The sequence below is a fragment of the Acomys minous genome, assembly GCF_964271855.1.
Source record: "Acomys minous genome assembly, chromosome: 3".
In the NCBI taxonomy this organism is placed as follows: domain Eukaryota; kingdom Metazoa; phylum Chordata; class Mammalia; order Rodentia; family Muridae; genus Acomys; species Acomys minous.
In genome coordinates, this window is record NC_140485.1 from 27,378,043 (window position 1) to 27,492,509 (window position 114,467).

At 49.3% G+C, this 114,467-nt stretch overlaps 5 protein-coding genes across 30 annotated transcripts in view; 3 read left to right on the forward strand and 2 right to left on the reverse strand.

Moving 5' to 3' along the window:
- The window catches only part of CATSPER2 (cation channel sperm associated 2), a 25,443-nt gene extending 23,546 nt beyond the window's left edge, over window positions 1-1,897 (forward strand). For all 4 annotated transcript variants that reach the window (XM_084774319.1, XM_084774320.1, XM_084774317.1 and 1 more), the window contains 3 exons: window positions 82-362; window positions 501-668; window positions 1,748-1,897. In XM_084774319.1, coding sequence (XP_084630445.1) covers window positions 82-362; window positions 501-668; window positions 1,748-1,779 — 481 coding nt within the window. In that variant the 3' untranslated portion in view covers window positions 1,780-1,897. The remainder of the gene's footprint in view (window positions 1-81; window positions 363-500; window positions 669-1,747) is intronic.
- Window positions 1,898-17,030: 15,133 nt separating this feature from the next.
- STRC (stereocilin) lies at window positions 17,031-34,309 on the forward strand (the record flags this gene model as incomplete). The annotated part of the gene is made up of 29 exons (XM_084774532.1): window positions 17,031-17,088; window positions 18,005-18,790; window positions 18,878-18,902; window positions 19,852-21,250; window positions 22,164-22,226; window positions 22,323-22,433; window positions 22,600-22,766; window positions 22,886-23,072; window positions 23,207-23,322; window positions 23,557-23,689; window positions 24,019-24,201; window positions 24,482-24,520; window positions 24,691-24,858; window positions 25,039-25,107; window positions 25,549-25,674; window positions 25,956-26,014; window positions 26,948-27,071; window positions 27,182-27,294; window positions 28,959-29,094; window positions 29,488-29,684; window positions 29,830-29,920; window positions 30,245-30,401; window positions 31,200-31,369; window positions 31,913-32,068; window positions 32,803-32,945; window positions 33,131-33,279; window positions 33,382-33,479; window positions 33,575-33,722; window positions 34,116-34,309. 29 exons carry the CDS (start codon window positions 17,031-17,033, stop codon window positions 34,202-34,204), a joined length of 5,460 nt encoding a protein of 1,819 aa, XP_084630658.1. The 3' UTR covers window positions 34,205-34,309.
- A 132-nt stretch (window positions 34,310-34,441) lies between these two features.
- On the reverse strand, window positions 34,442-40,665 carry CKMT1B (creatine kinase, mitochondrial 1B). Of its 2 annotated transcripts, XM_084774324.1 has the most exons (10): window positions 40,441-40,665; window positions 39,279-39,483; window positions 38,472-38,670; window positions 38,182-38,277; window positions 37,531-37,752; window positions 37,309-37,394; window positions 37,048-37,171; window positions 35,283-35,417; window positions 34,982-35,107; window positions 34,442-34,681 (listed from the first exon to the last, which is right to left on the reverse strand). In XM_084774324.1, exons 2-10 carry the CDS (start codon window positions 39,428-39,430, stop codon window positions 34,565-34,567), a joined length of 1,257 nt encoding a protein of 418 aa, XP_084630450.1. In that variant the 5' UTR covers window positions 39,431-39,483; window positions 40,441-40,665; the 3' UTR covers window positions 34,442-34,564. The 2 variants fall into 2 exon arrangements, with proteins under 2 accessions (XP_084630450.1, XP_084630449.1); XM_084774323.1 differs by lacking the exon at window positions 40,441-40,665 and having other exon boundaries at window positions 39,279-39,655.
- Window positions 40,666-43,756: 3,091 nt separating this feature from the next.
- On the forward strand, window positions 43,757-89,814 carry PPIP5K1 (diphosphoinositol pentakisphosphate kinase 1). 20 transcript variants are annotated; one of them, XM_084774287.1, is made up of 34 exons: window positions 44,294-45,055; window positions 47,491-47,589; window positions 48,107-48,203; window positions 48,470-48,647; window positions 49,024-49,219; window positions 49,616-49,706; window positions 49,902-49,987; window positions 50,311-50,465; window positions 50,558-50,659; window positions 51,483-51,644; window positions 51,739-51,860; window positions 54,493-54,594; window positions 54,849-54,935; window positions 55,039-55,114; window positions 55,235-55,344; window positions 55,440-55,522; window positions 56,088-56,219; window positions 56,387-56,508; window positions 56,735-56,917; window positions 60,492-60,633; window positions 60,785-61,008; window positions 61,179-61,306; window positions 61,506-61,620; window positions 61,789-61,896; window positions 62,931-63,044; window positions 63,193-63,357; window positions 65,081-65,230; window positions 65,859-65,949; window positions 69,316-69,441; window positions 70,152-70,214; window positions 73,781-73,963; window positions 75,368-75,505; window positions 82,325-82,438; window positions 87,439-89,814. In XM_084774287.1, the coding sequence occupies exons 4-34, from the start codon at window positions 48,498-48,500 to the stop codon at window positions 88,335-88,337; spliced, it is 4,719 nt and encodes a 1,572-aa protein (XP_084630413.1). In that variant the 5' UTR covers window positions 44,294-45,055; window positions 47,491-47,589; window positions 48,107-48,203; window positions 48,470-48,497; the 3' UTR covers window positions 88,338-89,814. The 20 variants fall into 20 exon arrangements, with proteins under 20 accessions (XP_084630414.1, XP_084630420.1, XP_084630402.1 ...); XM_084774290.1 differs by having other exon boundaries at window positions 44,294-44,798; XM_084774294.1 differs by lacking the exons at window positions 44,294-45,055; window positions 47,491-47,589 and adding an exon at window positions 43,759-43,904 and having other exon boundaries at window positions 61,179-61,282.
- Window positions 89,815-90,280: 466 nt separating this feature from the next.
- On the reverse strand, window positions 90,281-111,481 carry MAP1A (microtubule associated protein 1A). 3 transcript variants are annotated; one of them, XM_084774268.1, is made up of 7 exons: window positions 111,229-111,481; window positions 110,249-110,350; window positions 101,172-101,254; window positions 100,823-100,963; window positions 92,504-100,607; window positions 92,149-92,366; window positions 90,281-92,053 (listed from the first exon to the last, which is right to left on the reverse strand). In XM_084774268.1, exons 1-7 carry the CDS (start codon window positions 111,464-111,466, stop codon window positions 91,898-91,900), a joined length of 9,042 nt encoding a protein of 3,013 aa, XP_084630394.1. In that variant the 5' UTR covers window positions 111,467-111,481; the 3' UTR covers window positions 90,281-91,897. The 3 variants fall into 3 exon arrangements, with proteins under 3 accessions (XP_084630394.1, XP_084630393.1, XP_084630395.1); XM_084774267.1 differs by having other exon boundaries at window positions 92,149-92,369; XM_084774269.1 differs by lacking the exons at window positions 110,249-110,350; window positions 111,229-111,481 and adding an exon at window positions 104,442-104,489 and having other exon boundaries at window positions 92,149-92,369.
- Window positions 111,482-114,467: the final 2,986 nt, after the last annotated feature.

A 114,467-nucleotide genomic window follows, 5' to 3' on the forward strand; every position in this document is an offset into this window, starting at 1 on the left:
CTCAGAAAATGAGCATAATAAGTAGGCTATCACACTTTGCAGGTGTATTTGAAGCAATAGACTTTCTTTCTTTATCTATAGAGAAACCAGTCAAGAAGGGCCCTCCAAAGACTTATCACAGGCTTCCAAAGGGTCTGATGTTAGTGAGGCTGAGAAAAGTGATGCTGAGAAAAGTGATGCTGATGAAAGTGATGCTGAGAAAAGTGATGCTGAGAAAAGTGATGCTGAGAAAAATGATGCTGACGAAAGTGATGCTGAGCAGGATGAAGCTGAAAATGTACAAAAACAATCTTCAAAAGAAAAAGTCCTCTCTTCCACCTCTTCATCCTCCCTTTCCTCTGCAGTTGATCAGGCGCATGTTGGTGAGCAGAATGCTCCTTCCATTTGAATTCAGATTCCTCTTGCTTATGAGAGCCACAGGCATTGTTCTGTGGCCTCAGGATGACTTGAGGTGTGTGCCAACACTTAGCCGTGGTTTTAAGAGGCATTCTTCCTTACAGAGAAGAAGGACTGGGAGACACTTGTGCATGAGAACCTTCCGGGGCTAATGGATATGGATCAGGATGACCGTGTTGTTTGGCCCAGAGATTCACTTTTCCGATACTTTGAACTACTGGAAAAGCTGCAGTATAACATAGAGGAGCGCAAACGGTTGCAAGAGTTCTCAGGTGAGGATTTAAGGGAGTCAGCGGGTCCAGGAGTTTTAAGTATATGAAAGCCGCGCCTCCCCTCAAACAGCTGATCTAAAACAGTGACTTAGAGAAGAGCTGGAAAGCTGGCTTCTCCACAAGAGGGCGCCCAAGTCTTACAAGGTATGATTGAGAATCAGGCCAATGTGGGTTCCTGTCGAGCTGTGCCACAGATTCCCTTCTCTTACTCTTTATTTATTAATTGGTTTTTCTTTCTTTCTTTCTTTCTTTCTTTCTTTCTTTCTTTCTTTCTTTCTTTCTTTCTTTCTTTCTTTCTTTCTTTCTTTCTTTCTTTCTTTCTTTCTTTCTTTCTTTCTTTCTTTCTTTCTTTCTCTCTCCTCTCCCTTTTTTTTTTAAATTCCTAGACAGGGTTTCTCTATGTAGCCTTGGCTGTCCTGGAACTCATATGTAGACCAGGCTGGCCTTGAACTCACAGCAATCCACGTGCGTCTGCCTCCCGAGTGCTGGGATTAAAGGCGAGCGCCACCACGCTTAATTGGTTTCTCTGTGTGATAGCCCTGGCTGTCCTGGACAGTCAGGCTGAGCAACAAGCATCTTTATCTGCTGAGCTACCCTGCTGTCTCTGTTAGTTTGTCCCCCAGACAGTTTTATTTCAATTTTCTTTTTCTTTTTTTTCTTTTTTTTTTGTTTTTCAAGACAGGGTTTCTCTGTGTTAGCGTTGGCCGTCCTGGACTCACTTTGTAGACCAGGCTGGCCTCGAACTCACAGCGATCCGCCAGCCTCTGTCTCCCGAGTGCTGGGATTAAAGGCGTGTGCCTTTAATTTTCTTTCATGCCATGTATACATTCACGATTTTATGTACCTATATGTAATGCAGGTACTGAAAATGGAGAAAATACATAGTATTTGCTTTTCCAAGACTGCAGAGCTCAGGCCTTGCAAAACTTGTAAAAAAAAAAAAAAAAAGAAGGTAGAGCTTACAGTAAATATTAGTCAAAGTTTGCATGGGACTCTAGAATCCAGAAAGCAAGGCCTTTACCAAACAGTTGCTTTCAAACATTCTTAGCTTTTTGGCCTCACAGTTTGTTTCTTTACAGTTCAGGCACTGATGAGTTTTGAAGACAAGTAAAGGTACAATGGATGATGGCTATGTCTTTGGATCCAAGACAAGCTAATGGAGGAAATAGTGAATTCCAAATATAAATATCTAATAAATACTGATAATGAATATTTCTGGTAAGTTCATTAAGTATTTTTATGAGATGCAGATGACACTAAAAGGCAAAAAGGCCATTGGAGCCTGTGCGTCTTCTTGGCTTGCCAGCCTGTCTCCAGTTCCTGATCTGGCTCTCGATGAGCGGATCATTCTGCTTCCTGTTCTTCTTGTACCTCTGCTTTCCAGGAAGAATCTGAATTTCACCTATAGTCTGTAGGCTTCTATGTGGAGTAATTAAGTCTACAGAGACGTCAGTGTAACTTCTTAAGAAGTAATGTCTCCATTGGCTGCTCGGCTAACTTGCCCCTCTCGTGCATCATCCACTTTCCTTTTCAGTACCAGGAAGAGGAAGAGGGATGAAGCCCAGAGCTTCGTGTGTGTTAGGCCTGTGCTTTACCAATCACTTACATCTCTAGCTCCCTTTGTACTGATATTAAATCGACTTTGTTTCCATTCTAGAATCAGCCAATAGTCCAGATCAAAGATGGTTCAGAATGTTCCCATGCACTATTGACTTCAACCACACATCAATATTATCCATTTCTGGAACAAAAAAAAAAAAGTAGCTTTCTTTACCTCACTTGTCATTGATTATTGACGTTTTCATGTCAGTTTATGTTCTGCAGTTTGTAGGACCTCAGAATTAGTCTATTTTTCCATCAGAGCATAGACACCTTGTGTGTGTGTGTGTGTGTGTGTGTGTGTGTGTGTGTGTGTGTGTATGTGTGTGTGTGTGTGGTGCTGGAGATCAACCCCGTATCATCATGCACTGTCCCACTGCTCTATAATCCCCTCTCAGGAAGCCCCTTTGCAATATCACTGAGTGACTATTGAGCTGATGGTTGGCAATGCATCCCATTCCATTGTTGAAGGACTCAGGCCTTTTGGTGTGTTTTTTGAGACAGGGTTTCTCTGGGTAGCCTTAGCTATCCTGGACTTGCTCAGGATACAATTCAGCCAGATGTGGTTTAAAATCTTTAAAATCTTTTATGTTATATAAACTATATGTCCAAATGATGTATACAAAGGTTTTCATTTCTTTTTGTTTGCTTGTTTGTTTTTTGAGACAGGGTTTCTCTGTATGTCCCTGGCTGTCCTGGACTTGCTTTGTAGACCAGGCCTTGAACTCCCAGAGATCCACCTGCCTCTGCCTGCCCCAAGTACTGGAATTATAGGCATGTGCCACTGTGCCCATCTTCATTTCTTTTTTTATTACATTTATTTATTTGTTAATTTATTTTGTATGTATCTCTATATGTGAATACCATAAAGCATGAGTGGAGGTAAGAAGGCTATTTTGGGAATTGAATGCAAGTCCTTAGACTTCATAGCTGAACCATCTCACCAGGAGGATTTCCTGAAATCAAGAACCAACATAGTTGGACATGGAGGCACATCCTTGAGAGGATCCTCAGTGCTTGGGAGGAAGAGTGGCAGGGGATCAAGAGTTAAAAGCTGAGCCAGGGACTGGCTCGGCCACTTTATACCTTTTAGATATTTCTGGTGCTTTATTGCTTTTGTGAGATTTTCACCTGAAAGCTAGAGAGAGGTCATCAAATTTGTAGTCTCCTGCTGGGTGACTTGTATGGACTAAGGGCATCTTGTTTGTTTTTGTTATTACTCTGCCTCCAAGTACTTGAATTACAGGTATGTGTCACAGTAATCAACTTGAATAATCACTTTTAAACTTTCACTTAATTAATTTATTTATTACATTATCTATTTGCTTGTTACTGTGTGTGAACTCATGTGTTCTCTCTAAGTAGCCGTGGCTGGCCTAGAACTTGCTATGTGGACCAGGTTGGCCTTGACCTCAGAGATACCCTATCTGCCTCCTGAGAGCTGGGCCTACCAAGCATGACTTATTCTTACTACTAGGAATACTAACAGCTAATAACAGGAGTTCTTTTTTAAAAAAAGATTGGTGTATCTGTGTGTATGTGTGTGCCTGCATGAGTTTATGTGTATCATGTGCATGCATGTGTCTGCAGAGGCAAGAAGATGTTGGATCCCTTGGAACTGGAGTTACAGGTGACTGTAAGTTTCCCAGTGTGTGAACTGGGAACTCAACATGGGCCTCTGCAGGAGCCGTAAGAACACTTGTTTTTGTTTTTGTTGTTGTTGTTCTGTTCTGTTTTGGTTGTTGCTTTGGTTTGGTTTTTTAAGACAGGTTTTCTCTGTATAATAGCCCTGACCGACCTGGACTCACTTTGTAGACCAGGCTGGCCTCAAACTTACAGTGATCCGCCTGCCTCAGCCTCCCGAGTACTGGGAATAAAGGCGTGTGCCACCATGCCTGACTCCAAAAGAACTTTTAACTGCTGAGCCTTTTGTTGTTGTTGTTGATGTTGTTGTTTGTTTTTTTCAAGATTAGGTTTCTTTGTGTAGCCTTGACTGTCCTGGACCCGCTTTGTAGACCAGGCTGGCCTCGAACTCACAGAGATCCACCTGCCTCTGCCTCCCGAGTGCTGCAATTAAAGGCGTGCGCCACCACATCCAGCTTACTGAGCCATATTTAAAAAATGCATTTTCTAGCCTGACAGTGGTGGTGCATGCCTTTAATCCCAGTACTCAGGAGACAGAGGTAGGTGGATCTCTGAGTTTGAGGCCAGCCTGATCCATAGAGTGAGTTCCAGGACAGCCAAGGCTAACACAAAGAAACCTTGTCTTGAAAAACCAAAACCAAAACTTCTTTTAGTCAGTGGTGGTGGCATATACCTTTAATTCCATCACTTGGGAGGCAGAGGCAGATGGATCTCTATAAATTTGAGGCCAGCCTGGTCTACAGAGTAGAGTTCCAGGACAGCCAGGGCTGTGTAGAGAAACCCTGTCTCAATAATGATAATAATAATAATAATAATAATAATAATAATAATAATAACAACAACAACAACAACAACAACAATAATAATAATAATAACTTTTTAAAAGTCTTTTCTTAGGTTGGGGATATAGCTGAGTTGGTAACTGCGACCTAGGTGGTCTGGATGTGACCCTCATCACTGTATGAAACTGGTATTGTAGAACGTGCCTGTAATTCTAGCGCTCAAAACAACCAGCAAGTCAGTGCTAGCATCAGCTACGTGTCAGGTTCAAACACGGCCTGAAATACACGAAGACCTGTCTAAAGGAAAGAAAAACAAATGCCCTTATCTATTTTTTTCCCCAAAGACAGAGTATTGCCATTTAGTCCTGGCTGGTCTGGAACTTGTAGAAATCTGCCTGCCTCTGCCTCTGCCTCCAGAATGCTGGGATTAAAGGCATGTACCACCATACATACCTGAGGGGGGAAAATATATATATTTTTTCAAGACAGGGTCTCTTTGTGTAGCCTTGGCTGTCCTGAGAGGAAAAGATTTTTAAGACTTCTTCCAGACAGAAATAGCAAACTCAAAACCATAATAGAATTTAAAATTTTTACTTATATGTACATGCCTAGTGTCCTTTGGGGTTAGAAGAGGGCATCAGATCCTCTGGAACTGGAGTTATAGACAGGTGTAGGTACTAAGGCGTGGACCCAGGTCTTCTGGAAGAACAGCCAGTATTGTAACTGCTAAGCCATTGCTTCAATCTCATGTTAGGATTCTTTTGTTTGTTTGTATGTTTTGTTTTGTTTTGTTTTGAGACAGGGTCTCTCTACGTACTTTTGGCTGTCCAGGGTATTGCTATGTAGACCACACTGGAACCAAACTCACGGAGATCCTCCTGTATACCTCCTGAGTACAAGGTTAAAGGCATGTGACACCACACCCAGATTCCGTGATAGAAATATTAAGACCCTATAATGTGAGCTAGACATAAGTGGAATAGGTGTTGGGGTATGGTGGCTCCATGTTTTTCTTCCTCTCTTAAAAGAGGACCAACTGAAGCCATCTTCTCCCACCTTATGTCCATCTCTACTTTGGTGTTTGTTTGTTTGTTTGTTTGTTTGTTTGTTGAGGCAGGGTCTGGTTATTGTAGCCCAGCCTGGGCTTGAACTCCAGATGCTCCTGCCTCAGCCTCCCAAGTGCTGAGAATGCAGGCATGCACCAGCAACAGTCTTTACTCCTCACTCCTCCCTTCCAAATCTCATACATATTTCTCTGTTATCCAAGTAGAACAAAAGAAAGAAAACAATCCTTGTCCAGACCCGCTGGACAGTCCACTGAGACCCACGGACCCCTAGGGAGAGAATGGGGGGACAAGAGACGCAAGGAACGGACAGCCAGTCAAAGAGTCTGATCAAGCTGACAAAATTTTATTTTTCTCAGGCTGCTTATAAGCACAAGGCAGGATGTGGGGTGGGGGCAGAGGGGGAACTAGGATGAGAGCGAGGTCAGCCCCCTACTGCTGCATACTGCAATGTTCCCTTCATGGTCAGGTAGCCCTGCGCAAACAGACTGGAGTTAACCTAGGTGAAGCAGATCTGTATCTGGTTATTGAGGAAGCTGAAGACAGGACAGTAGGAACGGAGCTAACCTAGGTGAAACAGATCTCTATCTGGTTATTGAGGAAGCTGAAGACAGGAGGTCTCCTGGAGAGTTCTCCGAAAGGTCACCGAAAGGGAGGGAGCAGGAGAGGTTTTTGTCAAGCAGAACACAAGGGGTCCAAATGGCCATATTTGCTGAAAGCGCCCCCATCAAATCCTTGGAATGGATTCCAAATCATCCAGGTAAACAACTTCAAAACCATCACAGTTGTTTTAACCACTTATCTTCATTAAGATTTTCTCCTTCTTTTGCTGCATGACCTCTTTAAAGTTTTTCTTTGGATGCTTTCACTCTACTTAAAAAAAAAATCCCTTCTACTTTTTTCTTTTTACTTTTTTTTTTTGCGTGTGTGTGTGTGTGTGTGTGTGTGTGTGTGTGTGTGTGTGTGAGACAAAGTTTCTCTGTGTAGCCTTGGCTATCCTCTATTCACTTTGTGGACCAGGCTGGCCACGAACTCAGTGATTTGCCTACCTATGCCTCCCGAGTGCTGCAATTAAAAACATGCACCATGACGCCCAGCTGTGCAACCATCTTCTTAACAAGTGTTAAATTTATGATCCTCAGCCATTTTGCTTCTTAAAAAATTAAAAAAATTATTTATTTGTCTGCATGTGTGTCTACACGCCAGAAGAAGGCACCAGATCTCATTATAGATGGTTGTAAGCCACCATGTGGTTGCTGGTAATTGAACTCAGGACCTTTGGTAAAAACAGACAGTGCTCTTAACCTCTGAGCCAGACATAGTGCATACTTTCTTTTGGGAGGGGTTGTTTATTTTTGTTTTTCTTTTTTTTTTTTTTCCGTTTTTTGAGACAGGGTCTCTCTGTGTTAGCCTTGGCTGTTCTGGACTCACTTCGTAGAACGGGCTGGCCTCGAACTCACAGTGATCCACTTGCCTCTGCCTTTCGAGTGCTGGGATTCTTTTTGTTTTTTAAGACAGGGTTTCTGTGTGTATCCTTGGCTGTCCAAGACTTGCTTTGTAGACCAGGCTGGCCTTAAACTGACTGAGATCTGCCTGCCTCTGCCTCCCAAGTGCTGGGATTACAGGCATGTGCCGTCGTGCCCAGCTGGTGGTGCATCCTTTTTTCCCCCTTGAGACAGGGTTTCTCTGTGTAGTCCTGGCTGTTCTGGACCTTATTCGGTAGACCAGGCTGGCCTTGAACTCAGAGATCTGCTTGCCTCTGCCACCTGAGTGCTGGAATTAATCCTGGTACTCAGGAGGCATATCTCTTGCTCTTAATTTGAGGCTAGCCTGGTCTACATAGTGAGTTCTAGGACACCCAAGGCTATATAGGGAGTCTTTATCTTAAAAAACAAAGAGATCTCCCCAGGCAGTGGTCATGTAGGCCTTTAATCCCAGGAAGATTTCTGTGAGTTCTAGGCCAGCCTGGTCTACAAAGATAATTCCAGGATAGACAGAGGAACCCTGTCTGTCTCGAGAAAGTTCCTGGAAAGCTGCTGGTCCACAGTCAATGATGGAAGCTTGAAGTTCCTGGTTCTGGTATCAATAAAGGAAAGGGTGGCAGCCGCAACAGGGTAAATCGTCTCATCAGCAGGAGTGAAGGCCAGGTGAGCAGGAGGTGAGTCATTTTCCTACCATGCTCAATTTGGTCTGGTGCCCTCCACATCTGGGTTTCCTACATCATTTAAGGTGATCAGGTCAACTTCTAAGGTACAGTTCTCTTCTCAGGTCATCCTAATGTGTGGCAACTTGATATTAAAGCTGACTGTCACACTACATAAAGGTAGAGGAAGAGAATTGTAGAGGAATTTTAATTCAGAACATGGCTCCTGGCAAAAGATCACATCCAAAGACCTTCTAAGTCTGTGTGATCCAGCTGGAATACAGAGACAGAGAGAGAGAGAGAGAGAGAGAGAGAGAGAGAGAGAGAGAGAGAGAGAGAGAGAGAGAGAGAGAGAGAGGAGAGGGAGAGAAAGAGAGGGAGAGAGGGAGAGAGGGAGGGAGGGGCAAGGAGATCTCTGAGTTCAAGACCAGCCTGGTATAAAGCAAGTTTCAGTTAAAGAAAAGCTTAAGTCCAGGCATGGTGGCACATGCCTTTAATCCCAGCACTCAGGAGACAGAGGCATGCAGATCTCTGAGTTTTAGTTAGTTTGGCTGAGTCAGCAAATTGAGGGGCAGTGCAGTGGAGTTGAGTTTGTGGCAGTTCAATTCATGGAATTCAGAGGCAGGGAGTTTTGGGGTTTTTGTTTTTTTGAGACAGGGTTTCTCTGTATAGCCCTGGCTGTTCTGTGTAGACTGGGCTACTCTCGAATTTACAGAGATCCAACTGCCTCTGCCTCCCGAGTGCTAGGATTAAAAGCATGTACCACCATGCTTCGTTTGGCAGAGGCAGTTTTACTGGGAAAGTTTTATAGAGACAGGTTGAAGAGACAACAGCTAGACACAGGTAAAGACAGAGCAAGCCAACCAGGCAGTGGTGGCATACACTTTTAATCCCAGCACTCGGGAGGCAGAGGCAGGTGGATTGCTGTGAGTTCAAGGCCAGCCTGGTCTACAAAGTGGGTCCAGGACAGGCAAGGCTACACAGAGAAACCTTGTCTTGAAAAACTAACCAACCAACCAACCAACCAACCAAAGACAGAGTAAGCCAGAGAATGAGAAGGAGCCATAAGATTAGAACAGATTGCTAGAGTTAGTTTAAGGCCAAGTAGAGCAATTCAGTCAGATGCTGAGATAAACCAGTTTGAGTCAGAGCAGCTGAGTTGAACCCGCCAGCTAGTGTTCAGAAAGAGCTAGAAAGGGTGAGCTTATTCAGCAGTAAGTCTCAGAGGCTGGAAACATTCTAGACCTAGGTTAGATTGTACAGAGGCTAGAATCTTTCAGGACCAGGCCGAGGTTAGCAGGAGAGGCAGTACGCCTCAAGATGACAGTTACCTCAGGCGAACCCCAGGCCAGTCCTTCAGTATACACTCAAGCTTGGGACATATAACCAAAGCGTGCTCGCCTTTTTCTAGGCACTTGGCGACAAGTGAAGGCAAGAGCAGTGCTATTCTTCAGTTCCAGTGCCAGGCACACAGCTGTCTCCACATGTACATTCACACATGTATGCATAAAAACTAGAACACACATTCCTTGTGCTAACACCAGTGAACCTTGGGGGATGAATCCCAAACAGTCTAAAGCAGGCCAGTGTTCCCTTGCCCCATTTGGATTTTTTGTTTTGTTTTGTTTTTGGTTTTTTCAATACAAGGTTTCTCTGTGTAGCCCTGGCTGTCCTGGACTCACTTTGTAGACCAGGCTGGCCTTGAATGCACAGAGACCCACCTGCCTCTGCCTCCTGAGTGCTGGAATTAAAGGCGGGCACCACCATACCTGACTCCCTATCTTGGATTTGCAAAAGGAGGTAATAACATTTTTTGAATCCCGGCCTTTTGCTACCTTTGTTATATCTAGGGCAGGATGTATTAGGTTTAAGATATATTTTCAGATACTGGTTCTTACATGTAGACAGCAAAAGGCAATCCTAAAAGACAAGCTTCTGGTATTTTTCTGCACAAATGTCATGGGCAGAAACCCTTTCTATAAGTATGTGCCGTGTGAAATAACGCCTTCCTGGGTGACAACGATGGGCAGCAGCACCTTAATCCCAGCACTCAGGAGGCAGGCAGATCTCTGTGAGTTCCAGGCCAGCCTGGTCCACAAAGCTGAGAGACAATCTATCTATAAGAGTGATGACAGTGTTGACTTGAGGGCTTGTATTACCTTTCTGATTGCTATGGTCCGAAAGAAGTAACTTAGGGGAGGATGGGTTTATTTCAGTTTGCAGCTTGAGGAGATACATTCGGTCATAGTGAGGAAGGCATGGTGGGTGGTAGGGAGCAGCCAGTCACACAGCACTCACATCCAGGAATCAAAGGGTAACGAACACGTAGGCTCAGCTTATGGTTTCCTTTTTGGGTGTCCAGGAACCTTGCCATGGAATAGTGACACCCACATTGAGGGTGAGTCTTCCCAACTCAGTTAACCTAATCCAAGCCACCTGCCCCGCCCCCAACATAACATGCCCAGAAACTTGTATCTTCAGTGACTCTACATCCTGTCAAGTTAACAACCAAATTAACCATCACAGCAGCGTTCAAACAGACTTAGTGCAGCCAGCTAGATGGCTCAGTGGGTAAACATACCAGTTGCAAAATCTAACAAAGCCTGAGTCTGATCCCAGGGACGCACAGGGTGAAAGGAGAAGCTGACTCCCAGAAGTTGTTCTCTGGGCTCCACATATGCACCATGCCTCAAGGGCCCCACTACCACAGAAATGAATGAAAGTGTAAATTTTATTTTATTTTTTAGTTAACAAGGAAAAAAAAAGTAGAGGACTAGGTCACTTGCATTTAATGAGGATCAACCATCAAGGCTATGAGGTAATTTTGAGTCTCAGTTGCTTTGGTCTCCTGACACTGCTGTCCCAACATGCAATTTGTTTGCTGGTATAGGAGACGGGTTGTTAAGGGAATGGCTAGCTCTTAAGTTCATGGGTCAGGCGCAACCCACTGGACAGAATGAATCAGCTGAGCTCATCTGACTGCAAAGGATCTGGAAAATGTGAGGAATTACTTGGTTAACCAGTAAGCGATAAATAGGGAAGCAACAGGGAGAGAAGTAATTGCAGCTTACGGAGGTTGACATTTGGCCTTGTCAGGCAGAGGTCACCTGGTGGGAAGTTTTGTCCGGTGATGTTTTAGAGTTCTCAACTCCTTTGGTCGCCTACCCACCCCAGCCCCCCAATCCCAGTATTCAGTCCTCCCCCAGGCGCAATCATCTCATTTAGCATTTGAACCCCTATAATTTTAGTGTGCTTGTTCTATTTTTTAATTTTGATTACTTGGAGGTTGAGGTTTATCTTATTGTTGGTGGATCTTGCTAAACAATAAGTGATAATCATCACACCCAGCCTGATACACTTACTTCAACCCTTAGCTCAGTCTGCATCCCTAACCGAACAATTGTCTACCAACTACCTACTGCAATATCATATGGACTGCCAAGCAGTGTCCCATCCTGAGTTAAGTGATGATCTTTAACAGTTTCCTCCAAGGTTTGCAATATTGCATCCTGCAGGAAGCTCTGTAAACAGGAAGGTAAACAACTCAGCATAGCTTCAGGAAGTCCCCGAGACTGACTAGACTTGCTAGGTCCCTCTTTCCCAGTGTAAGCAATAAATGATGAGAGTACCTTTCAGATTCAGAAGCTGAGCTGTAAAGAAGACCCTCAGACCAGACCAGCTGCCTGGAAGATGTTTAGACCAACTGAGGCACCTGGAAAGGACATTCTCCAACCTTTTGATCTGTCTGCGGGCTGTGTAGTATGCTCTAGATTCCCGCTTTGTGAGATGTCACCCATGTTGGGGGCGGTTGGTCATTTAAGTAACCCCTCATACATATTCCTGAAAGTAATCCCAATAAAAATGTATTGGTTCACCAAGTTGAACTTTGGTGTTGTCTATACTCTGGTCTGTTGTAGGTCACTTGTCTGGGATGCATAGATGTGTGTGTGTCCCAGGAAAGGTTTTGTCACACAGCAGGTGAGGCCTCATTCCAATCTCTGACTGTGAAACATTTTCTATACAGCAAGCTCATTGTATCCATGAGTTTCATATCTGTATATTCAATCAACTCTGAGTTGGAAAAAAAAGCTTTACAATTATTTATGTGTGGGTATATTAATGTGTGTCTATACATTTGTATCTGGATGCGTTCAGAGGCCAGAAGAAGGCTGCATCAGATTCTCCTGAGCTGGAGTAACAGGTAGTTGTAAGATGCCAGGCATAGGTGCTGGGAAGCCAACTTGGGGCCTCCTGAAGGGCAGTGTGTGATCTTGACTACTGATCTAACTTTCCAGCCCCAACCAAAAATTTTAATTATATCTGTACTGAACATATACACACACGTTTCTGGTAATTATTCCACAACAAGTAATGTAAGAACTATTTGCACAGCATTGACTTTGTTTGAGTATTATAATATAGATATGATTTAAAGCATACAGTATGATGTGTATAAAATATAAATACTACTGCATTTTATATTAGTATCTTTAACATAGGTATTGAAATTTTGGAATACCATGAGGTGAATATTTGCTCTAATGGTTTTTGTTTTGTTTTGTTTTGGTCTTTGGTTTTTCAAGACAGGGTTTCTCTGTGTAGCCTTGCCTGTTCTGGACTCACTTTGTAGACCAGGCTGGCCTTAAACTCACAGCGATCCACCTACCTCTGCCTCCCAAGTGCTGGGATTAAAGGTGTGCACTACCACTGCCCAGCTAATGGTCTTTTTTTTTTTAAAAATTAATTTATTATATATATAGTATTCTGCCTGCATGTATGCCTGCATGACAGGAGAGGGCACCAGATTGCATTATAGATGGTTGTGAGCCACCACGTGATTGCTGGGAGTTGAACTCAGGACCTCTGGAAGCACAGCTGGTGCTCTTCACCTCTGAGCCATCTCTCCAGCCCCCGGTCTTTATTTTTTTATTTTTAACTTTTATTTAATGTACATTGGTAATCTGCCTGCATGTATGTCTGTATGAGGATGACAGGTCCCATGGAAATGGGATGACAGCCAGTTGTGAGCTGCCATGTAAGTGCCGGGAATTGAACCTAGGTCCCTTGGAAGAACAGCCATGCTCTTAACCACTGAGCCATCTCTCCAGCCCCAACTTTAGTGGTCTTTCAGTCATGATGCTGCCTCAGGCCCTGGATTACAGACATTCCCAGCTATGCCTGCCAGGGTGCTCATCCATGAGTGGTTGTAGACACAGGTTAGAAGCTTCCCAGGACACATAGCCAGTAAATATGCAACCAGGCTTTGAACTGAAACCATGTTATGTTTTGCTATCCTGTACACAGAAAAGAGGAGAATTTATTATGATTGGTTGTAGAATCAGAGGGAGAAACTCATGAGCATTACAGATTGGGCTGAAACCAGTAGCTACCTTGGGCAACCTACACTGTCTTCAGACTGGATGCAGGGACCTTGGTGGGCAGAGGGAAAAATACTGGCAAATGATACTTTAGATGGTTTAACTTCCCAACTTTTAACTGGCTTTGGAAACTCCCAATGCTATATACTCAGCTCCTTGATGGCATGACTTAGCTCATTTCACTTCCTTGGGCCTCAGTTTCCCTGTCTATAAAATGTTTTATACAAATTGTTTTTAAATAGCATCTTAATTATATGTGATAATGGGTTTCATTATGACATTTTCATACATGTACATAATGTATCTCAGTAATACTCTCTTTTACTCTCACTGATAGACACACACAAAAAAACTTGTTTTATTTTGCTCTGTGTGTGTGTGTATGTGTGTGTGTGTTCGTGTGGAGGTAGAGGACAATTTGTAGGAGTTAGTTCCCTCCTACCATCGTGTACTGGGGATGGAACTCAGGCTATTAGTCTTGGCAGCAGATACTTTACCATCTTCCATCCCATGGGCTTGGGGAAGGAATGGAAAGGATTGTAAGGAAAGAACCAGGGAAAGGTTTGGGGAAAGCCTCACTATAAATTGCTACTTAGGACTAGAGTCAAGTAAAGACCCATGGGGACATATAAAAGAAAATGGAGCTACTTCTCTGGTAAAACACCAAAGGGCAGATTACACTGGGCAGCAGAAGGGCCTAATGGCCCCAGAGATTCACTCATGGGACACCACAGTGGCATCTGCTGAGATTCAGGCAGTCGCCTGGAAACAGTGCTGAGGTGAGGGCTGGCTGGCTCTTAAGCTCTCGAGCTCACAGAGGCAAGGCAGAAGACAGGGAGTAATTCTCTTACTAAGGTGAACTGGTCAGTTATGTGAAAACTGACTCTTCAGGTTCACATAGAAGAGTGGAGAAGGTTTGTTAACCGCCCTCCTCCCCCCCCCCCCCACTGAGGAGTTTGAAATGATTGACTTTTCCCTGCAGGAATTTCTCAAAGGGGAGGCTTTAAAGACCATGCTGGTGCAGAGCTAACTCACACTGGCCAGCAGACCTGGGTCAAGACGGCCGTGGCCCTTGGGCTCTACGGCAGTTATGTAAGCCTGGGGTGGGGGCATTTATGTTTCAGAGAAATAGTCTCTGCATCCAAAGGCCTTCTCCTTGACCAAGCTCTCCATTTCCTCTGAAAAGGCCACCAAGGGAGCAAGATCAGCAAGCCGCAGCCTGTCTTATCAAGGCGATAAGATGCTACTGTTCTGTGTTGGTGTCCTAATTTGGTTTTCTATTGCTGATAAAACACCAAACTCAGCTTGAGGAGAAAAAGGTTTATTTCATCTTGCAGCTTGCAGTCCTTACTGAGGGGGAGTCAGGGCAGAAACCCCAGTGCAGAAAACTGGAGGAAGGGACTGAAACAACCAAGGAGGAAACGCCGCTTGCTAACTGGTTCTCCGTGGCTTGCTGAGATGGCTTATAAGAAACTACCCAGAACCACCTGCCCAGGAATAGCACTACCCACACTGGGCTGGGGCTGGGCCCTCCCACATCAATCAGGAGTCAGGAAGATGGCCCACAGGCATTATGCCCACTGGACAATGTGGCCAAAGCAGTTCCTAAATTGAGATTCCTCCTTTCCAGGTATGTCTGGGTTTGTGTCAAGTTGACAAAAACCAAGCACAGCTCACCCTTGCTGAGGCTTAGGCAGCTACCCAGAAGTGTAGCTAGGACAACCTCATCCATGCCCCCAGAGACAATGCTATCTCAGTTCTCCTGCCAAGAAGCTGCCGCTGCCAAGTACTAGCTACTGTGATGCTTTGACCAGGATCTGCTCTACCACCCTAGGATACTTCAAGTCCACTCCGATGCTACTTCCAGGATCTAGAGCCACTTGATCCTCAACTTCTGGGGAAAAAAATGGTGTTTACAAAGTTTCCATATCAGAAACTTAGCAGTCATCTTATAAACACCTACACCAAAGCTTCTGGGCCAAGAACTCAGGCTCCCACTGTGTTTATACTATAGGGCGTGCTTATATTTTTAAATATGGTTTCACTATGTAACCTTCACTGGCCTGGAACTTGTTATGTAGACCAGGCTGGACTCAGACTCACAGAGATCATCCTGTCTCTGCCTCCTGAATGCTAGGATTAAAGGCCTGTGCTACCATACTCAGCTCAACACACTTGTTTGTGTGTGTTTTGTTTGTTTGCTTGCTTGTTTGATAACAGGGTTTCTCTGAGTAGCCCTGGCTATTCTTGCACTCACTCTATAGGCCCAGCTGGCCTGGAACTCAGAGAGATCCACCTGCCTCTACACCCTGAGTGCTGGAATTAAAGGCTTGTGCCACCACTACCTGGTTTGATTTTTGTTTCGTTTTTTTTTAAAGGGTAGGGCTACATGTAATGGTGTGCCTCTTTAATCAATCCTAGCACTCAGGAGGCAAAGGCAGGCATATCTGTGTGAGTTCTAGGCCAGCCTGATCTACATAGAGAGTTTCAGGGCAGCCAAAGGCTACATGAGGAGACTGTGTCTAAAAAATAATAACACTGATGATGATGATGGTGATGATGATGATGATGATGATGATGATGATTTGATTGCATGTATATCTGCGCACCATGTGCATGCTTGGTGCCCTCAGAGGCCAGAAGAGGAGGTCAGATACCCTGAACTGCAATCAGAGTTGATTGTGAGCAGCCACATGAGTACTGGGAATCAAACTCAGGTCCTCTGGAAGAGTAGTCAGTGCATTTAACTGCTGAGCCATCCCTCAAGCCCTGCAACATCGGGTTTTTATGCAAGACAAAGTGACTAGATCCTGGCCAGACCAGCTTAGATTGAGTGAAATCTTTCTAATCCATGAACAGGACTCCACGAGCAGGGAGTTTAAATCTGGGAGTGAAGTAGAAACTGCCATGTTTGAATGGCCTAATCAGCAAGCCAGAGCTCTCTGGGTCTCTTTCCTGACCTAGGAAGTGAAAGGTTTACCTGTGTGGTTTGTGGAGTCCTGCCTGTTTCCTCATGTTGCGGGATTCTGAGGATTTATTTTCTTGTATTTGTGTGTTGTCTCTGTGCAGGTATGGGCACAGGAGCGCAGAGGCCACAGAGGCCAGAGACATTAGATTGATTCCCCTGGAGCTGGAGTGACAGGCACTTGCGACCCACCCGACATAAGTGCTGGGAATCAAACTCAGGTCTTCTGTGAAAGCAGCACAGACTCTTAGTTGATGAGCTATCAGTTCAGCACCAATACTGTGGGTTTCTAGATAATGCCTTTAAGGTAATAACCCTTCTCCCTAAACGTTCCACCCTTGAAACGGATCTTAGTATCTTTTCTCTGCTCACAGCTGTATGCCCAGTTCCTTTCTCAAATTCCGCAAATCTTCTTTGCCTCTCAAGCTCCTTTTATACCCTCCTTGCTCCCAAATGTAACCTCCAGATTACATTTCTAGGCTGCCTACTTCTCTCTGGCTCCCAACTCATGCTATCTCCTTGGGTAATACGCCGAGGGCCCCCGTGATCCCCTGTCATTGGTCCCTCTCTCAGGGGTACACCCTTCTCCCAAAGCCAAAGGATCAGGTATTCAGTGGCTCCGGTGACAAGCCTGCTGTCAGGTTACAGATACTGTTTCCTGAGAGACCACACTACAGTGTCAGACGAGCCCCAGACTGTCTTCAATGCCCTGTCTTCACCTGGCTGCTAGTCCTTCAAGGTGACAATAACCAGAATCCACCTCTAGGACTAGTGAGCGCCTGGGAACATGGCTCCGAGCCTCCGGCCCCTGCTGCTGCTGTTCTTATTGCTGCTGTCACACAAAGGTGAGAACTGTGAGCTTGGGGTGAAGGAGAATAACCTTCTTTTAAAAACTCAGTGTGTGTGTGTGTGTGTGTGTGTGTGTGTGTGTGAGAGAGAGAGAGAGAGAGAGAGAGAGAGAGAGAGAGAGAGAGACAGAGAGAGACAGAGAGAGACAGAGACAGAGACAGAGAGCGCTTTCCCCTCTTTTTAAAACTGTGTGTGAACACACACTTAAGAGGTGCCATGGCACACAGGCAGACTTAAGGACAACTGCAGGATTCTCTCAAACCCACCAGGTGGGTTCTGGGCTTTGAACGCAGGTTACCAGGCTTGCCATCAGAAGCCTTTACCCGCTGAGCCATCTCACTTGCCCCTCCTTCCCCTTTAACAGGACAAGAGTCCAGGTTAGCTGAGGATGGTGGCTTGGGCCTGGTAGCCCAGCACTCCGAGGCAGAGGGTTGAGAGTTGAGTCCAGCCGAGATTACACAGAGAAACCTTGCCTCACAAAGCTTACAAAATAATAGTGTGAGGGTTAGCCAGTTAGATAAACACTAAAGGGACACAGAAGAGGGCCCAAACTGGTGCTACTAAGGATTCAGAGAGCAGGATGATGAGAGAGATGGCCTCACTCCATCTTCAGATCCTAGCAAGGAATTGTGGTCAAGGGAGAAGCTAGTTTGGACTTTAGGCCTTTCTCCTTTAGCCATCTATCATCTCTTCTTCTCCTCCTCCTCCTCCTCCTCTTCCTCCTCCTCTTCCTCCCCTCCTCCTCCTCCCCCTTTCTTTTTGGTTTTTCGAGACAGAGTTTCTCTGTGTAGCCTTGGCTGTCCTGGACTAGCTTTTTGGACCTGGCTGACCTCGAACTCACAGCGACCGGCCTGCCTCTGCCTCCCGAGTGCTGGGCATGCGCCACCCCCGGCTTTATCATCTCTCTTATAGTGACTTTGGCGCCTACTGAGCCTCAGCCTCTGGATCCTGGTCTCTCCCTTTTGAAGTCATTCATCTCCTCTCTGGACCAAGCACCTCAGCGTTCCCTCAGCCAGTCACGGTTCTCTGCATTCCTGGCCAACATTTCTTCTTCCTTTGAGCTTGGGAGGATGGGGGAGGGACCAGTGGGAGAGCCCCCACCTCTTCAGCCCCCTGCACTTCGTCTCCATGATTTCCTCGTGACACTGAGAGGTAGCCCAGACTGGGAGCCGATGCTAGGGCTTCTGGGAGATGTGCTGGCACTCCTGGGGCAGGAGTTGACCCCCCGGGACTTTTTGGTGCACCAGGCAGGTGTACTGGGTGGACTTGTAGAAGCGCTGTTGGGAGCTTTAGTTCCTGGAGGTTCCCCTGCTCCCACGAGGCCCCCATGCAGCCGCGATGGGCCCTCTGACTGTGTCCTGGCTGCTGATTGGTTGCCGTCTCTGATGTTGTTATTAGAGGGTACACGCTGGCAGGCCCTGGTGCAGTTGCAGCCCAGTGTGGACCCAACCAATGCCACAGGTCTTGATGGGAGAGAGCCAGCTCCTCACTTTTTACAGGGTCTGTTGGGCTTGCTTACCCCAACAGGAGAGCTGGGCTCTGAGGAAGCTCTTTGGGGTGGTCTGCTGCGCACAGTGGGGGCCCCCCTCTATGCTGCCTTCCAGGAGGGGCTACTCCGCGTCACTCACTCTCTGCAAGATGAGGTCTTTTCTATTATGGGTCAGCCAGAGCCTGACGCCAGTGGGCAGTGCCAGGGAGGTGAGTGCTGCCAAGGTGAGGGCTGGGATGCAGCAGGGAAAGAAGGCGAGGTTTGGGTTGTTTCCTTCATCTCTCTTTCCCTCCTAGGTAACCTTCAACAGCTGCTCTTATGGTAAGTAAGAGAAAACCTCCAGTCCTGCGGCGTTGGGTCTGAGCAATCTGTAGCTAGAGTGCTGAAGGTGTTAGCCCCCAGAACTCAGGAGCAGATCAATAGAAGGGGTGTGGATAAATGGCTTTGGAGTGGGGGTGTCTGGGTTGGTGTTCAACTCCCCGTCTCCATTGTCATGTGACCCTGGACACATCACACACGCAGTATGCGCCTCGCTTTACCCATTTATAAAACAAAAATTACACTACTGCAGAGTTGTGAGGAGTAAAATGAGTTAATAAAAGCTGGGTACGGTGGCACATGCATTTTATCCCAGCACTTTCGAGGCAGAGGCAGGAGGATCTCTATGAGTTCAAGGCCAGCCTGGTCTATGGATCAAGTTGCAGGACAGTCAAGCCTACACAGAGTAACCCTGTCTTGGAAGGGGGAAAAAAAAAGAGTTGCTAAAGAGTAAACCATTTAGAACAATGTCTGTATATAATACCTAATACATGCTAGCTGGTAAAGACAGGGTTTGGGGGCAGGGCGAACAACAGGACTCCTCTACTTCAGCACAACAATGCTAGAGCACAGTTGAACATTCACAGTTGGACATGCGCAGTTACCCTTTCCTGATGTGAGGCCCAAAACAAGGGTTCTGTTGAAGCTACCTAAAACCAGACAATGAAAGGAAAAAAGGATGGGACCAGGTGGATAGGAGTGCGCTGCCCCAGGCAATTTTGTGCCTTGGCAGCATAGATTTCTGTCTTTTCCTTTATCCTAGTATTCAAGCCAGTGATTTCTATATTCTCAGGAAGCTTACTGTAGGAAAACCCTGTGTTTGCCTAAAAGCCCCCCTCTCCCTAGGCCCCCCCACCCCCCACACGCACCGAGCTCTGAGCTAGGGTCAAAGTCTTCCGTTAGAGGAACTGCAGACTGATCCCAGCCTGCCGGCTCCTCCCTCTGCGCCCAGGGGCATGCGGAACAACCTTTCCTGGGATGCTGAAGCTCTGGGCTTTCTGTCTGCATCACCACCTCCACCCCCTGCGCTCCTGCACTGCCTGAGCACAGGTGTGCCTCTGCCCAGGGCTTCCCAGCCCGCAGCGCCCATCGGCCCTCGGCAACAGCGAGCCATCTCTGTGGAGGCCCTCTGTGAGGACCACTCGGGCCCAGAGCCACCCTACAGCATTTCCAACTTCTCTATCTACTTGCTCTGCCAGCACATCAAGCCTGCCACCCCTCAACCCGTCCCTACAACCCCACAACCCATCCCTACCACCCCACAGCCCGTTCCTACCACCCCACAACCCGTCCCTACCACCCCACAGCCCGTCCCTACCACCCCACAGCCCGTCCCTACCACCCCAAGCCCCCCTCCTACCACCCCAGAGCCCCCTCCTAGCACTACTGTCATCTGCCAGACAGCTATATGGTATGCAGTTTCATGGGCACCAGGTGCCCGAGGTTGGCTCCAGGCCTGCCATGATCAATTTCCTGATCAGTTTCTGGACATGATCTGCAGCAACCTCTCATTCTCAGCCCTGTCTGTCCCCAATCGTCGCTTGGTAAAGCAGCTCTGTGCTGGCTTGCTCCCACCACCTACCAGCTGCCCAGATGGCCTGGTCCCTGTGCCCCTCACCCCAGAAATATTCTGGGGTTGCTTTCTGGAGAATGAGACACTGTGGGCTGAGCGGTTGTGTGTGGAGGAAAGTCTGCAAGCTGTGCCCCCCCGAAACCAGGCTTGGGTTCAGCATGTATGTCAGGGCCCCACCTTGGATGCCACTGACTTCCCACCCTGCCGTGTTGGGCCCTGTGGGGAACGCTGCCCAGATGGGGGCAGCTTCCTGCTCATGGTCTGTGCCAATGACACCATGTATGACGCCTTGGTTCCCGTCTGGGCTTGGCTAGCAGGCCAGTGCAGGCTAAGTCGTGGAGGAAATGACACTTGCTTTCTAGAAGGCATGCTGGGCCCCTTGTTGCCTTCTCTGCCACCTCTAGGGCCGTCCCCACTCTGCCTGGCTCCTGGTCCCTTTCTGCTGGGCATGCTATCCCAGCTGCCGCGCTGTCAGTCCTCTGTGCCAGCCCTCGCCCACCCAACACGCCTGCATTATCTCCTGCGCCTACTGACCTTCCTTTTGGGTCCAGGGGCTGGGGGTGCTGAGACTCAGGGAATGCTGGGTCAAGCCCTGCTGCTCTCTAGTCTCCCAGACAACTGTTCGTTCTGGGATGCCTTCCGCCCAGAGGGCCGGAGAAGTGTACTGAGGACGGTCGGGGAGTACCTGGCGAGAGAAGAGCCAACCCCTCCAGGCTTAGAGTCCGCTGTTGCCCTCAGCTCTGGCATGAGCAAGATGAAGCTTCTATCCTGCTTCAGCGTGAGTGACCTGCCACCACCGTAGAAGCCCCTGGAGCAAAGGAAGGGACTCCAGGAAATCTATTTACAATAGAAAAGAGAAGTAATGCAGCACTCAGAGGGATTTAAGTATAGAGCTCTAATGCAGGGCAGTGGTGGCGCACACCTTTAATCTCAGCACTCGAGAGTTCAAGGCTAGCCTGGTCTACAAAGTGATTCCAGGACAGCCAAGGCTACGCAGAGAAACCCTGTCTCAAAAAAAAAAAAAAATTACTGACTCTTAGGATAGCTGCCAAGTCCATGGAATGTTAGGTGCTGTGGGTTTAGCCTAGTGCATGATACATAAACATACAGAAAACGTCGTTTGTCATTCTGTCCCACTCTCTGACTCTTGCCTCTTCTGCCACAGGAAGCTTTAATTTTCTCCCTAACAAGTGATGATTGTAGGTTGGAAAGTAAGAATAAAAGGGAAAGCTTTAAGGGGAGTATAAATCAGAAGTCTGGTTAGGTTCAACTATTACGTAAAGTACTGTCATCTTCAGCAAGGGATGTTTTCCTGCATTGTAGATTCTTTTCTGTATGCCAACAGAGCTTAAAATATGTTAAATTTCATAATTAATTCATCGAATATCTGTTATGTAAAAGGCACTGTGTGGAATTTGTAAAATGGAGTTAGACAGAACACAGTCACTCTATCTAATTTGGCTCAGGCCTACAAGTATTTGAGGAGCGGGCTATAGGCATCACACTGGAGAGAGCACAAGAGCAGTTAGGATATGGTCCCAGATTTAACAAGGACTGCCATCTGAGGAGACTCACGTACTGGCTTCAGATGAAGGACACGCAAGCATCCCTACAAAGTTGAGTTGAAGTGCCTGGGGAGCTTTGGGAGGATCAAAGGGAAAGACAAGTCTCCTGTGTTTTATCCTCACCAGCCTCTACTATGGGATCTACTCCGGAGAGAGAAGAGTGTTCGGGTCCTAAAGATCCTGGTGAAGGTAGTAAGTGGAGGGGCACGTGGCTGGCTGAGTGACAGCCATGGCTTGTGGTGTCTGGCTGTTGAGGCCATATCCACCGTAGCCTCCTGCCCCCAGGCCTACCTGCACATGCCTCCGGAAGACCTTCAGCAGCTGGTGCTCTCGGCAGAGACGGAGGCTGCGCAGGGCTTCCTGACGCTCATGCACCGCTCCTGGGCTCAGCTGAAGGTGAGCAACAGCGGGAAAGGGGGACAAGAACGGGAGGAATAAAGAGACCAGCGGCACTCAGATCCTAGCATTCTGGGGGCCCTGCTTAAGTGAAAAGAGGGAACCTCAAAGACGGGGGATGGCAAAAGATACTGAATAACCTCAGAGGTGGCATCCGTTGCTACAGGTTCCGCCATCTGAGGAGCAGGCCGTGGGGCGCCTGACGGCTTTGCTGCTCCAGCGATACCCACGCCTCACCTCCCAGCTCTTCATCGACTTGTCACCACTCATCCCCTTCCTGGCTGTCCCCGACCTGATGCGTTTCCCACCATCCCTTCTGGCCAATGACAGCGTGTAAGCACCACTCCTGCTTACCAAGCCCAGCCTCCTACAGCCAGCCCCTTTCCGGGGAGAGTATCCGTCCTGACAAGACCTTAGCAGAGAGAAAAATGTTAAGACCCGCTTCTCCTTAGCCTGGCTGCCATCCGGGATCACAGCTCAGGAATGAGGCCTGAACAGAAGGAGGCCCTGGCAAAGCGCCTGCTGGCCCCTGAGCTGTTTGGAGAAGTGCCAGACTGGCCCCAGGAGCTGCTGTGGGCAGTGCTGCCTCTGCTTCCCCATCTCCCCCTGGAGAACTTTCTACAACTCAGCCCTCACCAGGTATGAAAATCATCATTATTCAACTACACCACCACCCTCCTCAAGGTGGGTCGGGAGTCAGTGGCAGGTCTCCTAGTGAGGGTCCCTGTCTCACCATTCCCTCCCCCTCCCCCACCTCTCTTTCTCTATCTCAGATCCAGGCCCTGGAGGATATTTGGCCAGTGGCAGGTCTTGGGCCAGGGCATGCCCGGCATGTGCTTCGTAGCCTGGTAAACCAGAGCATGGAGGATGGTGAGGAGCAGGTGCTCAGGTGAGTGGCTGTGAGCCCAAAGACCGAGACCCGCGTGGAGCTGGTAGAGAAGCAGGCTAGGATGCTAGGAAGGATGCGGCAAGAGAGAAGGAAGTGGCCCTGGCGAGCTAGGGGTTCTGAGAGAGAAACCAACACATGGTTGTTTTAGTTTATATAGCTACTCTATGTAGCAAATAGTTTGTGCCTGGATACTTAGCAGTGACCACAGCGAGGCCACCTTCATGTCCCCTTCAGGCTTGGGTCCCTTGCGTGTTTCCTGAGTCCCGAGGAGCTACAGAGTCTGGTGCCCCTGAATGATCCAATGGGGCCGGTAGAACAGGGCCTGCTGGAATGTGCCGCCAATGGGACCCTCAGCCCAGAAGGACGGGTGAGGCGTTGGTACAAATCTGAAAGACTCCAGACTCCCCCAGGGACTGTGAGTGACTTGCCCAATTGTACCAGCTGAGCTGAAGCACAGTGGGGTGGTCGCCTTGTCTCACTCCCTGGCCCCACTATTCCTTGGGGCCTTAGCCGTTCTTACCTCCTCCCTCCTCTTCCTGTCCCTACCCTATTACACATTTTGTAACCTCGAACCAGTTTGATCTGGTCCATGCCTGGTTCAAAGCCCTGGTAAGTCCAGATGTGGGTTTTGGAAAGGCAGTCCTGGATACAGCTGTGCTTTCTCCCCAGCTCCAGCCAAGGCGTCCTTTGTTACAGGTGGCATATGAACTTCTGGGTGTGTTACGTTCAGCCGGAGGAGCTGTCTTAAGCCCCCGAGAGCTGCGGGTCTGGGCTCCTCTCTTTCCCCAGCTGGGCCTCCGCTTCCTGCAGGAGCTGTCAGAGCCCCAACTCAGAGCCATGCTTCCTGCCCTCCAGGGAGCCAGTGTCACACCTGCCCAGGTGGGTTTGTTTTACTCCCTGACGTGCCCCCCCCAGTCACGAGCATCTCCTGTAGGGCTATCATCAGCTCTCCCTCCCCGCTGGGTAAGGGCTGAAGGTGAACTGTGTGTCAGCAAGGCATGCCTCCTTCCCCTTTCTCAGCTCAAGAAGCACCTGCGGACAGGTTGGTCCCTGAGGTGACTAAGAGGGAACGGGAAACTTTAGAGGGCAGGTCTGGGGACCTGGTGGTTGGGCCTGCTGGGGCCTGAGAGCTGTTGATTCCTGTTCCATCCCGTTACAGGCTGTCCTGTTGTTTGGAAGGCTCCTTCCTAGGCACGAAGTGAGTAGCAGTAAGTTCTCAGTCTACCCCGCGGGCTCTGGGCCCTGCCCCATGGCTGTAGCATCCGCCCTCTCACCCTCTCAGCTGTCCTTGCCCTCTACCTTACTGTCTTCTCTAAAATCCTGCCCCTTTCCTTCAGAACTCTCGTCTCTCTCTCTCTCGTCCCTTAGCTATCCCTGGAGGAACTCTGCTCCTTGCACCCTCTTCTGCCAGGTCTCAGCCCCCAGACACTCCAGGCCATCCCTAAACGAGTTCTGCTTGGCGCTTGTTCCTGCCTGGGCCCTGAGCTGTCAAGGCTTTCGGCTTGTCAGACTGCAGCGCTGCTGCAGACCTTTCGGGTATGAAACAGGGAGAAAGAGATGAGCAGAAGGTGGGGTAGTATATAGAGTGTGGGCATCTTCCTTGTGGCCAGGGACCACACATGCACACACCCACGCATGCATGCACGCACACACACACACACACACACACACACACACACACACACACACACACAAATACTGCTAATTCTTGTGCAGGTAAAAGATGGTGTTAAAAATATGGGTGCAACAGGTGGCGGCAGCTCAACTGTGTGCATTCCTGGTCAGGTAGGTGTGGGATCTCCAGACTGAACACCTCTCCGTGTTCTGGGCAGCTTCTTCTAGCTGGTGTTGCCTCGCACACTCCCCCTGTGCTGGCTCTGAAAGCTCAAGTTCTGCACCTGCCTAGATATTAAGAGCATCCCGGTTCCTGGTGCAATACAGCACTACTCCCGCTGTCCTACAGTGTCAAAGCCGGAAGGCCTGGGGTCATCCAGGCCAACCTCCTGCTTCCGCATGAAAAGAGTCAGGCCGAGAGAGGCTCGGGGACTTCTTTTCATCAGGTGTCTCACTAGCAAATACAACCTCAACAGCCTGCACTGTGAGGGGCGCCTAAGCCCTCGGTGCTGCAGTAGCAAATGCTGTTTTACTCCATCTGAGCTTTGACCCCCTTTCTGCCCTTCTCTGAGGGCTAGTGCAGACCCTCTTACCTATCATCACTGCCAGCAGCCCATCCCCACCACTTGGCCAGACTGTCTGCTTCCCCTGCTCCCGTTAAAGCTGCTGCAGTTGGACACCGCGGCTCTTCTGGCAAACCGGAGACGCTATCGGCAGCTGCCTTGGTCTGAGCAACAGGTAACACTTTCTTCTGCCCTTAGAACTCCATCTCTGTCTTCTCCACTTCCTTTAACCTCTCTCTCTCTCTCTCTCTCTCTCTCTCTCTCTCTTGTGTGTATGTGTGTGTTGTGTGTGTGTGTGTGTGTGTGTGTGTGTGTGTGTGTGTGTGTGTAGTAGGACTTTGGGAAAGCAGGGCTAGTAGGAATCACAAAGTAGAGAAACAGGGCCTCGTGCTCCCCTCTGAGGCCCTCAGGACAGTTCCTCTCCTGGGAAGCTCTTCTTTCCTTGTCTATTTATAGGCACAGTTTCTCTGGAAGAAGATGCAAGTGCCTACCAACTTGACCCTGAGGAGTCTGCGGTGCGTAGCTGTGTTGCATGCACAGTTGGTTCAATTCAGTTGACACTATTAAGTGCTCACTATCTGCCAGGTGCTGTGTGATGGGGATACAAGGAGGGACTCTCAGTCCAACCTTGCCAGCATTCTGACTTTCCTCTGTCCCCTTGTTTTTCTCCTTTCCCTCCATGGTGCCACAACTATCTTAATTATTGCTGTGGGACTTAGAAAACTGGGGCTCATGTCACATCCCTGTTACCAAGAGCCAAGTCTCTTAGTTACTCTAAGCTTCAGATTTTTTCTTTCATATAATGAGAATTAAAAGAGTTATAGCGAGCCAGGCGCGGTGGCGCACGCCTTTAATCCCAGCACTTGGGAGGCAGAGGCAGGCGGATCTCAGTGAGTTCGAGGCCAGCCTGGTCTACAGAGTGAGTCTAGGACAGCCAGAGCTCTGTTACACAGAGAAACCCTGTCTTGAAAAACCAAAATAAAATAAAATAAACTAAACAAATAAAAGAGAGCAATAGTGAAGATTGAGTGAGATTAAGGCATTAACACAGTAACCTGGCCCAGTAGAAACTCCCAGTAGACATTTGTTGTTCTTAATTTGATTCAAGGTGACTCTCAAGCTGCTAGAGAAAGAAGTAGGTATCACTTTACTTACACCTACAGTAAAAGCACCAGGGGCTTTGGAATCTGAAGACATAGCTCTAGTCTCAACTTACTTTCTCACAGACTGATGTTAAGAATATCCCTTGGCCTCGGTAGATCTTTATTTTCTCACTACTGAACAGCGATGATGTTATGGGAAACCAATGATGTTATCTGTACGCAAACACTTCACAAGCTGTAAGTGGCCACCAGTAACATCTGTCTTTGTGTTGAGAGTGCTGATATTAAGGATCAGGCAGGCTATTACATGTGTTCCAGAGCATCCTCCCACTCATGTGCCCACAGGGCTCTGGGCAACCTGGCAGGGGGCATGTCCTGTGAGTTTCTGCAGCAGATCAGCTCAATGGGAGACTTCCTTGAGGTGGTGCACATGCTCTACCAACTGCCCACTGGTGTTCGAGGGAGCCTGGTGAGAGGGTGTCTTAGGTATTAGTGGGAGGCTTGGACCCTGGGTTCAGAACCCCAGCCCCCACGCCCAACTCTGTCTTGACCCTGCCCTCTCTACCCTGTACCTCTTAGCGGGCCTGTATCTGGGCAGAGGTACAGCGAAGGATGACAATGCCCGAGCCAGAGCTGACCGTCCTGGGGCCAGAACTGAGTGAGCTTGACACAAAGCTGCTCCTGGACTTACCGTAAGTGCATGCCTGGAGCTGCGGGGGCCCTCCCTCGGGGTGCTCAACTGCAAGAGGTAACCTTCTGCCTAGTGCTCCTCTGACATCATTTACAACCCCAAACAAGACTCTTTCATAGCTGTTTTGTGCATCTTTCCACTCCCAAGAATGGCCCTGGCACAGGAAAGCTAATACTGTGTTGTGGCCATCAGGTGAATTTAGGAAAAAAAATCTTAGGCTACATTAATGGATGTGTAGTAACTGAAACGAAGGAGGAAATGGTCTATTTATGTCCCAGAGGGTTGTAATCTGATTAGAGCACTATGTTTTCAGTGTGTTCAGAGGAGTGGATGGGTGTAACGGTGGGGTGGTGCAGAAATGAAGTGTGTTTAAAAGCCTTCAAATCCCTGAGAAGCTATCAAATAGAAAGTGTACAGGCTTATTTGTGAGTGGTTCCATGGAGGTGAGACTAGGATTAATAAGGTAAAAAAAACAGATTGTTTTGCACAATGTAATGCAATTGAAGTAGTGAGTTTCTGCTTAGTTGTGCTATCCAAAGCTAAGCTGGATGGTCTTGTGGAAGGAATGTTAGAGAGCCAGTTCCAGTATGAATTGGGAGAGAGAAGACTAGGTGGGCCTAAGGTTCCACCATCTCAGAGATTCTAGCTTATGAGTACACACAAAATAAATAAATAAATACATAAAACAAAATATAAAGGGTCTCACTGTGTAACCCTGGCTGGCCTAGAACTCACTGTGTAGACCAAGCTGGCCTCCAACTCCTAGAAATCCACTTGCCTCCGACTCCAAAGTGCTGGTATCAAAAGTGTGTGCCACAACATTCAGCTTTTTTTTTGTATCTTTAATAACATATTATTTTATTTTATGAGTATTTTGTCACATGTATTTCTGTATACCAAGAACATCCCTGGTTCCCACAGAGGGTGTTGGATCCCCTGGAACTGGAGTTACAGATGGTTGTGAGTTGCCATGGGGGGTGCTGGGAATTGAACCCCGGGTCTTCTGGAAGAGTCGCCAGAGCCATCTTAACCACTGAGCCATCTCTCCAGCCCCTACTTTATGAATACCTTACCCATGTGCTTCTTTTCTCATTTTCCCAGCCCCTTTCCATCTGAGCTGTGGGGAAAGGGTGGAGTTAAAGTCTTCCTGGAGATGGGCAGGTAGTGGAGGCAGCTAATACCCTTATGCACAAGACTTCCTGTAGATTTTAGTACACGTACGCTTGACCCTATAGAGTACAGGTGCCACTTATGATTTCTGTTTGCTTTTTAAGGCCATTTAAATCTCTGTAACTATATTGGTTCTCTAAGATAATGTGGAACTCCAAGAGCCCAGCTGAGGTGAAAGACTTTGGACCATGAGTCAGAAACCTAGAGTTCCTCACTTGTGAAAGGATGTAACAGTGCTTATTTGGTTTGAACAGTGCTTAATAGCTGGGGCTTTTGATTTCATCATATCAGGGAGGACTGTTTCAAAGGACAGATAGAGATAGCTGCTGTCTCTGTTTTCTCCCTTCAAGCACATAGTGGAAACTGGCTTAGTACTGTTGGATATCAGTTCTGTGTGCAGTCACAGGTTTAGGTCTGGTATTAGGAATATGGGACTTCTTGATGAGCCCTTCTCAGATCCACTTGAATGTCACCACTGTCCAATTTCAAATATAGGATCCAACTGATGGACAGATTATCCAATGACTCCATTATGTTGGTGGTGGAGTTGGTCCATGGCGCTCCAGAGCAGCTGCTGGCACTGACCCCACTCCACCAGGCAGCCTTGGCAGAACGGGCACTAAAAAGCCTGGTAAGAGTCCACCCTATCAGACTCAGATCTGCTGTCCTTAGTGAACTTAGCTCCTCCAATAGTCCTTTTTCATTTCTAGGCCCAAGCCCTAGACTGCTAACCTACCAACCAACCTCGGCTTCTAGACCTGCCTCTTGATTCTTTGATAAACCTGCTTCATGTTTGATGTTTGTGTCCCTTAGAGTCTAAGAAATCCTCTGGATTCTGCCTCTCTGTCTTTCTATCTGCTTCTGTCTGAGCTCATTCACCAGTTAAGGCAGTGAGCAAGAGCTTTGGTCTTCATAGTGGCTAAGTTGGAAGTAGGAGGGTCTGGGGTCAAGGGCCTTAGTATTTTGATCAAAGAGTCTGGTGTTGAGTCAGGAGCATTGTCCAAGGCTCGGTGCCCCTCTCCAGGCTCCAAAGGAGACCCCAATCTCTGAAGAAGTGCTGGAGACGTTGGGCCCCTTGGTTGGATTCCTGGGAATAGAGAGCATACGACGGATCCCTTTACCAATTCTACTGTCCCATCTCAGTCAGCTGCAGGGCTTCTGCCTAGGCGAGACATTTGCCACAGAGCTGGGATGGATGCTGTTGCAGGAGCCTGTTCTCGGGTATGCCCCTTTCAGTACCCTCCTCTACTCAGGCCCTTGAGTGGTATCCCATTCCATATGCTTAAAGGGTCCCTGGCATCCCCAGTCACAGCACGTCATATTTTCATCCCAGCTCGGTCCCTCAACTGTCCCTTCTGTCCCCTAGGAAACCAGAGCTGTGGAGCCAGGATGAAGTAGAGCAAGCTGGACGCCTAGTGTTCACTCTGTCTACTGAGGCTATTTCCCTGATCCCCAGGGTGAGGTGAAGGAACAAGGAGACTGAGGGGTGGCTGTGGGAAGCTAGGTCATGGAGGGCAAAGGGAGCTCAGCTTGGAGGTGGGGAGACTGATCAACAAAGGCAGGACTTGTTTGTGGCTTTTTGTTTGTTTGAGACAGCCAGGCTGGCCTGACCTCATTCTGTAGCCCAGGCTGGTTTTTAAAAATCCCGACATTCCTGCCTCAGCATCCAGAGTGCTGGGATACCTGGCATGAGCCTCCACACTGGATGATAGGATCTTGAAATGATAACACCTGGCCCTGGCCACCATGGTGCCTTTCTTTGCCTTTACTCTCTCCTGCAGGAGGCGCTGGGCCCAGAGACCCTGGAGCGGCTTCTAGGAAAACAGCAGAGCTGGGAGCAGAGCAGACTGGGACATCTGTGTGGGGGTCCACAGCTTGCCCACAAGAAAGCAGCTCTAGTAGCTGGGATTGTGCATCCAGCTGCTGGGAGTCTCCAAGGTGAAGCCCCCCCCCCCGCCCCCGCCCCCGCCAAGTACTCATATGTCCAGCAGGGGTGTAGGAGACGGCAACAAGGCAAACAGCGCAATTGAGAGCCTGGGTGGGTGACTGTTGGCGGCTGAGCTTCACCTGCCCTTTGCAAGGCCCGCCATCGCTAGCACCACAGCGGGGTGGGTGGGAGGCAGGGCTTGAGCCGATTTCCTGATCTTTGGTCATCAGGAAAGCACAGAGTTACGAGATGATATTCAAGGTCTCCTCTAGTTGTAAGGATCTATAGTGCTGGGAGTTTATAACCCCTTAAATGTTTAAAGTCAGGTGTGGTGGTACACACACCGGTCATCCAAACACTTGGGAGCGGAGGCAGGAAGATCAGGAATCCTTAGCAGATTTAAGGGCAACCTGGGCTATATAAGTCCTGTCTCAAAAACAAAACAAAACAAAAAGTTATCCTGGAGTTCTATTTTCTTGTTCTCTTTGGCCTGACAGAGGGTGGTGCTCTCTGCTGGGAAAATCCCTAGACAGAAGGAGAAATCATTAAGGCTAGAGACCTGGGTTCCAATTCAGCTTTTTCCATTCAATCCCCGAGCCATCTCCTCTGTGGTCTATTTAACACAGGATGGCCTTGTCGGATCCAGTCACGTTTGTCCAGATACCCCGTGAGCCCTATACTCCTCATTGTGACCATTCCTTAACCCATGCTACCCAAGCTGCTCTGTCCTCCAAAGGCTGAATGAGCTCTGTCACTGCAGGCGTAATTTAGGATTACACTGACCCTTTGTCTCTGTCTTCTTCCTTCAGAGCCTGTACCGAGCTGTGCAGACATACGGGGGACCTTTCCAGCAGCCTGGTCTGCGACACAGATCGCAGAGATGGAGCTCTCAGACTTTGAAGACTGCCTGTCACTATTTGCTGGAGACCCAGGACTCGGTCCTGAGGAACTGCAGGCAGCCATGGGCAAAGCCAAGCAGGTTAGGGATGGAGGGATGGATGGGGCCGTGGGGGTAAAAACACAAGCAAGTCGAGTATGTGTGACATGGGACACAAGGGAATGGAGAGTTAGGTAAGAGATGGGGAAACAGAAGATGAAAGCGAGAGGTGTGGATTATAAGTAGGAGGCAGAGGGGCTCAGTATTGAAGAAAGGGCTAGAGGCACTATCTGAATGCGTATAAAGTGGTCCAGGGAGCAGGGTCTTAAAAGGCACTTGCTGGCTCCCGTGTCAGACTGACCAAGAGTCTCTGGACTTTGCGTGTGGGGTCTGCACTTTAGCAGGTGCCTCAGGGGGTCTGGTGCATATAAAGTTTAGAATTCATGGGCTGGAGTCTGCTCTTCTTTCCTACTGAGACCCCAGCCTTTCAGTAACCCCTGACTCAGAGACTCTCATCTTACTGTCGAGGAAACGAGAAACAAGGCAAGCGATCTGACCGGTGTCCCAGAGCTAAAGCCCAAGAGCCAGCCTTCCACTCCCAGACCAGTGCTTTTCCCACTCACATCATTCCCATCTTCCTCCTAGTTGTGGGGTGCCCCCCGGGGATTCCGTCCTGAGCAGATCCTGCAGCTGGGCCGGCTCCTGATAGGTCTAGGAGAGCGAGAGCTGCAAGAGCTGACCCTGGTGGACTGGGGTGTGCTGAGCAGCCTGGGGCAAATAGACGGCTGGAGCTCTGTCCAGGTACCATCATCGGCTCTCTTCCTCGCCTTGCCTTAGACAGCTGCCCTGTAGACCTAGTCCTCTCAATTACTCAAGCCCAAGGGACTTTCTCTTGGAATCCTTTCTGGCCACTCTTTCCATCTTCTCTAGTTTTTGGGTTTGTTTTGTTTTTAAAAAGGTCTTAGGGAGCCCACCTTGGTTTTGACCCTGTTACACAGCTGAGAATAGTCTAGAACGCCTGATCCTGCTGCCCCTGTCTTCTAAATTCTGGGATTACAAGTTGTCACCACACTTAGCTTGTCTTTTCTTTTCTTTTCTTTTTTTTTTTTTTCTTTTTTTTTTTTTTTTTGAGACAGGGTCTCTCTGTGTAGCCTTGGCTGTCCTAGACTCACTCTGTAGACCAGGCTGGCCTCGAACTCACAGCGATCCACCTGCCTCTGCCTCTGCCTCTGCCTCCCAAGTGCTGGGATTAAAGGCGTGCGCCACCATTGCCCAGCTCTTGTCTTTTCTTAATACGCTACACTAGTGACCTTAGGAGCTCTCTAAAGGCCTGGATAATGGTGCTCTCTAGCCTCGTTCCCCCCTTTCGCCTCCTATTTTTTGTGAGGGGAAGGGTGTGTCCTGGATTTTCTCCATGGCTATTGGATCTTCAGATGTTAATAACAAGGCAATATAGTCCAGTAGCACCTTCCCTCCCTAGTCATTTCCCCACCCACTAATTCTCTATGGTTTATCCCTCTCCTGTGCACCCCCAGCTCCGAGCTGTGGTCTCCAGCTTCCTACGGCAGAGTGGTCGGCATATGAGCCACCTGGACTTCATTCACCTGACAGCACTAGGTTACACGCTCTGCGGGCTGCGGCCGGAGGAGTTGCAGCATATCAGCAGCTGGGAGTTTAGGTCACGGATGGAAGGTTTTTCGGGGGGGGGGGCGGTTTGCTGTAGTGGAGGCGGGTTCACGAAGGGCCTACTTATCCCATGAAGGAAGGGAGTCCGTTTGAAGCCAGCTTTTTTTCTCCATCTTATGACCACAGCCCCTGTCACTGAAGCTGAATTCTTCTCCCTCTCTTCCTACTGCTCTACAGCCAAGCAGCTCTCTTCCTGGGCAGCCTGCATCTCCCGTGCTCTGAGGAACAGCTGGAAGTTCTGGCCTATCTCCTTGTACTGCCTGGCGGCTTTGGCCCAGTCAGCAACTGGGGGCCTGAGATCTTCACTGAAATTGGCACAATAGCAGGTGGGGAAGCCGGGCCGCTTTTTGTCACATTGGGTGTCAGGCTTTGGTTCCCACATCATGGGCGGGCTGTGATAATTACCTGTGTTTCACTCCCTTCACTAGCGGGCATCCCAGACCTGGCTCTTTCAGCGTTGCTGCGGGAACAGATCCAGGGCCTGACTCCTCTGGCCATTTCTGTCATCCCTGCTCCCAAGTTTGCGGTATGGTTTGGTGGACTGGGGCCTAGGTTTACCGCAGGGAGAGCACGGGCCCGATGGGGTTAGAGGGATGTGCTGACTCCTGTCCTTTCCTCTAGGTGGTATTCAACCCCATCCAGTTATCCAGTCTCACCAGTGGTCAGGCTGTAGCTGTTACTCCTGAGCAAATGGCCTATCTGAGTCCTGAGCAGCGACGAGCGGTTGCATGGGCCCAGCATGAAGGGAAGGAGATCCCGGAACAGCGGGGTAAGTTAGCAACGGCAGTTTAAGAAGCTGTCATCTGACCCAGAGTCCAAGTCCTAACTTGGTGCTGTCTGGCCCTCAGAACCCACACAGGAGCTCTGGAGTAGAGGGGCCTATATTTTATTTATTATTATTATTTTTGTTTGTTTTTTGTTTTTTGTTTTTCGAGACAGGGTTTCTCTGTGTAGCCTTGGTTGTCCTGGACTCACTCTGTAGACCAGGCTGACCTCGAACTCACAGCGATCCACCTGCCTCTGCCTCCCGAGTGCTGGGATTAAAAGCGTGCTCCACCATGCCCGGCTAGAGGGGCCTATATTCACAGAACTAGTTCCAAAGCATCAAAGGCCCCTAGGGAACGGAACTGTGACATCCCTCCCATTCCTTGTCTCACTATAGGTCGAAGCTCAGCCTGGGGTCTCCATGACTGGTTCCAAGCCTCCTGGGTCCTGGCACTGACCATCAGCTTTCTTGGCCCCCTATTGTGACCCTGTCCCTTCCGTTGAGGGGGAACGCTTGCATCATACTGAACAAACTGTAAATGGAAGTGCATTTTAGTTCTTCTTTGTAAGTGGGTGATGAGCACGGGTAAAATCCTAATGCATTCCACCCACCTGAGAGTCAGTGTTCCCGACGCATCTGTCTCCTGCCGTCATGGATAACCCCGTTTCTTTCCATTTCCTACGTCCTCTTCTCCACACCAGTAGAAATAACACAGACAGCCGGAACATAACGTGGCATCTTTACTCGGACAGGGAGTGAGGGGCAAGTCCCGGGCAAGCAGAACGGGCCACTGTTAAATATGCAGACGTCCTGGGGATCTTGACTCATCTGCTGCGGATGGAGAGTTAATGCTTGCCATGGACGAGGGGTGGAGGGATTCGGATATCCTGTCCTCTCTCCAGACGCCGTTCACAGTCAATCAAATAGTTCACGCCGTCGATGACCAGCTGCACCAGCTCCACCTGAGGAACACTAATCCTTGATCTCTGGGCCCCACAATCTACCCGAGCTGAGACAGGATCTCACTATGTAGCCCTGGCTCGCCTGGGACTCACAGCGGTCCACCTGCCTCTGCTGTTATCAAAAGCACTTGCAACCTTGCCTGGGCTGAGTTCCTTTAGCACTGATCTCCCACCTCTGAAAACCTGTTTTCTCTCCCCTCCCCCACTGAGCCTGAACTTTGCTTCAGATTCTATTGCCTTCCTGAGGCTCGCTGGCCACTGTCTTATCTCAACTTCTCAACCTAATACCTAAGATCTCACCTCGGACTTGCCAAGCCGATCCAGATTAGAGATGTCAAAGACACTGCCTGTGGCAGCAGTGTCCACTCCTCCAGTCCCACGCTTTTGGAGTCTTAAGTTCTCCAGGATCTTTGGGAAACGGCTATCCTAGAGGCAAGATAGAGATCAGGGGCAGGTCAGTAGAGGCATAGACTGTCCCCGCCTTGCCTTTGGTTCTCTAGCCATGATCCAATATGACTGGCTCCTTTCAGAGTATCTCCTCCATCCCCATCCGAGCCCTCTTGTCCCTTACAACCCCTCTGTAGCCCCACATGTCCTTTACTTTGCTTAGCAGGGGCAGTTTGATATGCACTCCAGCGCGAAGCCCAGTGCCCAGGTTAGATGGACAGGTCAGGATGTATCCCAAACGCTCATTCCACATGAACTCCCAGCCTCGCTCCTGGATCAGCTTCTCCACCTGTGTCAACAGAGAGATTCTGTTGTGAAAAAAACAAACAAACCAGGGATGGATGTATCCCTCTTGGTTAGCCCCACAGACGCTCTAGAACTATGCCTACAGTATTCGAGGATGGATGAGTGACATGCTCTTTGTTGCTGCTAAACATTATTGTCTGTGGTGGTGCACGCCTTTAATCCCAGCACTCGGGAGGCAGAGGCAGGTAGATCACTGTGAGTTTGGGGCCAACCTGGTCTACAAAGCAAGTCCAGGATAGCCAAGGCTACACAGAGAAACCCTGTCTCAGGAAAAAAAATTATTGTCACTGTACATGCAAGGTGACTTTGGTGTAACATTATATGCATACGGATAAGATCGTGGACACACAGAGTGCTTGTGGAAGAACCTCAAGAGAATGATACATTAAGGGTGACCTACAAAATGGGCAGAGTGGTGAACAGGACAGAGACATGATAGGTTGTTCCAAGAGTTCTTCGTGCACCAATTATCTCTTTGACAAAGAGCAGAGGGTCCTTTTGGGCAGAAAACGAGACGCGAAGGTTTGTAACAGGAAGAGGCGAGAGAACCTACTCTCAGCTGTAGAAGGGACACGTGGTACAGCAGAGAGACATGAGGAAGTAGAGCAGCGAGGCCAGATGTAAGGGCACAGTGGAGAAGAGGGCGAACTCAGAGGGTATGCTTGTTCCCTTAGCCAGCCCGAGCACCGCTATGACTGCTAGAATTGAAGAGGCAGGCGTCTGCCAGAGCAATAGACGCAAAGACCGCTACCCAGTATAAACAAAGACGACGCTCTCTATAGCTCAGAGGGGATCACAAGCGTGGAGATTCTTACATGCTGAAGCCAACACGTATTGTAGAGCAATTACTTCGCCTGCGTTACTTCATTAATCCTCACAGTCTAAATTACAAGCAATCTTATTATCTCAACTTTATAGGCGAGGAAACTGAGTCATGTAATTAAAGAATATTTCACTACGTGCAGAGAACGTTACCATCCATTCCTTGCCAAAAATAGTATAAGCTCCCCAAGCTAGAGTCTAAGAGGGAAGCACTCTCTCTCTTTACAAGTCCAAAAATAAAACTGCAGGTACCAGAGGACACAATAAGGGTTAGATCTATGGCCGTTTCTAACAGAACTAAATCTAAAGGCTGCAGGTTCATCTCCCAAGGAAGTCCGCCATGTCAGCCGCCACCTTCCCCAGTCTCTCTAGCATTTTCTGCTTAAAGCCTCGACACAATGCTAGATAGAATCCAGAGCTAAGGCCCGCCATGGCTCAGAACTGGGTGATGTATTGGTCCAGGCTCAAACGTTCCCCTTAGCTGTACACCCCGCCTCACCCCAGCACTGGCTTGCCATGCCATTGGCTGTCTGCGTTACTTGGCAAAGACTATGCTTTATTTCCCTCCTTAGGTTACTCACATTCTTCCTGTTTTTGGAGTAGCTACATGCCTTGGGTTTCCAAGCATGACCCCGGTGTGTCACTATTGTTTCGGTCTGACTATAATGACCCCTTTCTACTATCACAAACAGCCTGGGAGGACTGACGAATGAGGTGGCCAATCCACCTATGCTGCTCTCTGGTTTCTCTCGCTTCCTCCCGCCTAGCTCACGTTGGACACCCTCTCCAACCTCTTTGAGGCCCCGGCAGAATCTTTCGAACACTCTCTTCATGTTGCCGCCTTTCTCCATTGAGATGACTCGCGTGTGGTCCTCCTCATTCACCCAGATCAAGAAACTCTTCTCATTGTTGTGCCTGAGGGCGGGAGGTGAAAGGATGAAGAGGCAAGACAAGAACTGGGGTGGATGGTGGGGGTGGGGGAGTGTGTGTGGGGGGAGGGGGGGAAGTGTGTGCATACAAGGGAAAGAAAGAAAGATCAGTCAGTCTCCTACCAGATTCCTCTAGCATCTGGCCAGTCTCGAGCCATTCCTGCTGCAGTCAGCAGTGGAGACACGGGCTTATCAAACAGAAAATGGTCCTGAGGAGAATAAAGGGATCGGACTGAAGAATCCTCCCAGTATCCTCTGGGATGTCTATCCTATCAGGGCCCAGCTTTTCCCTCTGCCTCTTTTCCATCTGCCCCACAACCTTGTTCCCCTGTCAAGGCCCCTCACATCAATAAGCTGCTGCTGTTCAGCCTCTGTCATCTCACTGAGCCTGTAGTATCGTCCAGCCAGGTCACCCTTCAGGCCACTCAGTGCATCCACCACAACGCGTTCTACCTCTCGCCGCTCTGCCCGAGTGCAGGCTGGAGGGAGGCTGAGCCCCCTGATGCTCCGCCCAGTTCTGACTCTTGAGGACAATACATACCTCTCATCAAAGTAGCCAGAACGGATCTGAGGAATAGGAGAAAAGCTTGTAAGCCACAGAAACACAGTGGCGGGGTGGGGGAGGGGGGCTCTTAGGGATTACGACACCTGCCCTGGAAGGAAGGACACACTGGACAGGCATGCTAACTGAAGAAGACATTATGGTCATGGTGGGGGGTGGTGTCTCCTGGGCCTTCTGAGGCCTGAGATTACAGGTGTGAGTCACTTTAAAAAAAGAAAATTCTTTCACAATTTTGTACTTTGATCATATTCTCCTTAATCCCATTATCGCTCTTATCCACTATGCCTTCCTATCTACTATTCTTCAAGCTATGTAATCCTCTCCCTTATCAGTATGGAAAGCTCTGGAAAGCTCAGCAGTATAGCCCCGAGTCAGGAAATAAGGTGTAATGATTGGAGGTCCACAAGGCTGCGCAAATGTCACATTTGGCTCACTTTACTGGCATCAAGGTCAGTGGTGTGCTTCATTGTTTGAGGGTCATATCCATTGTGTCGCTCTTGGATCACAGGGTTAAACAGTTCAGCAAATGTCTGAAAGGGAGTTCAGAGGAAGAGACGGTTATAAAGACGGCGCTCCTTCCTACACTTCAGTTGTGGGTTGATATCACTGGATAGACAAGTCAGTCTTGAGGGAACAGGCATGAGGGATCGTTATGGGGAAGGAACTGGGATTTTTGGGGAAGTGACTTGGGTCACCAGGGAGACTCTGAGGGGCCCCCCCCTACCTCATAGGTTTCCTCATCTCCAGCCACCATGCCCACAGTCTTGATGAAGGGGTGGCCGGGGTTGTCCACGCCAGTCTGGATGCACTGATCTAGTGTCCAACCAGTGGGTGTGGTCTTGTCGCAGAGCCGTGCATAGACTGCTGGGGTCAGGTGACTGGCCATGCAGTTGTTGTGCTTTCGGAGGTCTGGGTACTCAGCGCTGGGAAGGGGGTATCCAGTAACCATGGAGGGAGGGCACAGGAGACTAGACCTACTGATGTCAGCTGGGAGCTGTCCAGTGAGCCAGTCTGGCTTTGCTCCTTGGAAGGAGGGGAATTAGAGGTAGGCTAAACCTTGATAATCTCTTTAGGGATTTCCAGGGTCTTTTCTTTCCAAAGAGTTGTAGCTGCCTGTGGCTGCCTCAATTCCCTCATATGTACAGTTAATTTTTTTTTTTTTAGTGAGCACAACATTGGAGATGGGGGAGGGGAAGGCTCAGGAGAATTCAGGAGAACAAGGAGAATAGGTCAAGATAGAAAAAAAAAAAAGGTAGTTTCTAGTCGTCCAATAAGGGATTTGGGCAGTGGGTGAGCCTAGAATTCGCAAAGCCAAGCTGGCTTGGAGGCAGTGACATCGGGTGACAGGTCCTCAGACATGTTCTTCCCTTATGAATTTGGCCCTTCTCCTACACTGCTGAGATCTCCAGATTGTACAGAAATTCATCTTCGGGGCCCTGTCTGTTGCTCAGGTCATCCTCTATACCGCTCGGTTCCCATCACCACCTCTACCACCCCCAGCCCCCACCTCGTGTGTCTCAGGCTCTGATACCTCGGGGGATACAATCTCCTCCGTTCTCTGGCGGCTCGTACAGATTCCGGGCGGAGCAGAATCCCAGCGGCGGCGAGAGATCCAGCTCCAGCTAAAGCCAGGAGCCTGAGTCCCGGGCGGGCAGACAGCAGACGGGAGAAGGGACCAGCCATGGTTTGGGGATGCGGCTACTGGATTCAGAGCAGGATCTGGCGCAAGTCAGGATCTAGGAGGGAGGATGCAACCGGGTAGAAAGAGGGCCAGAGCTGGGTCCGAGGCTGAAGCCAAAATAGTGGGGGTCACGATGAAGGCTGAAGCTGAAGTGGCAGCCGGTGCCAACCAGGCTGCAGAAGAGGCGCAGCGAGCAAGCGGCTACCCAGAGCTGAGGGAGGCCCCAGCCGCAGTCTCCAGGGGTGGGGCTCACTCAGGCTCCGCCTTTCCGCCTGCCACCGCTCTAGGTGTGCGGGGGTGGGGTTGAGTAACACCAGCCAGGTAATTAGGAAGACCCGAAATTCACTTGCTGAGACTGGGGACAGAGGCCCACCAAGAATGGGGGTGGTCAGATTTCAGCACCAAGCAGAGGACAGCACCACGGGATTCCCAAACCTGAAACCCCCCTTCTCCCACGGCCCCTCCGTTTAATCTGAAACGCAATCCGTCTACTTTGTGGGTACCGGGGTGGGGGTGACATTGCCCAGCCTCTTCTCTGAATTCGATCTGCGTGCAATCTCTCCATTTTTCCCAGGAGAGGCAGCCGCAGGAAAACCACAGAATAAACAGACACAGGAGGAAAAGCTGAGAGAGCACAGGGGAGAAGACGCCAGCTGCCTCAAGGTCACCTTTTCCTAAGAACCAGGAAGAGGACTAGGGAACTCCCTGCTACACTATACTTTCCTAACAGGGTTGAGAAAAAGATTCCTAAAGAACCAGGCAACTGCTCTTGAACTAGCTCTTGTACCATCTGTGCTGCCCCCCCCATCACTGCCCCCCCCCCCAAGTCTTCAGCTTGGCTATTTCTTGCCTCCACTTCTCATGGGGCCCCTTAAAAAAATTTTTTTGGGTCTGTCCTCCTCTACCTTATCCCCTACTTAACCTTTGATCTTTTCTTTTTCTTCCTCTATCCCAGGCTTAAACCTGTTGGCTGGTCACAGGGCTCCTGAGTAGTGTCTGAAAGCTTGCCTACCTGTTGTTGGTCACTCTGGGAGCAGGGCTGGGGTTGGGCAGAGAATGGTGTTCCTTCTTCCTTCTTTCCCCTCTCCGCAGCTGGCAGTTCCTGGAGTGGAAGGGAATATAAAGACAGGAGAAGGGTGTGGTGAGATGACGGGGTGTGGAGTGGAACAGGCAGGCACAGGTCCTCCTGAGCCGCATGTGTTTCCTCGCCTGGCTCTCCAACGCAGTTTAATCTGGAGTTGTAAAGGCTGGTGGTGTCCAAGGGCTTAAGGTCATCAGGGAGTCGCTGCCTTCTTCTGATCCTCCCTCCCTCTCTCTCTCTCTCTCTCTCTCTCTCTCTCTCTCTCTCTCTCTCTCGTGAAGTGCACCTTCAGACTCAAGAGGCTTTGTTTCCACAGCTACCAGCAGGACTAGGTGCGACATGACTTTTAGTAGCGCGCATGGAGAGGGATGAAAGCCGGAGTTGAGCTAGGGACCTGAGGCTTAGGTGTGGAGGGCCAGCCAAGGCAGGGCAGGCATGTTAGCATTAATACGTCTTCCTTCAGCTTCCTGGCAGTCCAGAAGACAGGAAGATATTTGGAAGTCTTAAGAGAGTATTTGGAAAAGGAAATTACCCTTCATGGTCCCTGCTGGCCCCACTAACACATATTCCCTTCTTACTTGCAAGCCCCCATATCTCTCCTTTCTGACCTTCCTTATTTGTGGGTATCCTTAGAAGCTAGCCATTTCTTTTCTGGGGTCCATTACTTAAGCCCCTTCTCTTGATAAAAACAGTAGTTCTCAGAGACTAGATTGGAATCTGCTGTTGGAGCTTGCTCACTTTTGGAGAGACAAAAAAAAAAAAGTTACCTGTGCTGTGGGTGTTCATTATCCAGGTGAAGGAGGAGGTATGAGTAAGTAAGTAAATATAATTACTTGGGATGGCGTATACTTACCCAGATAAAAGGAGGAGGTAGCCGTCCAGAGCAGCGGGGCTGTTATTTGGCCGAGAAGCTGTTCAGCAGATAGGAGGTAGGGAGGGAGATGAGCAGAGAGAGAAATAAAGACAGCCAGAGTAGAGAAGTTATTCAAGTCTGGAAAACGCCTTTTGACGCGAAACAATAGCTCTGCTGAAAAGATTTATATACTGTGCATGTTTCTTATTCTTTGTAAGCCCCTGATAGGCATACAATATGTTTTTAGTCATTTTTTAAAAATTACCTTATGGCCGGGCGTGGTGGCGCACGCCTTTAATCCCAGCACTCGGGAGGCAGAGGCAGGCAGATCTCTGTGAGTTTGAGGCCAGCCTGATCTACAAAGCAAGTCCAGGACAGACAGGGCTACACAGAGAAACCCTGCCTTGAAAAAGCAAAAATAAAATAAAATAAAATAATAATAATAATATAATAAAATAAAAATTACCTTATGGGACTGAAGAGATGGCCCAGTGGCTGCTCTTTCAGAGGACTTGGATTCAGTTCCCAGCAAACACTTGATTGCCGACAACATGTCTCTAACTCAGTTCCAGGAGATCCAATGCCCTCTTCTCTCTCTCTCTCTCTCTCTCTCTCTCTCTCTCTCTCTCTCTCTCTCTTTTTGGAGCACCAGGGACACACAGAACCCAAGCATATAAGTAAAATACCCATACACATACAAAAAAGCATTCTATTGCATATGAGAAAGTATCAATATGTATAGTATTTTATTTCTGGTTAATAATTATTATTGTTAATATTTAGTGCCTTAAAGCACTTCACAATCACATGTGTATTATTTCACTGAGAATTAGATCACTCCAACAGGTGACCAGGAGCAGAGCACTTTCGGTGGGATCAATGGAGAAGTGTTACACTCAGGAGCTGCATGGTTGGAGTGGCAGAGAAGGTATAAAGCTGAGCATTAACTACCAGTGATAATTTGTAGATCTTGTCCTTAGAACCATCTTTAGCCATTCAGAGGGCCGGGGAGTGGGAAGTCAGTATGATAAGGCATCTAACTAGGAAAATTGCAAGGCCCCTAAAGTTACAAAGAACAAATAGGGAACTTCAAAATCCTGACCAGGGAAGCCTAAATAACAACTCAAGGACAACAGTAACACACACACACACACACACACACACACACACACACACACACGACAATGCTCTCATATGGTCAACATCTGTTTTGTTTGGATAAGAAATGTCCTTTACAGGATCATGAACTGGAGCTCGGTTAGTTACCAGCTGCTGGACCTTTGTGATGTGGTTGGATTCTGAGGGCTCTAATCAATGGGTTTATCCCAAAACGAGTTCATAACATGGCAACATTATTGGGACACGGGGAAAGGAAGGATGTAGGGCCTAGTTGGAGAAAGTAGGTCCCTATGGGCATGCCTCTGACAGTGCATCCTGACCTTTGCCCCTTCCTCCCTGTCTGCGTTCTATTAGCCAACATGCAAGTGACTGGGTAAAACCGCCACTGTTATTTTCTGTCTCTACTCATGGCCAAAGCAAAGGAGCTAAGGACCAAAACTTTTGAAACCCTGAGCCAAAATGAACCTCTTTCCCCATAAACTGCTTTTCTCCAGTACTTTGCCACAAGTAGCAGCAGTGTGTAAAATGAGTGTCTAGTCCCACGCTTACAAATAAGCACAGTGGGGGGCTGGGAGATGGCTCAGTGGTTAAGAGCACTGGGTGTTCTTCCAGAGGACCCAGGTTCAATTCCCAGCACTCACATGGCATTACTGTCTGTAACTCCAGTTCAGGGGATCCAACACCATCACACAGACATGCATACAGACAAGACACAGATGCACACAACATAAATAAATCTTAAAAAAAAAAATAAGTGCAGTGGAACCTCTGGGAAGTAAGGTGATTTCCCAAAGCTGCATGTTTTAAAGGGAAGAACAGGCTCCAAACCCAGCATTTCAGATTCAAAAGCTGGTGAGCAGAGAAGAAGCAAGGTGGTTGGAGAAAGAAATCAGATGTTCAGTTTGCCTTTTCCACCGTTTTCCTGTATCTCTCACGGCTTAGTCTTTTTTTCTTCCCCTTAGCTTTTCCTGTCTGCTTGTCTGCTTGCCGGTGTGTTTGTCTTCAGCATCCCTTTTCAGCTTGTTTACCTATATCACACTTAGTTTTGTTTTACAAAAACAAAAAACAAAAAACAAAACTCATTTTTTTCCCCTCAGGAAGGTCCAATGTCACAAACTTTGCCTCTTCGTCATGTATCTCCATTTGGTTGGTCTCACAGGTTAGCTAGCCTCCGTCTAGAGACCAAGGAGGTGGACAGGCAACGCAGTGGGAAATCAAGAGGCACAAGAGCATCAGGTTGCGTTTCCCCGTGCAGCCACAAGGAGCCACCCTCCCCTGCGCTGAGGCTCCGGCCAACGCAGCCTGACTGCTGCCGGTGCGCGCCCTCTGCGGATTGGCCGGACCGCAAAGAAGTCGCGCTTTGATTGGGCCGCTGTCAGGTGTCGCTGCCGGCAGGTTCGGCTGCGCGAGCGGAGGGAGGCGGGTGAGTGCGGGCCGGGGGCGGTGGGGGAGTGGCTGGGGCTGGGGGCGGTATCGGGGAGGGTGGGCTCGGCGAGGGGCTCGGGCCTGCGCTCGGGGCCGTGGGTAGTCCCGGGTGGGGACAGCTTCGGAGGGAGGCGCAGCCGGGAGGCCTCAATGTCAGCGTAGGGAGAGCGAGGCGGGGACGGCGGGGGCGGGCAGAGGCGAGTGCAGTCAGGATGGGAGGGCGGGATTCGTGACCGGGCGCCGAGAGAGAGGACGGCGGAGGGGGTCAGTGAGAGAAGAGACGACGGGTGTGGAGGGGTCTGCGGGAGAAATAAGGGGACCCCTGGGGGAGATGGAAGGCTTGCTAGGGGTAGGGCTGCGGACTCTGGGAGGAGGAGCGGGGATTGATTGCAGGGGAAGGGGCCGAGGTAGAGGGTCGTGCGCGAGAATCCGAGTAGCCGAGGGAAGGGGGATGACCGCGGGCGCCGGATGCTAGCAGCGTGAGGGAAGGGACTGGCTGGCCAGGGAGAGGGTCTGCTGAGGCATGGGTTACTGTGAAAAGGAGGCGAATCTCCAGGAGGGCTAGTGTGAGGGGAGAACAGCCCCCGGGCGTTATAGGGGATCATTAAGTGTTCATCATTAACGGAAAGATGCCACCAAGTGTACCCTGGAGGCTGTGGCAGGAGCATCCCGAGTTTAAGGCTATGCTGAGCCACATAGATTCTGTCTTAAAAAAAAAAAAGTATTAGCAAGTGTGATGACTCATGTGCAGGTTTGAAGTGTTGTTTACTTCTGGGAGTCACTGAGTGGGAGAATTGGCTGGATTCGTTGCATTAATTGATGCAGCGGTGCAGCAGTGTGAGGAGTAAGGTTAGTCAACGAAGAGCCGTTATCACAAAATGGGGAAGAGAAGGTAGGATGATTGAGCTGACAGAACAGGCAGCAGATGGTTGACTGGTGTCAGAATAAGGAATGTGTCGGAAACATTAAAGCTTGCCTTAGGAAAGAAGTGGGAAGCCGGCAGAGCGGCTCACGCCTGTAATCCCAACAACACTCAGGAGACCGAGGGAGGAGGATTGCCGTGAGTGTGCGGCCATCCAGAGCTCCAGAGTGAGAGCTTGCCCCAAAACAAAAAGAGAGATGCGAAGGGGTGAGGGTTTGCTTTTGAAGGTAGGAAACCCCAATATCGGTGGTGGTGACGCGAGGAGTTTCTGTGTTAGTTTTATTTACTATTGTTGGGCCTGCTCTCAAATGCAAGGTGATTCCAAGAAGTCAGAGACTATGCAAACCGCCCTCAACTCTTAAGAGCTAATGAAGTGACAGCTTGCCCTTGCCTTGTACCCTTCCCCAGACCTGAGTTAGTACAGGTACTCTCTAGAGAGCCTCTCTGTTCCTCTACCCTTTCCCTCTCTTCCTTCCGTGGTAAGACTGCCCTTTAGCCCAGTGTAGAATCTGCAGTTTTCTTATGCAACTAAATTTGGGGACAAGATGAAGGGGAAAGAGCACAGACACCAGGAAAGTGGTTTTGGGAACACCACATTAAAACCCCAGCTTCTCCCAGAAGCGCATCCACACGAAGCCTGGCTATTCCTGTCAGGCTTCTATTTTTGCTTTGTTAACTCTGAATTTGGACCTTCATCTGCCTTTACTCCATGTTTGTGAACGGACTGCCCCATCCTATGACTTCCCATTACAGGACTGTAATAGAATTCCCAGAACATGGCTGGATATTGTTTGAAACCAAAAAAACAGGGAAGACTTAAAGGGCAGCGGGGTGAAGGTACCTTAGACACTGGGAGGACTCCTGTTTCAGAAAAGGCACAAAGAGTGTCACAAAATTCAAATCGGGGAAGTTGTAAGATATCATTGGGAATGCCATGGTTTAGATCACTCAAAGGGAACTCAGAGACAAGGTCTGTCAGTCAGGAGGAGCGCATGTGTGCGAACTCCGCGCATAGCTGGAGTGCAGAACTGTAGAAGAATGTTCTGTCGTGTGGCGATTGAGCAATAGGCGTCAGATGATGAGGACGGGGAAGACTGAGGTCTATATAAAGGTCGTCTATAATTTTCTAGTCAAAGCTGCAGCCCTAGTTGTAAAATGGAGGCATTTTAAATTAAAATGAAGAGAGGAATTACTGAAGACTTTAAAGCTCTGTAAGAGTAGATTAATTTACTCAAGGGATTCTTGGCTTTGTTAGGGTTTCTGTGAACTTCCGGGAAACATGGAAAATGTCTGTTGAATGACCCCATTTTTTTAAAACAGTAATTAAATAGCCTTTATTGAGTTCTTTCTTTTGTATTTAAATAGAAAGCAACAGTCAAGTTTGTTTAGAGTGCGGGCATGTTTTCACAGAAGATTACCAATTGTTTATGGCAATCTTTTCATTACTTTATTATACAGAACAACTTATTTGATTGTGACAGGGGACAATCAAAAGAAAGGAATTGATTAGGATCTACTTTTTTCAGTCACTAGACTACATTATTTTTAGAAAATAATAAATGTTGCTCAAACCCTTACAACTCACTATTAGCGAGTATTAGCCCTTTGTGTATTTGCTTCATATCTTTTTGATCTTTGAAAATAGACATTTATATATAGGTAAGGCTTTATAGATATCACTAGAAACACCTAGAATCATTCTCTTTTTTTCTTCTAAGGTAACGCCACTGTTATAAATTTGGTGTCTTTTTGGACAATTTAAAAAATTATGTGTTTATCTTGTTTTGTTTTTGAGACAGGTCTCACTGTGTAATCTTGGCTGACCTGGAGCTCACAAAGTAGACCAGGACAGCCCTGAACTCACAGAGATCTCCCTGCTTCTGCCTCCCAAGTTGAGTGACTAGAGGCATGTGCCCGCATTCAGCCTACTTTTAAACTGCTTCTAACTGGGAGCTGGAAAGATGGCTTAGTAATTAAGAGCACTTGTTGTTCTTTCAAAGGCCCTGGCTTCTGTTCCAAGAATTCAGTGTTTTCTTCTGCCTCCATGGGCTCTGCACAAATGTGTCCAGGTAGAACACCCATACACATAAAACAGATACTTGAAAACCAACAGCAAAAAACAACAACAAACTTGTCCTAATTACAATTGGCAGTCATAAATAGCACATAATGTTTACTTATGCAAATGATCATGCTGTACACATACCTTGGCAGTTTTGTAGTTGGAAACTGTTGCATATGTATGTGGTCCCAGAGGTCAGAGGGCGACCTGTGGGAGTCAGTCTTCTCTTTCCACCATGTAGGGCCTAGGGTTCCAACTTAGATCATTAGGCGTGGCAGCAGGTACCTTCATCCGCTGATCCATCTCGCTGTCCCCCGTTGATTTTTAAAGTCCAGTATTAGTTTGGATTTCATATACTGCATCATATGTTTCCATTCTTCTCCTTATGGCATCTGGGTTGTTTTTAGTCTGAGATGGGAGAGGGAAGAATGTCTCTGTGAGTGTCCACTAGTGTAGGCCGAGTCTTCCCATGGCAGTCTGTCTGTCCACCTTGGTGCTGCCAACAGTTTGGGCTGGGAGATCTTGAGATAGCATATACATAGGATTTCTTGCAACATCGCTGCCATCTGCTCACTCGATACCGGTATAACACCTTTCCAGTTCTAATAGCCAGAAATGCCTCCCCTCACTGGAGGTTCCACTAACACTCTAGTGTATGCATGCAGAAGTGGAACTGCCAGCTCGTGCTGATCCAGATTGGTAAGATACTCTTAGCCGTGCGGCCTTAGGTAGGACTTTACTCAATGTAGCCGCTGCTCTAAAGGGCCTTGTCCTAGGCCAGCATTGGCTTTGTAGTCCTAGAGGAGAGTGGGTGGACTACTGAGATTCTAGTTCGTGAATGGATTGAAAAACTACTGGGTGGATGCTTATATCTCAATGTCCCCAGCCAGCACCAGACTTGTGTCCTTGAACTGATCCTCAAGATTTGGATATCTGTCCTTTAAGGTGGTGGGGGGAGGGGGAGAGGATGTGCGGATGTTAACATTCCGAGACAACGCTCAGGATGGAAGGCGTCCTCAATAGATGCTTGTTGAGTTAATCCAGGTAGTAGTGAAGATAGAGCTCAAAGGCAAAAGCTTCCGAGTTGTTGCAGCCCTCTGCTCTTGACTTGATCCCTTGGCTCCAGGAGTGTTGTGGGGGAGGTGGAGAGAGCTGGGAGTATTGTGGGATGGATCCAGAGTTTGAAATAAATGTCCCTCTGACCTTCTCTTGGTAGGAATCAACAGCAGCCTTCACTGAAGAAGTGCCTCTTCTGCTTGCTGCCCGGAGTTAACATTGTTTCCTGCTGGCAGAATCAGGGACATGCCAGCACTGTAAGGCTTAATCTCCTGGTCTTCTCACCAGTTCTCGGCGAGGGTGGGATAAACAAGGAAGAAAAAGCATCCTTGCTTTGTTCTTACTCCTCTTTAGTCATGTCAAGTCATGTACAGATTCCTTTCTTGTTGGTCCTTGCCATGGCTTTATTTCTGTTCCCTCTGTACCCTTTGTAGCTCTCTCTCGCTGTCTAGTTCCCTGTACCCTATCCCTACCCACTGTAAGGATGCTTGGTTCTAAGCTGATAGGGTACCCCCTTCTGCAGAGCGGGATGAGTGGGTGTTCCGGCGGGGATGTGGTCATTGACGGCCAATGAGGACGAGAGCTCTGCTACGGCCCACTTCTTCCTTGGAGCTGGAGATGAGGGCTTGGGCACCTGTGGAATAGGCATGAGGACGGAAGAGAGTGACACTGAGCTCCTTGAGGATGAGGAGGATGAAGTGGTAAGTCTAGGGTAAGGGACATAGCTTGGTGTTGGGGCCCCCACCCCACAGCACTGAGGTCCTATGGGACGGAGACAGCTCTGTTCTTGGCAAGCACAGACTCCCTGTTGTAAACAGGCTGCATGCTGGCCAGGGCAGGGGTAGTAGAGAGATCGGCCAGTTGCCTCTCTGAGGCCCCTGCTCAACTGTTCCTCCTGTTGTCACCGCTGCTTCTTCTTTTGAAGAAGCACTTTCCCCACAGTGTTTCTTCTGTGGTAGGTGTCCTTTATCTCTCAGCGCCAAAGTCCTGACAAGAAACTGCCCTAGAAAGATGTGACGGTGTTGGAGGTGACATAGGTGGGGATCTGGAGTTCCTGATAGCACTTCTTTTCTGTAGCCTCCAGAACCTCAAATTATTGTTGGCATCTGTGCCATGACCAAGAAATCCAAGTCCAAGCCAATGACCCAGATCCTAGAGCGACTCTGCAGATTTGACTACCTGACTGTTGTCATCCTGGGCGAAGACGTGATCCTCAATGAGCCTGTGGAGAACTGGCCGTCCTGCCACTGTCTTATTTCCTTCCACTCCAAAGGTTGGGGTCTGAGAAGGACAAATAGGGATGGGGATGGGGTTCTTATTGTCACATCGGTGAGAAGCTGCCAGCCTCTCAGCACCCAGGAGAGCAGTGGAGGGGAGTTTGCCTCTGTGTCAGGGTTTGCTGGGTGTGGTTTAAAGCCACTACTCTAGCTGCACAGGACGACTGTAAGACACTTAGGTCTCAGATAGGATTGGATTTCTGGGAGGAGCCTACTTGTAAGTGGACTCATTGCCCCTGATGGATATCCCAGGCTGGAGGAGGTGGGGCCTGCGTTAAGTGTGTGGAGGAGCTCAGTGGCAGCTGTGGCTCTAACATGTCACAGTCTCTCCTGTTCCTCACCTTGCCTCTTTCAATGTCTTTGGTCTCTCCATTTCCCCGCCTCCGTCACAGGCTTTCCTCTGGACAAAGCTGTTGCTTACTCCAAGCTTCGAAACCCCTTCCTTATCAATGACTTGGCCATGCAGTATTACATACAAGACAGGTATAGCTTCCTCTGGACCAGAGGGGAGGGGGACTCTGAAATGCCCATTTTAGGGAGTCTCATCTGGGAAGCACAGGTTTCATTTTTTTTTGTACCATATCCTGTTGAGCTCTGGTTCCTGTAAATAAGATTCCTAGCCTCTCCCTTTAGTCACCCCCACCTTTCCTACATGGCTAATTTATTTGCGGGTGACAGGAGGGAGGTGTACCGGATCCTGCAGGAGGAGGGTATTGATCTGCCGAGATACGCTGTGCTCAACCGTGACCCCGCCTGTCCTGAGGGTGAGTCCTTGGCTGTGTCTGTTCATTCCCTGCCTTGATTTTCATGGCTTAGCCCAGTATTTGTCCTTTAAACATCTCCTGTGTACATAACTGTGTGGGCCTTTGACTATTGGACTACAGGTGGAGTCGTGGGTCTTCACACAGAGCCTTTGAACTGCTATAGAGATATCATATCTAAACACCATATATAAGCATTGGCGTGTCTGTGCTAGGACACGGTCACAGCATTTTAAAGGTTATATAGGTTAAAACCCCAGGGAAATAGGAGCTGGAAATACTCTACAACCTTAGGCCCTACGGGTGATCACACACCCATCTTTCAGAGTGCAACCTGATAGAAGGTGAAGACCAGGTGGAAGTGAATGGAGCTGTGTTCCCCAAGCCCTTTGTGGAGAAGCCAGTGAGTGCGGAGGACCACAACGTCTACATCTACTACCCCAGCTCAGCCGGAGGAGGGAGCCAGCGCCTCTTCCGCAAGGTGGGGCATCAGAGAGCCGAAGGGCAAAGTGGAATTGCTGGCAAAGCCCGGAGATGGAGGCAGTATTGTTCCCCCTTTCTTTCCTCTTAAAGATTGGTAGCCGGAGCAGCGTTTACTCTCCTGAGAGCAGTGTCCGGAAGACAGGATCATATATCTACGAGGAGTTCATGCCAACAGACGGCACAGATGTTAAGGTTATGGTGGATACAGAGATTTACGATGTCATAATCACCTGGGTGGGAATGAGGTTCTTGGGAAGTATGTGTGGATGGGATCTTAGAAAACAAAATGGGGTTTCAACCGGCTTTCATGGTCACATGAAGATAATGAGATGTAGACAGTCTAATTTTCACTGTCAGAGCAAGAGCAGGGTACCCTGCTTTCTACATTACATATTAGTTAATTTTACATTAACCAATGATTTACATCGGTAAATCATTAGTTAATAAGGACTAGACCTTATTACCAGAGTCCTAAGGAGAAACCTTTGTAATATCACTGGAATAATATTTAGTACCAGAAGTATCAGTCTCTGTATTGTTTTTAAATTGTCTTATTACATTTTGTGTGTGTGTGTGTGTGTGTGTGTATGTGTGTGTGTGTGTGTGTACTATAGCATGCATGTGGAGTCAGAGGACAACTTGGAGGAAATCACTTCTCTCCTTCATCCATATGAATCTTGGAGATCAAACTCAAGCCATCAGGCTCATCAGCACCCGTCTTTACCTGCTGAGCTATCTCACTGAGCCCAGTCTTTATATTCTTAATGTCCGGACGGGTTTTTGTTTGTCTTATCTTTGTTTTAAGACTATGTTGCTCTGGCTGACCTAGACCTTACTGTGTAGACCAGGTTGGCATTGAACTCACGAAGTGCTGGGATTACAGGCAGATGCTGCCACTGTGGGCTGTGCAGAGTTTTGTGTTTTATGCTGGAGTAGTCTACAGACCTAGTGCTCATACTGTCTTCTCACACACAGGGTGAGCTGTGGCATACTCAGTGATGCTATGTACCCGCAGGTGTACACAGTGGGGCCAGACTATGCCCATGCTGAAGCTAGAAAATCTCCAGCTTTGGATGGGAAGGTCGAGCGAGACAGTGAGGGCAAAGAGGTTCGCTATCCCGTTATGTTGACCGCCATGGAGAAGCTGGTAGCCAGGAAGGTCTGCGTGGCTTTCAAGGTATGGTTGGGCGCATGGGGCTGTGGGATGAAGGAAAGAAATGGGAGCAGGCTCTGGGAGCTGTCGCTGAGTCTCGCCTATTTTGCTTTTGCAGCAAACAGTTTGTGGATTTGACCTTCTTCGTGCCAACGGTCACTCCTTTGTGTGCGATGTCAATGGCTTTAGCTTTGTCAAGAACTCGATGAAATACTATGATGATTGTGCTAAGATTCTGGGGTAAGAGACACAGTGGTCTGGACATGGGGAAGAGGGTTCTGGAGCTTTCTCTTCATAAACTGGGTGTGGTGGTCTGTGCAGTGGAAGCAGGAGAATTAGAAGTGCAGGGTCCTCGTCAGCTGCAGAGCAAGTCTGAAACTATCCTGGGATACAGGAGACTGTCTATAAATAAATACATAAAGCTTATGCTTTACTTTAAATATCTTAAAAACGATTCAAAAGTCAAAAAAGAAAAAGGAGACAGGATGTCTCAACCCCTTGCTGCCTCAACACCGCATTCCTCAGAGATGATCGCTGCTAACGGTTTTAGCTGTAGCAGATTGTCTTTCTCTCCCATGTGTAAATAACTATATTTAGTTTACTGACTGATAATACTATGACTTTGCTTTTAAAATAGTATTTAATACCTAAACCATTCAGAAAACACAAGGAATGATAAATATAGTGAGCATCCATGCATAAGGTAGTTCTTTTTTTTTTTTTTAAGATTTTATTTATTATGTATACAGTGTTCTGCCTGCATGTACCAGATCTCATTAGAGATGGTTATGAGCCACCATGTGGTTGCTGGGAATTGAACTTAGGACCTTTGGATGAGCAGTCAGTACTCTTAACCTCTGAGCTATCTCTCCAGCCTCATAAGGTAGTTCTAATCAAGCACTGTCTAACTTAAGAAATATACCATTAAGCCAGATGTGGTGGTGCACACCTTTAATCCCAGCACCTAGGATCCAGAGGCAGGCAAATCTCCGAATTCCAGACCAGCCTGGTCTACACCATGAACTTCAGGACAGTCAAAGCTACATTGTGAGATCTATATCAAGGAAGGAAGAAAAGACAATTAAGGTGTGGAAGATGGCTCAAAGGATAAAGTGCATGCTACAAAATCTTGCAATGTGAATTTGATCCCTGGAACCTATGTAAGGGTGGGAGGAAAGAACAGACTCCACAAATTTGTCTTCTGACCTCTACACATGTGCCATAACACATGTACCCACATACATATCTTACACACTTATGCACACAATAATTAAGGGGGAGAAAAACCTACACTATTAAGAGTTGGGCTAAGGCCAGAGAGATGCCTCCAGAGGTCCTGAGTTCAATACCCAGCAACCACATGGTGGCTTACAACCATTTGTAATGTGATCAGATGCCCTCTTCTGGTGTGCAGGTGTACATGCAGATAGAGCCCTGCATACATAATAATAAAATAAATCTAGAAAGAAAGAGAAAGAAAGAGAGTTGGGCTAGGTGTGTCATGCCTGTGATCCCAGAACTCAGGAGGCAGAGGCAGGCAGATTTCTGTGAGTTCTAGGACAGCTTGGTCTACACAGTGAGTTCCAGGACAGCCAGGCTATGTAGAGAGACCCTATCTTAAAAGTAAACAAAAACAAAAAAAGCAAAACAATAGCAACAACAACAAAAGAGAGTTTTTTTAAAAAGGGTTAGGTATCATGGTGTACTAGAGAGGCTAAGGTAGGATGGTTGCCACAAGTTTGAGGCTAGCTTAGGCTTCAGAATAAGACTATCTTAGAACAAAGCAAAAGAAAGTAATGCTATGGCAGTGCACACATATAATTCTAGCATTCAGGAGACTGAGACAGGAGAGTTTCAAGTCTGAGGCAAGCCTGTGCTACATAGCAAGACCCTGTCTAAAAAAAGCTGAAGCCATATCTCAGTAGAATGCTTGCTTGAAGTCCTGGGTTCAATCCCAGCACCTCACAAAAGCAAGGACAGTACATACTTGAATGCCAGCATTTAGGAGGTGAAGGCAGTGTGGGGCCAGAGAAGAAATCAGAAGTTTAAATTCAAGGTTGAGAACACGGCTCAGCAATGTGCTTGCAGATCCCTAGCACTCATGTAAAAAGTCGGGGTAGCTGATAAGCCCAGCATAAGGAGACAAAGACAAGACAGTTTGAGGCCAGCCTGAGCTACATGTGAAGTTAGGCCGGGTGTGGTGGCGCACACCTTTAATCCCAGCACTCGGGAGGCAGAGGCAGGCAGATCGCTGTGAGTTCAAGGACAGCCTGGTCTACAAAGGGAGTCCAGGATAGCCAAGGCTACACAGAGAAACCCTGTCTCGAAAAACCAAAAAAAAAAAAAAAAAAAAGTGAAGTCAGCCAGCAGTGGTGGCGCACACCTTTAATCCCAGCACTCAGGAAGCAGAAGCAGATGGATCTCTGTGAGTTCGAGGCCAGACTGGTCTACAAAGTGAGTCCAGGACAGCCAAGGCTACATAGAGGAACCCTGTCTCGAAAAACCAAAAACCAAAACAAACAAAGAATATATGATGTCAGGCCAGGCATGGTGGCACACACCTTTAACCCCAGCACTTGGGAGGCAGACATAAGTGAATCTCTGTGAGTTCAAGGCCCGCCTGGTCGACAAAGCTAGTCCAGGACAGCCAAGGCTACACAGAGAAACCTTGTCTCAAACAAAAACAAAAACAAAAACAAAAACAAAACAAAACAAAAAACCAACCAAACAAAAAACCCAAATACCATGGCCATACATTTATTTCTGTCTTAAATTTCCAAATGTTTATTTGGACAAATGTTTGTGCATGTGAGCTTCTGACGTATAATTGTTCATTCATTTTCATTCAGCTTGGTTATGTTTCTCCTTCTAGGAACACCATTATGCGGGAGCTTGCCCCACAGTTCCAGATACCGTGGTCCATCCCCACAGAAGCTGAGGACATTCCCATTGTCCCTACAACATCTGGCACTATGTAAGCAAAGGTTAAAATTCTGTTGTGACCTGCATAAAATTTGGGATTCCTTTAAGCCAGATCAGTTCCTTCCTGACCCTGTGCTGTCTGACTAGTAGAGCCTGGACCAGTTAAAGTCCCTTTAGCTCCACCTCTGTGTCCAACCTCAGATCTCTGTTCCTTTGTTCTTTGATGTCTCAAGTAGACCATGGATGATAGGAGGTAAGTTGAGGTTTGGGGTGGGAGAATGGCTCTGAGGACACTCCCAATCTTAGGATGGAACTCCGTTGTGTCATTGCAATTATCCGTCATGGAGATCGAACTCCAAAGCAGAAGATGAAGATGGAAGTGACACACCCAAGGTAGGAAGAATGTCCTAATTTAGATGGAGCGTTCTTTCTGAGGGAGAGTGGATGGAGCACAGTTCCCAGAAGGTCTGATTTATCTTACTTTTTACTTCTTCAGGTTTTTTGCTCTGTTTGAAAAACATGGTGGATATAAGACAGGAAAATTAAAACTTAAGCGACCGGAGCAGCTCCAGGTAAGGTGATGGATCTGGCCAGGAGCCCTAGTCTAAGAAGAAAAAGAAGGTGTGGGATTGACAGGGATGAGCAGAACAGTGGCGACCCTCCTGTTCCCCCATCCCCTTGGTCCCCTCTAGGAGGTGCTGGACATTACGAGGCTGCTGCTGGCTGAGCTGGAGAAGGAGCCAGGAGCTGAGATTGAGGAGAAGACTGGGAAGCTACAGCAGCTGAAGTCTGTGCTGGAGATGTGAGAGAGGGGCCAGCAGCGTGGGGGTGGGGTGCAGAGGGCAGTGGGGAGCGACTACCGTGACCTGAGGTGCTGCCGCCTGCTGCTCCCTGCAGGTATGGTCACTTCTCAGGTATTAACCGGAAGGTGCAGTTGACTTACTACCCCCATGGAGTGAAAGCTTCCAGTGAGGGACAAGGTGAACAGCCCTTTGCTTTTTCATTACCGTTAATTACCACTTTCTTCTCCCTCCTCCTGCCCTCCTCTCCTCCCTCCTCCTCCTTTTACTCTCCTTTTCTCCCCACTTCCTCCTCCTCCTCCTCTTCTACTTTAAGTTTTTAAAGTTACCTTCATTTATTTAGCAGGGTGTAGTGGGGGCAGGCGCACGGGCCACTGGGCAGTTGTGGGTTAGAGGACGACCGTGAGGGCCATTTCTTTCTTTCTGCCATGTTGCTCCTAGGGTGGCTAAGCACATGCCTTTACCAGCTGAGCCATCTCACCACCTCCCCCCCCCAATATAGAGTCTTGCTATGTAAGCCAGGCTTACCTCAAATTCCCAGCAGTCCTCCCCCCCCCCCCCCCCCCCAGTCTCCCAAGAGCCAGGATTACAGGCAGGTGTCACTTACCTGGTTTTCAGATCTCTTATTCTTGACCTTGCAGATGGTCTGTCCCTGTAGTTACCTATGTTGTCAGAAGCTCTAATGTTTAGATGCTGCCACCATTATCCGTAGATACAGCTTACCTACTGTGCCTCCTTCCCTCAGATCTGCAGAGAGAGGCCCTGGCACCGTCTCTCTTGCTGGTGCTGAAGTGGGGTGGAGAGCTGACACCTGATGGCCGTGTTCAGGCCGAGGAGCTGGGGCGCGCTTTCCGCTGTATGTACCCAGGAGGCCAGGGTAAGTGTTGGCGAGTGAGTACCCAGCCAGGTTAGGATGAAATAGTTAGAGTGAGGGAGCAGGCGTTGGAGGAGCAGATGCTATGAGGATACTAAAGGGAAATTTAATATTTGTTCCCTCAAATGGCTTTTGTAACGGTCTATGCTTGGAATGTCACTTTCCTCAAGGTGACTATGCTGGCTTCCCTGGCTGCGGGCTGCTTCGTCTCCATAGCACTTTCCGTCATGACCTCAAGATCTACGCATCTGACGAGGGCCGTGTCCAGATGACGGCTGCTGCCTTTGCGAAGGTAAACCCTACTGTGCTTCCTCTGCCCCAGCACCCTGTAGGTGGAGGACTGGGTGGGAAAGGTAAGCTGCTGCATACCAGTTCAGAGAAGTCTGCGCGCAGTCCCGTTCTGAACTACTGAGAGAAGTCGGCCTCTGCCGGCTAGCTCTCCATTCCGTGTCTGTGGCTCTCTAGGCTGGGATACCAGCCAGAAAGAGAAGCTTCTAGAGCTTGTGCTTTCCTTTCAGGGCCTCTTAGCTCTTGAAGGGGAGCTTACCCCGATTCTGGTACAAATGGTGAAGAGCGCCAACATGAATGGCCTGCTGGACAGCGACAGTGACTCCCTGAGCAGCTGCCAGCACCGCGTGAAGGCTCGGCTGCACCACATCCTGCAGCAGGACGCTCCCTTTGGCCCTGAGGACTATGACCAGGTCACGCTCCTCTCCTCCCCGTGCCGCAGCTACCCTACAGCCCAGTTCCTGACATTCTAAATAATCACACCTATTACATGCCAGGCATTATTTTAGGATATTTATCTGCAGTATTTTGTTTATTCCTTACAGCAACCCTGTGGGGTAAGTTCATGTCCACAGTTTTCATTATCTACAAGCTCAAAAATGAAAAGTATATTTTTATAAGTTTGGCATCAGGGTTCATTTGGCAGCCAGACTTATCACAAGACTATTTAGAATCTTTATTTATCTCACTCTGTAACTATCACACATTTTGCTACATAAACATTAATGTGTTTGATTGTCCCCTAAGCCCATGAGAGGTATCATATGCCTTTTGGCTTATGCGTGCTATTCATTCTTGTAATCTTAAAAAAAAAAAGTTTAGTTTCAAAACAGCTTGACCTTTGGATCTTGGGGTTGGAGGTCTGTTTTGGTGATCTATGCAAAAACTGCTTCTGGGACTATAACTTAGAACAGCCAGCTCACTGCCTCACAGTCTTGGGCTCAACTGGCCTTTGCTGGTTTTTCCTAAAGTTGTGGTCCAGTTTTAGCTGGGGCTGGAACAATCTGGAGGTTTGACTAGAATTCTGGGAGGGCTGGTTCTCTCCTTCACACTCTCTCTGTAATTGCAGGACCTGTCCTCTTAAAATCTTTGGTCATGTGATATGCCTGTTTCAGTTTCCCAAGGTGAAGCCTAGGATTCACCCAAAGCAGCTCTCCCAGTTTTCTTTTCTTTCTTTCTTTCTTTTTTTTTTTTTAATTTAAAAAATTTTTTTGAGGCAGGTTATTGCTATAGAGCCCAGTTTGGTCTTGAGCTTGCAGTGACACTGCTGCCTCTGTCTCCTGACTTTGAAGCTTCCTAGCTTTCTGAAAGCAGGGGCCCAGAATTAGCACTACACATGGTTGTTATTTTATATCGGTGAAGCAGTCACAAGGCCAGCCTTGATTCACAGAAAGGGAGAGAGACAAAGAATCAATGGGCCCCTTTAATCTTGCCCTACCCCTCTCCCATGTTATAGATGAGGAAGCACAGGCTCTAAAGAGCTTAAGCAGCCTTTTCAAGATGATGCGGGTGGTCAGGACCTCAGGAGTCTGACTCTGGAGGCCAGGCTGTTTGGTGCTAGAATCCTGTTTAATCCGAGCTGCCTGTTAGTGTTGATCACAACAGTTGCCGTTGCCCAGTGCAATCTTCTTTTATCCTGTGTGTCTGGGTTTTTGTTGTTATTGTTGGTTTGGTTTTTTTTTTTTTTAACTCTCCCACACTCATTTTAATAGATTCTTTTTTTAAAAAATAATAACACATTTTTATTGAAAATTAAAAATAATTCCTATTACATCTCATTTTCTATCCCATCCCATGCATCCTCCCATTCCTCCCTCCCTCCCACTTTCACCCCAATCCCCCTTCCCTATGACGGTGGCTGTGGGGGACCTCCTCCCCCTGAATATGGTGCTAGGGTATCAAGTCTTTTCTTGGTAGTCCGCTATCCTTCCTCCGAGTGCCATTGGGCCTCCCCAACAAAGGGACATGGCCAAATATAGGGCACCAGAGATCCTGTGAAAGTCAGTCCCCAGTCTCCACTTAGCTGTGGAGAATGTTCTGTCCCTTGGCTAGATCTGGGTAGGGGTTTGATGATGACTGCCCGTTTTGTCCATGGTTGGTGCCTTAGATCAAGCAGAACCCCTGGGCTCAGATCTAGCCATCATAAGATTCTTTTTTTTTTTAAAGTGTGAAAAAAAAATTTTTTTATATGAATGAGTGTTTTGCCTGCGTGTATATATGTGCACCCCATATATGTGCCCATAGAGGTCAGAAGAGGGTGTTAGAGCCCCCAAAACTGGAGTTACAGACAATTGTGAGCTGCCACATGGGTGCTCTGGAAGAGCAGAAGTACTTTTAACAGTGGAGCCATTTCTCTGGTCCCTCTGCCAAGTTCTTGAATGACTTACTAAGGGGCAAACTTGTTCCTGTATTTCCCATCCAGTGTTCACTGTCAAACACAGAAAACCCAGGGCAGCATCAGATCCCAGGACCATGTGGTTGCTGGGAACTGAACTCAGAACCTCTGGGAAGAGCAGACAGTGCTCTTAACTGCTGAGCCATCTCTCCAGCTCCCCCCCCCCTTTTTTTTTTCCTTTTTCTGAGACAGGGTCTCTCTGTGTAGCCCTGGCTGCCCTGGACTCACTTTTTAGACCAGGCTGGCCTCGAATCCAGCCCTTTTAATATCTTATTTTTATTATCAAGTATATATGTGCACTGGAGTCTAGTGCCTGTGGAGCCCAGAAGATGGTGTTAGAGTCCCTGGAACTAAAATTATAAGTAGCTATGAGCCGCCCAATATGGGTGCTGGGGACCAGACTCTGGTCCTCTGCAAAAGCAGTAAGTGCTCTTACCTACTGAGCCGTCTTCCTTCCCCAGCCCTTCTCATTTCTTATTGATGACGACTGTCTTAAAAGCTTGACTTGGAAGTGGCACACACCTTTAATCCCAGTACTCAGGAGGCAGAGACAAGGTGGGCCTCTGTGAATTTGATGACAGCCTGCTATATTGTCATTTTCAGGTCAGCCAAGGCTACATACATAATAAGACCTTGTCTAAAAACCAAAAGAAACAAACAAACAAAACCCAAAACCTTATCGCTGGGTACAGTGGCCACACCTGAAATCCTAGCACTCTGGGAGGCAGATGCAGGCAATTGGCTGTGATTTGAGGCCAGCCTGGTCTACAAAGCGAGTCTAGGACAACAGCCAAGGCTACACAGAGAAACCCTGTCTCTAAAAACTAAAACCAAAACCAAAAAAAAAAAAAAAAAAATCAAAACCTTGCATTGGGGCCAGACGGTGGTGGCGCATGCCTTTAATCCCAGCACTTGGGAGGCAGAGGCAGACAGATTGCTGTGAGTTCGAGGGCAGCTTGGTCTATAGAGTGAGTCCAGGACAGCCAGGGCTACACAGAAAAACCCTGTCTTTTGGGGGGGGGGGGGAACCCTTGAGCTGGAATTGCTTTAGCAGCAACAATTGTATTGTCAGTCAGAGCAAAGCAGCCCTCTGTGTTTTTCATCAGAACATTCCACAGAAATTGTGAGGTATCTGGAGTTACGATTCTCCAGCATTTTCCATGCATGAGTTACAGCCCCAAGCAAAGTACAAGTACCCTTTAATTTCTCTGGACTTGGAAGCTGGGTTCGTCTTGGGCGGTTGTTAGAGCAGTCTTCTCGTCTGAAGGCTGGGAGCTGCCAGGGTGCCCAGGAACTTAGACATGCTCTGAAGTGAGCCAGCGGCAGATCTGCATGCAGACAGTTTCCCTGAAGTAAGCCAAGGTTTGGGAAATCGGCACTGAGGCTATTCTGCTTTTTTTGTTTGTTTGTTTGTTTTTTGAGACAGGGTTTCTCTGTGTAGCCTTGGCTGTCCTGTACTCACTTTGTAGACCAGGCTGGCCTTGAACTCACGAAGATCCGCCTGCTTCTGCCTCCCAAGTGCTGGGATTAAAGGCAGTGTGCCACCATGCTCAGCTTTTTATTCTGCTTTTCTTAACCTCTACTCCTCACAGCTAGCTCCCACTGGAAGCACGTCTCTGCTCAACTCCATGTCCGTAATCCAGAATCCTGTGAAAGTCTGCGATCAGGTATTTGCCCTGATTGAAAACCTTACCCACCAGATTCAGGAGCGGATGCAGGACCCCGGCTCTGTAGGTAGGTGTGAATACTACTGTCTGGCTCTCAAGTCTCAGGTGTGGAAGTACTTCTCAGGCACCCCCAATCCCTCCGGCCCTGCTCCAGTGCTGTCGGAGTCTTTTGTTGGAAGTCAGCTCTGGCTCTTTTTGACACTCTGCCTTCTTCTCAGACCTGCAGCTCTATCACAGTGAGACCCTAGAGCTCATGCTACAGCGCTGGAGCAAACTAGAGCGCGACTTCCGTCAAAAGAGCGGGCGCTATGACATCAGCAAGATCCCGGATATCTACGACTGTGTCAAGTATGACATCCAGCACAATGGGAGTCTGGGACTTCAAGGCACAGCTGAGCTGCTCCGTCTCTCAAAAGCTCTGGCCGATGTGGTCATTCCCCAGGTGTGTCTCATAGAGGGGATCCAGGAGGGTGGGAGCGCTGGGCGGGACGGAGAGAAAGGGGGCTGAGTGAGTCCTATAGTCCCTAGGACGAGGCTGGCTCTGGGGGAGCAGATGGGAAAGACGCTCTAGACCCAAGACAAAACTTCTCACTCCTGCCCTGTGCCCCTTAGGAGTATGGGATCAGTCGAGAGGAGAAGATGGAAATTGCTGTGGGCTTCTGTCTTCCACTCCTGCGGAAAATCCTACTTGACCTGCAGAGAACCCACGAGGACGAGTCTGTCAACAAGCTGCATCCTCTGTGAGGGAGGGCTGGGAGGGGGCTGCAGGGAGGGAGGGCGTGCTGGGAGCCCTGGGGGAATCAAGGCTGAGACAGGTGGGGAGGCACGAACAGAAAGGATGTGGGATGTAACAGGGAGAAGTGTTTGGGTGAGAGGGAGGAGTTTTCAGAAGGCTGGGGAAGAGTTACCTGACCCTGTCTGGTTTAACTTTTATGTCAGGTACTCACGTGGGGTGCTTTCCCCAGGCCGCCATGTGCGAACACGGCTGTATTTCACCAGTGAGAGTCACGTTCACTCCCTGCTTAGTGTCTTCCGCTATGGGGGACTCCTCGATGTAAGCATCCTCCTTCTTTCTTGGAACTATGAGCATTTTTTCGGCAGCAGCCATCAGCTGTCTTTTCTGTACTCCCTTTTCCTGTGAACTTGTGCATTCCCCTTGGTTCTCTGCGCGCTCCTCTGGCCTGCCCTGGGGCGCTGGGTCACCTTTGTCTGTGTTTGGCAGGAGGCTCAGGACGCACAGTGGCAGCGAGCCTTGGCTTATCTTAGTGCCATCTCCGAGCTTAACTACATGACCCAGATTGTCATCATGCTCTATGAGGACAACACACGGGTGAGGAGTGAGCAGGGTGGGTGGGAAAGGGCCCTGCTTCCTACTTCCACGAACAAGCAATGTGTGTGCGCGCGCATGTGTGTACTTGCATGCAGGTGTGTGCAGGCATGCACGTGCCACTATACATATATAGAGAAACTTGCAGGAGTTGGTTCTCTTCTTCACTGTGTGTTTCCTTGGGATCAAACTCAAATCATTAGGGTTAGTGGCCAACACCTTTACCTGCTGAGCCATCCCACAAATGGTTTTGGCACATAAAGGCTTTCTTAGTCTTAGATATTTATAGACTGTGGGCCGTAGTTTTTCTTCTACTGCCATACTTGTTGCTCTCTTTGCACTGTACTCAGTAAGTTTTGTTTTTCACATAAAAAAAAAAAAAGAATTTATTTTGGGTGGTGGTGGCACATGCTTTTAATCCCAGTGCCTAGGAGGCAGAGGCAGGTAGATCTCTTGAGTTCGAGGCTAGCCTGGTGTACAGAGTGAGTCTAGGACAGCCAGTGATACACAGAGAAATCCTGTCTTGAAAAAAAAAAAAACAACATAAAAAGAATGTATAAAACCCAGCTAGATGCAGTGTGTAGATACAGCACGCACAGGGCATCTAGAAGGGTCTTGCTGGAACAGAACCTGTGGTCTGGGATGACGCTGAACAAGAAAGGTTACCTGGAACACAACTGTGGGATTTGGAAGAGTGAGGAAATGTTTTATGAGTCTTGTTTCTGCTAGCATCTCTAACATACACGTGTGTGTACGCACACATGTCGTCTGCATCAGTCTTAGCAAAGACATCTTTAAAGTCCCACTGTGTGTACCATAGCCAATCTGTCATGGGGGCAGATGGAAGGGAAGGATTGTAGACCTGGAGGTGAGACATGAGCCGATCAGTCCAAGACTGAGGGCAAGACCCTGAAACCTCAGCCCCGGGTTTCCTAGGAGGTTGTATCTTCTTGCCTTCCTCTCTGTTGCTCCCACCTCCTGCTCTGTCACCGCATCCAAATTCTCCCAGTTACCCTTCATCTGGTGATGCCCTGTAGGACCCGTTGTCAGAGGAGCGGTTCCACGTGGAGCTACATTTCAGCCCTGGAGTGAAAGGTGTTGAAGAAGGCAGTGCCCCCGCTGGCTGTGGGTTCCGTCCAGCCTCTTCTGAGGTGGGTCAGAGGGCTGGACTTTGGGATCGTAGGCTTTAGGGACCAGGTGGTGGGAAACTGGAAAGCAATCCTGGGTGGGTTAAAAAGGTTGAGGAGTTTGCTATTAGGAAGATCATTACTATCTCTTTGTCTGTCTATTATTAAACAGAATGAGGAGATGAAAACAGATCAAGGCAGCATAGAGAACCTATGCCCAGGGAAGGCATCAGATGAGCCAGACCGAGCATTGCAGACCTCACCCCAACCTGTCGAGGGCACTGGCCTCCCAAGAAGATCACCCCTCATTCGTAATCGAAAAGCTGGCTCCATGGAGGTAATGGGACGGACAGGATGGTGATGGGACACAAGTACTCATAGGAAAATATCTGTTTCCTCTGAATCTTCCCGAGACCTAGAGCAGAATCTCCTGGCAGTGCTTCTGTGTTTACCTAATATTCCTTCCACAGCTGGTCCCCAGTAGAACTTCTTGTGATGTTACAGAATTGCCAGTGAGTGTTACCTAGGAGAAAAGGATCTTAAGATAAAGTAGAGACAGCATGAACTCTGGGCTGACATCACTGTTTGATTCCCAGAAGCTGCGTGACCTTATCCAGGTAGCTTCTCAAGCCTCACGTGTCTTTCCATCTGTACAACATGAGTAATATTTACCTTATAGCTACACTAAAGTAACTGTAGTAGTAACACTGCAGTTGATATCAGAGGCCAGGCTCTCTGCTTCGGTTTGCAGACAAGAGCAGACTCTGGTACTTTTAATGCCACTAGGGTTACTGATGCTGTCACGTCATTTGTCCCAAATCCTACTTGTGGTTCTCTAACCCAAAGGACAACGCTTGTGTTGATGTGCCGTTGCGGCTCCTTATGCCTCCAGGTTCTGTTTCGTCTTCCTTGGTAACACCGTCTCCTTCTTTGGCTCAGTGTTACTTTCTTTAATTTCTTCAGTGACGTATCTTTGACTTCCACCATGACTTATCCCTGTCTCAGAGACTCTGCCTGATTTGGGCACTGCTGTGCACCCGTGGATCTATTCGCCTGGCTCTGTACAGGTCTCTGTCTTATGGGAATTGGTTTTCTGTTTTAGGGAAGCTTTCATATGCTAATGCAGAGATTTATATTTCAGATTTTGGAGAAGGCCAAGAAGTTAAACCACTATCTCTTATCTGACTTGCCTTTTACTTCCTAGTTATTTTATGGTGGAAGTGATACTGCGAGCATGCCGTTTCTTTAGGACAGGCTGCCTTGGTTTCTCTTTGCGGTGCAGCTATAACAGTATCCAGTATCTATACAGACTGTCACTCATGGGCAATATATCCGATGGACAAGATGATATGGAATTGTCTGTCCCTGGACTGTCCCTTTGTCATCTGATGTCAGCACAGGACATGGTAACAAAGGAGAACTCTGGCATCCTCTCTCAGGCTTGCTGGGATTGTCTTCTTTCTGGAAGCATTTTTGAGGATGATCACTTTTTCCTTTGTGGTATTGGGGATTGAACCCAAATGTCAGGCAAGTGTTCTACCACTCAGCGATGGATTGGCCTTTTTTTTTTTTTGAGAGTGAGTCTTGCTAAATTAGCAAGGCTGGCTTTGAACTCATTCTGTAGCACACACAGGTTTGAACTGGTGATCCTCTTGCTTTATTCTCCTGAGTAGCTGGGATCGCAGGCCTGAGCCCCAGACCTATGTACAATTCTTACTGTAGTCACATCCCTTCCTCTGAGTTATTGCTGCGGTTCAGGTCCTGCTCCTTCAGGACTACCCAAGACGTGTTCCTCAGCCAGCTCCTTGGTCACACGGCCCTCTAATGGTAATACTTTCTCTCCATGCTCCTCGTCAGTGGCATCTCACCCTCCTTCTTCTCTTGTCATCTCATATTTTTTTTTAGCTGTTTCAGATGAGAAACCTATAACCTTGATAGCAGTTGCACCCCAGCTGCCCATCCTCTCCAGCTCCCTACCTGGCTCTGCCCCATGGGCACAGGGCTTTGAGAGCTTGGGGCTAAAGGAACCTTGACCGGCTTTCCACCCGGTCTGATTGCAGGTCATGAACATGCAGTGCACGGGGAACCTGGACCTGATCCCCTTGAGGGGACGGCGCCGCAGGAGGTCAGGAGACCTCCCCCGGCTTTCCCCAGCCATCGGCCTACAGCCCCGGGCTGTGTCCACCACTCACCTGGCTTCCTGCACACAGGTGTCTCTTCCTGCCTTGCCTGTCTTTCCTGCCTTTTTGTCTTTGCTTTTTGGGATCTAGGGAAACTGATTCATTGTCTAGGTGGGATGTACATAGGTTGGGGGTTGTGTGATTGGCTCTCATGGGTATTTGGGGGGGGGGGGGAATCAGTTTCATATGTCCAGGAGTAAAATAGTTAGAGGGGAGGGCCTCATGGCTTAAGTAAGAAACCGAGTTTGGCCGCATTGACCCCAGCTATCCCTGGAATAAAGAAAAGGCAGGCCTTACTTTACTTGTGGCTGTGTCACTGTGGTTGGCTTTCTGAGTCCTAGGAAGGAAAGGTAAGCCTGGAGGCCCACTCTGCTGAGGACGACAATAGCTGCATCATGGTTTCTCGGGTTTGGGGTTGGGATGGGAAGGCTTCGAGGACCCGTCTTTTGGTAGTAGAAGTGCCTTCTAACATGCGGACTCCCTGGACGGTCCACCTCTGCAACGTGCACTCTTCCCTTCTTATTCCTCTTCCAGCATAAAAACCCTTTGGCTCATCTAATCTTCTTGACACTGCTTGGCTTTGTAGGGGCAAGAATTCAGAGCCTGGGTTTTATACTTTGAGATGCCAAGGGGATGAAAAGGAGTTCTTTTTCTCCAGGTGCTGTCTGAAACTTCATCCTCAAGACCTGGGGGCTACCGGCTATTTTCCTCTTCTCGGCCACCAGCAGAGATGAAGCAGAGCGGCCTTGGTATGTTTTCCAGCATCCCTCACCTGTTGTTGGAAAGGGTTGTCCTGTCTGTTATCCAGAGGTTCATTGTGGGAAATCTCCTCAGAGGAGCTGAGACCACCCAGGCGGTTGGCACTGTCAGGTGTGGGAAGGGAGAAGAAAGTGGAGGGAGCCGTAGTGAGACGTGAGCATGGATCTCAGATGATTGTTCTCATCCCGGAAGTGTTTGCCTTTTGATTTTCTTCACCAGCCCCCATTTCCCTAGTGAAGGGTGTTTTTCTGGCTTTCCTTTTCATTCCTTATCTGTCCCTCCAGTCTAGCCCAGACTTTAAGGGACCATGGAGGCTCTGACCCTTCAGAGTTACCAATGACAGAGGTATAACTAGAGGTACTTGTGACCCACAGTTGTCATATTTTCATATGAGACCTTGTGCCATGTCTTCCTCTGAAATCTGGTTTTCATGCCCTGCTTTTCTAACCCTTAACTTTTTCCTTTCCTTCCGGAAGCTTGAGGGACACAAATCTGAGACGGACGGGTGTAGAGGCAGAGGCGTCCCTCGGGACTGTGAGGGAATGGCTCTTGACTTTTTTTTTTAACCCTGGAAATTTCGGGGTGGAGCACATCATCCAATCTTTTCTGAGGACACAGACTGAGGGCGCACCAAGCCTCAGAGGGTACAGTATTCTTTGGGAAGGGTAGTCCTTGAGACGGGCTACCTCTGAGCACAATGCCATGTGAACCAGGTGACCAACTGGTGGCCAGAGGTGACTGTGTGGGGCCTGAACTGGTTCTCCCGGCTCATTTAAAAATCTTGTCCTATTCTCTCAACTTAAATCCTCTCATTTTTCTATTACTTTCATCCTTGCTGCTTGATTTCTTGGTCCCAAAATGGTTAACATTTGAGCTAGAGGAGAAATATTTTGGTAACCTTTCAAGGTAATTTTATGGAAGTAGATTGCCTTCTGGAATCCTGAAATAAGTGAGTTGGTTTAGGGCTTGAGGATGAAATGACAGCTGTGTGGGTCTGTGATGTGGACTTCTCGCCTCAGAAGCTCCAGTACACATGATTTTGTCCAGAAGGCCAAGAAGCAGCAAGACCCAGTAAAGAAGAGATTCCACATAGGTTAGGAAGCAGATAGGTGTGCAAGTAGGAGTTGCATCAAGAATAAGGCATAGGAGCCAGGCGTGGTGGTGCACACTTTTAATCCCAGCACTCAGGAGATTGGAGGCAGAGGCAAGTAGATCTCTGTGATTTTCAGGCCAGCCTGGTCTACATAATGAGTTCCAGACCAGCCAAGACTACATAGTGAGACTCTGTCTGAAACAAAACCAAAACCAAACAAAACAAGCAAGAAGAAAGAGAAGGAGGAGGAAGAGGAGGAGAAGAACAAGCATAAAGCATAGGAAGCTGGGTATACGTGGCATGTGCCTGCAGACCAAGGCTAGCTAGCAAGGATAGCGGGACTCCTATCGCAAAAACAAGCAGAATAAGGCAGAGCTAGGGAGACACAGACCTTGCGACAGGTGGTGGTGGTAAGACAGAGACTTCCCCCTCTCAGATATCTGAGGGTTGACATGACTGTACCAGAAAATTATTCAGTAAAGGAAGCAAATGCAGGACAGAGCTTGGTGGGGTTGAGCCAGCTACATGAAGCTTTCCCCGAAAAAAGCAGACATCTTTTGCAATGTGTCACTCTGTCTGGTACGTCATTCTGAAGCCTGACATAGCATGAAAGTCCAAAGAAGTTGCTGCAGAGGGGTCCCAAATTCCAGGGCAGAAGTGACTTTCCACCAAGCTTTCTGATTTTTCTGGTAGCTCTGATGAAATACTGGGACCCTGGTCTTCTTTGTAGGCTTAAGGAAAACTATCCTTTCCTCAAGTGTGAATATGAATATGACCTCCCCAGCCACGCCCAGGCTCTTGGCTGTGTTGGATTTGGAAGCAGAAGGTCAAATCCCAAAATCTGGGTGTCAGTCTTCTTGTTTTGCTTTTGCTTTTGCTTTTGTTTTTTGAGACAGGGTCTCTCCACATAGCCCTGCCTGTCCTGGACTCACTATGTGGACCAGAGACATCCTCCTGCCTCTGCCTCCCGAGCCCTGGGGTTAAAGGCTCACAGTGTCAGGCCTGACTTCCTGCTTGTTCTGCTCTCAAGGCTGTGGAAGGAGGTCTGGGGAGTCCAGCCCCACTCTGGATCTCACCAGGGATGCTAACTGTCCTGATTCACTCTTTTCAGAGGTCCCTCAAGGTTCATTTGCTCCTCAGACTGGCACTTCCTTTTGCTCTCTTTGAACTTATATGTGAGCAGCTGATTCTGATCACAGGGCTTGCAAGACAACTTTTCAGAGCAAGGAAACCAACCAGCCAAACAGCAGTTGTTGTTTCCTGCTTTCTGCCTTAGTAGGGTGTTAGCAAGTAACAGGCATGTCCTACTTTATAAGCAACTGACTTTTCATGTCTTCTGATTTGTGTCCATCTTGATTTCAGAATCTATGTTGTTTCTCTGTGGAAAACAAAACTTCTTTTCTAACCAAATATAGTTAGCCCTTGGAGTAAGGTGCTCCTTAGCTCCTGTGCTGTGACCGAGAGCAAAGGAGACGGACCCCTTTTGGATCTGTCTCTTCACCTATTATATAAAATGAGGAAGTTAAACTAGATGGTCTCTGAGTCCTTTTTGGCTTTAAAAGAACCAGGCCTATACTCATAGGTGAAAAAAGCCCTGAAGGACGGGATGCCATCTGCAGAACTTGAAATTGTGTGCCAGGTACCCAAACCTCAGTCTCTAGTTTCAGTGAAAGTTTTTCCCTTCTAAACCCACAGGGGGCTAGATTTCTAGGTTCTCAGATTCTCTAGCCACAGTAAAGGGCACTTGCTGAGGGCGGGGCAGGCATGGGCGGGCACGGGCCAGCGAGGTCGTTCAGCTGTAAAGGCACTCAGCGCTGCCAAGCTTAGTGACTAGAGTCTGATCCCTGGGACCTTGATGGTGGAGGGAGAGGACTGAGTATGGCAAGTTGACCTCTGACCTCCACGTGCATGCCATGGCACGCATCCTCCCCATGCTCCCACACAAAGTTTTTAAAAGTTTAGGGAGACCTATACTTTCAGTAGAGAGCCACCGGGAAAGCACAGTCTACCTCAGTAGCTTTGAACACCTAATAAGACTAACCGTTTTTGTAGTGGCCTTTTGTCTCTGCTGTGTAGATCTCCCTGAGAGTTGCTACTTTGCTTGCCTGGTGTGGCTCCGGACAGTAGCGAGCACTCTGTGGTTACCTGCGGTAGCTGCACTGTGGTGGTGCTGAGTGGCTGCGTGTGTCTTCATGTTGTACTATGGAGGTGGGTGTTCGGAATGCAGCTTTGCCTGGCTACTAATATGCTCCTGGCCTTGCAGGCTCCCAGTGCACAGGGCTGTTCAGCACCACGGTGCTGGGTGGCTCCTCCAGCGCCCCGAATCTTCAGGACTACGCCCGCAGCCATGGCAAAAAGCTCCCACCTGCCAGTCTAAAGCACCGAGATGGTATGTGGGTGGGTTTTGGGGGGCAACTCTCTCTCTCTCTCTCTTTCTATAAAACACTTGTCTCCCAGCAAGCATACAGCTCCAGAACATGCTTAAGACGTACTAGCGGCGGCCTCATCCCAAGCTTTCCTCATAGAGAGTAAACGGGAGGAGGAGCCAGGACCCCTCCCACCCCTCCATTGCACTCCCTTTCACCATACAAATACTACTTATTTATGCTTCTCCCCTCATGACCTCCCACACACAGCCTGGCTGCATCGATTTGTTCTTTTTCCTGGATTCTGGCCTGTAGGGTGAGGACCAAGAGGATGACCCATGGTCAGGAGGAATGCAGGGGAATCTTGGTTAAATTCCAGGGAGTCAGGCTTAGGGATGCGGAGATTGCTCAGCTACGGTGGAAAGATGACATGGAAAGATACTTGGGGAAGGGAGGGAAGTTTCTACACAGATTTTATTTCCAAATGGCTAGGGAAAGTACACGATGGTGAGATTAGGGCTGCTTCGTGGGACCATGCTGTGGTAGCCGTGACACCAGCTCCTGAGAGGTTACAGCAGAGGAAATAAATGCAGTGTTGCTGTCAGGATCCAAGGGTCGGGGATGGGACCAGATTACACGACAAGGTGGAGAACCGAGAACACAGTGGGCAGGTCCCAGAGTTGAGGGCGGGCACAGGGGTGGGTATAATCCCCGTGATGTCTTTTCTCCCCAGAGCTCTTGTTTGTCCCGGCCGTAAAACGATTTTCTGTGTCGTTTGCAAAGCATCCGACTAACGGTACGTTTGCTTCTGACTCAGCATCATTCCTCCTCCTCATGCCACCTCCAGACACTTAACCCTGAGTTCTGACACTGACTTTGCCTCTCCTTCCACTATATTGGCACCCTGCTTTCTCTGAATGAGCCCGTCACTAAGTGTCCCTCCTGGGACATTTCCCTTGTGACAGCCTTAGCCATGGCTGTAGCCTGGATGGCAACTCAGGGTCTGATTTCCATAATCACCGTCATCACCATTACATCACTTTTGTCAGCATCACCACCGAAACATCAGTTCCGGCTCTCCCTTTCCTATCACATACCCGCAGGCTGTGTGCAGGCATACTAGGCTCCCCTTCTCAGAGGAGAGTAGATGTTACCCAGACGGGGCTCAGTTCTTCTCTCCCTGCTATCTCAGTTTACATCATTGTAATCTTGCTAGTTTATTCTCCAGCCCTTTTGGTGGGCGGATGATGAGTGTGTTCTTGTTTTGGAGCAACTCTGTGGTGACTTGGTCAGGGCTATGGCGTTGGGTGTGTAACTTCTCATCTCCATAGTCCCGCCTCCTGCCATGTTGTATGCTTTGTGTGGCTCTCACGGTCCTGACATCTGCTTTATGTTTTACTAACCTAGTGCCTGAGCCTAGAAAACAGGAGCCCAGATTGTTTTGGGATAAAAGAAACAACAACAATAACTAAAACATAAACAAAAAAGGAAAGGAGAAAGGACTGTACCTTGAGGTTTCTTTATTTCATCTCTTTCTTTTTCCTTGTTTCTTTCTGGTTGAGCAGTTGGTGCTAGAAGTTGAACTCAGGCATTTGTGTACACTAGCCACATGCTGTGCCAGTGAGCTGGGCCCCAGCCTCTACACCTGGAGTTTTCAGTTTCCATGAGACCAGTTATGCCTGTGGCAATGCTATATCAGAGAAGCTGGAAATGAACAGCGAGATGGGAATCCTGGGAAAATTTAGGAATGAGCGCTATTTTAAGAGTGTAGAAGTAGGTCTGTGTACATTGCACCATGAAGCGTTATGGTCTCTCTGGGGCACGGCAAGAGAACTGAAGACCCACGCCCTATTGAACTTTTATATCCTTGGTTTCTTCTCTGTGTTGTATCTTGACCCCAGGTAAATCCAGTTTTGTTAGATATGGTTTTCTTCTGGTCGAAAGCTGAGACACTCAGAGGAAGGAAAAATTATTCTGATTTCCTGTCTCAGCCCCCACCAGCTGCCTCACCAGTGGCTGGTGTTAGATTGTAGCCTGGTCAGGTCATGCACAGCATCTAGGCACTGCTGAGATCTCTCCCTAGGTTGGCCACCAGGTATTTATTCCGTTTCCCTCCACCTCCAGACTCTCTTTTCTGCCTGTGGCTGAAGTCCCCATTCACAGTGACATGTCTGTGCTGACCCAGACGGCTTCCTTCATCCGTCCCCACAGAGGAGAACTTCATGAGGCTTACACTTAGAGTCTATAGTCTAGATTAGGAGCTTGGGCATCTGAAATAAGAGCTAATCACAGATCTCATAGTTTCTTAGGTGCCATAAAAAAAAAGACCCAAATTCATAAAACAAATCCTCAAACTTACATCTCCAGTTCTCTGAAGCCTTGGCTAGTAGACTCAGCCGCTGAAGAAACAAGAATTAATTTTGCCATAAGGAGGACAGGAAGAAAGACCTGGACAATTCAGTGACAGTACAGGAGAGCAACCCATGGTCTCTGACAGTGTCACACATCCCCAGGTTCTTCTAGCCTCCATGTTTTTCTTGTGTTTGAGCTGGGAGGTTAATATGCTTGCAAACCCATGATCTGGGAGCTTCCTGATGTAATAAGACATTTGGAGCCATGGTATTTGACAAAGAAGACCATCTTGGTGGAATTTAGCCCTTAAGACAACACGAGAGCTCTACCCATGGCCAAGGTCTTGCCTTACTGACTCAGCAATTACAGAGCAATCCTGACTACAATTGCTTATGGCAGATTCTTCATAACAGTGTGCCAGCCTCCTGCCCATCACCATCTCCTTGCATGATGTCTGGCTTTGAAACAGCAGCTGAAACAAACAAACAAACACCCCTCCCCCCAAACAAAACAAAACAAAACAAAACTGGACCTGGCTTTGGAAAAGAGACAGGACAAAGCTGTCTCTATACTTTGATGGAAGAGTAGCTCCTAGTACAGGATCCCTGCCTCTGTTCCTGGTGAGCTGTCCTGTCCTGTGGCTACAGCCAGCACACGGGCATGTTACATCACCAAACTATATGCTGAACTCAGCAAAGCAAATTAATCTAGTGGGAAAGTGACAGTGGCTAACCCTTGTCCGGAAGGTCGGAGTGTCCAACAGATTCTTCAGGCTCTTTGTGTTCTGTCATGCCACATAGCTGTGTGCCCATTGGTGCAGTCAAGGCTCACTAGATTAGTCCACAAAGGGTTAAGTGCTCTCTGGACACCCAAAACCCAAGCTCTTTGGAAACTAGTCATGGGACCCCCCAGGTGAAACGGTTCTGACCTGGAGTCGCCTTCACCTGCCTTGCACCTCTACCTTCCCTGTACTGACGCCCTGCACTCAGGCCCCTGGCTCAGCCTCACACCAGCTCTTCATCCCCTAGATATTTCCTCCATGTCTTATGCTGCTGTTCCTCTTGTCCCCTCATCCCATGGCTTTCGATGCCCTCAACCCTTTGCTGCTGATTCCCAGGCATCCACAGAATTTGCCAAGAGGCCAAGAACATGAGGGATTCCAAATCAAAGCTCTTCCACACACCAGCTGAACAAAGAGCTGTTAGGCTGATCACCAGTGAAAAGAAAACATGAAATTACTCAACTTTTGGCCCCAGTGAGGGATTGAGCACCCCACCCCCCCATATTCCAAGACTACAATGTTTATTTGTACAAGAGTAAGGTAAAGGACAGTTAGTCATATTTGTATTCTAAAACATCAGATTCTGGTTTGTTTTTGTTTTTTCCTGTTTTGTTTTGTTTTACCTGCATTGTTTCAAAGGAGACCTACTCCTGGTTTCCTGCCAGCATTTTGTGCCAGCCACCTGGCATCAGTCCTGTCTATGGCTGGCTTAGACTCTGCATGGCAGCGGGCTTTAGCCTTCCGGAACGCTTTCAGTTTTAGAGTTATCTTGACATCCAACATCATTTTGACTTTCTTCTCTGAGTGACTTTGAATCTCTTCATCTCTGTCCCAACCTCATAAATCCATTTGTCTGAAAAGTGGGCCCTAGGTTTTTATCTAAGATGGATCAGAGATACTGAACTCTAGTCAGGGGTCCTGGCTGCAGAATTGCCAGCTCACCCTTACGCAGCTGATGTAACTGCTCCTCAAGCACTTTCTGGTGCTCACGGAGGAAGGGTATGGCCTGGAATTATGCGGTCTCACTAATACCTTCTTTGAGCCTCATTGTGTGGTGCCAAGTAAGGGGTGGCCAGTCACTCTGACGCTCTCTCTTTCTTCCTTAGCTTACCTTGGGTCTAAGCGGCCCCCACTCTGAGTAATGCCTGTGTCAGTCAGTGCCCCCTCACTGTCTCTCCGTCTTCTCTTTATCCTTGTGCTTCCTGTCGTGGTCCCTCTGTCCCCTACAGAGCTGCTGGATGACCAGCACCCTGTGGTCCGGTTGCTGCGCACTTTTTCCTCTGACTGCCCAAGGGGCTGGCCAGTCTCCTTGGATGCCACGCTGGCGCACCACCTGCACCAGTGCTCCTACCACCTGCGCCTCTTCCGGAACTGGCTGCGCTCAGGCCAGGATGACCCCGAGTGCCTCTACGGTACCCCCTGCCACAGGCTGGCTGCTGCCACTACCCTGGCTGGGACTGATTGCTTTGCTTATTGCATTTCTGGCTGGAGAGCCTACCTAGTCCCTGAGGCCATGTGACTTGTGTTAGTTGCTTGACTGGGACTGGGGCCAGGCTGCCTGGGAGCTGTAGCATTGGCTGCTCATCCCCCTTCTAGTCTCCTTTCTTACTTCCCCCTAATGCTACCCACTGTTCAGCATAGGAGTAATCTCTTGCCCTGGAATCTGGTGTTTTGTTTTACTTACTTTTTAAATCTGTTCTTATCTTTCTAATCTTATATTACCATCATCTTCAAAATCAAACATTTTTTTCCTAACCACTCTGATGAGCTAGTGACTCCTCTGCCCTCCTGCCACTAGATTACAAGGGGAAACCAAGGCACAGGGGCATCAAGTCAACATCAAGGCAAAGTGGAGCAGATATGGTAATTTTGAGCAAGGACTCTTACTTATTGGTGAAGAAGAGATTAAGTTTTTCTTAGATGGCTCTGCCCTTGTTCTTAGTCCCTTCAAGGAGAAGCATTGAAACCATCGGGGTTGAGAAAGTGCTCAGGACATGTTCTTGATCCTTCAGCAGGAGCATTTTTTTTTCATTACTAGTCCTAGGAGTGGGGTTATCCATTGATGTCTGCCTTTGAGACTTGTAGACCTGTATTATATGGCATTTTTTTTCCCGGGGGCAAGGGTTGCCTCATTTTCTTGGTAGAGCAGAGGAAACCTGGCAAGCCCAGGATGTTACAGTAGAGCATAAGGAAAGGGCTTTGATGTGATGGAAATGATCAAGAAAGTAGCTCCGTCCCCACCCTGCTCATGCATGTGGTCCTCCTCCGCCGAGCTTCACGTGCTGCACGCTCCCCAGTTTGCATCCCAGTGTTCTAGCCCTTCTGCCCCCATCCTAAATCTGCATGAACCCATCCTCAGATTCCATGCCCTTCTCCTTAATCTGTTTTTTTTTTTTTACTTCATGATCCCTGAAATCTGCTGTTCCTTCCAAGCTCCATGACCCGCTGCCTCATGTTAGATCTACAATTTCAACCCCTTGCCTCTTGATCCCTGTTTTACTTCCCCAGAAAGCACAAGAGCCTTGATTGTGCTCTTGCTAGTCCACAGGACACTGTAGACTCTCCATAGGTAGCGGGAAAGGTGATTTGATTATCTGGAGGCTTTAACAGGTGGACATTTTAGGAAAATTGGAGATGAGATAAATAGACTTCCTGAAGGGCTCCAAAGAGATCCTTCTCCTGGAGATCTTGGATACCCCATACTCTAAAAAGCCACGCCTCTCCTGATGGCTCTCAGGGACTGTCCATCCCTCCTTGGCCAGCTGAAGTGTGTTGGGTGGGAATAGCCTTGACTTTGTTCATCTCTTTTCCAACAGGATTTGAAGGATGCTCCATGGTACCTACCATCTACCCCCTGGAAACACTGCACAATGCCCTTTCCTTGCGGCAAGTGAGTGAGTTCTTAACTAAAGTCTGCCAGCGCCACACTGATGCCCATGCACAGGCGTCTGCAGGTATGGGAAGTGCTGTCTGTATCTCTAGCTCCACCTCCATACCTATAATGCATAGAACATGAGAAAATAATGACTTTCAAATGGGGGCAGGACAGATGCCTCCGCATCTAAGGGTGCCTGCTGCCCTTGCAGAGGACCAGAGTTCTCTCCCCAGGACAGTCACATCAAGTGCTTCACAGTCACCTGTAACTCCAGCTTCAGAGAATCTGACACCCTCTTCTGGTCACCGTGGGCACTGAAATACATCCACACATATAAACACAGATGCATCCAAAGTAAAATAAAATTGAAAATAGGAAGTTGAGAATTTAACTCAATGATGGAGTGTTTGCCTAGCAAACACAAAGCCCTAGGCTCAGTACTCAGCACAAGGAGTCGGGAAAGACAGAGAGAAAGAAAGTATTGGGGTGCTATGGAGATGGCTCAGTGAATAAGGTGCTTGTGTTGTAACCACAGCACTTGAGTTTGAGTCTAGCTGATCTACATAATGATTTCTAGGACAGCCAGGGCTACACAGAGGAACCCTGTCTCAAATCCCAACTGGTCTTGAAGAGGGGCCAAATTCAATGACCCGCATCCATGTATGATGGTTCATAACTACCTATAACTCCAGTTCCTGGGAATCTAACACTCTCTTTTGGCTTTAGAGGGCACCAGCATTCCTGTATATAACTACTACCCAGACACAAACAGACACACACACACACCATACAATTTTAAAATAAAATAAAGGGCTGAGAAATGGCTTAGTGGTTAAGAGCAGTTGCTGCTCTTGCACAAGACCAAAGTTCAATTCCCAGCAACCACATCAGGCTTCTCACAACTTCCTAAAACTCCAGTTCCATGGACTCCTCTTCTGTCCTCTGCAGGCAATTTCATGCCCATGGTGGACATATAGATGTAGGCACATATACACATAATTCTTAATTTAAAAAATAATAAATCTTTAAAAAGAATAAGGTAAAAATAATAAAATAAAATAAATAAAAGGAATAAGGTAAGAAAGCATCCCTATAGACCCAACACTAGGTATGCAGACACAGACATATCCTGGGGACTTGTAAGGCACCCCACCTACCTACTTGGCTAGTTCCAGACCAGTGAAGGAAACTGTCTCAAAAAAAAAAAAATGTGGAGGCACTGATAGTACCAAAGGAAGGACACCCAAGGTTGTCTCCTGGCCTCATCATGTACACACACACACACACACACACACACACACACACACACACACACACACACATGTTCACTAACATACTTGGATAGTTAACGAAATATGGAGGTTTGGGAAGCCAAGAGACATGACCCAAGCCAAAGAGCACAGGGCTGTTGGCAGCAGAGATTGCGTGGTCACTTGGCTCTTAGGATTTGAGCTATCAAAATAGGCAGATTGCTCTTGATCATTTGGTGGCCTCTATTTGTTTTCTTGTATAAGCTGTGACATGATCTGTCCTAGATTTCTGTCTATTTTCACAAATGCCATGGCTAAAAGCAACTTGAGGAGAAAGAGTGTATTTCATCTTATATCAGGAAGGGAATCAGGGAGGAATGCAAGGCTGGAACCTGGAGGCAGGAACTGAAGCAGAGACCATGGAGGAGTGCTGACCGTTGGCTTGCTCTCTGGCTTCGCATTCAGCTACCTTTATCTTATTTTCATTTATCTATCTATTTGTTTATTTTATATGTGATAGGTTAACAGAATGAGCTAGTGGTAAGATGAATATATATATATGCAGGTTTCCTGGGGGAGGGAGGGAGAGATGTGGGGCCAAGGGAAGAGGAGGAGAGTGAGGAAAGAGAGAGAAAAAGATGACAGGGGAATCAAAATGTCTGGATTATATAGTGAAGAGCCCCTGGGAGAGGGAAGCCCTGCCCCTGGGCCAGGGAACCAGGGAAGAGGGCGGGGTGTGCCAGCCACGCCCCGCAGCAGGCAGGGACCTAACAATATGTGTGTGTTTGCCTGCATGTATATAGGTGTACCTTATATGTGTCTGGTACCTGTAAAGGTCAGGAAGGGTGGTCAAATACTCTGGAACAGATAGTTGTGAGCCACCACATAGGCTCTGAGAACAGAACCTGAAGTCCTTTGCAAGAGTAACAAGTGGTCTTAACTACTGAGCCATCTCTCCAGCCCTTAGGTTCCCTTTTTTTTTTTTTTTTTAGGTTCCCTTTCTTATACCTCCTAGCACCACCTGCCCTGAGGTGGCACTGCCCATGTAAGCTGGACCCTCCCATGTCAGTCGTTAAGAAAATGATCTGCAGACTTTCCTTCAGGCTGCTCTAATGGAGCCATTTTCTCAGTTGAGGTTCCCTCTTCCCAGATGGCACTAGCTGTGTCAAGTTGACAAAAAACAAAACCTAAATGACACAGAGCATTGATGCTGCTGGTAAAACATTTCTTTTTAGTAAGATGGTTGACATGCAATGTATTGAGTTCATGATCCAGCTGGGCTCTTGGCTGCCACATAGTTCAGTTTGAATCTATCAATTTGCCATTGAAAACATTTCAAGAAAGACTGTGTACTTCTGGCCTGGGCTCCCCCCTGAGAGAGTGGGCGCTTTGAGGAGGACTTACCATATGATTCCTCTATTGTTTATTATATTAGAGTTGGGGAGGGGTGTGTGGGGACCATGGCACACGTGTCAAGGCCAAAGGACAACATCCAAGAGTTGCTTCACTCTTTCCGTCATGTGGGTCCCAGAGATGGCACTAATTCCCCCTTGTTTACGTCTTGAGGCAGAAGAGCCTCTTGCAGCTACGCAGTGAGCTGTATGAGGAAATAGTTTCGTATGTTGCAGTGGAAGTGTGTGTTTTATTTAACTTTTTAATGGAGAATAGGTCAAGAGAATTTTATTTTCATTCATCTGGGCTTCATTTTTAAACCCTTTAAGAAGAAAACAAAACAAAACAAACCAGGAGCTGATATACTTGATCTGCTAGCCTCAGGGAGGAAGTCCGAGTCCGCCTGAGTTTAGCGGCTCTGTGACAGGAGGCTGGTGCTAGCTGATGTGTCCTGTTCATGTTGGAGAGCGTCCATCGCATGGGTCTCTGCCCTAAGGTGTCACTTTTCTAGTTAGTGTCAGCCACACAGGTTTTCTGAATGGGATCAGGCCTGCTTAGTTATTGTTTTTTTTTTTTTTTTTATGAAATTTAAGTATAGAAAAGCAAATAAAAGAATAGTTTGTGAGGGAAAAAAATCATATTTAGGCAACCACAAAGACATAGAAGTGGCTTTAACAACATGCAGTTGGGGCCAGCGGGGTGGCTTACCTGCTAATGATGTGAATGTGATCCTAGGACCTAGATGATGTGAAGAAACCAACTCCCCTAAGTTCTTCTCTCACCTTTACCCATGAGCTTTGGATTGTGTGTACACACACACACACACACACACACACACACACACACACACACACACCTCGACAATTAAGAGCACTGCTCTTTTCAGAGGACCTGGGTTTGAGTCCCAGCATCCACATAGCAGGTTACAACCATGTGAAACTCCAGTTCTAGGGAATCTGAAGCCCTCTAAAAGTCTCATCAGGCACTAGGCATGCATGCATGTGGTGCGCAGAGATACATGTGGGCAAAACACATATACACATAAAGTTAAATTTAAAACATTGGAGAGCAATCTAAGCACACTTAACGCCTGACCTCCACATGAGTGCATACACACATATGTACTCTGTGAACATACATGCATACACACACACAAAATGGGAAAAAAAGGATATGACTTTTTTGTTTGTTTTTTCAAGACAGCCTGCCTGTCTCTGTAACAGCTCTGTAACAGTCTCTGGAACTCACTTTGTGGATCAAGTTTGCCTTGAACTCACAGAGAGCCACCTGCCTCTGCCTCCTGAGTGCTAGGATCAAAAGCAGATCCAGGACAGCCATGACTACACAGGGAAACCCTGTTTCAAAAAAGAAAGAAAGAAAGAAAGAAAGAAAGAAAGAAAGAAAGAAAGAAAGAAAGAAAGAAAGAAAGAGAAAGAAAGAAAGAAAATGCCCTTCATGCTTGCCTGCAGCCCGGTCTTGTGGTGGCATCTTCTCACCTGAGGCTCCCATCTCTCAGATGAGTCTAGTCTGGGTCAAGTTAACCTAAAACTGCCAGCACAGTGATGCACTCTTGTAATCCTAGTACTTGGGCAACTGAAACAGGTGGATTCCCAGAAGTTCAAAGCCAGCCTGGGCTACACAGTTCTAGGCCACACAGACTGCAGAATGATGCATCATCACAAGTGAACAAAGAATGCCAGGTGGTGGTGGCACACACCTTCCATCCCAGCACTTCGTTTTGGGGTTCTTTTGCTTGTTTGTTTGTTTGTTTGGTTGGTTGGTTGGTTTTTTGTTTGTTTGGATTGGTTTGGTTTTTCGAGACAGGGTTTCTCTGTGTATCCTTGCCTGTCCTGGAACTCTCTCTGTAGACCAGGCTGGCCTCGAACTCACAGTGATTCATCCACCTCTGCCTCCCAAGTGCTGGGATTAAAGGCATGCGCCACCATGCCCAGCTGATCCCAGCACTTGCGAGGCAGAGGCGGGTGGGTCTCTGTGAGTTCGAGGCCAGCCTGGTCTACAGAGAGAGTTCCAGGACAGGCAAGGATACATAGAGAAACCCTGTCTCAAAAACACAAAACAAAAGATGAACAAAGAAAAACAGTGTAGTATTATTGCATGAACTAATAGGCTAAAGAAACAAAATTGAAAAATCTATAAACTGATGAAATTGACATTTCAAAATACTGAGTAAAAGATGATATTTTTTAATAAATAAAGTAGGTCTAAGTGACAAAAATTAAAATCAAGTACATACTTCATATCTTCCTGGATAAACTCCATATGGATGAGATACCTGAGTGTAAAAATGAATGGCAGAGAGATCCAGGGCTTTGTTGTTCCACAGAAACACAAACACACACACACACACACACACACACACACACACACACAAACACAGAGTAAAAACTGTTGAGATGTACTTGTGTCAGTACTCCAGGTTATAGTGAAAGTCTGACTGGCAGCGGGAAAACGCTGCATTAAGTAAGAGGCAACCTGGAGAGGGGCTGTGGTTAAGTGGTAGAGCACGTGTTTAGCATGTGGGTCTCTAGCAGCACACACAGAACTACTTATTAATTTAAAACAGTTTAAAGGCACCTGAAGTGGAAGAAAAGGATTGAAGCGCTGCTGTTGTTCTTGCTCACCTTCTGCCCCTAGTTTGGGTGCGGTTGTTGTTGTTTTTGTTGTTGTTGTATAATGTATGGGTTGAGGGGGTTATATGTATCAGGTGCCCTGGAGCTGGAGGCACCGGTGGCTGGGAGCCACCCTGTGAGGGTGCTAGGAGTGGAACTTGGGTCATCTGGAAGAGCAGAGTCATCGCTCCAGCCCCTGATGAAGATGACAGCCAGGATCTCAGGAGGGACCATGGTTTCTGATCCCAGATGGGTACAGCAAGCAGATCTTAGTCTCAAAGGAAAAGACAGAGAGAATTAGAACCTATTTAGAAAAGTAATAGACAAAACCTTCAAATGTGACAAAAGACCTGATTTTGTTGTTGTTGTTGTTGTTGTTGTTGTTGTTTTGTTTTGTTTTTGTTTTTTAGTTTTGTTTTTTGTTTTTTGTTTTTTGTTTTGTTTTTTTGAGACAGGGTTTCTCTGTGTAGCTGTCCTATACTCACTTTTGTAGATTCACAGAGATCCGCCTGCCTCTGCTTCCCTGAGTGCTGGGATTATAGGTGTGTGCTTAAGACTTCAATTTTTATTTCTAAATAGTTCAACCAAATACAACAGGATGTGTGCAAAGTGATCCACACCAAAATACATAAAATCCAGATGGTCATAAGACAGAAATATAAAAATATATATTATATATATAATATATATATATATTTAAATTTTCAAGATAAGATTTCTCTGTGTAGCCTTGGCTGTCCTGGACTCACTTTGTAGACCAGGCTGGCCTTGAATTTACAAAGATCCACCTGCCTCTGCCTCCAGAGTGCTGGGGATTAAAGGATTAAAGGCTTGTATCACCACACTTGGCTGGGGTTTTTTTGTTGCTGTTGTTTTGTTTTGTTTTGAGACAGAGTCTCTGTATGTAGTTCTGGCTATCCTGGAACTCACAGAGATCCACCTGTCAGGTGCTGGGATTACAGGTGTGCAAAACACTACAGCTGGCAGAAGACAGAACATTTTGAAAGCAGAAAGAGAGGATTAGGTTTTCATTTCAAAGCAACTTCACAAAAGCTTTTTCTTTTAAACAGTTACCTATTTGGGGGATGAGGCATATATGGAAGGCAGAGGACACCTTGCAGGGGTCAGTTCTCTTTTCACCTTGTGAGTCCTGGAGGTCAAACTCTAGTCATCGGCCTTAGCAGCTAGCTCCTTAACTCTGAACCATCATCTACTTCTTTAAAAATGTTTGATATCCTACTTTCTTTTATATAGAATCAAAAATGTGTGTGTGTATGACATGAATTCAGAAGGGTATCTATTTATTGGAATATAGGGGACCAAGTGAGAGGGACAGGAGAGTGTGAGGGGGTGGCAAATAAACGTGAACAAATTATAATAATGCTTATGTCTGGAAATGCCATACTTAAACCTGTTATTTTATATACAAACAAATGAATAATTGTACATTTGGAAAGAACTGTAAAATTTAAAAAATGACAAAGGTTTGGGTCAAGGTTTCTAGGGTAAGTTTCTTCTCAGTGAGAGGGAGGGTAAAGTGACCTTGACTTGGGTTGCGAGCCTGTGACACCTGGATTATTTGTCATGTGTCTTTTATTCATGAGTCTCTTCCCTGCACCCACACAGCCCTCTTTGACTCTGTGCACAGCAAGCAGGCCTCGGGCAGCCCGTGTTCACCACCCCGCGCTCTTCACTCGCCGCCCCTGCAGCTTCCACATCGTCCTGAAAAGCCACCTTGGTGTAAGTAAACTTTTTTATTTTCCTAATCAAAAGCCAAGAGGGGTGGAGGGATAGGTGAGAAAGAGACCTATCCCGTGAGGGTTAGGGTGAGGGTTAAAATGCCAGGAGCGGGGCTGAAGAGATAGCTCAGCAGTTTCAGCAGTTAAGAGCACGGAAGACTTTTCCAGAGAGCCGGGTGTGGTGGCACACGCCTTTAATCCCAGCACTTGGGAGGCAGAGGCAGGCAGATCACTGTGAGTTCGAGGCCAGCCTGGTCTACAAAAAGTGAGTCTAGGACAGCCAAGGCTACACAGAGAAAACCTGTCTTGAAAACCAAAAACAAACAAACAAACAAAAAAGACTCTTCCAGAGGACCTGAGTTTGATTCCCAGTGCCCACAGCCTGTGCCTCACAGGCTCACAGCTGCCTGGAACTTCAGCTCCAAGGGAATCTGACATCTCTGGCTTCTGCAGACAGACAGACAGACAGACAGACAGACAGACAGAGAGACAGACAGACACACACACACACACACACACACACACACACACACACACACGATTTAAAAAGTAATAAAAACGGGGCAGTGGTGCTGCACGCCTTTTATCCCAGCACTCAGGAGGCAGAGGCAGGGGAATCTGTGAGTTCGAGGCCAGCCTGGTCTACAGAGTGAGTCTAGGCTACACGGAGACGCCCTGAGAACAACAACAAGGACATGAGGAGCTGGGTACCTTGGTTCACTAGGGAGGCAGAAGTAGGATTGCTTCAGGCCAGCTTGAGCTACATAGTAAGCCACTTAAAAAGAAAAAGATAGGAATGACCATTGTGGGAAGCAGTCTCTCTCCTATGCGCTTTCCAAGCTAAAGCAAAACATCTGCTCATCCCTGCCCACCAACCCCTTCAAGACAGTGATCTGAAGCACCTTTTATATAAACAGGGGCGAGACTCTTCAGCTGATTTCCCTGTTGGCCTCTCTCCAGTGTTCCCTGCTGATGGCTAGAAGACAGCCTAGGCACATAGACGTATACAGAGCCACTGAGAGCAAGAAACACACGTGTCAGTCAGCTTTGGCACGGGCTGTAACTCTAGTACATGGAGGCAGAGCTGAGGCCAGCAAAGGGCTAAATGGAGCAAGACTCTGTCTCAAAACACAAAACAAAAGAACAAGTAGAAGAAAGAAACTAGACCCTGCTACTTCAGTGACCCTCCTTCGGTGTCGGCTCTCACATAGTTGCTGACTTGAGGGGCTGCTTCCTCCCACGTGTCTGCGTCATCTTTAGCCTGCCTCAGATTGTTCTTGGTGACAATATGAGCAGTGCCTGCAAAGAGTTCTTAGGGTTGGGCAGCAGTGGTAGACAGGCTCCAGCGAGGAACAAATGCTTCCCTTAGCATCTTGTCTGCAGGAAGGCCTGGGAGCACACACGCCCTCCGTGGATAGCATGAGGCGAAGCTCCACATTTCAGCACTGCCTTCTAGCACCTTGTACGAGGACGAAACTGTTTTCTGCCACCAAGAGCTTGTCCTCAGTGTCCCCTCACCTCACGCCCATGCTGCCTTTTCTCTGTCTCCTTGGGCATGGGGGGGTGGGGGTGGTAAAGAGACTTGTAGCCTTCTCCTTCCTCTGCTCCTGTCTGAGCTCCGTGCCTCACAAGAGAGAGACCACTTCCTGGATATCAAGGCTCCTTCTAAGGAAAGCTGGCCTTGCTCCTTTTTCTTTCTTCTTATCGCCACCTTGTAACAGACTTTCCCTGGCGAACATCTCCAATGAGCTGTCCATACCGGAAACACACTGTGTCTTTAAAACTTTGTTGGGTCCAAACCACATCCTCCCCACTGCCACTCTGTCTTCTCTGATCCTTTATGGATGAGATGGAGTAGGGGGAAGTAGAAAAGCTTAAACTCAGTGGCCGACCCATGCCCAGAGTCTCTCAGGTACAATGTATTTAAGTGTTTCCTGGTTCCACAACCTGCCATTATCGATACCATAGTGTATAGTTGAAATTCCATTGATAAGTATATGACATTTATAAAAGGGAAACCTTCACTACTAGAAGCCACCTCTTTCTATAGATTAATCGAAGACTTTAAGGTCCTTGTTATTTTTATTATTTTTTAAATTTTTCTAGTTTTTTGTTTTGTTTTAGTTTTAAGACAGGCTTTCTTTGTGTAGCCTTGGCTGGCCTTGAACTCACTCTGTAGACCAGGCTGGCCTCAAATTCAGAGATCTGTCTGTCTCTGCCTCCCTGGGAGGCTAGGATCGAAGGTGTGCGCCACCACACCTGACCTAGGTCCATGGACGGCTTCTGTGAATGCCATGAATCCTACGTAAGACCATTGTGATTGGTTGTATATGCACCTTTTCCCTGGAATAAAGTCTAGGATTTCTACAAGAGCCGCACTAATGTCTGTGACACCCACCTCCCCCCCCCCCCCCAAAAAGACAGGAGAATTGCCAGGAATGGTGGCGCACGCCTTTAATCCCAACACTCGGGAGGCAGAGGTAGGCGGATCACTGTGAGTTCGAGGCCAGCCTGGTCTACAAAGTGAGTCTAGGACAGCCAAGGCTACACATAGAGACCTTGTCTCGGAAAACAAAACAAACAAACAAACAAACAAAAGGACTGGAGAATTGTCATTTGGGAATTCTATTGTAATCTTCCATCTTTAGGTAAAACAACTCAAAGTTTCGTCCTCATACAAGACACTAGAAGGCAGTGCTGAAATGTGGAGCTTCGCCTCACGCTATCCACGGAGGGCGTGTGTGCTCCCAGGCCTTCCTGCAGACAGGATGCTAAGGGAAGCATTTGTTCCTCGCTGGAGCCTGTCTACCACTGCTGCCCAGCCCTAAGAACTCTTTGCAGGCACTGCTCATATTGTCACCAAGAACAATCTGAGGCAGGCTAAAGATGACGCAGACACGTGGGAGGAAGCAGCCCCTCAAGTCAGCAACTATGTGAGAGCAGATACTAAAAGGGTCACCGAAGTAGCAGCCTCTAGTTAGTTTGTTTGTCTGTTTGTGATGAGAAGGAGTAGGAAGAGGGGAAAGGGTTTATTTCTTATTAGACATTCAGGCCACAGTCCATCACTAGGCAAGTCAGGGAGGACCCCAAGGCAGGACCTGAAGCAGAAGCCACGAAGGAGCTCTGTGTCATCACTTGCTCAGCCTGATTTTGCACAGCGTTTGGGACCACCAGCGTTGGGGTACCACCTCTGGGAGCTCATTGTTCATACATAGGAAGGTTAACCAGTTTTGGTTATTGATTTTTTTCATTTATTTATTTGTTTGTTAGTTTGCTTTACAGCTGCTCTAGTTTCTTCCTTCTATTTCTTGTTCCTTTCTAGTGTTCTCATTTATAGGTTTACTTTTCTTTTCTACCTTGACTCGAACTTGAACTTTCAGTGCTCTGTGGTACTAGCTAGGGTTAAAGGTCCCAGCTGCCATGTCTCACTCCTGATTTGTGAAGGGTTTCTACATTCTCTTGCTTTCTTATTTCTTGGGATATCTCTTATTCCAGAAATACACTGCTTATCTTATTTATATTTATTTATTTATTTTGGTTTTTCAAGACAGAGTTTCTCTGTGTAGCTTTGGCTGTCCTGGACTCTCTTTGTAGACCAGACTGACCTCAAACTCATAGGGATCCATCTGCCTCTGCCTCCCAAGTGCTGGGATTAAAGGCATGTGCCACCACTGCCCGGTCATACTGATTATTTTAAAGAATGATTCTTTAATTGATCTTACAAAAGGTCAAGAACTGATTAAAGAAGGGTGCCTAGCCTGGCATGATGGCACACACCTTTAATCCCAGCACTCGGGAGGCATAGGTGGGTGGGTCACTGTGAGTTCGAGGTCAGCCTGGTCTACAAAGTGAGTCTAGGACAGCCAAGGCTACACAGAGAAACCTTGTCTGGGGGGGGGGGGGGAAGAAGGGTACCTAACAAAAGGCAACCATCACATTCAATTAAGAGTGGTTCTTTCAGGGGCTGGAGAGATGGCTCAGAGGTCTAGAGGTTCTGAGTTCAATCCCCACCAACTACATGGTGGCTCACAACTGACTGTAATGTGACATGATACCCTCTTCTGGCCTGCACTGTATACATAATAAGTAAATAAATCTTTAAAAAAAAAAAAAAGAAAGTCATTCTTCAGCAGGTCGTGGTGGTGCACACCTTTAATCCCAGCACTCAGGAGGCAGAGGTAGGCAGGTTACTGTGAGTTCAAGTCCAACCTGGTCTACAAAGTGAGTCCAGGACAGCCAAGGCTACAAAGAGAGAAAAAGATAAACAAAAAACAAAAACAAAAACAAAAACAAAAGAGCTGCTCTTTCTTGTTTGTTTTTGTTTCAATACACAGTCTCGTGCCTTTTCTTTGACTTGCTATGTATAGCTGAGGATGACCTTGAACTTCTGATCCTCCTACCTACCCGGTGCTGAGATTACAGATGTGCACCACCATTCCTGGTTTATGCACTGCTGAGTACTGAGCCCAGAGTTCTGTGCATGGTAGGTGGCACTCTACCACTGAGCCACACCCACGGTCCCTTCAGTTGGGAATATTCCAACAAAGTAATATTGTCCTCATCTTTTCCCCTTCTGCCTATCCATATCTTTACACTATATATATAGAACTAGAAATTATGGAGATGGAAGCTGATAGTCAGTATTTAAGTATTTCCCATAGCTTTGATGTGTAACAGATTATGAACCATTGAGACAAAATGTTCACATGCATCCAAAGTAGGAAGGAGGAGCCTTGGAAATTCGTTGTTGGGATCAGAGAGTATCTGTGAAAATTAGGTGAAGAGGTGTCATTCTCCTGAATCTTAGATGAGCCTTAGCATTGAGGCCAGTGTGACCATTCCTGCCCTGTATCATGTATCTACCACAGAGAGGAAGAGTTCGGGCCCTCCTTCTCCAAAACATGGGCAGCAACGCAGATGTGTTCTATCGTTAGTGTGCATGCACAGATAGCTCTGCATCTTCCAGCTTGTTTGACTTGACCCTCTGACTTTGCTTTATAGACAGCAGTGGTCCTTCCAGCACCGTGTCCAGTGCTGGCCCTTCCTCTCCTACAGCAGTGGATGGAAACTCACATTTTGGCTTCAGTGACCAGTCCTGTGTAAATACACACATGACAGGAGAAAACCGAGGCCTTGGGCTGCTCCAGGAGACTGCTGGAGATGGAACACAAGAGTTCTCCATAGAAAGACAGCCAAAGCTTGCTGAGCCACATCAGCCCCCTCAAGAGACACCTGTAGAAATCTGCCCTCTAGGAGGCCAGGGTATCACTGAGGAGGTCATCGAGACAAGCCAGGAGGTCCCAGACGTCACCCAGCTGTGCCATGACACCCTTGAGGAGGTTGGCCAGCGTAACCAGGAGGTCCCAGACGTCAGCCAGCTGTTGCTGAGAAACCATGACCCTGCTACCGACTCATGTCAGCCATGCTGGGAACTCTCTCAGAAAGTTTATGAGGAAGTTTGCGAGCTTTGTCAAGACAATCCTGAAGAGAGTAACCAGCTCTACCAGGAAGTCTCGGTAGAGCTGGGCAGGATGGTCCATGGATTCTCTGTAAACGCTGGTAGAACCATCCAGGAAACCCTTATGGAAATTGGCAGGCCAACCCCAGAGATCCCCAAAGAGATCAGCCCGCCATGCGAGGAGTTCTCTGTGGAGGTTGGCATGCTGGCTCAGGAGGACCCTGCTATCACAGAGTTACCTCAAGACATCCTTGAGGCCAACAAACCCTCCCGAGAGCTCACTGAGGAGGCTGATCTGCAGGCTCAGGAGGTCTCTGAGGAGACTGATCAGGATTCTGGGGTGGTCCCTGAGGTGGTTGACGAGCTGCCTAGGGCGGCTGTCCCCCAAGTCCAGTCTCTGGCCCACGACCAGCACTCACCCCTTCCCACCAGCAACATGTAATTAGTCGCTTTCTCATTGGTGTCACACTCTGCCAGCCATTTGAGCCAGCAGCCTCTCTGTTGGATAGCACACAGAAAAAGCCCAGAACAAGGCCTAGGCTCACACCAGAGCTGTCCGAGGAAGTAGGTCTTTTGGCATGAAACATGCTTATGCCAGAGCTTATGCCTGAGGAGGAGCCGATTTATGTTCAGTACAGCTGTCGGCTCTTCCCTTGGCCATGGAGTGGGAAACTGTAGATCGTTCACGGAAATGCCACGTAACTGCTGAAGATACCATTGGAGGGACAGCAGTGGAAGGTGGCAGGGTCTCTACTTGTTGAGTGAAATAGTCACAACCTTTTAAGGTACCCTCAGACCACATGTGCATTCAAGGGAACTCTGGTCTCCACTATCACAGGCAAGCCCAGGATAGCCACCTGACATGCCCGGAAAACAGAGTTCCCTTCTCAAAAATGTCTGTCGTGGCCACTTGTGGTTTAGACTGGGCTTGTGGGTGTTTCCATATAATTGCCAAGTGCTCCCTCTGCCCTAGTCCTGCTCCTGTGGACATCGACTCTAGAGGAAAGTAGAAATTAGATTGCTATGTGACTTCAGAGTGACACTTAGAATGCTCTGGGAGATTTGGATCAATCTATGAAGCTAGGCCTCCTTTTGTTGTGAGGCTGTTGAGTTTAGAAGATGCTATAGAAGAGAGAATCAAGTTCTATTTTAAGCAATTAGCAGAGATCAATGTTGTACAGACATGAGCAAAGATTTAATATATATATATATATATATATAAACATATATATTTCTGTATTTGCCAGGGGCAGACTGGCCAAAGATCAAACACTCCAGGGTCCCCAAGAGGTTTGTCCTTCTATCATGTGTCTTTAGGACCATATGTGATATGAAGCTTTTCCCAAAGATGTAGGGATGGGAGTGGGTGTGGATGACACAGGCATCGGAGTCAGGGGCCGGAACATTACGAGTGCTCAATAAATACAAAGCAATGAGAACGATGGGTGGTGATGCCTTTGTGACCTCAAAATGACTACGTAAGCCAATTGTGTCTGTCACTGAGTCAGTCAGAAACTATAGTAGATGAGCGGACTGGCTTTAGTACAGAAGCCTGGCAGCTCAGAGAGTCCCTGTAGTGCTCGGCCCCAGGTGTTTTTACTGAGCAGAGTGTTGGGCAGTGTGATTGGAAGAGATTTGAGCTCTGAAGCAGCAGAGGCAACCTGCCTTCTCACCAGCTCCTGAGAAAACAGCCTCTAACGTCTTACTCTGCTGCCTTGGAGCGTGAGTCAGAGGACCTGGGGACACTTGAGATGAGCAGAAGTTCCCTTTTTTGTTTGTTTTTTGAGACAGAGTTTCTCCGTGTAACCTTGGCTGTCCTAGACTTTGTAAAGCAGGCTGGCCTCAAACTCAGAGATCCGCCTGCCTCTGCCTCAGCCTCTGCCTCTACCTCGAATGCTGGGATTAAAGGCATGCACCACGACGCTTGGTTGAAGGTCCCTTTACTATATACAAATTTATAACCTGACCACTCATGACATATCTAAGACTATAAAGGGTTTTATTGAGGGGGTTAAATGTAGCTTTCATCCACTGGACAGTCAATCAAAAAGTTGAGAGTTTTCTGGGGACCCCCTAGGATGTAGATCCCACTCCTTAAGCCAAATGTTTATGTTCCCACTATATGTACCCGCTATAGGCTCCCACATCTTAAAACCATTTTCAGAATTTTTTATTTTTAATTTTTTTATTTATTTCTATGTGTATGGGTGTTTTGCTTGCATGTATGTCTGTACACTGCATGCATGCCTAGTGCCCAGAGGCCAGAAAGGGTGTTGGAGCCATGGAACTGGAGCTATGGAGAATTGGACACTGCCATGTGAAGCCTCTTTGGAAGAGCGGCCAGCGTTCTTAATCACTGAGCTATCTCTCCAGTGCCTTGGGGTTTTTGTTTGTTTGTTAGTTTTTGAGACAAGGATTCACTCATTATGAAGCTTAGGTTGGCCCAGAACTTACTGTAGCTCATGCTACCCTCAAACTCCTGATTCTCCTACTTCTACCCTGAGTGTTAAGATCACAGGCATACAGCATCACACCTGTTTCTTTCCAGAAATGATGCTGGTTCCTAATCACTTCCTCCTTTCCCCCATCATGTGTTCTCTGGCTCTCCTGGGTCCTGGATGGGTTCGAATAATCAGGAGTCTTCCAGGATAAAGGCTAATGCTGGCTGAAGCCAGGACAGCTCAGTGTGTGGAGAGTCGGGACAAGCCTAAGCAGCACTACACCATCTGCAATGAACTCGGTTTATTGTTGGAATTGGAGGTGGCTCTGTTACAGCAGCTGGGAACTGTAGCAGGGAAGTGTGGGGGGAGCAGAGCACAGCAGTGGGGAGAGGGGAGCTAGGAACGACATGAGGTGGGCTCCTTGTGGTTTCCCATTGGCTTGGCAAAGGCGACAAGCCCCGGGGACTATGAGCATCTGGGTTTGTTAGTCCAGCGGGGTCTGGCAGGGCTCCTCACTGGCTTGCTTGGGGCGAGGTGCTGTCCTGTAGTAGGATGCTCAGCCTGTTTTCACTCAGGAGTGAAGCTATGGCTCAGCTTCCTCTCTTCTGTCCCCTCCTCCCTCCTGCTTTCCAGCCTCCACTTCCTAGAACCTCTGTCCAAGAGTTCAGGTTTAGAGAGGCAGCCAGGGTTCCCATTTCAGCTGTAGGATGGCAGAGGGTTGGAATGTTGGGGAGTCACACATGGCTAAAGTGTGATGTGGATGTCAGGCAGTGGCTTATTTTTAACCCATTACACACCAGGCCATAGCAGATGACCACATGCAGAGAAGCCAAGCAGGGGATGGGAAGGAATCAGGATTGTTGGGATGGGGTAGGTGAAGACTAAATGATCAGGGGGCTTGGGTTGGGGTTGGGGCTCTCCTTGCCCTTTGTGCTGCCCAGGTAGCCTGGTCTGGGCACAGCCCTAGGTTGTAAGTGGTATGAAGCAGGGCTGAGAGATGAGCTCCTTTTTCCTCTCTCTAGTTCTTGGTCTAAAGAGCTTCAAGTTTTGGATTGAGACATTCAGATATTGAGGGAAGCAATAAGACAGTATAGCAGCCACACGCCCCCAGGTCCTCGCTGGAACCCAGACCCTGGTGGGTAGGCTGTAGGAGACAGAGGAAAAGGGCTCAGCTCTGGGCGCCTTACTAACAGTGGCCTTCCCTACATCATGTAAATGATTGGCAATCCTTTCTGGGGTGCCCAATAAATAATGAAGTTCCAGGGGGCAGGGAGGGGTTAATTTCTCTGAAACCCAACTTCATCCAACACCAACATTTGGCAGCGCTAGGACTAGGGGTTTCAGGCATCAGATGACCTTTCATCATTTTGTATCCCCCCTCATTAGCTTTGGTTTTGGAACAGACGAGGGGAAGGACAGTACCTTCCATTTAGCCCAAGTCCTTACAACACGACATCGCCCCCTACCCAGCTCCATTTCCCTCAACCCCAAAGGACTCAGCAGTAGCCATTCTCTAAATGAGCAGTGGGAGTGGATCCTTGGGGACGGGAGGGGGAGTCTTTCAGAACTCGATCTTGCAGGCTGGAAAGGACTCGTCCTGCATCACCACAGTGCTGCTGCTAGCCAGGACCAGGACGTTCAGCTGCTGCTGTTGCTCATGTGTCTGCTGGTACCACTCACGAGTCACCTCCGTGTCATGAGTGGGAATCAGAGTCACCTGAGAGGAAGGAAACATGCCTGAGGTGAGAATGTGAAGGAAAGATAAGCGGAGACAGGACCTTGTCGCCTCTGCCTCGGTCTCTTGCTACTCACCTGAAGGTTCTCCCCCCACTGGGCCTTGCCTTCCAGCAGGGCATCCAGCACAGCCCGACTTGGCTCGCCGTTGGCAGGGTCGTTCCCACTGACCACATAGTAGGATGCACGCACTCGGCGGAAGAAGTCCAGGTCAGCAGTCTTGCCGCTGCAGTGGTTTGGGATATAGGCAAGATCCACGTACACAGGAGGGCCGGAACCGCCCTTGGAGCCCAAGGCTGCTGTAAGGACGAGCAGATGCATTGTAAAAGCAAACAAACAAATCTTGGTCGCTCCCCACTTGCCTGAACAGCTGGAGTCTTTAGCTAGCCCACGTCTGCTCCAACCCAGTGTCTCCCTCTTCTGATATACTCACTGGATCCTGCCTTGAGTCCATTGACTAAGCCTTTGGACATGGGGCTGTGTCCATCCTTTTCTTCTGCTGAGGTGACCTGGCTTGGAGTGCTGCGTGGTCGGGGTAGGGCCCGGGATGTTCGGTCCACAGGCCCTTTCCCGGGGGTAGGTGACCGTTTCCCCCGAATATCCAGACGCCGAGCAGGAGATGCAGGCTTGGCCCGGCCCGGGGCCCTACGCCCTGGTCGTCCCTGCACCTTTTCTCGTAGTCTCTCAACCCTCCCAGACTCTGAGCTGAGCCCCTCGGGGTCAGCCATGCAAACATCCGGTCGGGGAGGGGATGGGCGAGGGTCTGGTTGGGGGGCTGGGGGTGGGTCATGGCCAGGTCTGGGGTGGTGGGTTCCACTAACTCCCCCAGCTTTGTCCACAGGCAGGAAGTCCCCATCTTCATCTGAGTCCAGGGCTGCTTCAGCTGTGATGGACGGACACTCCTCAGTTTCTGGCGGGACATCAGAATCTGACTGTGAGGAGCCTGAGTCACTGCCTGATGTGGGGGGTGTCTCATCAGCCATAGGGCATGGCCCCCCTGTGGGCCCTGGCCTCCCTCCTCCTCGGCGCCGCCCTCCTTTTCCTACCAGCCGAGCTTCTTCAGTAGAAAGGTCACTGTCATCTGTGGATGGGGGCAGAGGTGGGTTCAGGAATGAGGGAGAAAGCTCTCCACAGTGGGGGCGGGGCTCTGTAGCACATTCCTGAGGTCCAGCCTCAACTTCAGGAGAAAGACTGCAGGGTGGGTCCCCGGAGCTCTTCCCAGGACGCAACTGCTGTTCAGATGAGATTAGTGTATCTGGCCGGGAGCTCCTCTCAGCTCCCTCGGGCCAGGACCCTCGGTCCCAAGCAGGACAGGCCTCCGCCTCTTCCTTTTCTGCCTTGGCTGCCGCAAGCCCTGGCAAGTTGGGGCTGTATTCTCCCGGGCCATTGGCGGCACTATCTCCAGAGGGGCTCTGGAAGGGGCTTGGCTTCTTTGTGAGTTCCCCTGAGCACTCCGGGCGGCAAGGCAGGGTGCCATCATCCGTGTCTCCAGGCAGGCTTGGGACTGGAGCGGGAGCCAAGTCATGGGACGCTAAAGGTGCCGGGCTTAGAGGAGTGAGGTCCCAGAGGCTGTGGGCAGCTGTCTCTGCTCCTGGGCCCAGGTCTCCAGCACCCTGTACAGCAGCCTCTAGACCTGGAGGGAAGCGTTCAGCAACGCTTGAAATTACAGGTGTGGTAGCCTCAGAGGATGACCCTTCGGACAGGGCCGGCGAGGCAGGGCGCGGCAGGTTGGAGAGGAGAGGGGCCCCAGGAGAGCCGGGTGACGGGAGTTGGGGTAGTGAGGAATCCAGGCTGGGCGCCTTGGTCACTTCCAGGTACTCATCATGCCGGCTTCTGGTTGGAGTTCCTGGAACCAGGGCCAGAGCTCTGTCCCCAGAGAAGGCAAGGGAGCCACAGGGTGCCGAGCGGGGTTCTGCGGGAGAGGGCAGCTGAGGTGGGGCAGGCTGCAAGGAGGAGAAGCCAAAGGCTGAGGCAGGAAAGTCCAGACTTGGTCTGACAGCTCCTAGGTGTGAGTCTGAGGAAAGGCTGGTATGTGCCTCAGTTTCAGGCCACAGTGAGGGGTGGCCTGCAGGCATGGGGTGATGGGGACTTGGGGACATGGCCTCTTTCTCTGGCTGTTCCCGAGCCCCTTTCTCCAGGTCTGAATCACTAGTACTGTCATTCCAGTGACCTCGGCCTGACTCTTTTGGAGATGGGGTCCTCCTGTCTGGGCTGCAGCTTATCGTGCTTCCGTTAAGAGGGGGGCTCGGGTCTTTGCTCAGGGAGATAGGGACACGAGGGGGCACTGCCGGAGGGATGAGGCTGGGCTCCACGCTGGGCCCTGGCTCAGGCTCTTGCCTGGGAGGTACGGTGGGTCCTGCTAGAGCTGCATAGCTAAAGGTTGGAGTGTCAGACTGGAGGCTTTTGGGTGAGACAGGAGAGGAAGGCTCCTTCTCTGAGGCCGTATTGCGGCCAGCAGCCTCCTCCTTGGTTGAGAGGCGTGGGGGCCAATCCCCAGATGCCCCCAGTGGTGGCTCCCTAGTGGGGCAAGCAGGGCCCAGCCCAGTAAGCATCATCTGCTCGTAGATGTCTGCATACTGAAAGCTCCTCTCATCGGGGTAGGGCGTGGGCTCTCTCTGCTCTGGCTCAGTCTGCTCTGTGTCTCGGGTGGGGCTGCGCTCACCAGCTTCTGGGACTGTTGAACTGAAGGAGCTGCTGCCCAGAGCCCCAGCCCCACCCTCGCCTTCCCTCCCCCCTTCAGCTTTGCGATAGTCCTTCCCCAGTGGGGAGTATGGTCCACCTTCCAACTCAGCTGCCCCCTCCTGCACAGCAGCCACCACGCTGTCATACTCGGCGACGCCCCAGGAGAAGGGCACAGGAGTATGTGACTCTGCGGCAGATGTCGGGGGGGCTGGAGCTGGAGAGAGGGGCGCAGGAGGCAGGGGTCTATCCTTAGGTACCCACGGTGGGATCTCAGCTAGCCATGAAGGGGCGGTAGGTTCATTCCTCATAGGTGGTGTACACTCAGGGTCTGGGACAGGGCTTTCTTGTCCTGGCGCTGGTGGGACTCTCTGTCCAGTCATCTCAGGTGGGGACGATGGAGGGGAGATGATCTCAAAGGGAGAGCGCGTCAGCTTGTCCTCCTCCTCCGGTGGCAGGCCAACTGGAGACTCGGCAAGCCAGCGTTCCACCTCCAGCCCCTTCTGTGCCAGGGGCTCCTGGAAGTCCTTGAAATCTGAGGCCCAGGGGCTCCGGGGAGTGTGCTGCAACGAGGTCACATCTTGTTCCTCTGCCCCCTCATCAAGAAAAGTGCTTTCACGCTCCTCACAGTACCGTGGACGGGCTCCTTCGCCATCTAGCTCGTGAGGGAACCAAACCTTCCTCTCACAGCTTAGCTCCCTCCAGTAAGCGTCCTGCTGGAGGGTTACATCTCTGTCTCTCCAATACCTGACTTCTTGCTCAGGAGACTGGCCATCCCAGGCTGGAACCGGCTCCTTCCGTTCTCCAACTGGCTCTCCTCTGATTGGAGATGTTTCTCGCCATCCCTGGACCACATCGTGCTGCTTCCAGTATCGCTCTTCCTGCTCTTGAACCTTGCCGCCCTGCACAGGGCTCTCTTCCAGCCCCAAAGCGCTAGTCTTCTCCAGGACAGCTTCATCCTGCTGCTCCACAGCCTTGGCCTCTTCTGGAGTCTTTTGGTCAAGGATTGTCTCTTTCAGTGTCGTGGTTTTATCTTCCAAGAACGAGCTCTTCTGGCCCTGAGTTCTGTCCTCCTGTGGGGCCCCATCTTTCTGTTCAGCAGGCCTGTTGTCTTGGTCCAGCGCAGCACCCTTCTTCCCCGGGGCCCAGTCTTTTTGTTCTAAGACCTTGCCTTTGTCTTCTGAGACCTCATCCTTCTGTTTTCCATTAGCATCATCTTTCTGTCCCGGAGCTCCGTCTGTCTGCGTTGGTTCATGGGTGCTGTGCTCTGGAGTCCCATCTTTCTGTTCTAATCCTCTGTCTGCCAGGGTCTCATCTTTTGGCTCTAAGACCTTGTCTCTTTGATCTAAATCTTGGTGCTCCTGTTCTCGGTCTTTTGGTTCAGCGGCTTGGGTCTGTAGCGGGGCTGCGTCCTTTTGTTCTGATGCCTTGTCCTTCTCTCCTGGGACCTGGTCCTTTCGCTCTAGGTCTTTGTCTTTGGGTTCAGGCCCCTTGTCCAGCTCCACGGCTGCACCCTGGTGGTCCGAGGCTCCGCCTTTCTGTCCTGACATCTGAGCCTGCTGGTCTCCACACTTCTCCTTTGCACCTAGAGCCTCGTCTTTCTGATGCACAACCGAGTCCTGCTCGACAGCAACCTTCTCCTGAAGGGCCTGGCCCTTCTGCTGCAGGGCCTCTTGCTCTAGCTCAAGTCCCTTTTCCTTCCGCTCAGCAGCTCTGTCTCTCAACCCTGGAGCTTTGCCTTCCCAGTCCACGGCAAGGTCCTCCACAGCGGGACTTGACAAAGACTCGGGACTCTTGGTGAGGGAGCTATCAGATGTCATGATATGTCCAGCAGGGCCTGTGACCTCCCCAGGTGACAGAGCAGAGTGAGACAAAGAGCTGCCGGGTAATTTTCCAGCAGGGCTCTCATCTGTGACATCTGCCTCTCTAGTGGCAGCAGCTGCGGGAGGTGACACTGTGGCTACCTGGGGCTCTGGAACGGACACAGGAGTTGGGTAGCAAGAGGCGTCTTCAGCCTTCATCAGAGGCCCCTTTTCTTCCTTTCCTGGGCCTAGTTCTCCAAACTGGAGGGTGCCAAGACTTTCTGGAGAGAGCTGCTTGGAAGAGATATCCAGAGATGTCTCTTTGCTAGGACTCTCTTCTGAGAAAGAAAGTGATTGAGTGTCTTCTGGGGATACCATTGGCCAAAGGTCTTTGTGTAGATGCTGCTCCTTCAGGCTACAGGGGGACCTGGGGGTGGCTTCTTGTCTGGCAGTGTCTGGGGAGACTACACTGAGGACCGACAGGGACTCTGCATCTTCAGGGGAAAGGCTTTGATCGGTGAGCCGAAGTACCTCATCTCTCTGAGGTTCACTAGGTTCTTCAAGCGGTGCCTTCGCTTCCCTAGGAAGGGCTCCTGCTCCCAGAATTGGACCTGCCTCTCCGCTCTCAAACACTATTGCTTTGCCTTGTTCTGGAAACAGTTGAATGGTGCAGCCAGTCTGATCCCCAACAATGCTGACAGGAGCATCCTGGGCTTGGGAGCTCCTGGACAGAGGTACTGTCCCTTCTTCTGGTACGTCCTTCTCGAGCCCCGGCCTGACAGTTTGCTCTTCAGCATCTTCCTTGGCCACACCTGGCGTGTGCTTTGTGTCTCCCCAGGAGTCTTCCTGGAAGTCTTGAGGCTCAGACTGTTCTTCCACTGGAGACTGATGAAAGGGTGTGTGGGTGGCACTGGGTGGGCCAGATGGTGGAGGAGACGCCATCTTCACTGTGCTATCATCTGGGCTGAGGCACCGTTCCTCCACTTCTCCAAGGGCTGGCTCCCCTGGGTGTAGGGCATGTCCGGGGACACCAAACATGGCAGTGTACTGACTGGGCAGTTTCTCAGATGCTGTTACATTTTTCTCTTCCTTTCCCACAGCTTTCTCCCCAATCAAGCCTCTCCCGACAGCCTCTCCTTTCTTCTCCGACTCCCCAGTCACAGAGAAATCCTCACAGGGTGGGGACTTGAAGCCTTTATCTTCTTCCAATGAAGAGGTTGGTGAGATGGTGCCAGCTGACGGCACATAGTCCAAGCCCTGAGTAGCTTCAGTGCGGGAAGAAGGAATACTTGTGACCGTGTCGAGCAACAAGGAGCTCTTGCCTGTCTCCTCTGTCTGGGGAGCTGTGAGTGAAGCCACAGATTGGTCCTCAGCCACCGATGTGGCGAAGGAAGAGAGTTTGTCACACTCGGTGATTGACGTGGCCGAAGATACATGCTCCTCTTCAGCCAAAGGGGCGGCGACCATGTTGGGAGGGTAAGTGAGTTCAGTCTCGGGCGCCCCGTAAGTTTTGCCTGAGGTGGCAGGAACAGTACTATCTGCGGACTGGCTGGCTTCAAAGGGGCCAGGACCTTCAGGCCCAGAAAGGTCATAGGTACTTGTAAGGAATCTGGGCGGGGCCGGGCGTTCTTCTGGCTCATCGTGGATCTCCTCATCTGAAATAGTCTGCTCGGTCTCCGAGTAGCCAGGGATGGTCTCATCCTGAATGTAAGAGACGTGCTCGGTGGCTCCAGCAGGTGTGGCCAAGCTGCTCAGGAACGATGATGCCTCCTTCTCGGGCCCCTTGGCCTGGAATCCCAGTTCCCGGCCCCCAGGAGCATCTCTGCTCTTTGGAACTACCTTTAAGGCTTCTTGCAGATGCTTTTGATAAAAACTCTCAGCCTTTGTCTCTTCCTCATCCTCATCCGAAGGGTGAACCTCTTCCATGTCTTCTAACTCAGCCTTTTCTATCACATCCTCCTTTACCTCAGGTTCACTCTCCTCCCTGGCCTCCGCGCTCTCTGGGATCTTCTCTGTTTCTGTCTGCTTCTTTTCCTCCCAGGCTTCTTTCTCTTTTTCTGCCTCAGCCCCTGAGTCTGGGCCTCTGTCCTTGCTCCCTGTATCCTTGGGGAAGTCTGGGGCGACCTCTTGCTCCCTTATCACATGTTCTTCTTGTTCGGGCCCTGGGACAGAGGGTTGTGTGACCTGGGTGGCTGTGCTTGGGTGTCCCTGCTCTGCGCTATCTACGGGGAGTGGTTTCTCGCCTAGTCCTGTGTCCCTTTGGTCAGCCAGCAAACCTTTCTCTTCACGCTTCAACTCCTCAAAGTCCTGGGTGAGGTCCTCTGGCGAGGACAGAGCTGACTCTCGGGGCGCACTGACAGGTGGGGGTGGCACAGCCCCCTTCTGGGCTGGGGGTGTCCGGGGCTCAGAAGACAACTCTTTTTCCCCACGGGCAGCTCGCCCTTTGTCCACCTTGATCCTTCCAGGGGCCTTGGCTTTATAGAGGGTCTTACGGACCTCAGGGGTAAAAGGCTTCAGGTCTGGTTTGGAGAATTTCTTGCCCTCAGGTTTGGTATCTTTCCTCTTGTCGTCCTTCTTGGTCTCCTTTTTCTCTTCCTTCCTCCCTTCCTCCTTCTTGAGCTCCTTCCTCTCCTTCTTGAGCTCCTTCTTCTCCTTGTCCTTCTTCTCCTCCAGCTTTGATATCTTTTCCTTCAGGTGCTTCTTCCCCACTTTGTCCTTGATCAGCTTCCGCTTCTCGGCCTTCAGTGCCTCGCTTGACTCTGCCCTCACCCTCTCTGCCTTGGAGGCTTTCTCTGGGGGCTTCTCGAAGGGTTCTTTTGCTTTCTTTTCTGTCTTGGCTAACTCCTTGGCCAGCTCTGAGCGGGCCTCCTTGGCTCCCTCTTCCAACGCCTCCTCGCGTTTGGCCAGCTTGCTCGCCGCTGTCTTGGGAGCAGCTTTGAGGCTCTCCTTGCTGTCAGCCCGATGTTTGATTTTGCTGGGTTTCAAGTTGGCAGGCACGGCCCCAGCAGCCAGGTCCTTCTGTGTTGCCACAGGGTAGCGCAGGAAGTCCAGGTGCCGAAGCTTTTCCAAGCCCTCCAAGATCTTGTTCTGGGGAGCGTTTCCTGGGAAAAGCACACGTACAATCTTCTCAGTAGGGTTGGCTGGGAGCCAGACCACCAGAGCCGTGATGGAGGTCAGGTAGGGGACAGAAATCTCTGCTTCCTTCCCATTGGCCAGGACAATGCCTGTCTTGGCTTTACTATTGCCCGCCCACTTCTGCATGAGGAACTGCATCTCCTTGCTGTCCTTGACAGGGTTGAGGACATACATGTCCAGCCGACCCACGCCCATCTTGTGGAAGAGGGTCAGCGGCTCAATGGTGTTGCTGACCACACGATACAGAGGCTCAGCTTGGATGCCCAGGCGGTTTAGGTGCTGAAGGGTAAGACAGGCTTCCTCAATGCTGCGCTTGGCCTTGCGGGAGGCATCAGGCAGCCGGAGCTTATCAGGGACATTGAAGAACACAACGCCAAGCTCAGGGGAGATGAGGTTCTTCACCCAGTCGCTGTAGCTGCTGGAGCCCTGGGACTGCTCCTCCTCCAGCTCAGCCACTTTGCGCTGAAGGAGCCCGTTGATGCCTGGCAGATTGTCAGCCCCAATGTGTGTGAGCAGCACGGAGTCGATGCGGTCGAGGTGTCGTACCAGCTTCCAGAAGCAGGACTTGCGGTCTGAGCCACCGTCCACCAAGATATTAAAACCATTGACAGCAAAGAGAGCAGAGTCCCCACGGCCGCCGGGAAAGATGTAGCAACAAGGCTTGGAGAGCTTGAGGAAGCCTCCTGAGGTGGGGGGTTCAAGCAGGTCGAACGGGGATGGCACGTCCACAGTCTCAGAGACATACTCGGAGAACTCAGCCACACCATCCATGGTGGGTAACACAGGTTCAGGATTTAGCCGGAGGTGCAAGGTCTCTTGGGAGCTGGACAATCCCAGGTGGCTCCAGTCACCTTCCCCTAAGCAGGAAACGGTGAGGAAGGCCTGGATCCCAGGGTCTCTATTGCTGAACAATTGTGCAATCTGGAGGAACGGGAGAGAGAAGCTGATCACGTCATTGGAGTGGTCTTAGTCTGACTCAGATTTCGCCCGCTAAGCTTTACCTGTTTCTGATATAAATATACCTCCTGTCACGGTTCCCGGTGGTCAAACAATACGAGACCTTTCCTTGCCTTTTCCCCACAATTTAAATCCTGCCTCTCGTCCCCTTCTTCCCAGACACTCAGCAGGGAACTTACCTCAGGACTGTGAAGGACCTGGGCAAAGTTCTGATAGGAATAGGTACCGGTCTGTAGGAGAAGGTCTCCCTCGGGTTCTAAAGTCTGTCCACTCAAGATGAGAAGTTTGTGAGCTGATGGGCTACTGAGAAGATGGTGAACCTGAAATGGAGGAGGGTAGAGAGGGCACAGATATGGGGAACCCAGGGAAAGGCACTGCAAACCCCTGCCACACCCCCATGCAGCAATATAAGGACAGGCTCCTTACTGGTGCCCCCCAAGTGTGGCTGAGGATTACAAGTCAGCTCCTACAGTAGCCAAGATGTAGTGGCGCCACAGAGGGCGGGCTGCAGCGAGGCCCCGGCCTTACCTCTGAGCTGATGCTGTCTGCATTGGGGTTCACCAGGATGATGGTCTCTAGAATCTCACTCTGGTGGCAGAGGGTCCTCTGGCCTAAGGGAGAGATGTAGGCATTTGTTCCGAAGTTTGTAGGTAGTGACTTAAAATGAGAAGCATTGTGAGGGACAGGAGAGGCAAGAGCAAATGACCAGAAGTGACTTTGACCCTGCCATCTAGGAAACCTCTAAGTAAGGTCTAGGAACTGCCTCCTTCAGCCTTTACCCATCAGGGCTTCTCCCTCCTCTGCCCCACGGAAGCTGACTGCTCCCTTCCCTCAATCTGCCACGCCCTCTGCTGCCCAGGCCCTGCCCAGACCGTCAGCCCCAGACCGCCCTGTTGACAAGAAGCTTTTTGTCCCTCAGGAGCACTAGGTTCCTGGCGCTGCCTGGGGACTGGGGTGAGGGGAGCTGAGCTGGAGGGAGGGCTCCTGGGATGGCAGTCTTTACTGAGCTTGCTGTGCCTTTGCCCTCAGACAGTATAGAGAGATAGGAGCTTCTGTCCCCACCTGTCCCCATCCTTCCCACCTCCACTCCCCAGTTCAAGGACAGAATTCCTGTTTGAGAAGATTATGGACAGACAGAGGTGGCAACTCAGTTCTTGGTTTTGGGTTTTTTGGGGTTTTTTTCCCCCCCAGGAGACAGGGTTTCTCTGTGTTAGCCTTGGCTGTTCTGGACTCACCTTGTAGACTAGGCTGGCCTCTAATTTACAGAGAGCTGCCTGCCTCTGCCTCCCGAGTGCTGGGATTAAAGGCGTGCGCCACCACGCCTGGCTGCAACTCGGTTCTTGGAGTGGACAGAAAATTCTAACTTGCTGTTCTGTTCTCTGACTCGGCCAAATCTTCGGTTAGAACCATGCATACAGTTCTCAAGTGTTTCACAGCTCCCTCTCCTATGTCACCTTCCTGTTCCCAGGCTTCAGAGACACCTAGCTCACTGCCCAACTTATCCTTTGTGAACAGTTTCTTGTCTCAGCCAGTGGGTATAGGAAGCAAGTGGTTAGGTTGGTTCAAAAATAAGAAACGGGCCAGTGTTGCCCTGCCAAGCATGACACTGGAGTTTAATCCCCAGGACTGGACGTGGGAAGAGAACCAACTCCTGCAAGCTATCCTTGACCCACCTATATGTGCGTGCGTACACACACACACACACACACACACACACACACACACACACACACACCAAAAATAAAAACAACAGCAAGCTGGGCATGGTGGTATACACTTTTAATCTAGAGGCAAAGGCAGTGGATTTCTGTGAATTCAAGGACAGCCAGAGCTACAAAAAGTCCAAACCAAAACAACCACCACTACCACCACCACCACCAGCAGCAGCAGCAGCAGCAGCACCAGCAGCAGCCAGGAAACAAGGAAGGAGAGAGTTGAGATATTGCTCAGGACAGGAAAAAAGATGACACCCCCAGACTCTCCCTAGAGCTTTCTCCAGATTAACATAAAATACAGAGAAAGTAAAGAAAGTGGTGGGTGAGACAGATGCTCATGTAACTGATCTTCCGGGCTCCTCCTGCCCACCCTCCTCCACGTCAGCAGGGTTGCAGCCACTGTAGGGTTAACCTTAGAGGAAACTGGAGGCTGCTGGGAGGGGAGGCTCATAGTCTGTTCCCAGAGCCCTCTTCTGTGATTCCTACTCCCTTTTTTTTCTGAGGCTGGGACACAGTGACTGGGGCCAGGGGCCTTTGGTAGCATGATCAGGCCACAGAGGCTGTAAATGCAGCTGTGGGGAAAATGAGGACTTTGGAGACTCAAATCCTATGCAGGGCATGTTGGGCCCAAGAGGAGTCCAGGGGTCCTCTTCAATGAACTTGGAAACCAAGGGATACTTTGGGGTCACCTCGGAGGCAGGCAGGGGCAGGGCAGGGCTTAAGCAGCCAGGGAGATCAACACCCTTCGCTAGGACTCCCCCAACCCAAGGTCACACTTTCAATCTAGGCGGAGCAGAAAGCCGTGTCCTCTCCAGCTACCATCTTCCCTCAGCTTCCCTCAGCAGCTTCACGGTTCCTTGTGTATCCTCAGGAGACCTCTGATCCCACTTCCTGTCCTGACACAAGACCCCAGGCCTAGCCCTGGGAAGCCAGTCCCTTATGTCCCCGAGTCCCTCCGCAGCCTGGGGGAAAGCCCTGGGTCTCTTTTCTGCTCCCCAGCTCTGATGTATTCACGCAGAGGACCGGAGCTTTTAGAGGCCGGAGCTTTTCCCCGCGGCCGGTGCTGTGGTGGGGGGTGGCCGCCGGGTGTGACGTTGAGTGGGCAGGAGGGCAGGTGTCTCCGCAGTGAGGCAGAAGGTGTGTGTGGGGGTGCTCAGGCAGCTGCAGTTTGCCGCAGTGTGTGAGTGTGTGTGTGTGTGAGTGTGCGCGCTGAGCTCAGCCTCCAGCTCCGCCCCCACCCCCCACCCCAGCATGACAAGTCATTTTCTTGGCTGCCTCTGCATGGGGGTTGGGGGTAGGGATGGGGGTGCACACAGAGAGGGAGAAAAAACTGGCTTTTCTGCTGAAGAGCCCCTATCTTAGGGGGAAAAAGCACAGATGAGGTGAGGGTGGGGCAGAGAAAAGGAACCCATGGGGTTGACAGGACCGGGAATGCGGGGCAGCTGCTGAGGAGACAGTGCTCTGGAGCTCCCGAGTGGCCTCAGAGAGGCCACAAAGGGGGGCTTACAGCCCCAGGCTCAAGCTGGCCACAGGGAATGGGGTGGAAGAGCCAAAAACAAACCAGTCTGCCTGTGAAGAGGCACATGCCACGTTTTAGTGACCCGTCCTTCCCATCTCTTCCACAGTGTGACCCACCTTTCCTTACTTGGCAAAAACTCACCCCAAAATAGGAGCAGCTCAACAATCTAGTAGCTGACAACCCAAGGGCCTTCCCTGTAGGTAAATAACCCCCTTCCTCTCAGATTCTTCTGTTTTCCCCTTAAAGACATAGCCCCCAAATTCCTCCTGCGCCCTGGTTGCCAGGCAAAGCCAGTGGCACCACCCTCTCTTGCCGCCTCTCAGCTGATGGTCCCCACCCCCACCTAGCACAGAGGTGGACTGTCACAGCCCCTGTTGGTTCCACTGGCTCTGAACCCTAGCTAGTAATCTTCTCTCTCCCTCCATCCATCCAGCCTTCCCACCAGGCTAGCCCAGGTCCAGGCACATCAGATTTACAAGGTGTCAGTCACCCCCAGCCTAACTTCCTATTACCGCACCCCCATCCCTCTGCCATGCCATACCCCCCCCCCCTTTAGGCTCTTACCCTGGGGTGTGGGAGGGAGCCCCTCATGGAGGCATCGGTGTGGGCTCCGGCCTTAGCCGGGCAGCTTCAGGGAAGAGTCTGCGGCACTTGGGGTGGGAGTGAGGGGGGGCTGCTTGTCGGGGAGGGCGGTGCCAGGGCGGGGAAGAGGGGCTGGTCTCTGACGAGGCACTGGAGATTTAACTGTTTCTTGGCCTTCACAGTGTCAACGGTCTAGTGTTTCTGCTTGACTGTGGGGAAGGGGAGGGAGCTAAGGGGCTGTCCAGCGGTTCAAAGAGCCAGAGCGACCTCCTGCAGCTCTGAGTACCTTCGCCCCAAAGCCTGTTCAGTTAAGATATACACTCTTTCAGCATCGACCAAAGGCCCAAAGCCTCACACACTGAGGCGCAAAGCCAGCTACAGCCCTCCCCTTTCTTCCTCTTAGGAACCATCTGCTACCTCTCCCCTCTAATGGACCCTGAGAGTGACCTTCAGTCACTGCAAGAGCAGGAGACAAAGAGGCGGCCCACTCCCCAAGTGAGGGGAGCAGTGTCAGAGTGGTGAGTGATGTGGTCCGACGGACCCTGTTATGAACCACACCAATAAGGAACTAAGGAGGACAAAAATGTGTCTCATTTTAGATTGGAGGGTACTGTGAAATTCCGGAGCCCTCTGGGGAAGGGCACAGGGACCCTGGGAGCTGCATGCAGCTCTGTACTGATTGCCGCAAGGCTGTAAGAGCTCCAACACACTGCTTCTGAGTCCTGGCTCTCAGGAGGCAGTGTAAGGGAAAGGGAGGCTTCTGCCTTTCAGTGAAGGGGTTAACAAGGACCAAGGATCATTGCTGGAGCCCACGCTCAAGCAAGGCTTTCTTTCTATAGACCAATCTGATATAAAGGACTCTTTGGGTTAGAAATGACCCTGTAGGCTATTTGGGTCTTGATTCCTTCTCATCCTTCCTCTCTCTGTCGCTTTGTTGTGTCTGTCTGTCTGTCTTGATCTTGAACCTTCTTATATTGACCTTGTGCCCTTAGACTCAGCCTCTGCCTTAGCCTCCAAGATGCAAAAGAAAGATCTGGAGAGCTGGAGCGAACACTCATCTTGCCCTGTGATATTCTTACTCTCACATCCTGCCCTCCCCACATTAACCCTCTCTGGGTGTGGTCAGCTCTTTCCGCCCACTCACTGGCCAGTCCCAGCCCTACCCTAGCTCCAGGCTGCCAAGGACTGCTTTTGAAGGTCAGAGAAGCCAAAATAGTCTCTGCTCTCAGCAACCCCCGCCCCAACCCCACTATAGCTACAGCCAGAGGAGAGGAGTAGCTGAGTCACCAGTAGTCTGAGGAACAGGGGGACGGAAGGAGAAGAACCCTTGTAGGGATCCAGGATGCAAAGCAGAGCCGCGGCCATATCGCCATTTGGCTAGGAGGCCACCTGCACAGACAGACACACAGGATGTAAACCAGGCTCAGCTCCCATCCTCACAGAGCAGTGGTGCCCTCCCTTCTGCACGTGCACCACTCTTCTTTCTTTCTTTCTTTCTTTCTTTCTTTCTTTCTTTCTTTCTTTCTTTCTTTTTCGGTTTTTTGAGACAGGGTTTCTCCGTGTAACCTTGGCTGTCCTGGACTCGCTTTGTAGACCAGGCTGGCCTCGAACTCACAGCGATCCACCTGCCTCTGCCTCCAGAGTGCTGGGATTAAAGGCGTGCGCCGCCACCGCCAGGCACATCACTCTTATTTCATTCTGCCTTCAGCCTCCTGTCTCCTCTCTGCTTTTGGAGGCTCTAGCTCTCCCAGTGTTGGAGAGTGCGTGACTTTAGAACAAAATAGTATTTCCTAACTGAAATCAGAGCCCACCTTTGTTCTCAGGGACACCCCACACACACCACACCTTGGACATGGTTCCAGGTCACAGTTGGTTTTCCTTCCCTCCACAGCCACTTGTGACAGAAAGCCCTTGGCCCTTCACCCCTCTCTCCTGCCCTGAAAAGGTGAGCAGCCAAAGATGAGAGGCAGGCTTAATAGCCCCTGATTTCACACCTCATGCCACTTTCTGAGCTACACCACTACACAAATCAGTCAGACAACCTCAGACCTTTCCTTCTGGACCAGTAAATGCGTATATTGGTGGCACCCTTCAACCATGCGGTGAGGACTGGCTTCATCTGCAAAAAAAGTTCCTCTTCCTGCCTAGAATCCGAACCTTGCAATGCGCACACGTGACGATAGCTCTCTCTTTGTAGAAGGTTTCAGGATGAGTACCCTAAATCAGAATCCCAGACCAGACTAGCACTGGAATATCCTAAGTCCTCAGACAAAACCAAAACTAAAGATGCCCATAAATGAGGCTTGCCTTCTGTTCCCCCCCCCCCCTGTTTGTTTTTCTAGACAGGGTTTCTCTGTGTAGCCTTGGCTGTCCTGGACTATCTTTATAGACCGAGCTAGCCTCGAACTGACAGAGATCCGCCTGCCTCTGCTTCCAGGGGGCTGGGATTAAAGGCGTGTGCCACCACACTGGGCTCTGTTCATATGTCTGTGTCTCTCTCTCTCTCTCTCTCTCTCTCTCTCTCTCTCTCTCTCTCTCTCTCTCTCTCCTCTCTCTGCCTTCCCATTTCAGATAACAATGTAACCCTCTAATGTAGGGTCCTCTGAGCACATGAATGAAACAGAGTCAGACAGGAGGACTAAACAGGGTTCCTCAGCCTTCCCCTCTCCACCCTGCTCACTTCTTTCTAGCTCTCCAGTCTCTCTGGTAGCCCAGACTGGTCATGGACTTGCTATGTAGCCAAGGATGATCCTCTGCCTCTACTCCCCAAGTGCTAGGACTCCAGGCCTGTGCCACCACACCAGGCTAGCCTGTGCTTCCTAATCTTAGAACACTATTCCTCCCTTTTCTATCAACAGTAGATGTCTCCGTTTTATTGAAACTCCATAGCCACGCGTCAGTGTGTTGGCTCACCATTCCCTGCCCCCACCCCTGTGGATCCAGGGCCTTCTGCATGTTAGGTGAGCCCTCTACCACTAGGCTACACCCCAGGCCTTAAACTCTGCTTCCTAAGTTTTTCTACAGTTGTGTTTAAAAAAAAAAAGCTTAGAAGATTCAGGGATTTTGAGGAAGAAGTAGGAGCTATAAAAGGAAGTCTCTGCTGAAGACTGATCAGAAAGCTACCCTTTAAAGCTTTGTTCCAGACTTGACCACTAGAAGGAGCTGAGCCAGGCCACTGACTATCTGAGAGCCCCTTCTTTCTCTCTCTCTCTCTCTCTCTCTCTCTCTCTCTCTCTCTCTCTCTCTCTCTCTCTCTGTGTGTGTCTGTGTGTGTCTGTGTGTGTGTTGGGGCGGGACTATAAATGTACAGGGGTGGGCCCTAGGAATAATTGCACTCTTTCTGTCATTGTAAAATGTATTTTGTTCCTTTTTATTTTGGCCATGGTGGTCTCCCCTATAAAGTAAGCCCCAGAGGTCAAGCAAGTCTGGAGGCACTTAGTGTATTTCCTTGAGCTCACCCCAGCTTTTGGCTACCTTAGCCTATTCACTCAAAGGAGGCTAAGGGAAGAGCTGCAGCTGTTTTGAGCAGACTGTGTGCTGGGACAGCTGAAAGAGAAGCCAGCAGGGGTGGGGCTGTGGCTGCCTTAAGCTCTTTGTGGGTTCCCCGCTCCAGGAAGTTCGCCACTGTTCTCCAGGGACAGAGGCCACCATGAAAATGTCTAAACCTAAAACAAAATCTATATGCTAAAAGTAAACTCTACTCTTGGGTGGATGATTCCAAGCCTCTTGAGGACATCATAGCAAAACTCAGATTAAAGAGTTCAGTAGGCCTGTCTTTCTTTCTTTTGGTTTTTTGAGACAGGGTAGTCTTGGCTGTCTGGGACTCACTTTGTAGAACAGGCTGGTGGCCTTGAACTCACAGAGATCGGCCTGCCTCTGTCTCCTGAGTGCTGGGATTAAAGGCATGAGCCACCATGCCTGGCCACCAGTAGGTGCTTCTACACCAGTGCTTGCTTCTGAGAAGTTCCTGAGAGCATGACTCCCTGCAAACCTCTTCCCAAACGTTCCCTTTGTCCTAATCTGAAGAACAACGGAACAACGGAGGATGCCACAACATGGGTAATTCTCTACAGAAGGCAATCTCAAAAGGGTGAGTGGCTAGTTTTACAGGAAGTCAGTCCCAGCAGGAAGCTGCCAGCTTCACACTTTCTAAGCTGCTGCATGTATTCCGTGTTATCATGGAGCTTCAGTCATGTTAACCTCATTTTCTCCAACTTCTAAGCAGCGGCTCATGAAAAACGGTCTATGAGGAAATGACCAAAGGTCTGTCAGACTGGAGGAGTGGACAGAGGGGGCCATCTCCTGTTCTAAACAGTGGAGAATTGTTGGCGTGTGAATTCTGTTGTTCAAGGACAATGACTATCAAGCTACACGGAATTCATGTTCTCTAAAACTACATGGAAGCAGTGTGGTGGCACATGCCTCCAACCCTGGCCCTCAGGTCGTGGCACATGCCTCCAACCCTGGCGCTCAGGTCGTGGCACATGCCTCCAACCCTGGCGCTCAGGTGGTGGCACATGCCTCCAACCCTGGCGCTCAGGTCGTGGCACATGCCTCCAACCCTGGCGCTCAGGTCGTGGCACATGCCTCCAACCCTGGCGCTCAGGTGGTGGCACATGCCTCCAACCCTGGCGCTCAGGTCGTGGCACATGCCTCCAACCCTGGCGCTCAGGTCGTGGCACATGCCTCCAACCCTGGCCCTCAGGTCGTGGCACATGCCTCCAACCCTGGCCCTCAGGTCGTGGCACATGCCTCCAACCCTGGCGCTCAGGTGGTGGCACATGCCTCCAACCCTGGCGCTCAGGGGGTGGCACATGCCTCCAACCCTGGCGCTCAGGGGGTGGTACATGCCTCCAACCCTGGCGCTCAGGGCGTGGCACATGCCTCCAACCCTGGCGCTCAGGGCGTGGCACATGCCTCCAACCCTGGCGCTCAGGGGGTGGCACATGCCTCCAACCCTGGCGCTCAGGGGGTAGAGGTAAGGAGGACAATAAGTTTGATAGCATCCTAGACTATATGTCAAGTTTAAGGTCAGCTTGGACTATATAGTAAGACCCTGTTCTTTAAAAAAAGAGTTGCATAGATTTGGTGTGTCAACATTTACAATAATATGACCAGAGGCCCGACATCTTTACCAAGGGATGTAGGACTTTCACAATACTCTCTCTGTGTAGACATCTGCCATACAATGCTAACTAAAATCATATCTCACATTTCTAGACTGCTTCTCCCACGCAGCAGAGCCGATCTCAGAACAGAGCCTCTGAAATCCAGGGGACCTTTGTCCCAGCCTGGATCTGAGGGTGCTCATCTGATCAGCCTTTGGTAGCAGCATTCTGCTCTGCTCTGAAGATCGGCTGGCTAAGCCAAGAGGAAACAGAAAGGAATCCTGGAGGGTGGGCTGTGAGGAACAAGGGTCTGGGAGGTGAGTGAGTCATTCTGGGATGTTTATATGGGGAAGCAGGGCAGCTGGGGTATGCACAGAGGAGGAAAAAGAAAAAAAGAAAAAAGAAAAGCTGCGGTTTTGCCTGCAAGTGATTTGATCACTTTCTTAGTGCTTGTTGACAATGACCTTCCTGACCAAATTATGTTCTACCATCACATGCTGTGTTTGCAGCCTGTGCTGGGGATTATCCACAGCATGTGTAGATAGCTGGAGAGTCATCAAAAGTCCCACCCTTCCTGCCTACTACCCAAACCTCCCACAAGGCCAGTTCTGCCCTGGATACTGGACCTCTCCTCTTCCAGCCCACACCCAAAGGACTGAGACAAATGACCCTGGTCCTAACCTTTGACCTCTGAGGAGAAGTGAGCTAGGTGCCGGGTAATGAAGAGTTTCAACTGTTGGTTCAAGTCAAAGGACGATAAGTCAATGTTCCAGGAGAGAATCCCTGTGAAAGAAAAAAAGAGAAAAAAAGAGGGCTCTAGGCAAAGTCATCTGGTGGGACTGCAGAGAGCACTGTCAAGCTCCTGGAAGAGGGAAGGGAAGGGAAGCAATACCTCTGCGAAGGATAGCTGGTACTTATGTGCATCTCTCAACCTGCGTTTTCCCCTTTGTGGGTACTGCAGGGCAAAGAGCAGAGTTTAGACTAAATTCGCTAATAAATGAGCTCGCAGCCTTTGTTTTGCGAGGCTGTCCAGTTATGGTAGACGTGACATCCAAGGGTCTAGTCGCATATACTGTAGGTTTCCATAATGATTCCTCTTGCTAAATTAGATTGTAGACTCTCCTATGCCCCCCTCCCTTACCTCCACCCTCTTAGGAGGCTTGCTTCCACCCGCAGGTGGCTCCATCCGCAGCACTGCGCCACAGGCACAGCTGAGGGAGGTGAGCTGAGGAGCCACGAAGGTCACTCTCTCAACTTGGCTACCAGCATTCAGAGGTTTGAGATGTATATCCTGCGTTCAAAAAGCCCCCCTAAAGAAGAAACCGTAAGGTAGGGTCGTGGACTTTTCTGGGTCTGGTGAGGACTTTCAAATATCTGGTCGAGACGCTGCGGGAAAGGGGTGTGACCAGAGGGACACCAGGGTCTGCATGGAGCTCCTCCTGCTCCTGGAGACTGCGGGATGGCATGGGGTATGTGGGAAGGATGGGCAAGCAAGATGTTGGCAGCTCAAGAGACACATGCATGGAAGATGCAGGTGACAGGGGCGCAGGTCTCGGGAAGTGCACAGAGATGGATGATACAGAAGTGTGCACTGGGAGATGAAAGCAGATGGTGGAGATGCATGGATAGAGTGCTGCGGGACAGCCAAGACAGTGGCTCACCTTGTTCAAGGTGGGCCCGCACGGCCCTCAGCTGACTCTCTGTACCAATATCGCCGATTACGATGAGCAAGGAGTATTTCCGTAGGTCCCAGCGCGCCGCCGCCACCGTGGCACCGGCCTTGCACAGAGGCTCCGCGGGGTTCTGAGCCGGCGCTTTGCCGGGGCTCCCGAGCCCCAGCTCCAGAGTTGTCTCCATGGCAACGCTGCCAGGCCGCGCGGTCCCGGCCTCGGTCGCCATGGAAACTCCCGCGGAGCGCTAGGCTGGCTGCATCCGCTGCAGGAAGAGTGCGCGCGGTTCTTAAAGGCCGGCGACAGGAGCTGCTCATTGGTCGCTGCCTTCTAGGGGCGGGGCTAAAGCGCCGCAGGGGCGGGGCCGGGATGCAGTCGCGGTGGCTCTGCGCACCGCTCCGCGTTGGGGTGGTGGCCGCAGTCATCCACCTGCAGTTTTCCCGACCAAGTTTCCCCGCCGTCTTGAGCTGGGGAAGGGGCTTTGTGGGACCCAGCAAGGGGCGGAGTCCACGGCCTCAGCCCGAGAACAACATTTAATTAGGTTGTGTCTGCGTTGAGCACTCTATGTGGTAGTTCCACCGTCTCTTCCGAACCGTGGGAGCCATCTTGCCCCTCACTGTCTGGGAGTTACAATATTGGTCTCAATCTGGGTAGTACCTATATCTGCATGATTTTCCCCCTTCGCTGCCAGCCAGAGTCTTGATCACCATCCTGGGTTTCCCTGTCCTTTCCCCCAGCTCTGGGCGTGGTCAGGCAAGCTGCGCAGTATTGGAGGGGACAGGATGACCTTCCTGCCCCAAGTCCCTGGTGAGTTGCTATTCCAAGGATAGTGGTTGGCTAGCCTCCATCTCTGCTGAATGCAATGAGGTCAGACTGCAGCAAGGAGGATTTGAGTAAAACCCAGGAAAGAACTTCCCAATTGCTAGTGTCCCTGTAATTACTGTACAGAAGTGAATTAATATTCACATTCTATTCTCTCTCCCTTTCCTCCTCTCCGTCCCCGCCCCCTTCCTCACCGTGTTTCCACCACTACGCTATGCCTCACCCTGAGTCATCCTCTTTTAGGTATCAGACAGAGGCCCGTATTTAGGCTCCAGCTATACTTGCTTTTTCTTCCATTTACCTTGCACTTTAGAGATGGTAGAAGAGTAGAGGGGCTTCGGAGATGGTTCCGTTGGTTAAGCACTCCCCTTGCAAGCATAAATTCAGATCCTCAGAAGCCTAAAAAGCCAGGCACAGTGGTGTGTGCTTAAAACCCCAGAGATGGGGAGATAGGAGGGAGAGGCAGGTGGATCCCTGGGAGCTTGCTGGCCAGCTAGCCCAGCCCGCGTAGTGAGGTTCCAGGCCGGCGAGAGACTCTACTGTCTATATTACACAGAAGTACAGGTTGTCTGAGGAACAGCAAGCTGACCTCTCACACTCACATGCGCACATGTATGAAATCTCACTCCCCACAAGACAGAAAGGAGTGAGCAGACGTGATAGGCCAAGGCCACCAGTGAGCCCCGTTCCGGTTGTTAGGCACTATACAGAAATCCTGTCGTGAACGGTTCTAGCTAACCAGCCGGTCCATACTGGGAATACTGTGGACGTGGCCATGGAAGTCGCCTTTGTCACAGAGATAGGAAAACAGCACTGCCAGGAGGACATCAGCTGGTTCGGTGCCCCCTATCACACGCTGCCAGTTGCAGACCTGAATCTGCAGAGTGGCGTGGGAAACTGTGCAGTCCTTTTCTACCACAATCATAAAGAGTAGCACTTGGAGCAGGGGGGCCAGAATGGACTGCGGGGCGAAGAAGGGGACAGTTGCCATAGCAACTGTAGAGATGAGCCTTTTAACTAGCAGAGGGTCTCCGTGTAAGGGACGGCCGCAATTAAGTAGAGTCCGCTTCCATTAAGTCTGACGGGGGTTAGACAATAGATGCAGGTGGTACAGGAGGAATGGCACACGGATTAGATGGTAGGACCAGACATCTGGGACTCTTCATTTCAGACCCTGCTAGAATCAAGTCTTAGTAGTTCCAGGTGCAAATGCAGGCTCTGATGGTGCTAAAATCACATGTGTTCCAGATAAATACGTCGTGGGTCCCTTTGCCAAAGGCAGACAGTGTCATAGAAAGACTGACTCCAGGTCTTGCTTCATCATCCTTTTCTGGGTGGGTGTTTCCATTACCGACCTTATAGCACCAGGAGATACTGTAGAAGCTGAATGTGGTGGCGGAGCACATCTGCTGATCCCTTAGCCGACAAGGCAGGGGGATTGCTGAAGTCAAGGCCACACTGGGCCATATAGTGAGGCTTGTCTCAAACAAGCAAAACTCCATCGAGTGTTAGATTATGCATATATTTTCACACAATGTTCTGTAAAGAAAGCTGGAGTGTTTACATGTATGCTCCAGATATTTTTTTTTCTTTTTTTGAAGCAGGGTCTCCCTATTTAGCCCTGGCTGGAATGGAACCTACTACATAGACCAGGCTGGCTTCAAACTCAGAGATTTACCTGTCTCTGCCTTTCAAGTGCTGGAATTAAAGGTGTGGTCCAAAATGCTCTGCCAGATTTTTTTTAATTTTAATTTTTTTCAATGTTTGTCTGTGGTGTATGCGCGCATGGGTTTGGGTAGCCATGGAGGCCAAAAGAAAGCTAGTGTTCCAGGTGCTGTGAGCTGCCCAGTGTGGATGCTGGCAACAAATTCTGGTCCTCTGCTAGAGCAAAAATCACTTTTTTGTTTGTTTGTTTTGTTTTATTTTTGTTTTTTGTTTTTCAAGATAGGGTTTCTCTGTGTTGGCCTTGGCTGTCCTAGACTCACTTTGTAGACCAGGCTGGCCTCGAACTCACAGTGATCCATCTGCCTCTGCCTCCCAAGTGCTGGGATTAAAGGTGTGCACCACCACGCCTGGCTGTAACAATCAGTCTTAAGCACCGAGTCACTAACCCCTATGCCTCAGGATTTAAAATGACAGAAAACATATATGGAAAAGACTTAGAAAGCTGAAGACAGAAGATCAGGGTGTGATGGCAGGCATGGGTTATCCTAGAACTTGGGAATTAGAAACAGGAAAATGAGGAAGTTATCCCTGAAGCAGGTTGAAGGCTCCTCCATGCTCCACAACAGACCCTGTCTCACAAAATGAACATATAGAGGCAAAGCACCCTTCAAAGCAACAGGGCTTTACCTGTTTTGGGTCCAGGTTTAAACTTATGCTGTGGCAGAAGTTGTATAGTCAAAGTA

Excerpts from the sequence above, each read along its gene's own strand:
- CKMT1B (XM_084774324.1), bottom strand. The coding sequence starts at position 39,430 with ATGGCTGGTCCCTTCTCCCGTCTGCTGTCTGCCCGCCCGGGACTCAGG. Across the intron at positions 38,278-38,471 it reads GAGATGAGGAAACCTATGAG|ACATTTGCTGAACTGTTTAA; the intron begins GTAGGGGGGGGC and ends ACTCCCTTTCAG. Across the intron at positions 37,395-37,530 it reads AACAGCAGCAGCTTATTGAT|GACCATTTTCTGTTTGATAA; the intron begins GTGAGGGGCCTT and ends TATTCTCCTCAG.
- PPIP5K1 (XM_084774276.1), top strand. The coding sequence starts at position 48,498 with ATGTGGTCATTGACGGCCAATGAGGACGAGAGCTCTGCTACGGCCCAC. Across the intron at positions 63,045-63,192 it reads TCCGTCCAGCCTCTTCTGAG|AATGAGGAGATGAAAACAGA; the intron begins GTGGGTCAGAGG and ends ATTATTAAACAG. Across the intron at positions 73,964-75,367 it reads TGACCCCGAGTGCCTCTACG|GATTTGAAGGATGCTCCATG; the intron begins GTACCCCCTGCC and ends CTTTTCCAACAG.
- MAP1A (XM_084774267.1), bottom strand. The coding sequence starts at position 111,466 with ATGGCGACCGAGGCCGGGACCGCGCGGCCTGGCAGCGTTGCCATGGAG. Across the intron at positions 101,255-110,248 it reads CTTCTCCTCAGAGGTCAAAG|GCCAGAGGACCCTCTGCCAC; the intron begins GTTAGGACCAGG and ends TCTCTCCCTTAG. Across the intron at positions 92,054-92,148 it reads AGTGGGGGGAGAACCTTCAG|GTGACTCTGATTCCCACTCA; the intron begins GTGAGTAGCAAG and ends CCTTCCTCTCAG.